The sequence below is a fragment of the Phoenix dactylifera genome, chromosome 5 (assembly GCF_051530095.1).
Source record: "Phoenix dactylifera cultivar Ajwa chromosome 5, Ajwa_hap1_PhDact_Kaust_v1.1, whole genome shotgun sequence".
In the NCBI taxonomy this organism is placed as follows: domain Eukaryota; kingdom Viridiplantae; phylum Streptophyta; class Magnoliopsida; order Arecales; family Arecaceae; genus Phoenix; species Phoenix dactylifera.
The window spans coordinates 7,725,889-7,870,067 of record NC_143194.1 but is presented as its reverse complement, the minus strand read 5'-3'; the positions used below and the strand labels follow the sequence as shown (position 1 = coordinate 7,870,067).

General features: G+C 38.7%; 5 protein-coding genes, 1 long non-coding RNA gene and 1 pseudogene across 12 annotated transcripts; 4 read left to right on the top strand and 3 right to left on the bottom strand.

Moving 5' to 3' along the window:
- Positions 1-2,862: 2,862 nt before the first annotated feature.
- On the top strand, positions 2,863-7,991 carry LOC103697527 (uncharacterized). The gene is made up of 5 exons (XM_008779400.5): positions 2,863-3,426; positions 6,002-6,101; positions 6,189-6,324; positions 7,596-7,691; positions 7,761-7,991. The coding sequence occupies exons 1-5, from the start codon at positions 2,985-2,987 to the stop codon at positions 7,893-7,895; spliced, it is 909 nt and encodes a 302-aa protein (XP_008777622.1). The 5' UTR covers positions 2,863-2,984; the 3' UTR covers positions 7,896-7,991.
- Positions 7,992-37,054: 29,063 nt separating this feature from the next.
- Positions 37,055-40,785, top strand: LOC103706185 (putative auxin efflux carrier component 1c). Of its 2 annotated transcripts, none has more exons than XM_008790223.5 (6): positions 37,055-39,048; positions 39,152-39,425; positions 39,602-39,687; positions 39,946-40,103; positions 40,341-40,417; positions 40,524-40,785. In XM_008790223.5, exons 1-6 carry the CDS (start codon positions 37,797-37,799, stop codon positions 40,588-40,590), a joined length of 1,914 nt encoding a protein of 637 aa, XP_008788445.1. In that variant the 5' UTR covers positions 37,055-37,796; the 3' UTR covers positions 40,591-40,785. The 2 variants fall into 2 exon arrangements, with proteins under 2 accessions (XP_008788445.1, XP_017698037.1); XM_017842548.5 differs by having other exon boundaries at positions 37,057-39,048; positions 39,155-39,425.
- A 26,727-nt stretch (positions 40,786-67,512) lies between these two features.
- On the bottom strand, positions 67,513-70,668 carry LOC103706186 (uncharacterized). Its single transcript, XR_005507086.3, has 2 exons — positions 70,530-70,668; positions 67,513-67,740 (listed from the first exon to the last, which is right to left on the bottom strand). It is a non-coding gene; the product is annotated as an uncharacterized LOC103706186 (long non-coding RNA).
- A 393-nt stretch (positions 70,669-71,061) lies between these two features.
- On the top strand, positions 71,062-80,025 carry NCBP (Putative cap-binding protein). The gene is made up of 6 exons (XM_039116335.3): positions 71,062-71,409; positions 72,234-72,329; positions 72,462-72,566; positions 72,709-72,786; positions 79,395-79,514; positions 79,598-80,025. Exons 1-6 carry the CDS (start codon positions 71,266-71,268, stop codon positions 79,727-79,729), a joined length of 675 nt encoding a protein of 224 aa, XP_038972263.1. The 5' UTR covers positions 71,062-71,265; the 3' UTR covers positions 79,730-80,025.
- Positions 80,026-85,352: 5,327 nt separating this feature from the next.
- On the bottom strand, positions 85,353-101,782 carry LOC103706187 (organelle RRM domain-containing protein 1, chloroplastic-like). Of its 4 annotated transcripts, none has more exons than XM_008790226.6 (9): positions 101,230-101,782; positions 101,031-101,128; positions 99,986-100,229; positions 99,801-99,898; positions 99,663-99,728; positions 93,496-93,579; positions 85,900-85,968; positions 85,719-85,825; positions 85,353-85,636 (listed from the first exon to the last, which is right to left on the bottom strand). In XM_008790226.6, exons 1-9 carry the CDS (start codon positions 101,565-101,567, stop codon positions 85,532-85,534), a joined length of 1,209 nt encoding a protein of 402 aa, XP_008788448.3. In that variant the 5' UTR covers positions 101,568-101,782; the 3' UTR covers positions 85,353-85,531. The 4 variants fall into 4 exon arrangements, with proteins under 4 accessions (XP_008788448.3, XP_008788446.3, XP_038972266.2 ...); XM_008790224.6 differs by having other exon boundaries at positions 101,031-101,131; positions 101,230-101,777; XM_039116338.3 differs by lacking the exon at positions 93,496-93,579 and having other exon boundaries at positions 101,031-101,131; positions 101,230-101,693.
- Positions 101,783-103,216: 1,434 nt separating this feature from the next.
- Positions 103,217-105,846, bottom strand: LOC103706188 (pentatricopeptide repeat-containing protein At5g48910 pseudogene; annotated as a pseudogene). The gene has a single exon (XR_015986947.2). The product of XR_015986947.2 is annotated as a pentatricopeptide repeat-containing protein At5g48910 pseudogene (transcript).
- A 7,478-nt stretch (positions 105,847-113,324) lies between these two features.
- On the top strand, positions 113,325-127,823 carry LOC103706189 (WD repeat-containing protein ATCSA-1-like). Of its 2 annotated transcripts, XM_008790228.6 has the most exons (9): positions 113,325-113,811; positions 115,154-115,411; positions 116,146-116,305; positions 121,914-122,089; positions 125,157-125,394; positions 126,525-126,679; positions 126,783-126,872; positions 127,000-127,071; positions 127,525-127,823. In XM_008790228.6, exons 1-9 carry the CDS (start codon positions 113,662-113,664, stop codon positions 127,579-127,581), a joined length of 1,356 nt encoding a protein of 451 aa, XP_008788450.3. In that variant the 5' UTR covers positions 113,325-113,661; the 3' UTR covers positions 127,582-127,823. The 2 variants fall into 2 exon arrangements, 1 of the variants encoding a protein (XP_008788450.3); XR_003385513.4 differs by lacking the exons at positions 126,783-126,872; positions 127,000-127,071; positions 127,525-127,823 and adding an exon at positions 125,542-125,703 and having other exon boundaries at positions 113,471-113,811; positions 126,525-126,663.
- Positions 127,824-144,179: the final 16,356 nt, after the last annotated feature.

Here is a 144,179-nt window from a genome sequence, read left to right as displayed (position 1 = left end):
GCTGCTGATTGGGTCGCCTTGTTTGCTGCTCATCATTCTGAAGATATTTTATGGACCTGCTTTGTATCTATTATTTTATCTTTGTGTAGTATTTTGTCCTTTGATTCAGATGGCAGTGCTCACGTGAGACTAGTGTAAGTTGCCGATGTACCAAAAAAAAAAAGACTCCAAATTTTTCTCTAGGGTAGACTTTCGGCTGTACAATGGCTTCTCGTGGCGGCAACGCTGCCCATGGTATTAGCATACAAATGCAATCCCAGAAAGTGGGGGGATAGCAATAGCTAAGCCTTTGTCAATAGCTTCAACAGATTAGTCGGCTGATTGATTTCTCTCCGAACAAATATACATTGCTGGAAAATGCAAACCAACCTCATTTCTACATCGATCTTTAAATAGTCTGCTTTACACTAACTAATTAGAAACACAGTCGTATACACTAACATGACAACTCTTTATCATATAGAAGTGCATATGTGCCGGGTTGGTTAAGATTGGACGCTAACTAAAAGCTAACCCGATCCTAATCGGTTTTCAACTTTTGGAACAGGACCAAAACATACGGGCTGGCGCGTGGAAGGCTGGTTGACACCATCGACTGACTCCAGCATCTGACGTGCTCATGGGACCAGTGTACTGCTTTGCGAATCAAGCCAATCCATATTGGAACCTACCTCAATCCAACCCAATCAAGATGACGTTGGTTCGAGTTTGGTTGTTGGATTAGTTTTGTAAGAAGAAAAAGTAAGTAAATTATTGAATTTAATCAAGCATGGCATAATCCCTCGAGCCTCAACAAATATAAAAGTGAAGACATCGTAGAAAATATTTTGTGAAGATACCGATAATAAAATCCAATAATAAAAAAATAATAATCATATATTAGTAGAAAATATAAAGTTATAAGCTATGTTTAACAAATTCGAAACTGAAAAAATTGAGGCAAATTCCATATCCATTAACTTAACCACAAATTTATTTTTATACATGTCAAAAAGTCAAAAAGTAATCTAAAGAGATAGAGGAAAAGAAATTATGCATAGCACTAAGATTATTCAAATATTTAAATGAGCAAAAGCAAATGTTTAATCAAACCTATCCATCAAAAATAGAAAGAAAATTAAAAGCTAAAAGATGAAAATAACAAAGGAAGATCATTAACGGTAGAAGCATCAATTCAACAAATAGTGTATCAGACGGGTCAGGTTATTGTCTTGGTTACTCGACCCCTTATCCCAAACCCATCCTAGTCGGATTTTAAAAAATTAGAATTGAGATTGACCCAATTCTATATAAAACTTAGGGCAGCAAGTGGATTAGACTTATGACTTCTGATCTAGAACGAATTCAGCCTGATTCGAAGTTACTTGCATTAGGCTTGGATTAGAAATCATGATGCTTATATACGGACTTGATCTAAATCCTTAAATTTCTGATTTGAAACTAAACCAATTTAAAACTAATATATTATATATTTTAAGGCCTCCTTGAATATAAGAAATTAGTCTTCTTTTCATAAAATAATTTAACAATAATTTATATTATTGATTATAATTATATTTTTGATAATGATTTATTATTTTTTACATACTATGTTTATAAAATCATTTATAATCAATTTATGAACGTGTATATGATTTCTATTTGGAATAATTCTGACTTGTTTTGACTCAAAAAATCTGATAGATAGATAAAACTAATATTAAGTCTGATCCAATCCAACATGAAGAGAATTGAATAAGATCTGGGTTCAATTTTTTGATCCAACTCAAATGTAGATCGATTTTGGATTGTTTTCATCCCGATCCAAACCAACCCGTTTGCATCCCCATAAAACCCGAACCCATGTGCACACTTTGTATACACCTATAGAATGAATGAACATATCAAGACTTATGAGGGAGTATTTACTTTTTTTTTTTTTTGTAGAAATGATTGAGCACAAGGACAGAGCCTGTTATTTTTTTAAAGTATCATGCTAATTAACTTTTTCTTTATTTGTCATATGCTCATGGGGATTGTTATGGTTACTAGTTTTAGCTATCTATACTTATTTAAGTTAGTGTAGTCTTTTGAGTATGCATATTACCCGCCCTAGCATATGCAATTTATAAATTTGTCTAATATGCAATGATTGTGAGCATGTTTAGAAAGGCCTCATCAAATATTACTTGGTACAAGTAAATTATTGTGTTTAGGGTATACACTGAATTAAGTTGTATGGATGAATGTAAAACATAGCTAAACCTTTTTAGTATAATTTTGTAACTTGTTTTGCAGGTTTCATAATTACTTATATAAAAAAAAGAAAACCTTCCATTAAGAAGAAATTCATAAATAATTTTTCTTTCCGGTGAGCTTCGGAGCCTAAAAGAATCAATATATCATGTGTTCTATGTGAATTGTCATATTGGATATGAAAAAAAAAAGATAAATGTAACCATCCAATACATTTTTGAATTTTTAATAAAAATTCAAATTTTTATTTCCATAAAAAGAGGTTAATCTTATATTTATATTAAAAAAAATATTTCAAACTTTATCGGATCATTCTACTCTACAGATAACGAATTTATATATTTAGCAATGAATGCATATAAACTATAAGACTATAATATTTACAATGAGATGGTATGAGTAAAATGGTCTGAAAAAGTTCAAATAAATTGTTGAGGCAACATATATCAAAAAAAAAAAAAAAGTTTTACCGTTCCGTTCTATTTTTAAAGCAGTGGCAGATATTTTTGTCATCAATAAAAAGCTGCCTCTATTTTTTTTTAAAAAAAATTATAATTTTTATGTCACAAGGTTGCGTTGAGTACCGTATCCGTAACTAGCATAGTTGCGTGCGTGATCGACGCCGCCGGTTCCCGATTCAACGGTGGCGGCTCGCCGCACACCAAGCCTTCGCACGCCTGATTCCACACGGAAATTCCATATACTAGCTCTAGAGTACCATTCTGTCTCTCTCATCCCCGGCCGCCGCGATGGAAGCTCTGACGTCCGCCGCCGTCTCACCTCCCACCTCCACCAGAAGAAGCACCCGAGACTCCTCCCTCCTCCGGCCGCCGCCACGGCGGCACCGCCCCCACCTCGCCGCCTCCTCTCGCCTCCCCTGCCACCGCCTCCCGGCCCTCTGCTCCCTCGGCCTCCCCCCCTCCCCCGTCCCCATCAGCGGCGGTGGGAGGTGGCGAAGATCCTTGGTGGCCTGCGCCTCCTCCTCCTCATCGCTGGCTGGAGGGGACGAAGGGGAGGACGAGGAGGAAGCAGGGGAAGGACGAGGCGTGGGCGATGACGATTTGGAGCGGGCGTTGGCGATGGACGCGAGCATCCCAGGGAGCTCCCAGGAGTTCGTGCGGCGGGTCTCCTCCCGCGCCTACGACATGCGCCGTAATCTTATGCAGACCATCGATTCCATCAGTTACGACGGTATCTTCCACTTCCCCTCCCTCTTCCTCTGCTTCCACCTTCATTCAGTAATCTATCCATCCATCAATAGGCAGAGAATGAAAAAAAGACTAACTTTAATCTCGAATTGGCTTCAAGGCGAGTTCGAGATTGTGTTTCATTGAATTGCTGCTAAGAATGGTTGATCTAGTTCGTTTTATTGCTTTTATAATTCTGTGTCCTGTTTTGTGTTTCTTGGTAAGTGGGAATCATTATGTGTGATGCCTCATGCTCCACTGCAGCCATCAGTAGGAGGTCATATAATTAATGATCAGCTAATTTACAGTGATAAGTTCTTGGCCCGATTTTGGATCGTTTGATTTTTGTTTTCTTTTGTTTTAGTTAATGGGATCCACCTGATAGGATTTAGGGGTTTTGCAGATTAAGGGTTCTACTCCCTCAATGGAAGGACTGAATATCAGATTGCGGGCCATAAATCCGTAGCTAATTTTATAACTTTGCTAGGGACATTGCTTTTCCGTTATTGTTTGTTTCTCATTATCTTCTTCTCCTACTCCTTTTCTCATTGGATATTCTGTAGAAAAATATGAAAATAATTTAGGTTTACACTAATTCTTTGAATTGGAAGTACATTTCAGATCTTTGCCTAACATAGGATCGGTCACCATGTTGATCTTTAGATTAGTTGGTTTTATAGTCTAAGGATCATTATTGCAAGTATTTAATTGTATTCCTGACCAGCATGTTGGTGAACATGGAACATGCCAAAAAGATTTAACAGCATGGTGATCTGTTGGATAATCTTGAATGACATGTTGCTGGCTTGGAGAAGCAAATGGATGATCTAACATCAAAATTTCATGTTCACTTGACCTTTTTGAGAGCAAAGGTTGCACTACAAGTGGGCAAGATTGTTCTTCAACTGGGAGATTTTGGCAGTAGAAGATCAGCAAGTCAAGAACCTACAATTACTGATCTTTTCGTTGAAATATTGTATCCAGCTTGATAAACTAGAATTGTTCATTTAACATTTGACCAAAATTTTGAAATTTTGTTCGAACCTAATCAATCTCAGCTGCAACAGATCGGTTTAGGCCAAGACCATCCAATGCCAACACTCAAATTTTTGGTTTGGGCTGGTTTTTGGCTAGTTTTAGCTTATTTCTATAGTTCAGCCAAAATTGACTGAAATTGATTTTTTTTAGTTTCTTTTCTGTTTAACAAGTATATATGTTAAATGGTTTCTACCATTTTCTCAATTTGTCAATGTTTTTGATATCACATTGGATTAAATCCATGTTATTTTTTGGCTAAATTTTGTTATTATGGTGGCAAGATGCAATCTTAATGTGTATCTTTTTAGAAAGTGTTGCACCTTGCTATCATTCTTCTTTTTTTGGTTACATGAGTTTTTTTTACTCTTTTCTTAGAATAAAATGAGTGAAATAAAATGGGTTTTAATTTAAATGGTTTTTTTGCTTAGATGGGTTATTCAAGTGAGATAGAATGAAATATGCTGGTTCAATCTTTTTCTTTCCTAGATGGATTATTAAAATGAAATAGCATAAAATATGCTTACAGAAAAGTTTAGTTAAAGAGAAACTTAGAGAAAATATCGAAGATTAGAAAAAGAAATAGAGGAAAATCATAAAAAATAGAGAAAGCTATTGTAAGATATATAAAAATTAGAGAAAACTATAATATATTTAAGTTATTAAGCTTTAAATAGTTTAATTTCAGCTTGCAACCATCCAAACTACACAAACTGTGATCCTAGGTAACTGAAAAAACAGATGACAATGATGTGAAGTAAGTTTTCTTAATTTCATTTTTTAATTTTTCCTGGTTTTTTCTGTGAAACTCTGAAACTCGTAATGAAATTGTTGAAATTGTTGAAACTGCCGAAACCGAAACTCTATCCAGAAGACCGAAAATGAAATTGAAACTAAGTTCAAAGACCTTGGTTTGGCCATGTACATGTTTTAGTTTCGGCTATTATATCCTTGTTTTGAATTGGGACTCATAGCATTCTGTATTCTTTGTGCCTTGAGGATCATACCTATTTCCTATGTTAAGTCACCTCTACATGTCCTCTAGAGACACAGTCTATGGGAGCTTGGCAAGCTACTTCCTAGTTGTATGAGTCAAATTGTCCAGCAGGAAAGAATGACTACATTGCCCATCAAATGGCTTTTTAGTTCACTGAGAGGACCATCTTGTCCAAGGTTGCCTTAGATGGGAAATTAACTCCAACTCAAATGGTTGGCATCAAGCTGAGAGCCAATTGCAAGTTGTTCTTGGACTTTTGATGGTTCCATATTGCTGGATAAAGCCTGTTGTTTAAGGTCAAGGTATTTCATTATGTTCAAATATAACAACTTACAATCACAATGTTCATGGACTTGGTTTGTCCAAGTGCTTAACACTTGCACGATTCTAATATCCAGTTTCAGATAATACACCGAAAGTTGTTTCTATTCCCATTTTCACCTTTTTAGATTCTAGTATCCTTTGAAGTGCAATATATAGATTCTTTTTGAGCAGATATTTTGATTTTCTGAAATGTTTTAGAGTATATAAGTCTTTTTTCCCTCAGTTCTGGAGTCCAATCCTTGGAGGGAAGACTCAAAACCAGTCTACGTGCTGGCTCAAAGAGATAACCAGTTATGGACAATGAAAACACGCAGGAGTCGCAGGTCAGGTTTGGTTTCCTGTGTTATGGCTATTTAGACAAAGATATCTGATATGCTACTGGTCTGCTAATAATCTGCAACTTTGTGCAGTGAAGTTGAAAGGGAGCTTGATCTGCTATTCTCTAAAGGAAGAAAGCGGGGATCAGCAATTGGCAATAAAGCTACATATTCAAGTGTTGGCACAAAATTTCACATGCTTGTTGAAGATATCAGGGAAGGAGTGCTTGTAAGTATTAAAAGCATGTACTTCACCATATATTCCCAAAAAAAATTATGCATTGCTGATTGGTTTTGACAAATTATATGATGTTACTGTAGCTTCCTTTTGCATTAATGTATATGGGTCCAAGGGCTTACTTTTTGCATTTGCTGAAGTATGGATTATGACTCTCTCTTCTTCCGCGCACATTTGAAAAATCTATATTTGTGCTAATAAATGTTAGCAGAGTTGGTTGGCACCTCGCCCTTGAGGGCTTGCCCTTTAGGAGGTCCGAGGTTCAAATCCTGGGTGTTGCTTCAAATAAAAAAAAAAGAAAAAAAAAGAAAAATTTATCTTTATTGTATTCATGCAAGTTGATTCCGTAAGTAGAAGTCAGAATTTCTTATCTTTATTGTATTGGATATTTGGATTTTGTCCATCATTTTGGAGTTTTCTGCTTGCATAAGCCCATTTAAAGTAGCAAACATGCGGTTCTAAATCTCATAATCTTCCAACCAACTTGCTCATCCTGTCCAACTAGTTTGGACCATTTTCCTTTCCCTGGTTGTTAAACTTATAGGGCTCGTTTGGTTTGCGGGAAGTATCTTCCTTCCTAGGAATCTGATTCCTGGAATCATATTCCTAGGAGGAGAATACCTAGGAAAGTACTTTTGGCATGTTTGGTTGTCAATAGGAAAGTGACAAATTTCTAAAGTGCTTATGTTTGGTTGACCATCCACTTTTCTAGAAAAGTTATGTATAATTTCTATCATGCCCTTAATAAAAATTAGGTCTTTAATGCATTTTTAATGCTTCTTTAATGCTGAAGGGTTTTTTGGAAAAAAATAAAAAAGGAGTGATTCCCACCTCATGAAAAATTTCTCATGGAAAAGACTTTTCCATAAAATATGGGAATCATATTCCCATGGGAATACAACTTTTCCATCTCTCTCCTTTGAAAACTCCAACTAAATAAGAGGCATCTCATTACTTTTCCGTTGACCATACTTTCCCCCCTTCTTTTTCTGCGAACCAAACGAGCCAATAGTGGCATATGAATATTGGACATTGAATGCATATATGATGCCATGTATACCTGGGTTATAGGTTTGCCAATGTAAGTTTGCTCTGCCTTCCTGGCTTTCATGGGCATTCTCTTCCAACTATTGAAGCTATAAAGTATGAATTCCATGTATTTCTCAGTGAAATTATGTTCATATTGGCTTTTTGCGGGTGCATTATGCATTGCTTTTTCCTAGTGTGATAGATGCCAGGTGCTGAGAACCGCTTTCTTCCAGGTGTTTGAAGATGAGAATGATGCCACAAGATACTGTGACCTGCTACAGGGAGGAGGACAGGGTTGTGAAGGCATTGCAGAACTAGAGGCCTCATCGGTAAAAAATTCACATACAAGTTTTGCAATTGTTTGATTGAACCCTAATGGATGATCATGTTTCATACAGGTCTTTGATATTTGTCGCAATATGAAGGCTCTGGCTGTTTTGTTCCGTCGAGGAAGGACACCTCCATTGCCTAAAAGCCTAGAGCAAAATCTAAGAGCTCGAAAGCGGTCGCTAGAAGACCAGGATCTTATGTAAAATGTTGTATAATAAAACAACCTGATTATTTCTAGTATTGTATTTATCCGTTGATATGCTAAGTGCATTAAAATGAAAGAATAGGTGTTTATTTTATACCAACTTGAGCTAAAGAGAGAGAAATAGTTCAGACGAGGGGCATAGGTGAGTGTAAAAGCTGATTCTTTTTGTCCCTATTGAATGCCGCGGCCTCCATCCGACACGTGCATGTCTGTGTCTGCATGCGCGGGTGCACATGTGTGTATGCGTGTCTGCAGGTGTGTGTGTGCGCGCGCGCGCGTCTGCGTGCGTGTGTTAGAGGGCGGCTCTCGGCCCCGAGTCGCCACACCAAGCCTTGCACCTTAGCTCCTTGCGGATGCCTTAGAAATGTGGGAACGCGGGCCGAATGGATAACGCCGTGGTAGATCGAGCTTGTGCTGCGGTGTGCCAAGCTCTTAAGTGACCGTGGGGACTAAGGTAAGGGGAGGGCCTACTGGCTGCAGTTTGACCCGACCCTTAACTTGAGAAGAAGATAATCAAACATAAGAAGATATTTATAGAGAAAAGCTTGATTGATTCTATTCCCAAAATGAAGCTACAAGCATAAATCTAGTGGAACTATGATTGGTTTTCACTAGCCCAAGTCCTTAGAGAAACTCTAGGACCGAATACATAGGGACAAGTCCCTTCCAAGCCTTTAAGCCGAATACAAGTGGAAACACTCACAAGACAATGGTTCAAAAGTTCCCTAAGGATGTCCCTCTATGGCTTATTTATAGCCTTACAAGTCTTCATATGGATGCCCAAAGGGATGGCTAAGGCATGGCTTCATAGGGCCTAGGCATGGCCAAGGCCATGGTTGCTTGTGGCACAAGGCTGCACATTTGGCATGGCTGTTGCAACAAGGTCCTTGGCAAGGCTGTGGCATGGGCTGGCAGCATGGCTGGCATGGTTGGCAGCAGGCATGGCTGGGCTGGCATGGCCTTTGGCAAGGCTGTGGCAGGCTGCAGGGCATGGCTGGGTGCTGACATGGCTGTGGCAGGGCTGCTGCAGTGGCTGGCAGGGCCATGGCATGGCTGCAAGGCATGGCTGGGCCAAGGCAAGGTGCTGGCAGGTCTGCAGGCCAAGGCTGAGGCTGGCATGGGCGTGGCAAGGCTTTGGCAGGCTAATGGTAGGTTGCTGGGCATGGCTGTAGGGCTTGGCATGGTGCTGGCAGGGCTGGCAGGGCCATGGACATGGCCTGGCAGGGCTGCAGGCCAAGGCAGCAGGCCATGGCATGGTTGCAGGGTGGAATGGCCCTTGGCAGGGCCTGGGCAGATGGCCTGGCCAGCCTGGGCGCAAGGCATGGTGCTGGCAGGCCATGGCTGGGGTGTTGCAGGGGCTGGCAGGCGGGGCGCATGGCCCGGAGGCGGTCAGGCGGGCGACATGGCCATGGCCTGGCAGGGCCTGGCAGGGGCTGGCTGGCCATGGCCTGGCGCTGGGCAGGCCAGGGCATGGCCTTGGCAGGCCGCTGCAGGCGTCCAGCATGGGCGCTGGCCTGGTGCTGGGCGCGCGCAGGCCATCCTGCCGCGCGGCATGGGCGCGCGGTACGGCGGCCACGTGTGCAGGCGGGCGCGTGCCGGGCGGGCGCGGGGCGCGCGCTGTCGGGCGCGCGCCCGAACCTCACCCGGTAGCAGGCGCGCTGCGCGGTACGGGCGCGCGCGGGTGGGTGCGTGCGGGCGCAGGCGCGGCCTAGGTGTGCGCTGGCGCGCGCAGCCGCGGCCTGGGCGCGCAAGGGCGCGTGCGGTGGGCGCGCATGAGCGCGGCTTGGGCTGCGCACGGGTGCGCCGTGCCTTTGGCATGCTTGGCCCACTCTTGGCTGACCTTGGAGATGCTTGGCCAAGCCAAGGCTCTCAATGCTTGGCCAAGGCTTGGCCAAGTGTGAATGGGCTTGGCCTAGGCTTGGCCAAGTGTGAAGGAGTTTGCCTAAGGTCCGACCACCCCTCTAAGCAAAGTAATTGATCCGGATCTTGAGTTTGGCCATTGCACGACCCTCCTTTGGCATCATTCGGGCACGGGCTCTTCTTTGGTTGTGGGATCCGACGGTGGTGTTCATGGGGGTCCTCAACATTCCCCCTTCCTTTAAAATTATCCTTGTCCTCAAGGATATAGCGTGGATACCGCCGGAAAATTTTGGCATAGTCTCCTCAAGTAGCATCGTTCCTCTCCATTGCATGAACACTTGCCATAACTTTCTTCTTTCTTTCTCCTCCTTCAATATCCCCCGGTGAGCTTCAAGCAACCTTTGAACCTTTGGAGGTAGCCCCTCCAACTCCTTTTCTTGCCGGTTGCCTTCATCATGTGTTGGCCGGTCAACTTCAAGAATCCTTTTGATACCGGCTCAACCTTGGGCAAGGGCCAATTAATCATGGCCTCAAACTTTGATTGATCATCCTTCATTTCTTTTCTCAAAGTAATGAGGATAGAGCACTTCAACTCCGGTTGGGTGAGGGTATGTATTGCAAGCTTGATGTGGGGGTGGTGTTCATCCAAAATAGACAACACAACCTCCACATGTTCCTTGTGTTGCTCCATGGGTTGAGAAGGGACTAAAATATTATCAAAGGAAGCAAAATTTGTCAAGCAAGGTTAAGGTACCTCATTTGTTGCAACTTGAAGGATGGACGATCTTTGCAAGGCATGCAAAGGGAGCTCGGCCTCCTCCTCTTTTGAACTACTTCCGACCTCATCATCATGTTCAAGCTCTTGCCTTTCTTCTTCTAAAATTTCAGATTTGGTGGCTTCTTCTTTGCTATCCACTTCTAAGAGGGATGCTTGCTGGGTCTTGTATTGGTGCTCGGTGCTCCACTCATCCTCATGCTTGGAGCATAGCTCCCTTTCCTCAATGACTTGTGGCTTTTCTCTTGGCAAGCTCTTGACTTCCTCGGGTTGGTCCTTATTGCCATTTTCAACCTCTTCTTTGTCTTTGCAAGGGGTTTGCGGTTGCAAGGAAGAAGATACATGGTTGCTGAATTTTTCTTTGATGCATATTTGCACTTTCTCTTCTTGCTTCATCTTGACTATATGCTCATGGTGGTTGACTACCAGTGAGGGTCTCCATTGAGACACAAATACCCTCACAAATGTATTCCAACCAATCCTTTCCCCTTCTTTATCATAGAGATCCCGGATCCATCTCCACCACCTTCTCGCCTTCCCTTCAAGATGGGAGCTAGCGAGGGAGACTCGATCGGCTCTTGGAACCTCATAGACCTTAAAGTATAGCACCACTTCGTCTAGCCATTCATATGGGTGGTCACCTCCAAATTGGGAAAGTCGATCTTGGGCGTCCTTAGCCCTAGCCGAGGACTTCTCCCATACTTATCTTCTTGGACTTCCTCCCACCGACCTCTCCTATGCTCTCTTTTTTCTTCTTCTTTTTTCCAACCAACTCTCCTTATTTTCTTCTCTTCTCTTTTTTTCTCTTCTTCTTTCTTCTCGCTCCCTTCTCTCTTCTTTTCTTCTTTCTTCCCTCATTCTAATGGCCTCATTTTTCCTTTCTCTTTCTTCCATATCCCTTAGATCCTCTCTAACCTTAGATATGGTTTCCATTGCCCTCTTCAAATGGGCCGAACTCTTCTTCATGGCTTCTACCATGTTTAACCCAACTCTTCCACTCGAAACCTCCGTTGGCCGTCACCCAAGGGATGATCCGACCCTCCTCTTTTATATAAAAAATTCACCACACAATTACAATCAAAGGAAGTTTACAACATGAAGTTTCTCACAATCCAAGAGAAACGTATTGTTGCTCTACTTGCTCCCTACCCGGTGTAGTTAGAAGGGCACGAGATACTACCAGTAGCCTCCCTCTTATGTCGTTCCTCATATACCCTAACACCGAATAGTTGGGTCAAATAGTACCGGGTACTACCAATAGCCTCCTCATTGGCACCATCCCTATGATAAGCAAAATAGAAAACAATCCGTCATTCTTACAACAAAAATGCTCTCACCTCTTTTTCAAGTAAGAAAGATAAATACAGAAATTTGAGCACTACTTGTATGCAAAATTACTTTTACCCCCTCTCAAGATCAACAAGTAATATGAAACTCAACCCAATATGCAATCTATTTTTTTTTTTTATTGGGGTTGTAGGTGTTACCTCTTAGGAAGAGATCTTCCTAATGAATTCTCTCAATGAAAGCACCATTGTTGGAGGGCGGCTCTCGGCCCCAAGTCGCCACACCAAGCCTTACACCTTAGCTCCTTGTGGATGCCTTAGAAATGTAGGAATGCGGGCCGAACGGGTAACGCCGTGGTAGATCGAGCTTGTGCCGCAGTGTGCCGAGCTCTTAAGTGACTGTGGGAACCAAGGCAAGGGGAGGGCCTACTGGCTGCAGCTTGACCCGATCCTTGACTTGAGAAGACAATCAAACACAAGAAGATATTTGTAGAGGAAAGCTTGATTGATTCTATTCCCAAATTGAAGCTACAAGCATAAATCTAGTGGAACTATGATGGGTTCTTACTAGCCCAAGTCCTTAGAGAAACTCTAGGACCGAATACATAGGGACAAGTCCCTCCCAAGCCCTTAGGCCGAATACAAGTGGAAACACTCACAAGACAATGGTTCAAAAGTCCCCTAAGGATGTCCCTCTATGGCTTATTTATAGCCTTGCAAGTCTTCATATGGATGCCCAAAGGGATGGCTAAGGCATGGCTTCATAGGGCCTAGGCATGGCCAAGGCTATGGTTGCTTGTGGCACAAGGCTGCATACTTGGCATGGTTGCTGCAGCAAGGTCCTTGGCAAGGCTGTGGCATGGGCTGGCAGCATGGTTGGTAAGGCTGGCATGGCTGGCAGCAGGCATGGCTGGGCTGGCATAGCCTTTGGCAAGGTTGTGGCAGGCTGCAGGGCTGGCTGGCAGGCTACAGGGCATGGCTGGGTGCTGACATAGCTGTGGCAGGGCTGCTGCAGTGGCTGGGAGGGCCATGGCATGGCTGCAAGGCATGGCTGGGCCAAGGCAGGGTGCTGGCAGGTTTGCAGGCCAAGGCTGAGGCTGGCATGGGCGTGGCAAGGCTTTGGCAGGCCAATGGCAGGTGGCTGGGCATGGCTGCAGGGCTTGGCATGGTGCTGGCAAGGCTGCAGGGTGGAATGGCCCTTGGCAGGGCCTGGGCAGATGGCCTGGCCAGCCTGGGCGCAAGGGATGGCGCTGGCAGGCCATGGTTGGGGTGCTGCAGGGGCTGGCAGGCTGGGCGCATGGTTTGGCAGGCGGCCAGGCGGGCGGCATGGCCTTGGCAGGGCATGGCCATGGCCTGGCAGGGGCTGGCGGGCCATGGCCTGGCGCTGGGCAGGCCAGGGCATGGCCTTGGCAGGCCGCTGCAGGCGTCCAGCATGTGCGCGGCAGGGCTAGCCTGGCGCTGGGCGCGTGCATGCCATTCTGCCGCGCGGTACGGCGGCCACGTGCGCAAGCGGGCGCGTGCCGGGCGTACGCGGGCGTGCGCGCGCGGGCGCGGGGCGCGCGCTATCGGGCGCGCCTGGGCGAGCGGGGGCGGGTGCGACTGGGCACGCGCGCGCGGTCCTGCGGCCGGCGAGGTTCAGGCGGCCGAACCTCGCCCGGTAGCGGGCACGCGCGGGCGCACGCAGCCGCGGCCTAGGCGCGCACGGGCGCATGCCGTGGGCGCGCATGAGCGGGGCTTGGGCTGCGCCGAGTGCGCCGTGCCTTTGGTATGCTTGGCCCACTCTTGGCTGACCTTGGAGATGCTTGGCCAAGCATTGGGAGCCTTGGCTTGGCCAAGGCTTGGCCAAGTGTAAATGGGCTTGGCCAAGTGTGAAGGGGTTTGGCTAAGGTCCGACCACCCCTCCAAGCAAAGTAATTGGCCCGGATCTTGAGTTTGGCCATTGCACGACCCTCCTTTGGCATCATCCGGGCACGGACTCCTCCTTGGTTGTGGGATCCGATGGTGGTGTTCATGGGAGGTCCTCAACAGCATGCTTGCGTGCGCGTGCGTCTGTGTCTGTGTGTCTGCATGTGTGTGTGTGTGTCGTGCGCGTGTCTATGTGTTGTGTGCGTGTCGTGCGCGTGTCTATGTGTTGTGTGCGTGTCGTGCGTGCATGCGTGTGTGGGTGGGGTGGGGGGGGGGGGGGGGGGTTGTCGGCCTTCAATTTTCATGAGGTTCTAGGTCCCAAGGTAGTGAGAGTGGTGTACCTATCAAACTTCCAAGGAGGGTTGTTGAGCCGTCGCGGGCCCCTCGCGTGCCGAGGCGAGACACTTCTCGACTCTCTTTGCTCCTTGAGTCTCCTCTTGGTTTCTTGCGGGAGTCTCCTGTCAGTAGATTTGCGGCGGGAAGCAATGACTTTCTTGACATAGACATACTTGTCGGCTTGTGCCAATATTTCAGCAAAGTCGAAGGAAAAGCGCTTTCCTTTGATTGAGGTTGATGTAGCTAGCGGCTGGACCCTTCCTCTAGCGCTAATCTATAGCCGCCAAATCTAAACCGAGATAGAAACGCAGCTCAGACAACGCTGAGGTCTACTGGAGGCAGGTAGAGGGTTGAGGCATTGGGCGCTAGACTCCTCTGTTGGGTGGCCTGCAAAAAGTCTATCTGCTGGAGGATTTTCGACGGGAGACCGTCCAATGCTCAAGTCAAAACAACGAGGCAACAATATGGAAGGGAGAGATTTTAGCATAGTGAGGGCTCTATAAGAAGGGTAGGGTATTGCAGATCTCAGGTCCTCTAAGTTTTTCTCCTTATATAGGGAAGCCAACCTTGTCATTATCTAGATCGATGTGATATGTAATGCCAGGTAGCGGCTAGTAGTATGACTACAACATGGGGGTCACTCTGTATAGGCAAAGTGCGGTGCAGGTCTGACGCGGGATATATGAGTTGCCATGTTAGGGTTGTCGGTTGTTGGGGTTGTCAGCTCTTGTCAACACATGCTGATTGTTCTCCATGGCCAGTAACTCATCGCCGGTGCCAAAGTTGTTCACTTCAGTTTATATTTGGGGATAGGGGGTCGGTCGGGCCGATGTCGGGGTATCCAGTATTTCCCCTATCACATATAAATATTAATTTTGTGAAGGTATTACCATAATTTTATATATGTATGAGGGTAAATATATTAATTATGGATTCTTAGATTCAGTTGAGCACCATTATCCCTTGTCTATCCGGCTTCTTTAATCAGTTTCGTTCTCAAGTATACCATTAGTATGGTCACCCGACTTTCCCCAAACTGTTGGATAATCTCATCCACAACCTCTTTCTGATCCATGGACTCAATCAACTCCTTGTTTCGGTTCTCAACATTTCCTCATAAGATCTGAACACATCCCTGCATAGCTTGATCTAGCATCCAAACAAGGCCGAAAAGATAGCTTACGAGAATGCTCCTCCAAGCATCCTATCCCGGTCCTCTTTCCTTCTCTCGTCCGCCATGGCCTGGCAGGGCTGGCAGGGCCTGGCTGGCCATGGCCTGGCGCTGGGTAGGCCAGGGCAGGCCACTGCAGGCATCCAGCATGGGCGCGGCAGGGCTGGCCTGGCGCTGGGCGCGCGCAGGCCATCCTGCCGCGAGGCATGGGCGTGCGGTATGGCGGCCACGTGCGCAGGCGGGCGCGGGGTGCGCCTGGGCGAGCGAGGGCGGGCGCGCTTGGGCGCGCGCGGTCCTGCGGTTGGCGAGGTTCGGGCGGCCGAACCTCGCCCGGTAGCGGGCGCGGCCTGGGCATGCGTTGGCGCGTGCAGCTGCGGCCTGGTCGCGCACGGGCGCATGCGGTGGGCGCGCATGAGCATGGCTTGGGTCACGCACAGGTGTGCCGTGCCTTTGGCATGCTTGGCCTACTCTTGGTTGACCTTGGAGCTGCTTGGCCAAGCATTGGGAGCCTTGGCTTGGCCGAGGCTTGGCCAAGTGTGAATGGGCTTGGCCTAGGCTTGGCCAAGTGTGAATGTGTTTGACTAAGGTCTGGCCACCCCTCCAAGCAAAGTAATTGGCCCGAATCTTGAGTTTGGCCATTGTACGACCCTCCTTTGGCATCATCCAGGCACGGGCTCCTCCTTGGTTGTGGGATCCGATGGTGGTGTTCACGGAAGGTCCTCAACAGCGTGCCTGCATGCGCGTGCGTCTGTGTCTGTGTGTCTGCATGTGTGTGTGTGTGTCATGCGCGTGTCTGTGTGTCTGCGTGTGTGTGCATGTCGTGCGTGCATGCGTGTGTGGGTGGGGTGGTGGTGGGGGGGGGGGGGGGGTTGTCGGCCTTCAATTTTCATGAGGTTCTAGGTCCCAAGGTAGTGAGAGTGGTGTACCTATCAAACTTCCAAGGAGGGTTGTTGAGCCGTCGCGGGCCCCTCGCGTGCCAAGGCGAGACACTTCTCGACTCTCTTTGCTCCTTGAGTCTCCTCTTGGTTTCTTGGGGGAGTCACCTGTCAGTAGATTTGCGGCGGGAGGCAATGACTTTCTTGACATAGACATACTTGTCGGCTTGTGCCAATATTTCAGCAAAGTCGAAGGAAAAATGCTTTCCTTTGATTGAGGTTGATCTAGCTAGCTGCTGGACCCTTCCTCTAGTGCTAATCTATAGCCGCCATATCCAAACCGAGATAGAAGCGTAGCTTGGACAACCCTGACGTCTACTGGAGGCAGGCAGAGGGTTGAGGCATTGGGCGCTGGACTCCTCTGTTGGGTGGCCTGCAAGAAGTCTATCTGCTGGAAGATTTTCGGCGGGAGACCGTCTAATGCTTAAGTCAAAACAACGAGGCAACAGTATGGAAGGGAGAGATTTTAGCAGATTGAGGGCTCTAAAAGAAGGGTAGCATATTGCAGATCTCAGGTCCTCCGAGTTTTTCTCGTTATATAGGGAAGCCAACCTTGTCATTATCTAGGTCGATGTGATATGTAATGCCAGGTAGCGGCTAGTAGTACGACTACAACATGGGGGTCACTCTGTATAGGCAAAGTGCGGTGCAGGTCTGACGCGGGATATATGAGTTGCCATGTTAGGGTTGTCGGTTGTTGGGGTTGTCAGCCCGTGTCAACATATGCTGATTGTTCTCCATGGCCAGTAACTCATCGGCCGGTGCCAAAGTTGTTCACTTCAATTTATATTTGAGGATAAAGGGTTGGTCAGGCCGATGTCGGGGTATCCAGTATTTCCCCTATCACATATAAATATTAATATTGTGAAGGTATTACCATAATTTTATATATGTATGAGGGTAAATATATTAATTATGGATTCTTAGATTCAGTTGAGCACCATTCTCCATTGTCTATCCGGCTTCTTTAATCAGTTTCGTTCTCAAGTATACCATTAGTATGGTCGCCCGACTTTCTCCAAATTGTTGGATAATCTCATCCACAGCCTCTTTCTGATCCATGGACTCAATCAACTCCTTGTTTCGGTTCTCAACATTTCCTCATAAGATCTGAACACATCCCTGCATAGCTTGATCTAGCATCCAAACAAGGCCGAAAAGATAGCTTACGAGAATGCTCCTCCAAGCATCCTATCCCGGTCCTCTTTCCTTCTCTCGTCCGCCGTCGGCCTTTGCTCCCTCATGATTCTCGCGTCCTCCTCTTCCTTCGCTCCGCCCCGTCGCTCATCGCGCACCTCTCGCACTCTCTCCGCCTCGGCCTACGACCCGCCCCTCGAGGTTTGCGTCAATGTCTCCACTACCGTCCTGGCTTGAGATGTTTATATGATGCAATGCTGTTCCTTTGATACTTAATGTTTGTTTTTGAGATGGTGCATTATCCGGTTATTCTGCGAAAAGTTTGCCCTTGGCTAGTTAGTGAGCTTTCAGGCGGGAGTGATAAGAATATCTGCTAATATTGTTTATTATTCTCTATATTCACTTTTCGGAGGCCTTTTTCTTTGCCTGTTACTGCTTATTTTTATTTATTCCTGTTTTTGTGGCGGTTTGGATTGTGTTGAGAACAGTGAGTCGACTTGTAAATGCACCTTATTATGTGCCACTTATGCACAATCTAATGCAATTTCCGGGGGTAGGATTGAAGTCAGATTTCGCAATTAGATTTCCAAGTATAGTCTTATGTCCAGCACACTAGACTTTTTTTTGTTTGTTAAAAAAAAAAAATTGGAAGCACCTGCGTTCTGACATGAAGTAGGTGGATCTTGCTAACAATGCAGGATAGTAAATCTATTCTTATTGCTTGATGGGAAGAAAAAAGTAAGCTTCATCGGCAACTACAAAGTTCTTCAATGTATGCATTTTAAAATAGTGAAGATTGACGAACTCTCATACAAATTGGTGAAGGCTAGTCGGCTGAATTCCTCCCTCCTTCAATGCAAGAAAAAGCATTTAGGTTTGACTGATGACGGATAGCATGAGCAAAATAAAGAAGAAAAAAAGACGAATTTGTTCATAAACTATGTTTTTTCGACTTCTACCACTCTGAAATCCAATAACTGCTTGTTGAACAGGTCAATTAGGGATGATTTTGAGCCTCACTTGTTGGCAAAATCTCAGATTATGGCCTTTCTTAAGAAATTAATGCAATTTCTTCCCTTAGGGAGACCAATCCACTGGCTATGGCTTGTTGACTGGCTCTTGCTCACTCATGTCAAGGAAATGTTTGCGGTTGGCTCTTCAAATAATAATATTTCTTTTTGAAGGTTCATCGGGAGAGAAGATTTCTACTTACTTTGTGTGGCACCCCATTATCCTTGATAGTAAACTAGATAGAGCTATGGATCTTCTTGAAAATGAGAAATTCTAGTCTTGTAGCCTTTTTCCAATGAAGGACTGAAGCCACATGACTCCTCTTCAACCCAAAGCGAGAAAGAGAATTTGGCTAAGCAGGTTGTCTTTCTTAAATTGATCTTGCCAACCTTGCTTGATGATTGCCATCATCTTCAGATCAGAAAGGGGATCTTGGATGGCATGAAACTGATTCTTTTATAAGGAAAAAGATGCTTGTTGGGCAAGAGCCCTTACACAAATATAGGAATGTGAAGGATTGGCAAACTACTTGAATCGACCAAGGAAGCTTTTCTTTTTAGTCTGCGATCGATTCCTCAAACCATCTTTTTTCCTTAGCCTCTGGTCAGCTTAGAAACTTTGCTTCAATTGGCTTCTCTTTTATCATAATCTTCATGACACCTAGGATCTATCAAAGGTGCCGATGTGGTATCCGTAATGTTGAAGATGAACATTGATTGATAGTTATGCTATTTTAATTATTTCTTCCGCCAATTTGACTTTTTCTGATTGGCCATTATAGTTCTTGTTATCAGTGTCACAAATCTTACCATTATACTTAGTATGGATATGAGTGGGCATATTATCATCAGATCTTGATGTTAACATTATCTGTTTCATGATAAACATAAAGTTTTTTTTTTGTCATTTTATATTAGAAATGCAATATGTTCATGTGGCACAGGGTTGGGTTGGTAGCTTTAGGTTAGATGAGTCCTTGGGTATAGAATTTATATTGTTTCCCTACTTCCAGATTACTGTACCCATAGTTTTGTGGTGTTGTAATCTGAGATTTGTTTTTTGTTACCTGGATGAAGGAGATGACAACAATGCTTTGTTGGGTTAAGGGTCCATGGTCAAAGCGATATCTAGTTTTTGATATATACTGTTTAGAAATCTGATTGTGGACAGATCTACTGAATCTTTATGGTATGGGGAGTGGATGAAGTTAGGGAAAATATTTAATAATTCTAGGGTTAACCAATGTGTTGTGAAAGAGGATGATAGCAAGTTATGATCAGATATTTTCTGATCTGATTTGCAGAATATAATTTTTTTAAGCAAAGGTAGTAGGACAAGAAGAGAAGGTGACCAAAAAGAAGAAAGAGGGGAAAAGGTTTGTTCAGTTCAGCAGAACTCTAGCAATCCTATCTTTCTTCTTCTCCTCTTCTCTGTCTCCTCTCTCTCTATTTTGTTGAGGAGTCTAAGGCAACAAATACAGACCTGTTGTCTCATAGCAGACAAACATAAAAGGGCAAAGGAGAAGGAACATGAAGGACTAAAAATAACGAAGATGGAGGACAAGAGGGAAGGAAGAGAATGAGCTGAGAGGGGCCAGCAACCTTTTCCTTTTTCTTTACAAATCTCCACACAATTTGCTAAAGTTCCAGCTGGCCTTTCTCTTTTTATTGGGACCATCTATGATTCTACAAGCCAAGAGAAGCAAATAATTATAATTTCAATTATATCTCTCAAGTTTCTCACTAATGCACTTAAAATGAAGACTAGAATCTAAAATGAAATGACCAGTTCAATTGTGTACTTTCTTTCCAATGTCTCTATAATTCTTAAGTCATTTTTTTCAAAAGTCTAGGTTGTTCTGTATGGTGAAATAACTTGCTTAATTCCTTTTACCTTTTGCCTTGTTTTGGACTTTTAATAGACCTAACCCAAGCCCATTTATGCTGCCTATAGCTGGCTGCTTAGCTGCAATAATTGCTTTCGCTTTGAACAACTCATCCACGAGTCGAATGCCTTTGCAAATTTCTTTTGCCTAGACCAAGGGCTTCTTGGAGTAGTCTACATTTGTATACCTTCATCAGTATACTTCAACTATGGTAGGATTGGCCATATGGCCAATGCCCTTACTTTGCTCCTACAGGCAAGAAGGCCATCAGAGCAAAGAACTTGATCATTATTGACCTCTTGTCAGTTGTGCTAGTTGATGCAAGCTCACTTGGGGATGGCCTGCTTATGCATTGGTGGATCTAATGGATTTGGAAGTTAAGGGTTTTGCTTGCTTTTGGTGCATGCTGTCCTATCACAGAAAATAGGGCAGAAGTGAACAATTTGTTGGGTTAATAGGAAAAGTTTTCAAGGTTTTATCTGTGGCATACCTGGATAGATTTTGGTGTTACAGGAGCTTTCTTAAGGCTTGAAGATTGGAGGTCTTATGTCTTATATGTTGAAGTGACTATAATAATGTAGGATTAAAAAATCAGTAGTAGTAGAACACTACATTTTCACCACTTATATTAGCCAATGGCCTTCTGATATTTTGTAATAGGGATCAAAGAACTTACAATTTGGATGAAAATAAGTACGTGATATTTTTGAAGGATACACAGGTTGATCATAGGTACATTGAGAAGTTGCTACTGTCATTCCAAAAGAACTTGAGCATTGACTTCCAATGTTCTCTCATATGACGAATTGGTTTTCAAAATGTCTCCTTTCTGTTACATGAAGTCATGATTCATGAAGGCCATCCTACTTTTGCAAATGTTGGAGTTCTGTTCTGTTTTCTGGGGCATTATATAAAACATGTAACTTCCCTAATCCCCATTACCGAGGCATATTATTCCAAAGCAGTTCATTACTTCACATTCAGGACAGCAGGCCATGTGCCCAGGTGGTGAGCCCCTCTATGAGCATACAGAGCAAGTGATATGGTATAAGCGAAGGCAAGATTATATTAAGCAACAATAATATGCTAAGTTAAAAATTAAAAACTTCAGTGTACAAATAACTTAGCTGAGTGATCAAGATCAAATACATCATATAGCAGATTGAAGCTCCCATCCCTGCAATCAGTACTTCTGTCCTTTCAGAACATGGAAGTGATTGATTTGCATGTGCATCCTGGAGTAGAATTGTCCATCTGGAAGATTCTTTGGCCGACGACAGTCCGACAAATCTGACCCTTTTGTCACTTGTTTCCTTTGCCCTGCCTTCCCCTTAATTGTGGAAGATAGTTTTATGGTCAAGTGGCTCTTTACACTTCAATATGTTTGCTTGTTTTCTTCCCCTTCCGTACTCTCCCTCTCTTTCCATGAACAAAGGAAAAGAAAATAGCTAACTAAACAAAAAAGATCAGAACCCATAATAAATGAAATGAAGATGAAGCAGCCATTTTTCATACATTGGTACACAGGCATATGTATGTAATTACATATATCTGTATACCATCGCACGGACTAGAATTTCTTTGTGAACTTCGTAGATGATATGCACACTGAATAACAAAAGATGCAAGACGCATGTATCATGGCATGCTCGCCCAAGGTTATTTAGAGGAATCAGTGTTTGACCAACATTATGTACGCCAAATAATAAGACGATGCACCTTTCCAAGGGAACACTGAGGATTAGGATGTTATAATGATCACATATGCCTTCTTCTTCTTTTTTTTTTGGTAGAAAACTATGCCTTCTTTAGTACCTTATCATACCATAGGTTTTATGTGTGTGCTCCTGTGCTGAATGGTTTAGTTGTTACTGAACCAATATTTCCAATTCCATTTTACTGAAGTTGAAGATTGTTTAGGATGAATTAAAAAAAAAGTAGTTTCGATTTTATTGTACTCTCCGCACTTATATTCAGATAATTTCTTAAGTAGTTTTTAGAATTAGTGTGAAGAAGTCCTACTCTGGATATATGTTAGATTGGTAAGTCAGTCATTGATTTTTTTTTGCAATTTTTGTTGTCTTCGTATATAAGGTACTGCAGGATTTCAGTGTTGGCCCTGGAGAAGTGTCTTGTAAAACAAGTCATAAAGCATGATAGAAGGGCCTTATGACTGTCAACTAGAAGACATTGCTCGTGAAATGCTTGAATAAATGAAAGATTTCTGTTGGCTGCGCTTGGCCCTTCCAACCATCCAATCCCTCCCTCCCGATCCCCTCCTCCCCACCTCCATTCTGCTTCTATTCTATACTTGTGATGTAATTATTGTCTTCTTTATGGTTTATGATTAATTGCATAAAATTTTCTGCATATTGGATTAAATTTCATGAAATAAATTTGTCTATCTTTTTGAGTTTTTCTTACAACGGAACAATGGATCCTTTCTGATTGCCATTGAACCTTCTTCTTATTAGGGTTTCTAGTACCCTTGCAAACTCTGTCTAATTGTGGGACAGATTTATTCCATTTCTCATTTAGTTATAACAATAAACTTTTCTGTTTTGTTCCTGAAACTGGACAGCAAGCTAGATATTTGTTCATAGGACCTTACTTGCATATGCAGGCCATGATTAATTGGTTCTACTCTATTTGCCTTTTCTTTGATCTCTTTTCTATTCTTTATTTGATTGTCATTTTAAATCATGTTATTAAGCAAAGAGTTATTTTAAGCATGAGGTTCTCCATCATCATTTTAGGCTTATACACAATGAGTTGGCATCAATCTACATCAGGATGAAATTATCAACAACGATTGGGTGTCAATGAGTGCTATTCTGCAAGCAACTGTAATACAATTGTGTTGAAAAGCTCCTAAGGCCAAACTTAGGATCAGAATTCATGTAACTAATGAAGTTTAAGAATCATTACATGAGGAGGCTAGTATTGGAGAACCTATGTTCAAGGGTTTATCAAGCAAAAAATGTGATAGTTGAAGATCTTTCTTTCGAAAACCTTGCAGTCCATGGTCCATCCCTTATTTTGAAGGAAGATCAAAACAGTGAAGATACACATGATGAGAATACACATATAATCATTTCACTGCTATAAAGTTGATAATCAAGATTCAACATGAATTTCAAGGTCCATTAGATCTTGGATTGAAGAATCCCATGCTCATCTTTGTCTGTGGATCAATTTAGTGACAGCAGAATCTGATTTTCCAATCATGAGAGAATTCTGCACTGCTCTTCTTCAGCAAATCCTAAAGATCCGACAATTGAGCATGAGGCTATAAATCATCAAAAAGATCTTGAGGGTGAGATCTGCACAGCATAAGTGAAAAATGACAAACAGAAAGAAAAAGAGATCTATACTATGTTTGAGACTTTTATTTAGGTAACTTCTAAAATAAGTTTTAAAGACCTAAAGTATAATTTGTTTATGAAAGTCCTACTTAGATAGATGCCAGGCTTGCTAAGTATAATAGGTTGCTAGAATTTCACTCTTTGTAATTTTAAGTTTCTTTCTTTGTTGGGTATTGTAAAATTCCGAATTTTGCATTCTAGTAAAGTTTGGAGATTAGTTACTTGGTTATTGAGGACCCCTACTTACAAAAAAGTCATAAAGTGAAAAAGAAAATATGAAGGTCTTATGGCTCTGTTCCATTAGCATTGCATGTGAAGTATTTGAATGAATGAAAGATTTCTTTTGGCCATGTTCAGCCCTTCCTATGCCATCCGATCCCTCTCTCTCTCCTCTCCTCTCCTCTCCCCCTCTCCCTCTCTATCCAATTCCCCCCTCTCTCTCCTCTCCTCTTGCCCTCCCCCTCTCTATACAATCCCCTTCTCTCTCTCTCTCCTCTCCCCCTCTCTCCCTCCCTCCCCTCTCTCTCTCTCATCCCCCACCTATTTTATTCTCTCCATAATATTATCTTCTTTCTTATGCTTGCTGTTTTGTAGCAGGAAATTTTCTGCATTTTGCATAAAGTTTCTGCACAGAAAAACCTTCCATGTATAAGTTTCACTTACAAGTCAACATCTGAAAAAGCCGGGTGAAAAAGCAGAAGCTTGCTTGAAAGTTGTTAAAACGAAAATTGTTGAAAGCTGGGAGAAAAAATGAAAGCTTGCATGAAAAGGCCCTTTGCAGGTTTATCAAACACAATCACAACGATAGTGATTGTTGGTTGCTTTTTGATTGTTTTGCAGACAGACAATGTAGCTTGGATGTCTATCTTCATTCTTAAATGAAAAGACCCAAATGATGGAACAGAGCATGCACCGAGTTAATGAGCCGTCATTCTTCAATGTTCATTTAAAGGAAAATGTGAGTTTACCATGTTCTTGTTGCTTTATTCTTGAACTATTCTGTTGCCATGTATTTCTGACGAGTTGTCCATTGCCATTTGCCTTTTTTCTCTCTTTTGTGATGGAAGTTTGATGATTTTGGTATAATACTAAGCTACTGATAAAATCGCATGCCCATGCATTTAGGTTTGAGATCTATTTAATAGTTAAGAAACTTAAAGACACATTATCATGAATTTGAAATAGTTTAACCTGTTTCCTTAGGAATTTGTGGCATATAGCACAATGGAGGGCTCCCATGTATTCTACTTTGTTTTTGTATATTTGTATTTGGTAAGCATATTGTAGCATATCTTGAACAATTATATTCTTTTATATAGACTATTGGACAATAAATAAAGAACATTTTCCTATCAGAATAACAAAGTTATATGCTATCTCTATTGAAATTGCAATTTAACTTTGTAGAATTTAAAATTCTAGTACAGGGAATGCAAGTGTTTGTCAAAATAGTATCAGTAGGTTTTGCATATGCTACATGACTGATAGTTTAGTCAATTGAATGAACTTAATATTGGCTCTCGATGCAATCGATCATCTGGATGTTAATTTAATCTAATAATGCATTTGATATTGGTCTTTGGTGCACATTTTAGATAATCAATCAAAGCATTCTCCAAGAAAGCTTACTTCATGCTTGCCTCACCTTTTGCCTAAATGCAATACTCTTTTAGAATGCCCTATGTCTCATATGTGATGCTTCATAGTATGAGGCATATCACATAAACTAGTGTGGTACATTCATGAATTCTTGTGCCTTCAATAATTCCTACATTAGGAGGCATATGCTTTATTATTTGATTATTTGTCCAACCATTGTAGGAAAGTAATGGATGTAATTTTATATATTTTTGTGCAGCATTATGTGTAGACTTAAGTTCCACGATGAAGTATGGGATTATGTCAACCCATGTGCTATATGGAATATGGTGTTTCTTAACAATTTTTGTATCCATGTCCATACGCATCCAAAACTTGATGGATGCGTGTATTATTATTAGTTATTAACACTTTGATGATCAGACAGCATCAAGATTCGCCGTATCGTACCGAAGCCGGCGGTAAGCCGAAGACAGCATCAAGGTTCGGTATGGTATATGGTATGGAGGGTGTACCGACACTCATTATACTGAACTGGCCTCGTACCGTACCATACCGACACAATGATAGTATGGCACCGGTATGGAGTCCAGTACCGAAATGGCGTACCTTGGATTGCATACATAAATCACTAGTTTATGTTCAATGGTCTTCTAATTGCACATGATTTTACTAAGGACATGGAATGCCTGGAAATGGAAGCTATTTTCATGTTGAAGGAGAATAACTAGATCTGCTGAACAGGATTAGTTAGGCAGTTTAGTCCAGTTGACAATTTGTCAAATTTTTTTTGACAAATTTACTTTTCTTAATTGGTTTTTTCTTGGTGATTGTCGCCTGTATATGATATAATTATAGACCAATTAGGCATTGTGCATATTGGTTATAGGTTAGACAATGTTACATTAAATGTCCAAAGGATGGGCATAGGTTATTGTTGTAGTGGAGGCACCTATATGCTAAAGGTTGTAGCATGGTCTACCAAACCGGACCGAACCGGCACCGAACCGATACCCGAATCGGCAGAAACCGATCCGAAACCGGTAGAAATCGGTTCGGAACTGGCAGGAACCGGTCCGGAACCGACTAAAAAGGGGCCGACGGCCGGTCGGAACAGTGCAAACCGGCCTGGAACCGGTGCGAACCGGCCTGAAATCGGTGCGAACCATCTAGAACCGGCCGGTTCCATTCCAACTCGGTGCGAACCAGCGTTGACTCGGTTTCGAATCGGGTTAACTATTTTGGGTAGTCTGATGGCCAATAATTGTTGTTGGGAAGGCCCGAGAAGCCTTTCCAACAACAATTCACAAAGAGGATGCGTCCTTCCGCCGCTTCTCCTTCCGAAATACTCTAAAAACAACACCGATTCAGGCTATCAGAAGGAAGATCCGAGGCTAAATAAGGTGTGCTTTCTTATCTCTATCTCATTTCCTCCTTTTTTGGAGGGCTTGAAAAAATAGCTCAAAAATTGCAAAATAAGAGATCATGCCAAAATTTTTGATTTGGGCTTTGATTTTTTTACATGTTGCAAATCTATGGACAATCTACACGCTGACATAAAAATTTTAAATTTTTGGTGGCTACTATTCTTGAGGATACGATTGCATATACAAGACGGGCTCCTCGAGGTCATTCAGCAGGACATGATACAGCTATAGAAGACCTTGCATGTAGAGTAGAATCCATAGACGTATCAGATTCCGAGTTGTATACTGGATCTTATTATTCGCAGCCACAGACAGCCTATGATCTATACGGATATAGATATGATGCGTCTGAGGCATCTTCTGATGGCTACTATCCTACGTAGCTTGGAGCATCTCATGGGTCGGATTTTGCTGCCGACATATTTAGATGGGCTTCTCCACAGCTGTATTATCAGCCAGAAGATATCTCTCACAGTTAGAGCGTCAGTGAGAGATCTGAGAGTGCTTATAACCCAACATACGTTTCTTATGGGATGAACGTACAAGACTACAATGCCGCTTGGTTAGAGAGGTGGGTTGATGTGCCTCCAATTAGCTTCCCGTCAATTGAAGATGGCTCCTAGGTGCCTAGGTTTGGCTCTACAATTTCTTGCAGAAAATCTACTCTCTGTTTGGTTCCAGAAGATGACTCCTGCTAGATAGAGATGACTGCTATCTTGTCCACTTCATCCTTCCGAGCAGGGAGGCGGCTCCAATCCACTTGGAGATAACTCCTCGCCTTCTCAGCTTCCTTCACTTCTTGAGGGGTTGACTCCTGCATTGTAGGAAACAACTCCTCACACAACTTCCTACATACCTATTCATTTGTCTATTTTAAAGCAATTCAAATACATTAATAACTTTTCAAATATTTTATTATGATCAAAATCAATCCCTTGGGTTCAACAGAAGAAACAACATTCTAGTTATTTTTGGACGTTGTACAAGGTTTAAATTTGTCCTGCAAGTGAAATTCAGCAAATAGTGTATGCATTTTTTGCCAACAGAAAATAGATGATGTATGAAAAATTTAAGAAGGAAATTAAAGAAAGAATTTAGATTAGATGAGAGGAAGAGATAATAGTAAGGAAATAAAGAAGAGAAAAAGTGATGCTGGGGAAGTGTTGAACTTTAGCTAAAAACTTGAAGGAGGAAGGATGTGTCGACACAACTGATTGTGGCGAGGTAGAAATCCCACTATGGCACGTACAATACAAGGTGTTCGAATGGATGGATGGTAGTTGGAAGAGAAGCAGGGGCGAATCACTCTCTTCCAAGGCCAAAAGCATCATTTTGACCGACCACTTCAAGGATCTAGCTCACAGATGCTCATTCGTAAACTCTAGAAATCCAACAAAAGGAAGGAGAAAAATAGAAAGAAGGCAAGAACAATTCTCACAAGAGAGTTCTCATTAATCAATAACTCAACTATCTTAAGTATGACTGCAAGAGAAGCCTAATGGAGGTATTTATATGTAGTACAAGGAGACTTTTTTCTCCAACTTTCCAATATGGGATTCCAAGTTTTATTCTAACTTGAAGAACTCTAACTACCAACTTTTCTAATAACATTAAAAGTTCTCAAAAGAAAGTTTACAAAATTCAAAATTTTCTAGAATTAACTGACATCAAACTTTTCTAACGAGACAAAACTCAAGTTAGGTTTCAAGACCCGTGGAGCTGTGGCCTACGATCCATGCAGCCAAGGCCGGCGACCCATGCGGCGACATGTGCATCCTAGGTGCTCTGGCATCAAAGAGGGATAAAAGGGTCCAAATATGGCCAATTAGAAATCCATCATTCATTCAGTAATTTCACATACAATGATTATTTGAGCTAGCACGATAGGCCCTTATGATTTGTTTTTGTAGAAAAAAGGGACTCTTACTAAGCAATAGAGTAATCATCAAAAACTTTACTTAAATGGAAAATTAGAATCCCACAATATCCTATATAGAGAGACACCAAAAACAACCACCAAGCTAACATATATCTAAAGTAGGGCTTTTTTTTACATAAATGTCACTTAAAATACTATAAAATTATCTAAATAGAAGTTCCAAATATACAATAAATTTAAAGTAACTGTTTTTTTATTCCCCATCTTTCACTTCCACTGTGTGAATCTCGTCCTGGAGATCTTGATGAGTTATGCTCGCAAGGTTTGGACTTTGGATCCTTAAGATTTAATGATGAAGACCAATTTAGAACCTTATCATTGTCACAATATCAGTTGGTTCTTCTGGTTCCCATTGATCAATGATGATGAAGCTCTTGATGAGTTGATTGATAGTGTTCATCCAAAGATCTACAAAATCAGCAAGGGATGGAACTTTGAATTACTTCGTTATAGATGTAACTCTTGATTGATTTCAGTCCATGATTTCATCAATTAGAAAATGCTCCAAAATTGTACTTTTTGAATTTCACTTTCAATTCGTTTCTCTGGCCATGTGTTTTCAATTGGCATCTCTTGATATGAAGAAAGATATTTGATCACGGAGTTCTTGCTGGATGAATCTTCATCTGCAAGAAGTTTTGCAGATCTCTAGCTCTCTATGTAGCTGGATCTCTAGCTCTATATGTAGCTGGATTTTTGGTTGTGCTGAAAGAAGTTTTGCGGAAGTTAGTTGAAGATTGAAGGTTGGAGATGATGAAACTACATTGATGCACTGTCCAAAGCCTTGGGCTATAGCATATGCTTGTAAAAAAGCTGTAATTGATGCTAGATCATTCTAGATTTCTAATAGATGTTATATCACAATGCAGCTGCCCAAAAACCTTTTTCTCGTATTTGATATGCTCAGGAGAGCATCAATATTAAAACCTAACTCTTTGATTGATAGCATGCTGAGAGCGGAATGAAATAAGTAGTGACTGGAAGAATGATATAAGAAAAAGAATGAAGGAATAGGTAGGATCCTTTAGCTCTGATACCAAATTTGATGTAGGGCAACTAGGGGTTAGGGATTTTCACATGTGATGGTGGTCCTAGAAGAAAGAGGATTAGGATTTTGGAGAAAAGGATTTTATTGTTCATGAGTAGGAAGAAGGCTTTTGAAGTGATCTTTGTAGAAAACTAATTTGCATGAAGATATAGAAAGGGGATGTAGAACATAGAAAATAAGAGAGAAGAATTAGAGGAAAGAAGTAGGGAAAGAATAAGTGAAAAGGAGGGGAGAACAACCAAACCTTGGCTTTCTTCTATCTTCCAATGAAAAAATGGTGAAAAAAATTAGTTTACCTAAATTTTATGGTATTTTCGGAACTATTGTTTAGGTAGTTTTTAGAGTGGGTTCTAGAGTCCTATTTTAACTAGGATTTCAGGAAAAGAGTCCCATTTTAGGTATGTATTGGGTTGGGTAAGTGATAGGGTTGTTATGGTTTGATTTATGCCTAGGATATCTATATATAATAATATATACGATTCCAAAATTGTCATTTAAGAAATGCAAGGTTCTAAATACCGGTATTGAATGGCATACCATTTTTTTAATCGGAATGGTACAATACTGGTATTGATGGCACATACAAAAACTGAAAAGTTACTGAACTCAAATTAACTAGTTAAAAGTAAAGAGACTTGAAAGAAATATGCCCAAGCCTCTGATGGCAAAGACAAGACTAACTTACGACCTTATCAACATGAACTGAGCATACTGTTGGATTTCTATTGATGTCAGAGGTTAGAAAATTGGCTTCACTATCACCACCAAACATCTTCTCTGGTTCCAAGTCTTGAAGAACACTGTGAAGACTAAAAATGCCGCACTACAGTTCAGTTGCTTGGTAAGTTGACTTACCAATAACAAGTTTTTATAGTACATGTGACCTGCTAGGGATTCTGGCTACTGTATCCATGCCCTGTGCACCTTACCGTAAATGGGAGTTACAGAAGAGAAGCCTTCTTATTTATCAAACATATGTCAGAAGCTGCTGGATCTATGATTCAAGAGTTCTAAGGGATTGAGAATTGTTTGCTGGTGTATGGAGGGAAATATTCCTTGCTTTGCCTACCATTTGATTTCAGAATGTAGCTTTGAGCGATGCCTGCTGCTGTGATATATCTTTTATTATTATCTGATTTCAAGAATCTCCAATAAAACTTTGGTTAGCAGAACATACACAAGATTGCTTCCCCTCAAAAGCAACATTGCAACAAGATGCCTTTAGTTCTTGGCTGCGAAAATAATGTTTAAATCCAAACTTATCTTAGTCTCTCTTCATATTACAATGACCACTATTCTTTCTCTGGCATCATTTACTTCCTGATATCTCCATGTCTTGCTGGGTTTCCTGCCTTTACTGCTCAATAGTCTGCGGATCCAACATCTTTAGCATTGAAGAGTCTGTTTCACATAATTGTAGACACCCTCCAAGACGGAGAAACATCTTTCTCTACAGCATGCAACATCATGACTCCATTTCAAATGCTAATCTATCAAGAATGTGAGGGACATGTTGTTTCTTTATTCTATTATCTATTTTAGCAATATCAGTAGCATAGGACTGATAATAATCTAAATTCTCTTAATTCCTACTTTAGAAGACTTAATAATCTTCTATTAAACTACCTCTTTGCTCTATGGTCATTGGTTCCTTCTACAAATGATATAATATAGCATTATTATGCTTGTGAGAGTATGTCCTAGATTTTCCTTTTTTCAGTAGAGGGAGAAATATATTTCTGATATGAGGTTCCATTAAATGTAACTGACAGCTTATCACAGTAAGATTCACTTTCCCAATCATCGTGAATTGCTTGATTTCTCCTATTTTAGTAGAACTCATGGTGCAATCCAACTACTTGTACATGGTAATGAACATTCTAGCAAAATGGCTTCCCAATCTTAATGGTCTTCCATCTGAAGGAAAATCTAGTATTGAGAAATCTGCAATGTCAAAAATAATTCAGTCAAGCAACAAACATCAAACCATCTTCAAATCTGATTAGAATCTTCCATGTGATCCGAAGGCTTTTTTTCATAACATTAGAACAGCAGCACAACAATGCTGGCCTATGCCAACATTAAGCAAGAATAACTGTTTCATATTTGATCCAGATCTTCTATTTGCACATCTATTCAGTATAGACTGATAATGTCACGACCCTTGCATCTGTCGGAGGTTTCAGTCAACAGATCAGATCAAAACTCGTTCCACTTGACCAGAATATAAAACAGAGTTAGATCTGAAATTATAATAAACTAGAGAAAGAGAAAATAATTAGATCTATCCATGACTAAAGATTTGGTGAATCTTCAGAACTATAATATGTATTTAGTAAATTTTATAACTAGTCTTCAGGTTATGTGTTGAGGCGCAGGACTTGCTTCCAGCTTTGAAGAAGGCATAAATTTGTAACTAATGAAACATTCAAAATTTTCACTTTCACATCAATTACTCCACTGTTTTGCATTACCTTTGTTGCCTGATGAGTCTTACATGTTTCTGGTTTTCCAGTCCATTTTCTCTGTGGATTCATTGCTTAAAAATCTAGCACTGCCCCAAAGTCATTGGTTAGGTCACTCAGCAGATAGCAAATGATGACATTTTGATACCTGTGACTATAGTATTTGCTGCAATATAGTAGAAATCCATCCTATTTCTCTTGTCACATTGTGTACAGGAACTGATTCTCTAACAGATTATGATCTCATCTGCTGGTAATAAATTTCACCTGTTACTCTTTACCCAATGTAGTCCAACCAAATAGATAAACTGCATGATGATCACCTTTAAGCCATATATACTGAGTCACCTCTGCTATGCTTTTACATAATCTGAACTAGCTTTGATGAATTAGGCCCTTAGAAAGCTCTAATGGTTGTAGGAGTCGGAAAATTATGAGAGGATCAAACCTTTGATGCATGTCAAACACATTTACCTGTTGGATTTTGTCTCTCCTTGGCTGGTGAAAGTATTGTTGATGCATGATATTGCTAGCAAATGAAAGAGATTTTCTTGTTTTGAGGACAATGATGGGATAGAATATTAGGTCTTCCAAGGGCAATAATGATAAACTCTGAGGGGGATTTCATCAAAAATTTCTTGCTCTAAGATAGATGCTTGCTTTGGGGGATGTTTGGTTGCCTCCATCGGTCTCAAATTTTACTGGTAGGATGCAGTTGTTTGGTTGCCTGCAATTGGGCTAGATGCCGACGATTGAATCGTACCCTAAGACTCTTCAGCTATATCTAAAGATGCAGCTAAAAGTGGTCACATACCAAAATACATGCACTAATTATGGTCTTAAAGGAGCTATCATCAGCTCCCTCTCTCTCTCTCATGATATTATTACATTTCTTACTATAGTAGTTCTTACATGATAAAATATAATTATCATAATATCATAATGATACTATTATATAAAATTGCAAGGGATGGACTATCCTCCTCTTGAGAGGTGAAGCTATTTCTTTTAAGTACAAAATTAATAATAAAGCATTTAAATCGAAGATCCATACCATTGATTACGATCTATACTATAAAAATATCTAAAGGCCAAATATCATAAATTTTGGTCATTTTTAATATATGCATCATATTGACACAAAATGGATGATTTTAATTGTACTAATATGGTCAAATACATGATAACACATTTAAATCGAGAACCTATCATAATGACATGATCTATATATGTTGCAATATATACAAATTGAAAATTAATAGATTTTGATACATAGGCTAGAGATTATCAAAATATATGATTTTTTATTAAGTATTTTTAGATATAGATTATGATTAATAATATTTTAAATTTGGATACTTTATTATTGATTTTGGACTTGAGATGACTAGATATAATATCTTGGAAGTCCTTTATGATTGTGATAATATTATAATTAGAGTAACATGATGGTAACTATTATCATACAATTATTATCGATATTAATTGATTATTAAAGAAAAATAGTATTGTAATTTTATGAATGGAGATAGTATTATAATATTAAATATCACATATAATAAACATACTCCATTATATTTCTATATTTTGTAATATATTGTGTTGTATTATATGATGTATTATTTCATATTATTTAATAGTATGTTATATTATATAAAATCAGCAAATTACCAACTTGGTAGATCATCTTCTCAAATTAGAATTCTTATTGAGATGCTATTCCACGAAATCGAAAAAAAATTTGTAGTTCTTTTCCTGCCTTTCAATCTTCGCAGGTATTTCTGACAAGCAGCATAGATCCTAGCACCCCTTAATGTCTACATTTTCCCTCTTTCCATATCCTACTATTTAATCTGTGTTTGTTACATTTTCACTCGATCAATTTGCTAATTTAAAAAATCTGAAATACTTCTCTAGAGAAGCCAGTTGTCATAACTCATAAAATAATCCAAGAAAGAAGAACTTTTTGAAACAGTTTCAAAGTTAAATTTGAGAAGTTCATCTTTGCTTTGTTGACAAATAGTATTAGTTTCATAATTCTCCTACAAATATAAACACTAATCTATGTTAAATTCTTGCAGCAATGATTTCCTAGTTGTTCTTAAGTTAGATAATGACTTTTATTAATTCATTGTTTCTCACCTCCGGTAAAATCCTGAATCTGCCATTTAGTAACATCATGGCTTATCTACCAAAATTATTACTTTAAACAAAATAACATTTAGCTAGTAACAAAACTTCCACCGATGCAAGCAACCATTAGGTGAACCATGCTCAGGATATCTAGTTTAGTTCTCCTACATAATAGTAATCCAAAGCTTGATCTTTAGGCAATTCAGAAACCTGAATGAAGGGCTTCAATTATCATAAAACAATATTAGTCACAAATCATTGCATTCTTGTTATTGTTGCTATTTTGGTCCCTAGATCTACCAATAGAAGACCAAAATGCTTCTCACCTTGTAATTTGGTGAAAAGGTTTACATGACCTTACCCTTAGTCATTACTAACCAGGAAAGAGAGAATATTTGTTAGCTTGAATCATATAGGTAGTTTTCTAGTTTTTTTCAGCCATTCAAGAAGCTGGGGTTTTCGTCTATATATCCAAAAAAAGTTCCTTCATTATAATTTTACTGTAAGGACGATTTTTTTCTAGAAAAAACTGTGATGATGAAATTATTGTAATGATGATGAATATATTGTTGCGTTGCCTTCATCAACAGTTTTGTGTCGCAGATCTCAGGCCACTTATGTGCTACTTGATGATGAACTATTAGGACTGCTTGTCTAAAAGACGTCATTTATATCTCACAACTAATATACTCTTAGCTTCAAGCTTTAAACATCCTTCCTCTCACTTGCTTACTTGGTGCTCACCACATAATCCTTTTTTTAAAAAAAAAATTAAAATGGAACATACAACAATATAACTACTAATAAATGTGAACTATTATGCTATCCTACCTCATATTCGCGTCTAGTTGGTATATCATATACCTTATCATAAAATATCTGAACATTCTAACTCGTCCATACATCAGTTTGGTCATACATCAATCTCATCGGCCTCCTATGGCCTACAATGCAAGTGATCTGCTACCCCAATGGTTCAGATAAGGAAGCCATTTTCTAATTAAATAGTAGTCTCCAGCTAAAGATATTTTGCAACTATGATTGGGCTAACAATCCTTGACTCACCACAAATTGCCATGTCATATTAGGTGACTCCCTCATTTAGTAAATACCAAGTATCAATCAACCACTTCTTGCAGCTCTGCTTAAGTTAAGGTAACACTTACAAGTTGGGAGTTGCATGCCTCCTATGTTTTTGAATTGTTTTTGCAACACACATACTTACCTGCTTTCTATATTATTGCGAATTTGTCATCAGTCTCAACACATTGAGGTTGATTGTCACTTCGTTCATGAGAAAATATCAATAGACCCATTGTGCACGGTGTATCATATTACCACCAAGCAAGATGATAATATTTTTTCTTTCTTTTTCTTTTCTTTTTTTTTAAACAGTCGCTTGGCAGGCCTCAATATGGTAAGTTACCTTAGCAAGTGGGTGTTGATTGCTTGAGGACTGATAGAAGAGTACTGTATACAAGAATCTGTTACATGCCAGTACTATTACTTGTCAGACTGAATTATTTAAAATTTAAAATATTAAGTGGAACTTTCGGTGGCCCTGATTTTTCTAAATCAATTTGTATTGCTAGGGAGAGTGAAAAAGAGTTAAGTACTAATCAGAAGGCTTGACACCTTGAACTCTAGAAGCAGAGAAGTATGAACATGGAGATTACTTGCAAGTATATTAAGCTTGCGATCAAGATTTATGGACCAGCTCAAGTCTTTTCAATTACATTGGATATGCACACGTTTTGGGTTTATTCGCAGCAAGAATCATGCAAGGGTTCCTTCCGGTTGCGTCTTTTGGGTGAAGAAGGATTCATCTTCCTTCATGGGGATCCATTATTGAATTGCATGATAGACATTTTGAGATCTGTGTAGGTGGATGAACGAAGGAGTACAGAGTGCTCTAGATCTGCATGAAATGTCATCCAATGGTTGAAATCGTGAAAGAATATCAATCATTTTTTTGCACGGAAGATACAACCCGAACCTATCATGTAATGGGCTCAGCAAAATCCTCAACTACTGTTTTATTATATGGAAGAAGTTTGTTAAGGAGTCTATTCTGGAGGATTCTTCGCTCTCCAGATCCCTCGTTTTATGGATGCGGCTTTGATTTAAATATTTTATCGGTTCTGGAAAGCATCTCAAAAGATTTCTTTCCCTATAAAGCTAAGTGAGAACATTTAGAATCTAATGAGTATTTATTCATCTTAAAAGGCATCACAAGCAGCCTTTCAGCCTTTCTTTCAGCCTTTTGCTTTCCCTCTGCTTCCCAATTTTCCATCGCTTGTGAAGGTGGTGTCATTGGAGCAACAGCTCCGGCCAGTGGACTCTGTAATTCCACTGTAACGGACTGCTATCAAAGCTGTCATCAAGTACTATAACAGTTATAATGACAGTCATTTGGCATTACAGTAAAAAATTAACTTATAATAACACAAAATTAGCCAGATTAATGGAAGCTTTCTTGTGTTAAGGGTTATAAAAGCTTTCGAATAAGGTCGTAGCATTCTAAGGTTATAATAATTGTAAGTTTTCTTTAACGGCTGTTTGGCTGCGATCGAGCCTGGTGGTAATTTTTAATAGGTGGGATTTGCGGTGTACGAGATTTCCGCAGTTGATGATGGCGGAAGTGCACGCGGAGGGAATATCGATTCCTTTGGAAGACTACATGCGAGCCCCGATCATCATCAATATTTTATCCCTTCCCCACTGTTGCTGCCTCCCCGGATTTTACCTGCCCCTTCAAAATCGTTAACAAAAACTTCAAGTCCGACATCCGGAATAATAATTTAATTTCTTTTATTATTTTTAATATATATATATAAATATAATATTATAGGTACATTTTTTTTTCCTAAGATGAGGATTAGCAAATGACGCGTCACTTCCCAGTTCCCCCCCGGACATCAAACTTAGCAGCACTAACATCATCCACCCAAGTTCCAATCAGCAGTTCCGATGTCCTCTTCTCCTTTTGAAGTTAGTGGCCCCAAAAATTTAAAACGACAATCGGAAATTAAAGCAGAAATTAACATAAATTTTAAGTTAATTAAAGAAGAGGCAAATCCTTGGAATGGGACTTCAAAAGAAGCCTCCCCGGGCTTGGATCGTTTAACCATCCCTCTCCTCTCAGAGCCCGGCAGGGAGGGAGGCAAAATCCTGCAATAGCTGCAAGAAAAATCTCAAAGCAGAGAGTGGGGATAAAGGAGGGAGGTGGACAGAAACGAGGGAAAGTCCAAAGAAGGCTTTATCCGCGGGGGAAAGAAAAAATAAAGAAAGAGTGGGGAGGGAAGGGTCCATGCTTGGGAGACTGGGAGCTCGCGCGCTGCTCTCGAAGCTCTAATAGACCGCTCTGCCGGGCGCTGCCTACCGTCCGCTACACAAAACAAAACCAAAACACATGCTCCTCGATGTCCTAAATCCCAGCCTTCTCCCTTCTCGTTTCCACGCCAACTCTGCCCCCCTCCTCCCCCCTTCCCTCCTTTTAGCTCTTAGCTTCCCCCTCCATCCACTCCTTCCCTTCTTCTTCAGCTGGTAGTGGCCGGCTTCTTAGTAGCAGAAGAGAGACTAGCAAATTAGTGGAAGAAGGAGGAGAAAGAAACCAGAGAAAATGATAACGCTGTCGGATTTCTACAACGTCATGACGGCTGTCGTACCGCTGTACGTGGCCATGATCCTGGCTTATGGCTCGGTGAAGTGGTGGAAAATTTTCTCACCGGACCAGTGCTCGGGAATCAACCGGTTCGTGGCGCTGTTCGCGGTGCCGCTGCTCTCCTTCCACTTCATCTCCACGAACGACCCTTACAAGATGAACCTGAAGTTCATCGCCGCCGACACGCTCCAGAAGCTGATGGTGCTGGCGATCCTGACGGTGTGGAGCAATGTCAGCCGCCGCGGCTGCCTCGAGTGGACTATAACTCTCTTCTCCCTCGCCACCCTCCCCAACACTCTTGTTATGGGCATCCCCCTCCTCAAGGGTATGTACGGCGGCAACTCCGGCAGCCTCATGGTCCAGATCGTCGTCCTCCAATGTATCATCTGGTACACCCTCATGCTCTTCATGTTCGAGTACCGCGGCGCCAAGCTGCTCATCACCGAGCAGTTCCCGGACACCGCCGGGTCCATCGCCTCCATCAGCGTCGACTCTGACGTCGTGTCGCTCGACGGGCGCCGCGACGCGCTCGAGACCGAGGCGGAGATCAAGGAGGACGGCAAGCTTCACGTCACCGTGCGGCGGTCCAACGCCTCCCGCTCGGACGTCTACTCCAGGAGGTCGCAGGGGTTCACCACCACCACCCCTCGGCCTTCCAACCTCACCAACGCCGAGATTTACTCGCTGCAGTCGTCCCGCAACCCGACGCCGAGAGGCTCCAGCTTCAATCACACCGACTTCTACTCCATGGTCGGCAGGAGCTCCAATTTCGGTGCATCGGACGCCTACGGCATGATGCCGACCGGAGCGTCGAGGGGGCCGACGACGCCCAGGCCGTCCAGCTATGAGGAAGAGCACGGCGCCGCCGCATCCGGCGCCAACGCGGCCAGCGCAGGTGCCAAACCCCGCTTCCACTACCAGATGCCGGTCACCGCCGGGACGCTGCACTACCCGGCACCGAATCCCTCCGTGTTTTCGACGGCGGCGACAGGCGGTCCAAGAGCAGCACCGATGGGCGGCAAGAAGGCCAACGGGCAGTCCCATTTGTTGAAAGCGGAGGACGGAGGGACGAAGGATCTCCACATGTTCGTGTGGAGCTCTAGTGCGTCTCCCGTCTCCGATGTATTTGGCAGCAACCAGGAGTATGGTTTGCCGGCGACGGATCCTTTGGCTGCCAAAGAAGTTAGAATGGCAGTTTCTCCAGGCAAAGGTGCTCTACGTTTAGTCCATGTTTTCTCTATGCATATAGTACTCAGCTTTCCTAGCTTCTTTTATGATGAAAGTATTGACCTTGTTGGATCGAATTATTCCAGTAGTGGATGGGCGGAAGGAGCGGGATGATTACATGGAGCGAGAGGACTTCAGCTTTGGAAATAGGGGAATAATGGAGAGAGACAGTGGGCACGAGGGAGGTGGCGACGAGAAGGTGCATGAGAGCACCAAAGGAGGAGGAGGGAGAGGCACGGCGTTGCCTCCAGCCAGCGTCATGACGAGGCTAATCCTAATCATGGTATGGCGGAAGCTCATCCGCAACCCCAACACCTACTCCAGCCTCATCGGCATCACCTGGGCCCTCGTTTCCTTCAGGTAAGCCAAATCAATAATTGCCAAACTAGTTATATGCATCCAATATTTGTGTGCATCGTGCGTCATGTTTCCTTTTTTTTTTCTTTTGTTTTTGGAGAAACGCCATTCATAGTTTCTGAGAAGTAAGTGAGGTCGATGGATGATATGTCTCACTGTTGCTCTTGTTGGTCTTGCAGATGGCATGTTCAGATGCCTGCCATTATATCGCAGTCCATCTCCATACTGTCGGACGCAGGCCTTGGCATGGCTATGTTCAGCCTTGGTCAGTATCCATGTGCTCCTTTCCTTTACCAAGCTTAGCTTAGCATAGCTTAGCTCCTCTTTCTTCTTCTGTTACTAGTTGCTAAAATAAATTACTAGTACTGTTCGCAACCTCATCTTTCTCTGTTTTTATTCTATATTTTTATAATTAATTAGTTCAGCTTGCTGTGACTGTCTCTCTTCATTAAATAATATTAAAGAAGGCTGAGTGGGGATGTCTTTTGGTTGTGGTGTGGGTGTGGGTGGGTCGGGGGGCCAGGTCTGTTTATGGCGTTGCAGCCAAGGATCATAGCATGTGGGAATTCGGTTGCAGCTTTTGCCATGGCCGTGAGATTCCTCGCAGGCCCAGCTGTCATGGTTGCCGCTTCCTTCGTCGTCGGTCTCCGCGGCGTCCTCCTTCACATCGCCATTGTACAGGTCAATCTTCCCCTTCCCATCCCTTCACGCACTCCCCATCTGACACCCCGAATCCAGCACAATGTTCCTCCTCTCACTCACTAGCTTCAGTTCCCTTTCTTTCCCTGTCTCTCTCTCTCTCTCTACCTATCCTCACAATAATAGTATCCTACCTCTTTAGCTTATCTACGCCAACTTCTCCTTTATTTATTTATGTTTTTTTGATGTCAACGTCTCCTTTATTCTGGAACTGGACAGGCAGCACTCCCCCAAGGAATCGTCCCCTTCGTCTTCGCAAAGGAGTACAATCTGCATCCTGATATCCTTAGCACTGCGTGAGTACAGAGAGCTCCATATCTCACTGGATTCTCTCTGGAATTTCCTCTTTTTTTTCTTTTGTTTGTAATTGGTTGGCTTGGTGATCCTTGTATGATGCTGTAGGGTTATATTCGGGATGCTGATTGCGCTGCCCATTACGCTGGTTTACTACATTCTACTGGGTCTCTGATGTAAAGAGTATATCCACGAGAGACCAGAGGCGTCAAAAGACAGCAGAATGGGCTGGCTTCGGAGAAAGAAAAGAGAGGCAATCCCCAAACCTGTGGAAAAAGGAACCGGATCCGATTCGGACCGACGTGGTTCTTATTGAAAGATGATGGTGTAAAATGATGTGCTATTCAATCTCAAGAGCTCTTCTTCTTTCTTCTTTTGTCTGCTTTGTGTGTTTAATTTGTGTGTTTTTTTCTTTTTCTTTTCATCCTCTCGTCGAGTTGTTTTATGAGAATATACATAAATAAAAGGGGAGACAATGGTATACCAATATATGCAAAAGTAAAAGAAAAAACCAAAGCGTGAAGATAAACGAGAACTATACTTTTTTAAAGTACGCGATACTAGACTGAGGGAAGGGAAAAGACGGAACCTTAAAACCTCATCTATTTGACGATGACAACGACAACGCTGGCGCACTTGTTGTTTGGCTTCTTCCCCGTCCCTCATAAACGTAGGATAAAATCGCAAACGTTAAATAGAAAGGCGTTTAGTGGGGTTATTTCATCAAGTTCTTGATCTAGGAGGTTAATAGGCTAAAAGAATGATGGGAGGTCTCTTTCCTTCCATGAGGGGATTTGATTAGATATGTCGGGATAGTGGTCTAATGCTAAAGGAAGTGTGGGAGATAAAAAAGAACGGAGGAGAACGTCTACGTGAGTAGTGGAGGGCCGGACTTGGCTGCTTGGTCCCCCCTCCATTACGCCTGTGTGTTGGATTTGATGTCGACCCGTTTAGCATATCCCACGACAGGCTTCACCTTAGAGTCCTAGTCATAATAAGGCTGTTGATTCTTGCTGCCCCTCTCATCTATTTGGTGTAAATTAACTTCCGCTCTTCGTCGACTCCACCTATCTTTTTCATTACATTTTCAATGATCGGAGGGAATTCCGGCGAGTGGGCTCCTAAATGTTGGCCGATATATGTATTTATATGGACTAAAAAATGCATGATGTGTCAGTTAGTACGGATTGAATGGTACTCTTACGACAAGTAAGGCAAGGCTAATTTGTTTTGCTGCAATTTTTAGGTGCAATATTATTGGAATCCAGCAAACTATAGTTTGGTGGCTAATATCTACGTAACCATTTACTACCTCACCTCTCACCCAAAGCTAAGCGGTGTCAAACGATTCCTCGGTCCTGCATAAATATCCAAAATCTCTACAGTACATAAATGATGTAGGACTAAACATATATATGCCGAAAAGAACTCTCACATGCTCCGAATTAGGAGTAGGTGGGCAGTGGAGGGTTTTTCGGTCTTCCTTGTCTGACACTGATCCCAATTATGCATACTACTGTCAAAAGCAGCCGTACAACTTTGTCTTGGTCTTCTTTTTTCATGCGGAAGTAAATATCCAATCAATATACGGAAATGGTATTCCCTGATGGTAGAAAATGATTAAGCCATAGTGTTCTCGCTAAGCTATGGATCAAAATCTAATCAAATCAAATCATAAACATTTTAATTGGCTAGTGGTCAAAAGGCTTGCTGGAAGGTTATTTGGGTTCCAATTATGACCTATAAGGACTGATGCAGGTGTATATTTAATCTCATATTAACTATGCACTCGCTAGCTTTTGGATATTTATGCAGGGCCAAGAAATCTAAATAATACCTTCCAGCTAACTCTTTTGGATAAAATCTTGAATTATTACAAATGATATCAAAGCAAATCTAGCTCGTGGTACTATGGACTTAGGGATATTGCAGCACGAACCACCATTTGGGATGATTATGAGCAGATACGTATTTAGTATACACATGAGTAAACACTAAGTAGATTTTGAGTACTTAGATAGGGCTAAGAAATCTAATTAATAACACTTTTTGGCTAGCCTTTTTGGATGAAGTTTGAGTCATTATGTAATCAATATGCAACTAACACATATCCTCATGGGTTCTCTCATACTTTTTCTGATTAAGCTCTGCATCCTTGCCTGGTTAACAGTTCATATTAAATCAAATTTAATTATAAACATCATGATCATCCTATAGATAGCTCAAAACGGCTTGTACTGCAACATCCTTTAGTCCACATGAAGAGGACCTCACCCAAAAATAGCTAGCTGGAGGTGTTATATAGGTTCCTTAACATTGTAAAAGTATCCAAAATCTCTTCTAGCACATAATAAATAACTAAACACATGCCAATATGGGCTCTCACAGCCTGCAGGAACTTAGTTCTATAATTAAGTTATTTTTTTATAATGGTATTATGCATTTTGCTTTGACATATTCGTATTGGAAATGTGTTCATCTACTTCAGGTTGAGTATGGTTAAGAAAGGGTAGATTATTGACAATCCTTTTAGTTGGCATTGAGTAAAACCATCATGTTGTTCATCTTAATTTGTCAGGCATTGAGTAAAATTTCTAATGTATCTTAAATCACCTAAAATAACAATATGTTAAGTTGATATGGTGGATTCATCTATAATACATGTCATCATTATGAAGTTTCAGATACTCATGAAAATATTAATAATTGGCATAACAATTTAAGATGATATAATTTTATTTTTACATGAATTTTCATACTTTCTTTCTTCTAGAATCTCATGTTAACTGAGCTAGAAGTCCAGCAAGACTTGGAAAAATGTATTTTCTATTTTTTTTATATTATCATTTTAATTGTTTTAGATAACTTGTACCTTAAAGGAATTAAAGAAGGTCTTTTGAAATATCTATTAACTTTTGAAATATCTTCTTATGGGCTTCCCCTTCCTTTTTAGAGTTTAGAATTTTAGAGTTGTCATCTAGATGAGATAGCAAAGAACTTAATATCAGAGAAAGGGTAAGATCTAGGTTAATGGAGGGGAAAAGAACATAGGTGCCCCTCGCTGCCCCTCCTAAGAGGCAGTCCTAAGGGAGGAAAGGTTTTTCTAACTAATTCGATGCATAATAATAAATAAAAAGATAGGGAGAGAGAGAGAGAGAGAGAGAGAGAGGGGGTGTTGGTATCCAAAACTCCTTGAGATCTCCTTCTACTTCCTTGTAAATTTGCTAGTGGAGAACTAAGGCTAGGGCTTCATGAAAAGTGGAAGGGGAGAGAAGAAAAATAAGGTGAGAGCAAAGATTTTGAGGATTCAAGGTGGAAGGGTTTTTCTAGGCTTTGGTAGTTTTTGACCTAATTTCTATGGGATTTGTTCTTGGCTTTCCGAAGAGAGGGGACACTTATAGAGAAGGATGGGAAGTTTAGTGGCTAGAAATTATGGAGGGAGAGGTAGCCCTAAATCTAAGAGTTAAGGAGAGGTGATAGATAGTTCAACCATATTAGCTCTAGGGTTCTGAAGAGCAATAATGAGGTGGTTAATTTAAAGGGCTAAAATACATAAAAGGTGTATTTTTTATACTTTTAGGAATTGAAAGCAACAAATGTGAAGGAGGGCGAGATGCTGGTTTAAGGGTTGAGATTTAGGCCCATCCAATCTAAGGTTGGTTTAGGGTGGCTTATGCCTATTGGCTAGAAGATAAAAGGAGGGGATTGAGGAGGTACATAAATAGGATTAATGAAGAGTGTGTTTCTTAGGTTTGTGCTTCTTTAGATGGTTATAATTAAAGGAGGAGAAGAAGGATTAGGATTAGGGGATCATTTCTAGTCTAGGGGTAGGGAGAAAAGCTTGGTGAAGGAAGAGAATTGGCCTTTTTCTTCTCTTAGATTAGTCTGGTGGAAGGGGAATGATGGGTTGAGATCTTTCAAAAGGAAGAGGAAAAAAACTAAGGGTGGAGGTTAAGGATGGCAAGTGATGGGGGGCAAAATGGATCTTCCAGCCGATAACTAAAAGGCCGCCCAGTTGCAGCTCAATAAACGTCACTTTGGCCCAGAGGCATCTCGACTTCGGGACTCCGCCAAAAGCTCCACCAACTTCAGTATTCGCCGACTCTCCCGACCAAGTTTGGGGCGCCTCCAGTATTCGCCGACTCCCCCGACTAAGTTCGGGGTGCCTCCAGTATTCGCCGACCCACCCCAACCCTCGAGCTCGGGGCGCTCCACCGAGCACACCTCGGAACCCGAAAAGTCGAGCTACTCTCAGCACCCATCAAGCCGACCTCGCCAAATGCATGATGCGAATTTTCAACGAGCTCGGCCTCATCAACGACCACACCCATGTGCGTGCCTATGCCCACCTACATGGTCGTACATTACAACACTACCGTGCCACATCTCCATAGCCGGCCTTCAACAGTCAGACGACACCTTGACTACTCCGGCTATATCCTACTGTGACTGTCAACACCTTACCGTTCTCAAGAACGGGCAGTACTACATGCCACCAACCAGCCTAAGCTATGCGCTATCTGGCTCAGAGCCATGCCCCTTTATGATGAGGGCTGACAGTGCCTCTGCTATCTGAGCCACTCTACTAGGACTATAAATAGCTCGGTCAGGTAACTTCTAAGAAACTTTTGGCTTGACCAAACTTATCCCACTCTAACTTGATCATCGAAGGGCCTTCACCGGAAACACCAATGAGGCTCTGTGCATGTCCACGGCCGTCGCACAAGAGGTGGCTCCCATCGTCTCCTTTCAACCATCGGCGGCTCCCTCGACTCCACCGGCGTGGTCACCCTTGGGCCAAATTTGAACCACAACAGCAAGCATGTTATTTTGGATGGACGTAGGAGGAGGTTTAAGGGTTAACTAGGTCTTTTGGTTGGGGTATGAGGACTAGACATCATACACTCTCTTATGGAGGACATCTTAGCCTTGTTTCAGATTAGAGAGAGAGGATTTCGGGTGAGAAGGGGAGTATGTGAAGAGAATGTTGGAGAGATACATACCAAGAGAAGGATAGATGAGAGTTTTGCCCAAGCTAGCTGTTGCCCAAGGTGACAACCCAAGAGGGGGGGTGAATTGGGTTTTCTAAAAAGTATGATCCCAAATTAACTAATAGATAAGTGCACAATGTAACCAATGTGAAAGGTGTAAATGCAGTGAAAGTGAATGTAAATAAGCTCTAGGCAATCACAAGTAAATCAGTAAGAAATTAAACTAGAGCAACTACACAATACAAGGAGGAAAGTAAAGCAAGATGCACAAAGGAACACAATCCAAACACAAGCAAGTATAGTGGTTCGGTGCACTCCAAGGCACCTACATCCACTCTCTAAGCGTCTCCTTAGAAATTCACTATAATTTTGCCAACTATAGTTGGATTATTTTACCGGGCTCACAATCCAAAAATCCACACAGTTGATTTTTCGGGCTCACCAACAAAACCCTCAACTCAGTTGGTTTTAAGGCTCACCAACAAAACCTTACAAGGAGAATAAGTAATTCAGAATTTAAAGCTCCTTAAATAAGCAAACAAAATAATTATGCCCTAAAGAGGAAAGAAGAGAATGATATCGCTTGAAGGCGCTTTTTGTTTCTTCCTCACTGAGATTGCTTTACTCTTTAATGGGTTGGTTGAGCTCTTGAAAGCACTTGGGGTTTCTGCTCAACACTCTTCTTTTTGGCTTTTACCTGAAGCAATAAATGAACTCCCTCGGTTTTACTCTTTCTCTTGAATGCACACTTAATTTCTCACTGAAAATTATTTTCCTGATGAATAGTAGCTCTTAAATATTTTTCCAACCTCCAAATAGTAGTTATTAGTCGTTGGATTGAAGAAACTAGTCATTTATAGCCATTGGAGCTAGCTTTCAAAAGGACTTCTACAAAACTAGCCGTTAAGCTGTCAGTTGAGCTGGGGTTGACTCGAGTAGATCTGGGGTCGACTCTAGCAGATCTAGGTCGACTCGAATTCTGGTGGAGTCGGCTCAAGCAGAGATTCCAGAAGAGCATGTTTCTGTTAAGTCTGGTGGGGTCGATCCAAACTCTGGTGGGGTCGACTCGAGTTCTTGGTGCAAAAGAGCAAGTTTCTGTCAAGTCTGGTGGGTCGACCCGAACTCTGGTGGGGTCGACTCGAGTTCTGGGTGCAGAAGAGCAAATTTCTGTCAAATCTGGTGGGGTCAGCCCGAAAGCTGTACCAATGTGCCAAAGCGTGCCGGGGTCGGCTCCAAACTTTTTGAAGTCGACTCTAATATTGATTCTCTATATCTTAAAGTTAGATTTGCACATAAAACTGAACTTCTTGAAGTAAAATATTGCAAGTCGTTTCTTTTCACTTAGGATGCTTGGCACATGAAAGTTTCATCTCTTTAAACTCAGAAAAGACAGAATTGCACTTCAACTAAGGAAACTTGACTCTCAAGTCTATCAAACTGAAATTTAGGTCTTTCCTCAAGTTCTTCCATTAAATTCCTCTTTAGATGAGTTCTTGAAAGTTTTTTTTTTGTATCAGCAAAGCGTACCATGAATGTTTCAATTCTTTCTTCCTTAAACACTTATGTACAAGATCATCTCAAATACTTAATTTAAAAGTATTAGTATAACAATATGACCTCAATGGCTTTGTTAACATTAAAATCACACTAGGGTCAACAATCTCTCCCTTTTTGATGATCACAAAATATTGAGTATAAGCAAATTGACTTACATTCATGTGAAGAGTTAGGTTTAATATATAGGAAATGCTTATGGTGCAATAGTATCGAGATAGTCTAATTAATGAACGTATCATAAAGCATAAGTTGAACCAAAAACTCCCCCTATCTTATCCAAATAGGTGCCAAAAGAATTTCAGCCTTGTTCCCCCTTACTCTTGTGTATCATCAAAGCAAGATTTCTAAAAATATGTATCAAAATAAGAGTTTAAGGTTATGTATCAAGGCAAAACAAAATTATATAATCAAGTATCAAAACAAAGTAAGATTACATAAATATGTACCAGAGCTTATGATTATGTGCCAAAAGCTTATGTATCATGACTTCTTATATATCAATACATATGTATCATAACTTCTTATGCATCATGATTCTTTATTTATCAAAGCAAAGTATGTATCTGAATTTTTTATGAATCAAGAGCTTATGTATCAAGATATTAAGTTTCAGAATTTCTTATATATCAAGACAAGATACTCATATATCTGAATTTCTTATGCATCAGAATTAAGTATCAAGAAATTCTTATGTATCAAAGACTGCCTCTTTTTTATCTTTATCTTTGTCTTATCTCCCCCTTAATATTTGCTTAAGTATTAACTCACTCTCATATCTTCTTTTCTTTCCTATAAAATTTGCTGAGAGAATATCTCTTATATTTTCTCCCTTTTTTTTCTTATAGAATTTTTTATCTCACATATTTTCTCCTCCTTTTTGTTATCATCAAAAAGAGAATAAATTAAAAGGATAGCATTGCAATGAACATTACAAAGATCATAAGTCAAGAAGTAACATTGTATTTCATCTAAACCAAAAATACAATATTTCAGAGAAGAAATACAGACAATAACAGAGAGTAAACACAAATCAAAATAAATACAAAATCTAGAAGACACTTTAATCACCATCATGAGCTGTCCTAGAGGGTACTCCTGCTGTCCTATCACTAAGCCTACCAGAAGGATCTAAGGACTGAGGGAGAATCCTAGGTCTCCTGGTGTAGGTGGTGAAGTAGGGTCTAGGCTGCTGGGATGGGACGGTCTACGAGAAGTGATCGCTTTGAAAACTGGTTGGCTCTGTGCCGATACGTCAGAATTAGCGCCACGAGACTCCATCTGATCCAGTAATCTCCGCTTAATAGTAGTCAGCCTATCTGATAAGCTCACCATCTGTGCAGCTAGTCGACCAAAATATGCCTGATGAGAACACGACCAACCTCACAGTCTATCTGCCACCATATCAGCCAACTTGCTCAGCTGCTCATCTGTAAAACCAGCAGGTGCTGGTGGCTTTGGCTGAGAATGTGGGGCTAAAGATGATGGAAGGAAATAGAAATGCTATCCTAAGTGAGATACCTATCTTACTAAATATTGAAGAAGATACAAAAATGTTTAGTTAAGCCACGGATTAAAGAGATGCAGGTTTTTGGAGGGAGGCAATTAATGATGAAATGGACTCAATATTATCTAATAATACTTGGGTATTAGTTGATTTGCCTCTAGGATCTAAACCAATTGGATGTAAATGGGTATTTAGAAGGAAATACAACATAGATGGATCTTTACAAACTTTTAAGGCTAGGTTAGTATCCAAAGGTTTCAAACAAAAGAAAGGTATAGATTATTTAATACATATACACCTGTGGCAAAAATAACATCTATTAGAGTATTGTTGGCACTAGCTTCCATATATAATCTACATATTCATCAAAAGGATGTTAAAACAGCCTTCTTAAATGATGATTTTGATGAAAAAGTACATATGGAACAACCTAAAGGATTTGTTATGCCAGGAAATAAAAAGAAAGTTTGCAAACTAATTAAGTCACTATATGGATTAAAGCAAGCACCAAAACAATGGCATGAGAAGTTTGACTCTGTGATTTTGTCTCATGGTTTTAAACATAATAGTGCTGATGAATGTATTTATTCTAAATTTACAAAAGAATATGGTGTAATTGTTTACATTTATGTAGATGATATGTTCATATTTGGGACCAACTTGATAGGCGTGTCTGAAATTAAGAAGTATCTAACTTCAAATTTAAGATGAAAGATCTTAATGAGGTAGACACTATCTTAGGAGTCAAAGTTAAGAAACATAGTGGGGGTTATGGTTTAAGCCAATCTCATTATATTGAAAAAATGCTTCTTAAATTTCAGCATCTAGGAATTAAAGAAGCAAGTACCCCATATGATTCTTCTTTTAAATTGATTGAAAACTTAGGCAGATCAGTTGCCCAACTAGAATATGCTAGTGCAATTAGTAGTTTGATATACAATGCATTGCACTAGGCCAGATATAGCATTTACAGTTTACAAACTTTCTAGATATAGCAACAATCCTAGCATAGATCATTGGAAAGCTATTAGTAGAGTCTTTGGATATCTTAAACGAACTATTGGTATAGGATTGTACTTTAATAACTTTCCAACAGTACTAGAAGGATATAGTGGCGCTAGTTGGATCACTAGTGCAAGTGACAATAAATCAACATCTGGCTGAATTTTTACTCTTGATGGAGGAGCCATTTCATGGGCTTCAAAAAGGTAAACAATCATTTCACACTTCACCATGGAATTTGAATTTGTAGCATTGGCTGTAGCATGTAAAGAAGCAAAATAACTAAAAAATATGTTACTAGATATAAACTTGTGGCCACAACCGATGCCATCTATATCTTTACACTATGATAGTGAAGCAACTATGTCTTGAGCATATAGTAAAGTTTATAATGGGAAGTCTAGACATATTAGCTTGAGACATGAATATGTAAGACAATTAATATGAGATGGGATTATCACAATTGTGTATGTTAGATCAAGTAATAATTTGGCAGATCCTTTGACGAAAGGACTCTCAAGAGACTTAGTTAAAAGTACATCTAGTGGAATGGGTTTGAAACCCTTTTTCATTAAAAAAAAAATCACAAGTAATGGGAACCCAACCTAAAGCAAGTCTAAGGTTTAAAGGGTAACAACAAATTACTGATAAGTAATGGATATAATAGTGAGGAATTTTATCTTTACTGAAACCCATTCTAAGATGTTTAGTGTTGCCTGTTATGCTAGTTAGGATGAGTTTAAACTCTTAATGAGATTCAAGAATTTTTCCAAAGTATTTAAGTAATAGGACACCAATGGAATCTTACCTATATGAACATAAGAAGTGGTGCCGCTTCAAACAAAAGTTTGTGTTTACTTTTGGAAATGTTCATGAAGTTCAGGATGGAGTTGTCTATATGTGTATTATGATTGGTGAACTACTCATTATAACTGGATAGAATTTTGTGTGGGATATTTCCGGCTCTAACATGAATAAGTCTTGATTTAAGCTTTAGGCAACCATTGACTTAATTAGAACTTTAAAGTATCTACACTAATTGAAGGTTTAAATCGAAAGATACCTTCTTCTATGCATAATTATGTCAATATTAAGACTGAGAGCCTCTATATTACAATCTAAGTAGGAGATTGTTAGAAATATTATATAGATTGTAATATGATGGTAATTTAATTTATAGATTTGAATAATTAAGTGTACAATAATATAGTGAGTAAGTTGTATTGGATTAAAAGTTCTCAAAGCAGCTATAACTTTATACAATTACAACTGCAGATAGATAACCACCTATTTGAATTTAAATCAAATACATCTTCAGAAACATTATGGTTAGAAAAGGCAGTTATTTACAACTATTTGAACTCTATAAATAGGAGTACAGGCTTAAGGATAAAGAAATAATTTTTATTATCTTTTAAGGCTCGCAGTTTTAATATACGGTTTGGTGAGAGTTCTACAAAAAATCTTCAAAATTACTATCTGCAGATTTGTGACTTTGTTGTATCTTGAAGGTGATTTGCCAATAACCCAGTAGCAAACTCTTGAAAGGGGGCAAATATCACCTTAAAGAAAGTGTCTTAGAAGCGCCTCAAAGTTGCTTTGTTTTCTTTATAACCATTAAAACAAACAGTGTGAACTCAATGTCCACAATGGCAGCGAACTCTGATATTGTTCAACATGAAGTAGGGCTACCAGCCAGATCTTCAAAAGCAGAAGATAACTAGATAAGACTTCTAACCACTACATGGTCCACATCCAATGGCCTGAAAGGAAACAGACATCCTATAGAGCAGGCTCTACATACTAGGAATCATCCGTTCTGGTCCCTTTGATATATAGCATCAGACTAAAAGCATCAGACAAGACCCAGCTTGATATCAGACTAAAAGCATCAGACAAGACCCAGCTTGATATCAGACTAAAAGCATGTTTCGTTGAAAAACTGTGGTCGAACATTCCAATAATTCTCACCAGCAGATTTTCTGCAGGGCAACTTATTTATAACTCACTACAGGAATAGTGACTTTTAGCGGCATTTTTCTTGACCTTTACCGACGCTTATTAGTATCGGAAAAAATCCTGCCGACGCAAGACAGAGCGTCGTAGACGCGTAGGCGATACCTGAGTGGAAAATGTTTTTGCCGACGCTAAAGGAAAGCGTCGGCAAAACCAAGGATTTACCGATGCTTAAAAAAGCATCGGTGTATCTTCTTTTTCCGATGCAATTTAGCGTCGACATAGACTGAAAATAGCGCGTGCCGGTTGGTGCCGTAGAGGAGGAAGTAGGAGAGCAGGACGCAGACGGTCGCTCAGCGCCAGAGAGAAGGGAGGAGGAGAGGAGCTTGCCGTCGTACGTCGCTCGGCGCCGGAGAGGACAAGGGCCGGTCGCTCGTCGTCGGAGAGAAAGGAGGAGGAGAGGAGCTAGGGCTTGATCGATCGGTCGGGATGCAAAATGAGGAGGAGGGGGCCGGCTGCTTGGTTTTGGTTGTTAATTTGACTTTTGACGACGCTTATACGCATCGTCTTAGGCTGCGACTAGTACGACGCTAATAAGTATCGTCTATTCCTACGCATTTTAAAAAAGCGTCGGCTTTTTCTGTAACATTACAACGACGCTCACACGCGTCGGCTGTTCTTAAGAATTACCGATGCTTAGTTAAAACGTCGGCAAATGTCGGAGCTATTCATTTTTTTCCCGAAGCTTTTCCTAGCGTCGGAAAAAAAGCATCCGGAAAGGCCGATTTTCCTGTAGTGACTGCTAAGTCGACTAGGCTCCTGGTATCTTTTAGGGCCTTGGCAGAAATGATCAAGGGTACACAATGGGTCTGAAGAGGCTCATATATATCTTTCTCCACCTAGCTCTTTTCTCAAGCTGGATAAAGGCACTATTAGACGCTGGAGAAAAATAGCTGGCATAGAGCGAAAAAAGAAAAGGAGGAGAAGAAGGAGCAGATGTCCGAGCATCTCATTTGGTGCGCTTAGAAGTGTATGAGAAAGTACTATATTTTTTAATACATAATGCAATGAGGATTGGAGTAAGTACTATATGAAATGAACGAGCGCTTTAGTAGAGTTTAAGACCCATTGAACAATACAATAGAAACAGCTAGGCCTAATGACCCACTATATACAAGCGTACATATATGTATGCATACATACGTACTAACATACGTATATACATACATGCATACGTACCTAGATACATATGTATGTACATGTGTGTATGTATGTGTGTGTGTGTGTGTGTATAGATAGATAGTTAGTTAGATACATAGATACATAGATATATATATACACGTACATACATACCTACATACATATATATGCATACCTACATACATACATTCATATATGCATGCATGAATATGTACATACGTACATACGTACCTATATACATATATATGTATAAGTACTTTAATATATACATACGTATGTACGTACGTATGTACACACATATTTAGGGCTGAAATTAGATCGGATAATAATCGGATACTAGTATATTCATATCTCTATTTTTTTTGTTTGACAAATACAAATACAGATATGGATGTTAGGCAGATGCAAAAATTTATATTCATATTCGTTTTAAATGGATACGAATACAAATCGAATACCAAAAGTATGAACAAAAATATAGATATAAATCGGATAATCAACTTTATAACCATAAAATCAAACATATTACTAAGTGGATAATATATCAAGTTAATAGTATGTTAATATATGGATACGGATACAGATATCAGCCAGATGCAAAAAGTTAATAGTTGCCTATCCATATCCATATCCATTTTTCTTGATGGATATGGATACGGATATAGATATCAGCCAGATTCTCAAATTTCTATTCATATCTTGATAAATTCGGATAAGAAAATAGATCCGGACGAATATTATCCAATCCACTTTCACCCCTACATGTATTAGAGTTTGTCGACCTGAGTCATCATGCATAAACCATCCCCAATCTATATTTTGCATCATGGATGATAAAATAGATTTATCTAACAACCGACAGCAGATTCACCATGTTCTTCCAAATATTGTGTATAAATAATAGAGATGAATTAAAGTAACCATCGCACAATGCAGAATGATGTGCAGCCCCATGCGATCATGGTAGTCACATCCTTCTAGATAATAATGTGCAGCTCGCTTGGGATCGTAACTGGAAGGAAACAGTACTGTGAACTCAATATCCACAATGACAACGAACTCTGATATTATTCTTCAAAAGCAGAAGATAACTAGATAAGCACTTCTAACCACTACATGGCCCACATCCAATGGCCTGAAAGGAAACAGACATCCTATAGAGCAGGCTCTACATACTTGGAATCATCCTTTCTGGTCCCTTTGATAGCATCCACGCATCAGACAAGACCCAGCTTGATATCAGACTAAAAGCCTGTTTCGTTGAAAAACTGTGGTCGAACATTCCAATAATTCTGACCAGCAGAATTTCTGCAGTGCAACTTCTTTATAGCTGCTAATTCGACTAGGCTCCTGGTATCTTTTAAGGCCTTGGCAGAAATGATCAAGGGCACACAATGGGTCTGAAGAGGCTCATATCCTTCTCCACCTAGCCCGTATCTTTTCTCAAGCTGGATAAAGGCATTTTTGACACTTAAAAAAAAAAACTAAACCCGATTTCCTGAAGCTTCACAACCAACACAAAAGTTCAGGCCATATGGACTCGAGCTAGAAACTCGTGCATACGGAGGGTGAATACTTTTTATGTATCAGAGAATCACATCCCGTCCGTCTGCAGAGGTAAAGGCATTGGTATGGATCATGTCAGCTGTGGATACCCCACCTTGAGGAAAGGGACTTTTGTTCCCTTTCAATCAAAGAAAGAAAAAAAAAAAGTAAAAAAAGGATTTTTTTCCCCCACCAGAAAAGCAATGTTTTTTTTCTTTTTTGAAAAAAAGAAAGAAAGAAAAAGCAGGAGAGAAAGTTAAAGCTTAAACTTAGAGATGGGAAGGATTCCCCTCCCTGAGGAAAGGGAGACTTGTTCCCTTTCAACAAAGAAAGAAAAAATGGATTTTTCCCCTACCAAAAATGCAACGTTTTTTCTTCGAAAAAAGTAAAGAAAAAGCAGGAGCCAAAGTTAAAGCTTATACTTAAGAGGTGGGATAGGGTCAAGGCTGCATGGGCCTGCATAAAGACTGATAGCGCCAAGAATTGATTGATGGCCCAAAACCACCTGAAGTGTTAGGCTGGGAACCAAAATTTCACCCAGGGACATGAATTCCCTAGAAAGTATATATATGCCCTGAAACGCAATTTATTTTAAGAGTATACAGAGGTAAACCAACATGGAGTGCTCATTTTTGTGATTGTCAGCAGTTAAGATGACTTGATGAGTATCATTTTTTTTTTTTCCCAAGCAAAAGTATATATGCTGATTCAGGCAACATATTTATTTCATCTATACAACTTAGTTAGTATATGAGTTTGGATCCTCCACGGTGCAACTTTTGCGCCACAAAATAAAGTACCATATCATGGAGATGAAGAAGAACCAACTATTTTCAAGATGGAAAATATGGTGACTATCCATAATAGTATCATACTCTACTGTGCAGAAATCATACCATAGAGGACCTGGTAGTGTATCTTCTAAGCAAATCTAAGACTTAAAAGAGTTTCATAGTACGAGGAATAAAAGAAAGTCAAGGTAAACATAATTCTTGGAAGATATATACTTGATGAGCATCATTTCACAGCTACCCATTGTGCCCAGAAATCAAATGGTTCTTTTGAATTCCTAGAGAAACCAATGCATAGGTGCATGGGAAACATTGACATTCCCTATGATTTGACGGCATGAGGTAGAAACTATCAGAAGAAATTGGATACACCATTGATCAAGATATTTAGGCCCTATGTTTGTATTCCCCACCATGCCATCCAGCTCGATCTCCCACTATAGATGTGAGTTTCTTTACCTTCATTAACCCATGCTGCAGTCCATGAGAAGGAACTCCAGGATGTTGCAAATCTTGGAACTTCGTGTTCCAAAACGTGAGTTTATCCCGAGTTTATCTTCTCCACTTGCACACTAGAAGGTTGGGTACTCCAATCACAACCAGAGGTAGGTAGTGAATGGCTGAGGGCAAGATAATAAAATGATGTAGGTGGGTCTCACTACCTCCGCCCACAACTCAATCACCAATCACTAGTTAAGGTGGACTCAAAATTAAGTTCGTCTAGAAGAGTACTTGGAGTTTTCAAAACTATGCGAATCCCTTCAACTTCCAAACCATCCTATCGTTTCATCCCATCCCATACTGCTAGCACCGGGAACACTTAAAGATTTTTTATTTGTGCATCCGGAAACACTTAAACGTATTAAAATCTCTACTGTGGTCAATGGCTCTGGAATAACGAAAATTAACTTATTTATTGGAGATGTTCTTATTCCGGATAACTTTATCCTCATTTATTTCTACCTCTCATAATTTTATAAATTAAGATCATCCTCTCCTATTATTGATACAACTAAAAAGAGAGTATCTCCGGATACAAGATACGTATCATAACCTACTCCTGTTCACTCATCGTCATCGTCAACATGTTTGCTGGATTTTCTTAGAATTGACAACACGAATGCGAGACTGAAAAGTTTTTATGGATTTGAGTTGTATCTTTCGTGCGAAAAAAAAAAAGAATAATCTTCTTTCACGGTGTTGATTTTTTATTCATCCATCTACTCAGACCACAGAGCGACCATGATTCAACGGTGGAATAGAAAACGTTAGGTGCGTGCGCTCAGAAAGATGAAGCCGGTAATTTCTTAAACAGTTGAACCCAAAAGCATGTCATACTTTACCATGCATCTGAAATAACAAATGTTGCTGCACTTCATTCCATATCAAATTGGTATCTTTTCGTCCACTTCACACAGGCCAGTCATGGGGACCATTGCAAAGCATGTATCCGGTTGGAGGCTTTCAGCTCCAAATTTAAAACTATAAAGACCATCTGTCCACCGAAGTTGACTACCTGTAAAGCGTGCACTTGAGGAGCCTTTCTCGTGTCTAGGAATAATAAGGATCGCCAAGGCCTATGGCCCGGTGTATATTAATATCCATCTCAGTTCTCGCACAAACACCCATTCCTAAGTGTCGCGATTGGTCACGGGCGCCCACGGGCGCAGGCCCCCCACGAGGGCCTGGCCGCGGCCTCGGTGGAGGGACGCCATCGAACACATGGCGGCATGGCAAGGTGGAGCACGCTGATGCCGAGCGATAACGACGCCAAGCACTAAGAAAAAAGAAAAGAAAGGCTAGTGGGGAGAAGGAAGAGGGTGGCGGGCAGCAGCGTGGGGCCGGGCGTCTTTGGGTTTGGGCGTGGATCGTTGCACGACGAGTCTCTGTTTTTTGGTGCAGGCGATGCCCGCCACCAGCCATTGTCTGGTCGGCCAAGGGAGGGACAAAGATAGCTTTCTGATAGGCTGTCCCCACCGCCCACACTCGGCCATGGCCTTGCCTTGGTTTTATTCCCCCCTCCCTCCCCAAGTTCCAAAATGCCATTCGGATCAGGAGTGGAAAAGCAATCCACACATTGGAGATTGGAGAGGAGATTTGGGTTGGCCGGATGGCACCGCCGCCTTGCTCTTTTTCCCTTCATCAATGATGCTCCTGTGTACTCCTTTTTTTTCTTCCTCCTGGCACCTTCTTCTTGCTTTAGATGTCCCGTCCCACTAACGTAGTGGGATCCAAATGAAACGTCCCATCCAATGATGATTAAGAAGAACTGCTCGTACAGTTCTGCTATCAGATTATTCGGTTTGGTTGTTAGTATGAAAAGATTCAGCTGCAGTCTTGGATTTTGATTAGCTGCAAAATGGATATACCCCGCTTTTAGCGGACAACAAATTCTTGTGAGATTTTGAGCCGTCTTCGTCCAATTCGGAGAAGTACTGTTGGACCCAACTCTGTGCTTGTGTTGCTTCTGCACAAAATCTCTACTTTATTATGATGACGTCCTTCACTTATGCGATCCATTATAATCGGTCCAACGCCGCTGACCGTCTAATTTCCCTTCTGATGTGGCATGAGGGTACCAGTTCGATTTAGGGATGGCAACAAATCGGATGTTGGTTAGGCAGTCCATTATCTCCTACTTATCTCGTACTTATCTCGAGACAGGACGGGACGGGTAGATTTAGTAGAGTGGGTTGAGCAAATCGAGTTGAATAAAGCTATAAAAATTATCTTTTTGCGTATCAATCATCTTTTTTTCTTTTTTTTTTTTTTTTGCTTTGGATAGGATTTATGAAGAGTTATATATATCCGAGTTAGATTCGAGATAGATTTTACCATTATTTGTACCTATCCTGGATCCACTTCAAGTCAAGTGTAACCCACCTCATTAGGATCCTGTCGGATCAAATATCCGATGGATTGAAGTAAATTATCACCCCTAGTGTGATTATTTGCCATGTGGACCACTTTTAAGTAAATCTCGAACCGAGTTGGGATGGAGTTGCCAACTGAAGAAGCAATCATGTGCTAGTCATGTTGGCTAAAAAAACTACTTGAATTCATGAGCTCGCGCACTGGTTGTGCTAGAGCTAATCTTGGCTCATGCAAGCTTGGCTTGACTTAGAAATGAATAATCATAAACATAAACTTAAATAACTATGATGTTAAATTGATATTTAGCTCATAGAAAAATGGTGCATATTAATTTAGTTATTTTTATAAAAAGTATTTTTAAATATCAATATTAGAAACTAATTTGGTTTGCATGTAAAGTGTTTATTTTGCCATAATATTGAGATATTGTCAGCAGAAAAATGATATTATAATTAATTCAAAGTACATATTTGAGGGGTTGCAAGCTCTAACCAGGTCTCTCAAACTAGCTAGTTCAGAGTGGCATTAGTTCCGATTGAAATGAAATGAGAGCTCAAGCTAACTTGATAATAAGATGAGCGGAGCTTGAACCAAGTCTAATCACTTCGAGTTTGGCTTGTTTACAGACGTCGGAAACTAGGTTAGGCGGACCCATGGGTGGATGCACTTCCCTTGAGACTATGGCCGACGACTCTCTGTGCTGAGGCGGGGGAGGGTCTCCGAGTTTCCGATCTGCTCCGACCAGGAGGAGCCGAGTGGGATAGTGACAGGCTGGGCCAGCTGTTTGGAGAGCATCTAGTAGAGCGGGTCTGATCGATTCCCCTTCCGGGGTCAGGAGGTCCAGATGTCAGAGTCTGGAGCACCACCAGTAGAGCGAGCATTGGGGTCGGCGATGTTACCCGGCTTATTCAGCCAGGTTCACAGTCGGGGCTAGATTGTGGTTGGGTGTGGAGGTTTGGGCTACACCAGAGGGTTGCTCTTTTCCTCTGGAAGGTGGCCTGGGCGCGATTGCCGACATGCTCAGAGCTGTGTAGACGCGGTATGGGCCTTTCACCCTTATGCCCGGACTGTGGGGTGGACGAGTCGGTGGATCATGTTCTATTCCACTGTGCATGGGCGAGAGGTGTTTGGAGGCTGACTGGGATACCGGAGGATACCTGGAGGAGTAGGGAGTTTTACTTGGAGGAGGTTCGGCTTTGGGCGGGTTCTACTCAGATGCGGGGATTGGCTATTAGGGCGTCCTGCACAGCGTACCAGATATGGCTGGCCAGGAACGCCCGGGTGTTTTGTCAGCGTCGGCTGTCCCTACGGTTTGTGATGGAGCGGGCCTGTGCTCAGGCGACAGAGATTATCCAGGCAGAGCCAGCTCATAGACCTTTGATAGCTCGGGACATCTGGGGATCCCATAGTGCTTCGGCAGCTCCACACAGGGTATTCTTTACCTGGGAGCCCCCACCCCCGAGTTTCCTCAAGGTCAATTTTGATGGTTCAGTCTTGGACGGTGGTAGGAGGGGAGGGGCCGGTTTTGTTGTTAGGGGCCCGAGGTCGGATGTGGTGGCAGCAGGGGGCCATCAGATTTTTGATATCTCTGTCCCAGGGGCAGAGTTGCGAGCGGCCTGGTTGGGCTTGTCCTATGTGCGGCGAGTACTTCGGGCGAGTTCGGTTCTTCTGGAGGGCGACTCGGCTACGGTGATCAGCTGGATTCGTAGGGGCCCGGTCGGTCACGGAGATGCTCATCCTCTGCTTCGTGACATATGGATGATGGTGAGGGAGGGTGTTACGCTACAGGCTATGCATGTATATCGTGAGGCCAATGGGGCGGCCGATTGGGTGGCCGCGTTTGTTGCGAGCCACTCTGGAGGCACCCTATGGGCTGGGGAGAGAGAGATGCCCGGAGCTCTTCGGGACATTTTGTATTCTGACTCTTTAGGGTGTATTCGTACCCGTGAGGTATGAATAACCCGCTTAAGCAAAAAAAAAAAAAAAAAAAAAAAAAACTAGGTTAGGCCTCATAGCTAGGACTGTCACTCCAAACCCCAAACTCGATGCTTGACCCAAAACTGATCCGATCTAGCCCAAACTTGACCATGAATACGTGTTGTATGGAATCAAAGACAAACTCATTGAGACTTTTAGGTTCTAGGTTGGGGTTGATTTTAAGGATTTTGTACCCAACACCTACCTAAACCTTACTAAACCAACATATATACATACATAGTTACAAACAAATATGTACGCACATGCATGTATGTATATGACACTATATATTTCAACTGAACAAATAGTAATGATATATTAGAACATGTTTGGATATATATACTTAACTTCAAGTCTGTTTTCAATTTTCAATCCATCATTATTATATAGTTATGATGATTTAATTTTTATAGCATGCACTTGATGTTTTTCATTGATAAATTTTTCAAAATATAAATTATTTAACTTGATTAAATATTTAAAATATAATATTTGATACCTGATGGGTACTCAGATCTGATCTCTATGCCATCTGAGCACAATACACATTTTTATGACTTGAACTCCAACCTAACATAATCCTTCAATGGGACAAATATGGAACAAAAGTTAGAACCGTATCCTCAACATGTACAGGTTTGGGTTTCATGAAGCTCAAACTCAACACAACCCCATAGTACCGTAGTCATAGCTTTTCCTTTTTACAAATATCTATATATTTATGTTATGGCTTAAGTGATGGGTTAGAAATTGTGTTAGAGTCAGCCGCCAAATGTTTAACTAGAAAAGACTAGGAAAACCTAAATAAAGAGGAACAAGAATGCTTCTCGATTCTATAGATATCCCACTTTTAGGCCCTCCATAAAGTAGTTCAGACATGTACATGTTATTATGCCCTATTTTCTAGCAAAATACATCCAAAACCATTTATTCTGCCAATCTTCTTATGGCATCAAAAGGTTTTTAGGAGCCTCCCCTTTGGATATCCGTATCACATATCCTAACCAAAATAGTTCATTTACACTTACATCTCATTACAAAATTTTTCAAATTTTTTCGGTGCCCAAATATGGGCAACATTGTACTCATTAGAAAAGCATCAAGAGCCCGGCCTTTTCTATAGAATTCCAATTAAGCTCAAGGTAGAGAGTTATTACCAATATACAAATTGCGCGATAGAATGCTGAATTACATGAGAAAAAGGGTGTTCTAATCAACTCGACTCTTGCTCAAATTGGGACATCTTAGCACAAGTTTGAGTGATTTTTAAAGTTTCATGAAGGCTTTTCAACTCATCTTTGAGTCTATGTGTCCCAATAGGGATTGGTTCCATATATGAGTCAATTGACAGTGGAATTGTGGTGATGGGCAACAATGCTCTTTGTAAAACTATTGGAAACGGGATAATTTGAATTAAAATGCATGATAATGTGGCGAGAAACTTGACTAATGTTCGCCATATTCATGACTTGAAGAATAATCCCATCTCTTTAGGCACCCTTATGCTAATGGATGCAAGTACACAGCTAAAGGTAGAGTTATAAAAGTTAGTAAAGGTGCCTTTGTACATTGTAATAAAAGGTAAGATCTCTGGAAGCCTTTATGTACTTCAAGGTGCGACTATTATAAGTGGAGTAGCCCCTTTTTTATCTTCCATGGTTGATTCCTTTATCACCAGAATATGGCCTATGAGAGTGGGACATATGAGTGAAAAAGGTTTAACTGTGCTGGGTAAAAGAGATCTTTTTTATGGTTAGAGTACAAAAAAAAATAATCCTGCGAGCATTGTGTATTTAGTAAGTAGAAAAAAGTTAATTTCAACCATTTTAGAAAAGAATTAGTTTCAGTACTGTAGTTTATAGAACCAAGGGTACGTTGGCTTATATTCATTCCCATCTTTAGGTACCCTCAATTCCTTCAAGAATGATGCTCGGTATATGCTTATCTTTATTGATGATTATTCTAGAAAGGTTTGACCGTTTATATTAAAACACAAAGATGAAGTGTTTAGGTACTTTAAGCAGTGAAAGGCTATGATTAAGAAGTAGATTAGAAATAAAATCAAGAGGCTCAAAATAGACAATAGATTAAAGCTTTGTTCTTCTGATTTTGATGAGTTCTGAAAAAATAATGGTATCGTTAGATATAAAGTAGTTGACATATACCACAGTAGCTGAGTGTATGAATATAACCCTCTTGAAGCAAGCTTATTAAATATTCTAAAATTCTGACTTGTCAATAGATTTTTCAGTAGAGGCAGTCTTGACAGCATTCTTGGTGAACTAATCTCCATCCACAGCTATTCAGTGTAAGACTCCAAAAGAGATATGGTACGGTAACCCTATCGAATACTCTATTTTGAGAGTATTTCAATGTTCTGCATTTGCTCATATTGATGATGAAAAATTAGAACCTCAAGCTAAAAGTGCATATTTTCAGCTATGCATCTTGGGTGAAAGTGGATGATGGTTGTTGTGCACCTAAATTCATAATTAATAAGAATGTTACCTTCGATGAGTCTACTATGCTCCACTCGATAAAGGAGTTTTCAATTTCTTAAGATTATAAAAAGATGAAGAATAACATCAAGCAGGTGGAGTTAGAGAGTGATGGTTGAGTTCCTCTGCAATATAGTTCTTCTTCTCAACCTGGTTCATAACAAGTGCCTAGTACTCCTGAAATGAAAGATGTACCACAGAATGAGGAGTATAGTCTTACTAAAGGCATGGAGAGGGAGAGAGAATAGACCACCTTAGAGAAATGGCTATGGAGAGTTAATTGCTTATGCTTTGTTTTAATGATGATGAGCCTTCGACATATTCAAAAACTCTTTCTTATGTTGATTCTATGACATGGTTAGTTGCGAGGCATGGAGAGATTAAGCCTCTTTCAGTGCCTCAGTTCAAGTATTGCTTGGACTTTATTGGTGTATGTACCGCTTGAGATTTCTCCATTCAGAACTTATGTGGAGAAGGTGGAGAGATATTCTATTATTCTATTTTGTGGCGTGATAGAATTCGATTCAAGATGGAGATATGTTAAGTGTACCTTGAATTCCTTAATTTACCTCGTTCCATGATTTAGTTAGAGAAATTTAGAAAAGCATCAACAATAAACATGCCAGACATAGCGCCGGCCATTGCCCATACTAGCCACTTGCCTCGATTGCATGAGACTCAAGACTGAAGTATGCAGTGCACATGCCGACTGGCTAAGTTGCGGGTCCTATGCATGCAGGTCTTGGGATCCCAGCTAGTTTTTTTATGTGTATCTGTTTTTTTGTCTTGTAAGGAACATTTGAGACTGAGGTGTACTAGGATTAGGGTTTTATTGAAAGATGGCTTTATTTTTGTACTCCATCTTTTTGATTATAGTGAAATCTCTTCTCTATCCTCACCTGCAGATGTAGGCTTGTGGCCAAACAATATAAATCTATGTGTGCTATATTGTTTTGCTCTCTATCTCCTCAAATCTCTTTGTTCTTCTTCAGTTTCATCAAGATCCGTCATAATATTTTTTAGTCCTATATTGATTCATGAAGAAGCTTGATAGTTCCTATTTTCCAACAAATAGTTCCTATTTTCCTATTTTCCTATTTTCTTGGACTAATGCATTGGATATTTTATGTCAAATTGGATCAGAAGAAGAAAATCAAAACACAAGCCATGAAAACAAGCATAAATAAATTATCTACTTGCAAACATTTTATGCAAGAAAATAGCATTTAAACAAATTGCACACATCAACAACAAGCAACATTATATAAGATATAACTGACAACCATATATAAATTATAATCAACAAAAATCGACAATAAACTTGATAAAACTAGATGAGCTACAAGATTCATGAAGGCTATATCATATTAGTCTTGGGTTGGTTCCGATTTGATGGAGCTTTAGTGACCCAAATCCAATCCATATCCAAAATGGGCTATAACTTTTGATTTAGACCCAATCCACATGGTAGTTGTGATCTCTTTGTAAATCCAAAAACGTTGTCAGCTCTAAGTGCTGCTAAATTTAGCCCATCAGTTATTCCATTTATATGCACCAAACCAGAATAAAAAAAATTTCTAGGTAGGTGATTTGTAGGACATTGATATGAAATAAATGAGGAAATCCATGCCTGGGTTGAACATACTTCATTACATATATCTAGAGGAAGACTATACCTGCGGAAGATCATAGGTGACCCTCTAATGTAGGATAGCTTAACAGCTAGCTTCACACTTCTTATCACCATCTTGGCTTAACCAACTTTTGTTTGGACCCATGCAATCTGACCCTTCTTAGTTATGTCTAACTTGTGCTGCCAAAGAATTCCTGAACCTTGGTATGGCTGCCGTTTCACGGGCAGTCTCTGACCTGTGCCTGGTTTTATATGCAGAAATTAAATTACCATCAAAATCGAAGGCAAGGAATATTTTTTTTTTTTGGTCAATGAGTATTAATTGCTAAATCTTAATCCAACAAAGGAGCAGGAATCAATTTAACCCTGCCATTTAACTTGAGAGACAGGCTAAATGCCATAAATTTTTGCTTTTTATCTATATTTAAAGACGTTTCCATGAGCTCAAAATTTCTAGCTAGAGACCTATCTTCAATATAAAACTTCAGGCCTGAGCTTAGACTACCTAATAATGCATTTTCCCAACTTGGAGAAAGATAAGAGCTAGGCCCAGCAGGATATGATGTATTCAAATCCATTTTGCCATTAGCCACGTCTAACAAGGCCCTGAAAGACACTCTAAGCCCTAGTCAAACGAGAAGCTCAGAATAAGTTTAGACTATAGATAATTAATTGTTTGGGAACATATATAATGTGCTTCATATCATTATTTATCTTGTTTACTTGAATGATGTCACTTGGATCAGAATGGCAAGGTTTCAAGTAAATGTGCTTTATGTTCTGAAGACAACGGCACTACTAACATTCTAGATAATGATTCCATCTATCCTAAACGCAAGCATGGGTGAACAAACAAAACATCATTCAATGGTCGATTATCATAGCCTTCTGAGGAAAATTTTCTATACTAGACTCATGGTATTGAAAATTCCACCATTACTCTCTATCTAATCCCAAGATCATAGATTACTATTATGCTGAAAATCTCTATTCTGCTATGTGCTCGTAAAAGATAGTATGTTCTCACATTAAATTATATCTTCTGATGCGAACCATGAAGAGTATAAGTCATGATATTTTTAGTTTACTGAAAATTACCAGTATAGGAAGAAAAGTTGAACAACTTGTAGGATGAATTTTCAGTTGTACAACTTTTTTTTTCTTAACAATTCAATAAGAATAGGAATGACACTGCACTCATCCCTGATATAAAAATCCACAGATAATAAACTTTAATAAAACTATAAGTTGTTCAAATTATATATGGATTTGCACTACAGGCATAATGTTAGTTAACTGGTCAATGATTTAAAAATTCTAAAATCCAAAATGGGACATTGAGATAATAGATCCAAAATATCAATATGACCTCTCTCTCTCTCTTAACATCTGGAAAAAAAAAATGCATCTTCTGGAGGTCTCTAGTCCATGTATTATGTAGTTGCAGAATTTCTCTCTCTCTCTCTCTCTCTCTCTCTCTCTCTCTCTCTCTCTCTCTCTCTCAAGGAGGTACACTTGTAGAAACATCTAGAAATAGAAATACATCTTCTGGAAGTCTCTAACCTATGTATTATGTAGCTGCAGAATTTCACAACGCACAATATGCTAGTATAGGACATTTAAATTGGGAATCTATTTTACTTATCATGATCTACACATGTTAAAACATGTATAGGTTAAAAATCAATTGATTTTGATTAGTAGATTATAGCTAAACATTATCTAATATCATTAAAGCTGTTTGTTTTAACACCTATTAAATGCATAGATTAGAGAACAGCAAAACATAAAAGTTTTGATTTCTAGACTTTTTTTTGTGTTTATCATAATTGATGGTGTAGAACTTTGATTTGAATGCCCTGTCATTGATTTTGAATCATTAAATCTTTTATCAAATAATTGATTTTAAAACAAATAATCAGTACATGACCAATAATTCTATAAATGAGTTGTTAGAATAAGAATCTCTAGACCAATACTAATATTAATACCCATAAATTAAATGGAAATCATTATCATTAGAAAGGGGTATTCATATTTGAATGGAAATCATCTAGATTTGTATAACAGGACATCATCTTTTGGAGTGGACCAATGATATATATACTTCTTTGTTGGATCCCTTGGAAATTTCCTGAAATTGGCAAATGTTGCCCATAACATCAAGCTTTATACAAAAGAAAACTTAGTAACTTATATAGTGGAAATATATTAAAGAACCATATTGTAGGTGATCATTAAAAAACGATCTTAGAAGTGTAAGCAACATAGTTACAGAAGCTATTCTCCTTTGGTTAGTGTAAACTTCATTTATATTTTTGTACTAAAAAAAACTTCCTTTATATTTAGTATTTTAAAAGATTGATGATGTCACTAGTTCAGTTGGTAGTCACTGGGGGCTGTTACCAGTGACCTAGGTTAAGACTTTTAAATCCTGTTTAGCCACAGTTCATGATCTCAATGAAATTCTATAACCTTGCCCATTTTCTTTTAAAAAAATATTATTTAAAAATATTTTAGAATTGAAAACCTCTTTTGGGGCTTCAAAAGCTTAGCAGTAACTGCTATTTTAACCCTATGATGAGCCAAATCTCAGCTTACAAATGTGATAACTGATGATAGATTTACAACTCAAGTATGACACTACCATAGGCCATCTGAGATGATGTTACATTAGCTAGAAATTATGTATAAATTGAAAACACCCCTGGAGCATCTTGAACAGTGTCAATAGTAGAATTGCTAAACTTTTGGAGCCTTGTCGGTCATATGCCATAAAAAAAAGAAAGTCATGGTTCTTATTTAAGACTTATACCCTGAGGAGTTGCTAAACTTTTGGAGCCTTGTCGGTCATATGCCATAAAAAAAGAAAGTCATGGTTCTTATTTAAGACTTATACCCTGAGGAGAGAGTTCATTTGCTTTAGGCTTGGCAGATTTTAGCACTTGCACGAAAATGATCAAAGCATACTGCTAGCACTAAGCATGCATGATGCTTGTCGTTATTTTATTACTACGAAGCAGTCGATTGAATGCATGAGGTTCTTGTCCCCTGTGAGGCTTGTGCACAAACGATGTTAAAAAATCCTGGTTGCAATTTTGAGTTTCTAGCTTTTCTTTTTCCAAAAACATAAAAACTGGGGCAGTAATGACACTTGGTGACCTCGTTTCTATTTTAATTTTTCAAAAACTCTTATTCCAATTTCTAAAAATTGAGGAAGATAAAATCTACACTCCAAAATTTTTGAAAACCAAAACAATCAGCGACCGCCATTGACGGACACCACCATTATCTCTGCTACCGCTACCAAAACCACTATCGCTATCACAACTGCCATCAAGCAAATTTCAAGTTTTCGGTTCTCAGAAGATAAACCGGTTTTAGTTTTTAAAAAGTGAAAACTGAAAACTGGAAGAGATGCCCCTTATGGTACTATTAATTGGCATATGTATTTTATAAAAAAAAATGAAAATGAGCCAAAGCCTAAAGGCATTAAGAAAGTGAAGTTATCCTCTCAAAAGAGAAGGGGAACATATTCAGAACAAGGTTACAGTCTTAGAATGTAATCAAGTAAACAAATTCGCCCGTTATTCTGAGCCAAGATCGTACTAATGTAATCTCTGAAAAGAAAAACAACCTTCTTCTGAACGACCTCTATGCCTTTTTGCTTGATGGAGAAGATCCTTGCATCATATTCCTGCCAAATGGACCAGCTAACAACAGCAACCACTACTTCCCAGCTCCTTCTCCATTCTTGTCTTCACCATTTTCTCTCAAAGAACAAGTAATCACCAATACTAGTTGCAGAGGAGAAAGCATATAGCTGAGAGCTGAAAAACTACCAAAGCTTTCTAGAGAATTGGCACTGAACCACTACTAATTGGCAATTCAGTAGAAGATGAGCCAAGAGAAAACATACTAAAGGACTTGAATTTTGATATTCTTGAATTAATAATCATGGATGTTAATAGAAGAATTAATTGTTCTAATATAAATGAGAAATGTGCAACAAATAATATAGAAAACTCCGCAGCATATATCCAAAACAAAATAGGCATATGAAATTGCCCAGGCTCCAAACAATTATGTTTTTAGCATAATTGGCATGACTATTTGTCGTATTGCCCTATTGTTTGCCATAGTCTATGCAGATCCAAATCAATTTGGGACCTCAAAATCTTTAGTTGCCACCCTAGCAAGAGTGAAGCCCAATCTCAACCTAATTTCAAGCCTGCCTGGCTTAAGATATGGGACTCGACCTGGCCAATCCTTTGATTCCCTTCACCATGGTCCAAGCATCTTTCCCACCCACTCTAATCCCTCTTTATCCAACCTTCTACCCAAATCAAACAGATCAAGTGCAACAATATTTCACTACTGTGGCTAATAAATTAGCCACCAACATCTTCAAACAAGGCCAACAACCTAACCTCTACCATGGTTCACTTTGTCACTACATTCATGACTACCCAAGCCCTCTGGCTACTCTAAGATCAAAGAACCCACCTACAACCCGACATCAAAACCCTCCACCTGCCTTATGCCTTAATACCTTTCCTCTATCACCATACCAAATAAATGTCCTGCAGCCCACCAATCAACAATACCATAACCACACTCAACCTATGGCCAATCGTAACTCAAGCATAACCATTACTATCCCTAGATGCAGTCTTACACTAAGCCCAATCCCTAATCCTGTTGTGGTACCTCAAGCATCTGTATCATTCCCATCATCTGTAAATGAGGTAGAGTGACAAGAACCTGGTTACCCTCTATACCTAACATCTAGGCCCTACTATCCCCCTTCATTGCAACTGATGGACATGTGGATGATCATCAGAGAACTTGCAACAAAATGTTAAGATCTTTGTTCATTATATTTTCACATAAGGTATGCATATGGATTTAAAATATCTATACCTTCCTATAATGCTGATTTTGGAGTTGATTTTATGCTCTTGGGAGAGATCGAGGTTGTGGAAAACATATGACATTTTGAGAATTACCATACATGACCACTTCACTCCATATGCTCTATCTTGTAAGGTTTTCTTAGCCATAGATCTCCAACAACTATAGGCTAAGGGGACACTCTACAAGGAGATCTTCTATTGCTTTAGAACAAGCCTTCTTTTCTCTTCTTCTCGCTCCCTTCTTGGTGAAGAAGCTCTATAGCAACCTCTCTATCTTTTCTTTCTCCCATACACCCCGCATATCCATTGATCGAATCCTGGAGATTTTCGGAGTACTTGCAGCAGAATTGTAGGACCTTCGTTCGTGATATTTTCACACAAATGAGCATGCATATAAGTTTAAGATAATTATAACTTTCCATATTGGTAATTTAGAAGTTGTTTTAGTATTCTCAAGAGATAATAAGGTTGTGAAAGTACACGACCCCCTAAGAATTACTATTCTCAGCCACTTCAGTATATGTGCACATCATCCAAGCCTTTTTTAGTTATGAATCTCCAGAATCCACAAGCCACAAAGATGCACTATGAGAATATCTTGTCTATTGCTGTAAAATAACGCTTTCTCTCTCTCTCTCTCTTCTTAGAGATAAAACCATCAGGGTACCAGCATCTTTCACTATTGTTTCTTAGCCTTAAACCCTAGGGCGCCTACTCCATGTACTTATAAAGGAGGGAGGTGACAAGGTTTCATCCTTGGGCACCTACACAAGGGCTCTGATAGCCCTTGTTGGACTCCACTGAAATAGTGACAACCCCTTCTGGATATTGCGTTCTTATGTGGAGTGCACCATCTAATGACACTCAATAAGGAACGTAGGGGTGGCCCTCCTAGTTGGCTACTCGAACTTTGGTCCTACTTTCTTTTGATTAGTCTTTTTAGATGAGATCATAAGATTACTCTGATACTATTTTTCCCCTCATGGCAAGGATCCACATGATCTCATGGGCTGATTCTCTAGTCTTTACACATGGATCCTTTGACAGCCTCGGCTCTCACAGGGTATTGGATAACAGTTCGCATTCTCTCATCAGCTCAAACACCTCCATGTCCATTGAAACTAAAATCATAGATACCTTTTTCATTTAGCCATTTTGTCAAACATGCAACAGGCACCAAAAGCACTTGGATTTCCTCAAGTGCTTGGAGAGAAAGTTGGGGAATCGGTGAGGTGTGTAGGTTCATGAGCTCGACGACCTCTCTCACCTTGGCTTGCTTACAGCAAGCTCCGAGACCGACGGCGCGGTGGGTGGTGAACAATCGATGACCCACACTTCATTCGATCACAAGAAAAATCCATTCAAAGGCAAACAACACAGAAAAAAATCGAAAAGCCATGAAAACACGAAAAAATCGAGCTAAAAAATTGAAAAAGGGAGCAAAGATAGATGCATCGGAGGGAGAAAGATCGAAATCCAATCCTACATCCTCCACCCACCGTCAATGGCACAAACTGAAACTCTTAGATAAAACAAAAATTCCAAAAAAGCTGGACCTTTCCAAGGAGCAAAAACAAAAAAAGCAGGCGAACCAAATCTGAAGATCAAATGCAGGAAAAGAAGCAGAGACCTACGAGTACTTTGATAAGGAGAAAGGTAGGGGGCATTACATAAGAAGCTTATCGCCGCCACGCCATCGGAATCCTAAGCGCCGCTACTGGAACCCTAAGCGTCGTTGTCAGAGGGCTCCCTCTCCCTCTCTCTCTCTCTCTCCCACCCTCCCTCTCTCTCCCTTATCCCTCGTACCTTCTTTACCCGTCCCTCTCCCTCGCCTCCATCTCTTAGGCTCAAGACCCTCACTTTCTAAATGCCCACTCTAGCTCTAGCCTCTGAGCGCAAGTTCACAAGAGATCAAAGAGCTCTCGGCCGGAGCTTTAGGCTGGGCCTTAACCACCCCTCTGTGGTTCGCGAAATTGAATTTGGGTCAAATGAATTATTAAAATTATTAAAATTTCAAATGAATTGAGTCAGATCAAATAAAACTAGAATTAATAAAATCTAAATTCGAATCTGAAAATAAAAAGGATTTAATTCTAGAGCCCAATCTGGCTCTACAAGCTCTTTAAAATAAGTCGTTCGTATTTGTTCGAGTGACATGTCAACCCAACGTATTTACACCCTATTGGTCGGTAAAATAAACTCACGTGCACGGCAGGCCCATCCCTCTAGAATGAGTATACCCCCAACCCCGACTGAAGCCAAACCCCTTTGGTCGTCCATCATCCCGGCAACAACCTTGTGGTCTGCTGCTACCTCACCATCCGCTAATACATTCTTTGCGGCTGCGCTGTTGTGTCTGATCCTTTACTCTCACATCCGAGAGAAGATTGGGATAAGGAAGGGATAATGGACTCTGCAGACAAGAAGGACGTCGAGAGCAAGGGTCCTGCCGTCCCTCCTCCCGCCGCTGCTGCGGATGCCGCCGGAATCGAGGTAGAAGACAGGGAGCGCCAAGCTCGCGAGCTCAAAGCCGGCCTCCATCCCTTAAAGGTCTCTCTGTGTCGCGCTTTCTTTTTTGGTCTTCCAATTTCCTTTGACCTAGATGGGGCTTTGATTCATAAAGAAGCAAATCACCCCCCTTCCCCCCCCCCCTTTGATGGTGTCTTCATTAGAGACCTTGCATTGGTTATCAAATTCCCTCGTTTCCCTTTATTCTTCTTCTTATACTGGTCGTTTTGCTAAATATACTACCTTGTGCTCATAAACATAACATGGTTTACATATAAAAGATGATTGAAATGTGAGATGATTCTCTCTCATGTCAATATTTGCCAGCTGTGAAGTATGAAAAATCTTAAATTGGGGATGATTCACTCATTGAACTTCGTATTTTTGGGGAAAAGGGTGGAGCTTTTCCTTCTAGATGTCATATCCTGTCTCTAACTGCCTTAAGTTACCGTAAATTTCTGGTTCAGGATCTTAAACTATCGAAGTGGTTTTTACCTTATCAAAGAAACAATTGTGAGTTGTTGCCCCTTGATGGATCGGGCGATATATTCCTGTAAATTGGGAGAGTCGGTAGTTAGTGAATTCGGCAACAGAAAGCTAGCCTCAATTCTTTGCTTAACATTCATCATTACAATTATGCAAAAGCTTTGGTTCCAAATTATTAATGTGTTTTCATATGAAAAAATAATTGTATTGTGATTTCATATGACTATTTTTTTTTCTATATATATATATGTATATGTATGTATAAATGTATTTAGGCTGATTTCCTATTACAGAGTTCTGTGGGTTTTCATATGCGACTCATCATTGCTATTGCCCCTACTCCTTTTTTCTGATGGATGAGTTATTCTTTGGACCTTCAGCACAAGTTTGTATTTTGGTATACACGTCGAACACCTGGAGTACGGACACAGATATCATATGAGGACAACATCAAGAAGATTGTTGAATTCAGTACGGTATGCTGCTTTTTGAGTATGGGATGATTGTTGTTTCATTTCTTTGAATTAGCTATAGTTTCTTGTTTTTCTTGTGGTAATGCTAATGCTTGAACTTTGGCATGATGTCATGTAACTGTAATATATCTATAGGTTGAAGGATTTTGGGTTTGCTATTGTCATCTGGCACGCCCTTCTTCTCTACCAAGTCCAACAGATCTGCATCTTTTCAAAGAGGGTATTCGCCCTTTGTGGGAGGTAATTTTTTTCTGCTATGCTTATGCAAGCAGGAGTCAGTTCTTATTTTTCCATTCAACAAAAAACAAAGGAGAAAATAAAAATCCACTGTATATATCTTCAGCTAATACAAGTTAAATGCACCCTGTTTGGTATTGCGCAGGATGCTGCCAATTGTAATGGGGGAAAGTGGATAATACGGTTCAAAAAGGCTGTTTCAGGTCGATTCTGGGAAGATTTGGTAAGCAAAAGAAGTCAGTTGTTATTTAGCCCTTATATTGGTCAACACCTCTCTGCTTATTCTTTGTATATTCTTGCTTCCATTTTTTGTTTTTCTTAATTTTGACTTTTGATGCTGTCTTTGTAAGCTTTGCCCATACCATTGAACATGGTGGATGGAAATTTCACATTTAACCACCTTTATGAATGCCATGCAGTTTTATGACAAGTAGTTCTAGCTTGTTAAAACCCTTTTTGACATGTGAACACCGTTTTCTTCCTTGCAGAAAAAGATATATAGATGTGCAACAACTCATATATCATCTAGTCTATCATTCTGAACAGGGGGAATTGAATTTTTAGACTCAAAACCCTAATAATGTCTTAGGGGCAGTACTATTAAGTTTTCAGTTTGTTGAAAGCCTTCTGACATCTGATTTCCATTTTCTTCCTTACAAAAATGACACATAGATGCATGAAAAGTCATATAGCATCTATCTGCTGATATTTTATGGACTATAAGTGGTAGAGAGGTGGTCAAGGTGCTGCATGGTGCCTAGGCACTAGGTGATTACCCAGAGGTCAAGGCAGTGCGGGAACAATAACTTTAGGAAACTAATACATATATGACAAAATCATAAACAAAAGGCATTAATCTAAAAATTGAAATGTTATGATCAAATCTGATGCAGTAAGCCAACCGACAATTTAGCAACATTTATTATTGATTCATGAATCAATCTCGTTCATTATGCTCAAACATGATGCAGAACATCAGCATGTTTGCCCAGGAATTCAAGTTGGCCAGTCTTAAAAATTTTGCTATTCACCAACAACTTAATAACCATTTCACTTCCAAGAATGATTAACTTTGGCATCACAACTCCTTGGATTGGTAACCTATGAAAGTCCATTATTTTTTATAATCCTATGTTTTTTCATCATTTTTGATAGTTGAACTTAAATCAATAGTGTGAGATCAATGTAAATCCATCCTTAGGTGTCAGTTTTAGTCTTTTAGTTCTCCTTGACCTTTGTTTGTCTAGTTTGGGTTTGAGCTCATAATTTGTATGGCACTCTACTCGAACAACTTGAGTTCACTAGGATTGCATGAAGCTTTATATATATATATATATATATATATATATATATATATTTTATATTCTTTCATATTTATTAACTTCAGAAAAAATCAATGTTTTGTATAATTAAACGTGTGTACCTCTATTTGTATTTGCATATGCATGCTTAATAATATATATTGAATTAACCTTTAAAAACATGCCTGATCCCCTTTTTTTGGGATCAGTTTAATGCTTGATTTATAATCCTTGAAAGTTTATGTTTAAAACTAGCTATCAACAAAAGACAAATTAGAGCAAAAACTTCTTGGTGAAGGCAGCTTTGGGCATGTGATGCCCTTGAAATGAAGACAGGATAATTGACAGGCAGGTAGACACCATGCTGGTTAGACAGTTTAAGATCACATGACTTGGCAGCAAGACCCAATGTTTATTTAATAATAATAAAAATAAAGTCTTAACAAAGGAAAATGACAAAAATCGTGACATCAGGATTAGAAGCCAAAAAGTTGAGCTGAATTTACATGGATTTACTATTCACATGATATTTGTTTTAATTACCATTAAACTTCATAATATTTTTCATAGAAGACTATAAGAGTTCCAACTCAAAGAGCATGATTAACTTTTAAATTAAGATACACTTACATATTTAAGTTTAGAACATAGGTTATGCGATACATCTTGACAGCTTTAGGCAAGAGGGGGGAGATAGAGCTATCAAATATGCTAATGTGCTTGACACAAGCACTTCTATTAGTAGGAAACATCCAGTATATTTTCGTATTTGAAAAATAATTTCATCATGGTATCTATATATATGCTTATAGAAAAGGAATAGATTTTCCAGTTTGTGAATAAATTACGATGGCATGTTGGCAAGATGGTTGTTTAATCAAGGAAAAGCAATTTTGATCTACTATATTATTTACAAAGCAATGTAGGCATGACACATTTACTTCCAATATTGACATGCATGGTAATACCTGAATAATTATTCAGCTAACTGAAGTGTAGCAGTCATACAGTTTTGAGTTGGCGGTGCATGTATATGATACTTCATGCAGTCATACATCATGTCTTTGAGTAGGATGAGAATGTAAACAATGAGAAAAAACATATATTATTGGAAAGAGCAAGGAAGATGATGTTGCCAAGATACATGCACTACAACTACGAAGCAGAGCATTTGAAATGAGTATACCAAGCAAGCCATCTGAAGTTGTAGGTCATGATAATGATTTTGGCAATTGAGGACAATTCCGCTATAAGCAACAATTTGCAATTTTCAAACAAATGCAAAAGCTAGCCAAATATTTCGAAAGAATAAAGATACTAAAAATTAAGAAAATTCAACAAAAGATAAAGATGGTTAAACTATTGAAGCATTTGAAAATTTATTTACCCAAAACATGCATTAGAAAAGAATAATAAACTAACAAAAATTATACCACCAGAAATAGCTATAGCACCATATAGATAATTCATTAATAAATCATAAAAATGTGAATAAATCATGCATACTTGGAGAATTCTTAATTCATATATCCAGAACAATATGAAGAATCATCTGGTTAAGGAAATATCGAGAATAATTCCAGAATTTTACAATGACTTGGAGAATATTGTTAAAGCGTTATAAAATTGTGGAACAGTTTGATTGACTAACCCAAAAAGTAATTTATGGTCCACTAATAAGGAGCATGTATGTGAGATGAGCCTAAGGTCCAAGAATGCAAGACAATGCTAGGATAGTTTGGTGATTAGAGGAGTGCTCTCTGTTGCCCCATAACCTTACTCATATGTGGAAACTTGGTGTAAAACTTGCAATATAGGTGAGTAGAGGAAGAGGGATCAAAAGAGGCCATTGATCCTATGATCTATTATTTTCGAGATAACCACAAATATCTTTAAAATGGATTATGGTATTCATTATATAAATGTAGTTGAAGATTCCAACTCAAATACTTTGAAAACACCAACTCCATCATGCCTTATTAGATATTTCTTCCATTCCCATGTGGAATATTGCACAGATGTTCTAGAGGCGTGCAAATATTCCCTAAGGCTCATAAGGAAATGCTGAAGGGTGTTACCTTTAATGGTTCGAGGAGTATCTCCAAAACTCTAAGACATGTTTTGTTTGCTGGAATGGATATCAATATCTCGTTCCAACCCATTGCCATGATGGATAACTCACCTGGACATGAGAATGCTGATTTTAGTGGGTATTGTGTTGCCATAAAAAATGGATAAAACCATACCTAGAGAGGCTTAGTTATCACCTTCCCTAGTAGTGGATAATATAAACTATCCACTAAAAGCACATTATAATAATATATGATTTGTTATATAAAGTAATATAACACTAGATAGTTAGATGAACTGCATAGTTAAAAATAAGGACAATATGTTACAATTTACTATATAATATTAAATTATATAACTTTGTACTTTATTATGTTACAATTATAATAGAAATATAATGTATTATTTATATAATGCATACATAAAATACTATGATCATTCTATTATAATAATTTGATCTAACATTACATGTGTATAGTATATAATTATCTATCAAAATTTATTTTTATAATTATAATATAATTGATGCAAAGAAATTATATTATACAATTTATTATAATATTATAATATGATATGATATAGTGTGATAATAATCACATAATATATTCATGCAATAAGTCTATTAGATAGTATTTATAATAATATAATATAACATTTTAAGGTAAATATTATACTGTTTGCGTATATGGATAACATTATAAATTATTATATGTTATTATGTAAATGTGAATATCATATAAAATTAATTTCCTAAATGCTAATAGTTATTAAAATTAGTATAATGTGCTATATAATATATAATTGTTATATAATTATATTATCACTTGTTATATCATTATAACTACATGATATCTTCATATAAACTGGAATATGCTAAAATGTTTGCTTCATTCACTTGAGATTGCTTAACATGTCCAAACTCAAATCAAAATCAGTCAATCTCAGATGTTTCCTTGAAATAGGTTTCCAAGGAGTGGCAAAACTGTTCATGATTTCCATGTCTGACAACCAAACCTAGCCACTGTCCTGTGTGGACACTAGGCAACTTACTCTGTGTGCACTCTCCTATAGGGGCAGTAATTGCCAAGTAAAAATGGTTCAACTTAGGGAAAATTATAGGGAACAGAGGGGACTTTACAACAATTAGTGCTAACATTTTGGATAAGCAAAACTGTGAAACAATGGAAAGATAATATCTTGGGATTGTATATTTGTTAGCCTTGCCTCTGCCTACAGCATCTTGGTTGTACTGCCCCATAGCTACAACCCTTTGCATCTCTGCATATAATATCCAATTGGTTAGAGAGGATATCCATGAATAACTATGGAAAGATAGGAAAAACATATTTTACAGTGTTGGTTTTAAACAGATAGAATGGGGCGGGTGTGATAAGAATACCTGAAAAGGAATCCTTGACCTTGAGTATCCTGATTCTTGTGCTTTTCCCCTCAAGGAACATATTGCATGCGCAAACAATGACAAATGTGAAACTTATGAGGATCTAATAATGCTGCTCGAACAAGTTTTTATCAATAGATGTGGTGCCCAACTATGTAGTCCAAAAGAGGGGGGAATTGGGCTTTTCAAAAACTTTAAGCAAAATGCAACAGAATAAAATTTGATGAGTGTGTGTGATTTTAAATAATTGATAATGAACAGTAAGTAAATATATGGGAGTTCAAAGCACACAGATCAAACACCACAAACACAACAAATTTATAGTGGTTTGGTGCAATCTTGCACCTACGTTGACTTCCCAAGATCCCTTGAAAATTTTCACTATAATCCCTCCAAGATTATAGTCCGATTGTTTTGACTGAACTCGCAATCAACCTAGTTGATTTTTACTGAAAATCAACTAAACTACCATCAAGCTTTTTCCCAGGCTCAATGTAATCAAATTCAATGTTTGAATGGGCTTTTTCCTAAGTTTTAATCCTTGAAACTTGTCATAATAAAGAATAGAGAAAATGTATGATAAAATTAAATTACAGCCCCTTAAAGACAAATACACAAAGAATAAATGGAGCTTTGCGTCAGTTGGTTGGCCTTGAATGAATTTAAATGTTCTTCACCAACTCTCTCAATAGTCGAGGATGTGATCTTTCAGCTCTTAATGAATGTATTTGAATATTTTCTTTCTTTTGCGAACTCCTTTTCTTCTTTTCAAAAGACTTTCTTTTCGTTTGATCCTCAATTATTTCTCATCTTCCTTTTGGTATTCTAATGCATTTATACCATCAAGGAGTGGTTGGAAGACACTTCTAGCTGTTAGACAGGCCGAAAGAGTCGTTGTGAAACAAAAACAGTCATTCTGATTTACAAAAGAATTAGCTATTATTGTTGTCAGGCACAGACGGGTCAACTCGACTTTTTTAAGGATCGACTCATGATCTTCAGGGATCGACTCGAAATAGTTGTTGTTTTTGCTGTGCTATCTTTCACTTGTGGCCATTATAGGGTCAACTCTTTTGGTTTAGGGGTCGACTCGTCCATTGACGGGGGTCAACTCATTATTTTTATGGGTCAACTCGTAAATAAGCTGTTTTTGACTGCTCTCTGTCTTTTATTTGTGGCCATTCAGAGGTCGACTCGTTTACTTCTGTGGTCGACTCTTGTTCAACGGAAGTCGGCTCATGATCTTCGTAGGTCGACTCATCAACATGCTATTTTTGACTGCTTTCTGTCTTTTGTCTTGGGCTATTCAGGGGTCAACTCATTTTCTTCTAGGTCGACTCATTTTCAACAGGAGTCGGCTTGTGATCTTCATGGGTCGACTCGTCAATAAGCTAAATTTTACTGCTTTTTGTCTTTCTTTTGAGACTGCTCTTGGGTCGACTCATTTGCTTCTAGGGTCGACTCGTGAAGACGTACCAGTCTATATCAATGTGCTAGGGTCAACTCGTTATATTCTAGGGGTTGATTCTAACGATAGCCCAAGTTGAAATTTGCCGTCATTATATGTGAGCATTCAATGGTCATTTGAAGGTGTTTTTGGAGTCGATTCTTTTTGTGCAGAGCTTTAGATAGTTAATTTTCATTTCTCCATATTGAAAGTTATAGAAATATTTTTTTTTTGGCTCCTGCAAGCATTTAGTATACTTCAAGCAACTGCTTAGTGAATTTTTTACTCCATTATTTTGTATCATCAAAATCAAACCTTTGGGTCAACAAAATGATCTTTATATTGCATTGTTTGACTAGCTGCTCCTAGTAACATATATACTAAAAACTCTAATACACTTTACCTAACTAGCATGTGCAAGCATCAATATTTCTCTTTCTATTCAGAATGTTACAGAAACTGCATATTGCTTAATTTTTGCTCTGTGGTCTATTTTTGTCTTTGCGTAATAGCTTAATGCTGTAACCATGTCAATCAGTTTGATAGTTTCTTTGATACTAGACTGTCCAAGCATTGGACATTTTACCTAATATTTTAAATGATTCTGTTTATAGGTGCTGGCATTAGTGGGTGACCAACTTGATTATGGAGATGATGTTTGTGGTGCTGTGCTAAGCATTCGCTTTAATGAGGACATCTTGAGCGTATGGAACCGGAATGCATCAGACCACCAGGTTTAGTGTTCTCACCAAATTTGACATTTTCCACCTGAAGTTAATCATAACTCTGTGCTGACAATTGCTTTTGGTACTACTAGGCTGTGATGGCATTAAGGGACTCGATTAAGCGACACCTGAAGCTACCCCATAGCTACCTAATGGAGTACAAGGCACATGATGCTTCTCTACGTGATAACTCCTCGTATAGGAATACTTGGTTGAGAGGATAGACGTGGATATTCTTAATCATAAGCCTGTCCTGCATCTTTAAAACAACTTTAGAGTATAATTCTTGTCTTTACTGGTACTGTTGGAACTGTTAGTTTTTTTTTAATGTATTAAGTGGTGGATTCTGAAGTGAGAGCTGTCACTGCAGAATGAAAATACTCATGCTGCCAGAAACATGGCTAAATGGTGGTATGACATGGTTTAAAGGGGATAATGTCAACAATGATACAAGGCTACAGCCAAACGCTGCTTGTATTTTAAGTTGCAAATTATAGTCATGCGGCAAGCTTCCAAACAATACCACAACTCACATGTAGTCGATGTAAGTAAATCGAGCAATGCATGACTAGCAGCAGTGTGCTCAGCATTGAAGCACCTTGGCATCTATGATAAGTTTCTTGTTAGGGGGTGAAGGGCTTCAAGCTTAGGTCTTCAAGTTGAAGTTATCACTAGACAGTCTCTGATTATGCTGATTTTTCTTAGGTTGTGTAGCTGAAAGGTCAGCAAAGATATATATATATTGGTGTGTGTATAAAATCTGAATTTGCATTGAGATGTTGATAAAGAAAAAAGTAGTAGAATTTTATGATGATGTTTTGTCCAAAAAATTCTTGACATGAAACAAGGTGAATAACCTTGAAAAATCTGGTTGTCTGGTTACGTGGCTAAGGGCCAGATATCTAGTTCTCCCAAGAGGAACGTTTTTGGGATCTGGTGCTAATTTTCAGGTGGTTTATTTGTTTGCATGTTGTTTTAGCATTTCTCATCTTACGAAATATAAATTAGGAAGTCACATAGGATTAGGGTCGAAATCGGATCAGATAGGATACTAGTATATTTATATTCATATTTCTTTTATTTAATGACTACAGATATGGATGTTGGTCGGATATAAAAATTCATATCTATATTTGTTTTCAACGGATATGTGTACAAATCAGGTACCAATGGATATAAATCGGATAATTAAACTCTATAATTATAGAATCAAAGATATTGCTAAGTAGGTGATAAATCAAGTTGATAGCATGCTAATGCGGCCATTTAATTTTTTTTGAAAGTTCATGAGTGTCATATAAAATTAAATAAGTTTACAAATAGAATCAGATATTCGAATATAAATCGAATGGTGGTCTATCCATATTCTTTTTTTTTACAAATATAGATACAGATACTGATATTAGTCGGATGCTCAAATTTATATCCATATTCGGATAGATTCGAATACGAAAAAAGATCCAGACGGATATTATTCGATCTACTTTCACCCCTATATAAGACTACTAGAGGCTAGAATTAGCAGGGCATATTGTAAAGAAGCGAATGTGTATGATTTCATTGAGTAATTGAGTCAAAACATGCAACAAATTATATAGGAGAGTCGACATTACTATGACGCACACATCTTTGGATAATAGAACGGGCACTGAATTTGTAATTTTTTATGCTACAATGAAATCTGAATAGATTATTTTGTTGTTTAAAACTAGTAATGGTAATTGCTCATTTCATAAGGGTTAAATTAATTTGTTTCTTAAAACTATTAATTGTGGGTGCTCAATTCATAGCTAATAAATTTCCAGATGCTCGACAATTTGAGATTATAACTTAGTAACCATTTATATACATCTTTCTTTTAACTGCTGGACAGCTTTCTCCTTCCATCATTAATATTTATCTTTTGTAGTTACTACTACTTTATCCACTTTCTTTTGATAGTTGTTGCTGTCAATTCTAACCACATCTTCACTTTTCACATTACGATTTTTTGGTAACTATTCTGCCTCTCACGTCTTGATCTCGAGACTCCATCTTGTGTTAGGTTGATAGCATACTATGGTAGGCTATATTCACAATCGGCCTGTACTTATGACCTCTCTAGGAACTCATCCTATTTCTTAAGTAACAACCTTATTCGACAAACTTCCTTTAGGGCTCGTTTGGTTCGCGGGAAGCATTTTTCCTCTTAAGAATATGATTCCTGTAAAGCAAATTCCTAAGAAGAGAATGCTTAGAAAAGTACTTTTGGCATGTTTGGTTGATCATGGAAAAGTGACAAATTTCCAAAATGCTTATATTTGGTTGGCCATCCACTTTCTTTGGAAAGTTATGTATAATTCCTATTATGCCCTTAATAAAAATTAGGTTTTTAATATCTCTTTAATGCTTCTTTAATGTTGAAGGGACTTTTTGGGAAAAAGTAAAAATGGAGTGATTTCCGCCTCATGGAAAAGTAACTTTTCCGTGTTTCTCATGGGAAAGACTTTCCCATGAAATGTGGGAATCATATTCCCATTGGAATACAACTTTTCTTTCTCTCTTCTTTGAAAACTCCAACCAAACAAGAGGCATTTCATTACTTTCCCGTTGACCACACTTTCCCCCCTTCTTTTCCCGCGAACCAAACGAGCCCTTACAAGTAGCTTGCCTATCTTGTGTGGTGCCTTATGGCAGTTCCATTGGCCTACTACTATCTTTTGATTCTAAAATCTAGCCACGTGCCACCATCTTAGCCGATCTTCGTGTTCTTGATGGAGACATGATGCACATAATCCTATCCAGCTCTTATCAATTAGTGGCTACCATGCTTGCCTTGTTAAATCAATCTTGAACCCTTAGCCTACTTTTCATTACCATGGCAAGTATCTCTCATTATTTCTTGGTTTCTAGGATCGCCACATGTCCATCCAAATGACCTTTGGGATTATATCACAAGCTATGATGTGGTGTAAATGCTATCCCAATCTGATTGGTTCTTGTAGTCGGTGGCATCAAATTAGGAAACTAGGCTTTCACTAGGATAGATCAAGGAAATCCATCTTTATCCATATGTGGGAGTCCAAGATACAATCAAAGTTTGCCGGTTAAGTTCCAAACCTAATGTGGTAAGAGTCCAAGAAGACATGGCCAACTACTACAAACAAGTTCTAGATAATAGGAGACAGAGACAAACTCGGACTTTCATATGGATAAGCATAATGGAGAGGATTAATTTCCAATTATATTCTAAAGGTAACCCAAACAAAGGATATTGCTTAGATTGATTTTCAGTTATGATATATTGAATGAATTATCTGCAATCATACCAGATAACATAATGTTTTTTGTTTGTTGTAAACTTTTTTATTACTTCTTTTGGATTTTCGAAGTAATTTTTAAACCAATTGTTTATGAAATATCAAATCATACTTGAAATTAGTTAGAGACTAGCTTCTAATATAAAGAAATAATTTTTTATTAATCATATGTAATGAATTCAAAATGCTTCAAGATTAAAAACTAAATCACCAAAATGGAAAAGGTAAAGTAATGCACATCTTCAAATAATATAGGTGTATAGGCAACCCAAAAATTAGCATGCACTTCCCGTCTATAAAAAATCTTTGAAAAAAAAAAAGAATATTAACAAAAACTATGGATAAATATGTTGTGTTGTGCTATATATTCATCTTACCAATCACAACTGATTAGTGCTACTCTAGCCTTCTTTAGTACTCATTGAACCACTAGTTGTTATTGTCGGTGAAGTTTTTATATTGGATCCATTACTTATAGTAATGTAATTGCTTTTCAAATACTAATCTTAATATATACATCTTATATGCAATGTAGATATTGTATGATATATGGTTTATGCGATAAATATGTTCTTTCTAATTGGAGCATGCACAAAAAGCCATAACTAGCTAGGTTCTCAGTACTCTCACTTTTTTATTGCAAAAGCATTGTACTTAGACTAGAAAATATTGATAAAAAGTCTAAATTCACAAATTGATAGCCAAGAAAAGTCATATCAAGTATATTTGGACCATATCTATACATATACATCAATAAATTTTGTCACTACTCTCCTTAGTATGGTGCCTCAACTCCATCATTGATCGACACAAGATCAGTCCTTGATACTATATCATACCACATCATATCATTGTACATTATGCATTTAAAGTTTATGATACAATATTTAAAATTTATAGTGTACATACTATCTCATGGTTCGGTATATCGTGGGCTCATAGTTTATTTTAATTATTACTTTAATAAATAGAATGATAGATTTTTTTTCTTGTTGCGATATGTTATGTCCAAGATTATCATATAGTTTTATCTTTTGGATTTCTTATTGTATTCTATTATTTATTGATTTATGTTGTTCATTACTTGTTCTATATTAATTTCCTAAATAAAATCAATATAGTAACATTACTGCATTCAACCTACCGTTGTTCAGTTTGACCGCGATCAAAATCCTCTGAAATTACACCGTGGATCCTTTAAACCCAAGACAACACATTACTTCTAAGCTTCTCTGCATTACAAAATTACCCTTTTTTTCTGATTCTCGGAATTAGAATGGTATGTGATATATAGTTTTTTATAATTAGCTTAGGTTCAATGATCTTTCATGGTCTTTGTACCATAAGATGAGTTCCATTACGCGACTCCATTAATTAGTTTAGATTTTTTTCAGTTTCTTTTTGCTTGAGATCAGAAGGTTTCTTAGAAGTACTACTTTACTACCATTGTTTCAATTGTAAATAGTGATTTGGAAGTCATTCAACTTCCAAATATTGTGGAGAGGGTAACAATATCTGCATCCCCTGATAAGATTGATGGTTTAGTATTTTGTCCTTGGAACAAATACACAATACCTTGAACATATATTTTGAATTCATGTAGTTGCACAATATTTTGAGATAAAAATTAATTCTTAGGCATCCCCACGCACCACTCATTATTGAGTTCATATTTGGCATGAATGCTCAGTCAGGCTCTGTTTGAGCTTATTTGAGCCTCAAATGGACTCAGCTCTTAGGCTCGAAGCTAATTTCAAGCCAAGCTTGGGAAAAACCTGGCTCTATTGTTTATAAGGTTTAAAATTGGATATAAAATACGTAATACCACGTACAAGTAGATATGCAATGAATTGCTATAATAGATCTAACTAATTTTCAGGGCACCTCGGATAAGGTTAAGGTTTCATTTAGTTTATCATTTAAATTGGTAAATTTGATATGAACTTTAATTCAAGCATTTCCCTTTATTCGATTCATGCACTTGAAACAATATGGATGCAGACTTGATTTGTTTTGGCTCATTACAAGGTTACTAACGTTCAGGGCACTACAGGTGACATTAAGGTTCCATCTGGTTAATAGTTTAAATTTGTAAAATCAAGATGAACTTTGTTTGATTCAAGCGCGTCAAACAAGCCTCAGCTCATCAAAATTTATAACAAGTTAATCTAAGTAAAGTTAACGTTGGCCTCAATTTGAAGTTAAGTTTGACCAAATTATAAATAAATCAACCTTGATCTTAAACTCCGGGCTCAAAATTAATTTCAAAACCAGCTTGGACGAACTCAAGCTTAATTAGGCCACATTACACCCCTATTTGTAGTATAATTTGCCAAGTAATGCAAATCGCCAAAGTTTTAGAAAATTTCCAGCACAAGGTAGCGCTAATGTCCAAATGAATAAATGACAGCAAGAGAAAAAAAGGGAGACATCCGACCATATTGAGTCCCACAAAATTCAGTGGACCTTTTCTCTAAACCAAAAATAACATCATGTGCCATCTACGGTGCTAGCCAAGTCACAAGCGTACTAATAGGTGGCTAAAGAGTTGAGGAATGTAGTGTAAGAGATATATTTGCAAGTGTTGGAGTGTGATTAGTACAAAGGGAAACCAACACTCCCCAATTCAATTGCAGAGGCAACTCACAAGATTACAAATTTCGGACCAGGCATCTAAACATTCACCCATGCCTTTCCTTGATCTCTGGTTGTCAACCTAAACATCATTTAATAGGACAAAGTTGATGCACTTGGTGGCTTTTGGCGGGCCCTGCTGTATTTTGGTGGGTTAGTTTTGGCAACATCAACAACTATCATCCAGCCATTGATGATCTGCAAGCATCAAAGATAGATGAATCATAATCTTTGAGATATGCTTGGGTATTAGAAGAACAGGAGACTGGATTGTTCATACCTTCCCATTCATCTCTTTCAGAGCAGCACTTGCAGCTTCCTCTGTAGTGTATTCTATGAAGGCATAGCCCTTGGACCTTTTTGATATCTTGTCCATTATAATTTTAACTGTTGCAAGACAATTTACAGGATCAACAATTTTGCGCCCGTGAGATGATGAATGAATAAGTTCATGACCTTACCTTCAACAAGCTCACCAAATCCTTCAAATGCTGCACGCAAGGTTTTCTCAGAAGTATAGAATGAAAGTCCTGCAACAAACAGATTGGCAACAATCTTACAGCATTTAAATGAGGCAGGACAGGTGCCTAATGCCTAAATGAAAAGAAATAAATAATGTGAAACGTTTAGGATTTGCCATTCGAAATGAAATGAAATGATATAACACTAGATTTCTGAGACAGATCACAGTACCATCAGTAAACAATCAACTAGACTCGACCTAACAAACAGGTGGGTGATAATTAATTGTTGCTTTTAATAAAAGTTCAGCCACAGCTAGAAAGTGCATAATACATCATGTCCTTGCTACTATGAAATGAATGCAATATAGCGAATTTAATTATCCAGTTATCAAGGCACAACCCATGAACGGGCACTTTTTTTCAGCTACAGTTGAACTATAGTTACAGAAGGTACGAGCAGGGGCTGATACAATTGTCAATAAACTTTTGGTAAAATTGTCCTTGGTCGGAAGGGTTCTAGTAAAGAACATGCAATAGGAGATGAAAGCTTCTCATGACTTTGCCAGCCAAGTTGGCATAATTAAATCAACATATTATTGGTCAGAACAAGCTATCATCATTTGGAGATGATTGTAATCCTCACTTTAATCCGACAGGGAGAGAGTAATGCAATACTTCCAGAAGAACAGAGAGAGAGAGAGCGGGGGGCAAGGGGAGAGAGAGAGAAGGCTGGATCAGATCAAGGTAGGCAGGTCTCGTCAACAGCCCCACTTGCTACTGAAGCTGCAGAAACCTCCATTTGAGTCATCATCACCATCACCGCTAGCACCACACCCAGCTGCCACCGCCACCAACAAGACACCACCATGCTACCAACGATCTGTTACCACCACCATCAAAATCAAGCCGCGGCCACCATCATTATGGCATCATCATCACCCAACCATCACCACAAACACCAATACAGCCACCACTAGCTCACTACTACTACCACCATCACCTTGCCACCATGCCCCATCACTGCCACTACCTGTTATCGACAGCCCCAGCGATGCCATTACCACTGCATCTGCCATCACCCCCACTGACACCACACACTATCACCAACAGATGTGGTCTTTGACTGCTTGCTTCTAGAAACACAACTGCAACTGTCAAATATATTAGCTGTTTCTCCTTTTTTTCTTTATTTTTTTCTGAGAAATCTGGTGTGTATACCGCTACCAGAGTTTTAACCCTAGACCTCATATATGGAGACAAAAGCATGGAAACATAAAAAAATAGGCTAGTTTTCTGTTTCGAAAAACAAAAAAACAGACAACTATACCAAGGACAGTCTTAAGTGTTACCCGATCCATTAAAGAAAACAGTCTTTTGTTTCAAAACAATATGACACTTCTAGTGGTTCCGAAAACTATATCACTTCCAAAACAATCAAAGAATGTATGATGTCCACAATTCTCTTTTGGCATTTCATTCTTACAAATTTTCTTGAATTGTTTCATGTGTACTAATGTTCTCAATGATAATCAATTCATATGCAAATGAAGTAGAAGGATGATGATTCAACATACACTGAATGCGATGTGTGTATATATATATATATATATATAGAAGGATGATGATTCAACATACACTGAATGCGATGTGTGTGTGTATATATATATATATATATATATATATATATATATATATATATATATATATATATATATATATTTGTATATGGTTCCTTTTTTAAAAACTTCACTTTCAACTGCGAGATCTTACTCTTACTTATGAATTAAGAATTTGGGTCAACTAAGACTTTTATTTGATAGAAATTCTACATCCAGAAATTTTCTATTCCTAATTACACTACTGAAGTACGTAAAATTCAACTATCGAAGAGAGCAAAAGAAGAAAAAAAAAAATCTTACTGCTGATCTATTTGTAATACGTGAATGAGAAAAATTAGATCAAAGCCCTTAGATCAATTTACTTTGTTGAAAAGAGGGCAAAATTCTATGAATCTTTCTTCGTTATTTTCATTAGATTCAAGTCCGGCAAGAATAATATCGTACATCTAACAGCTCATTTATTTTCAAACTAATCCATTTTTTGTCTAGAAATATTTTGACGACGCATCTTTTTTTAAAAAAAAAACTTTAGAACAAAAAAAAAAATTCTTTTTAACTTTTCTATTTTTTGGATTTCTTTATGGATGGGTTCAAAAAAAGAACATCGTTTTTGGGGAGAACCAAAAGGAACTTTTGTTTCCATTCCTCAAAAAAATTTTCATACCCAACTCCTTGACAACTCTACTTCATATTAATAACATCCCCCAAAGAGTTAACTTACCCCACCTTTCAAATCTAGCTACGATCATGTATTATCCCAAAAGGATTTCAAATATCTTCCCATATGATAAAACGGAATCTAGTTGCTCTAAAACACTCCATCTAGAGGACATTTCCCGTGCCAAGTACACCAGTCATAATCATTATCTTTCCAAATTTGCAACTTAGGTCCCCCCTATTCAAATCGGTTCCCTAAACACCTCAACTAAGGTTTGTCGTACTGGTGCATACTGACTGTACCATACCATACCAGTACCAAACCAGTATATGATATAGGGGGCGCACTGACCCTCAGTACACCGAACCAGGTACCATACTAGGTGTACCGACATTATAATGTGATGGAACCAGTATGGGGTCCAGTACCGAGATGGCAATCCTTGATCTCATCTCTAATACCTGGATCACCAGCCTCTCCATGAATAAACCACCCACAAAAAACCAGTTTTCAAATTCTTCAAATTTTCAATATGAGTATCTACAAGATAATAGAATGTTGCATCAAACATGGAGACTTCAAGGCCACAGTCAAAAAGAAGGTAGCAACAATGGGATAGAAAGGAGCAAATGGTGAGTGCAAAGAGAGAAGATCAAAGGATTTCCAAGTCTCTCCCCGCCCCCCCCCCCCCCCCCCGGGGAACCAAAAAAAAGCAAAATCAAGAAGAAGAAAGAAAAACATCCTACAATCAGCCAATCATTAGAACAATATGAGGCAATCAATCATCAGGAAGATAGCCCCATAATAGTGTTTATGTAAGGTGGAGAATCTAAGGCCAATTATGATAGCTATCTCCATAAGTAAGGTACGTCATCTCAGTACCGGGCCTTGTATCAGTGCGACCCTATCACTCTGTCGGTACGCCCAGTACAGAAGCCGATTCGGCGTACCAAGTGTCAGCACACCCTCTGTACCGTGTATTGGTACTAAACTGGTACGGTACAGTACGTCCCATACTATCCGGTTCAATACGGTATAGCATATCGTGTCCATAAGAAAACTCCTTTTCTTCCTCTCTAACACATAATTTAGTAAAAACCTCTAAAGAATTATATAGCCAAAGTCCCTCCATAATCAAATTTGTAACCTTTTAACTCCTCCATGCCCTGCACACTGATGCATAGCTCAAGGTAAATAACATACTTTTCACCACATAGCTAGTATGTACATGCATCACACCAAAGTCTAAGTCTCTAACACATGATCAAACACAAAAAATCACATACAAAACAAATTTTGCAACATAAAGAACACAAGTTGTAAAGTACCAAATTTGATGAGAACATAGATTATATGCTGATACTCGGGATTTTCCAAATTGACCACATCAAGTTGTAATATTGGACACATGATGTTCAACCACGTATTCTATTACTAAAATTAATGAGTAAAAAGCATAATCACCTAGCTACTCCAAAATGAGCAACGTTGCATCTGGTTTTGCCCTAAAGCAACTTTATCAAGAAACAATAAGTAACAGATCCTTCAAGTCTTAGAGCTCATGAAGTCAAATGTGCATCAGTAAGTCAAATGCTTTAGAAATAACAATATTGTTTTCAAAACAAAACTCACAAATGAACACTCAATCATACATTCTACATCTACATCTACATATTATATGCTTAGAACTCTACAACACCGAGATATTCCAACTATGGCGGTTCTTAAAGGTTTGATACTTGATTTCACCATGATTGGGTTCAAATAATATGCATAAACAAAACGAACCTTCTTATGCAAGGTTCGCCATACCAATACCGCTCCATACTAGGTGTACCATCCATACCGATACCTCTAATCGATACACTATTAGGGGGGGCATACCAAGTCTCGGTACGCCAAACGAAACCTCATACTGGGCATACTAACACTACACTAGTATGGTACCGATACAAGGTTCAGTACTGAGATTGCAAACCTTGTTCTTATACATTGGCAAATCTATAAACTACTTGACCCTTCCCATCATGCTACTAATCGATGTTCCAAAATGGATTTAGAAAATATAAATAGTAGAATGCCTTGACTAAATATAATGTTTTAAACTGTGTATTTAGGGCATACAAAAATTATTTCGTACTATCCAAATCATTGATTGCCAAATACCTGCAAAAGAAAGCCTAAACCACTATAATCTCAGTATCTTAACCTATTGGTGTCCATGTTGCACTAGACTTAACTGAATAATTCGAGCATCCAAATGGACCTCCAAAAAATGAGGATTCTTCAATTGGGATAAGATCATTTATAAAGATGAGGCTTTTACGAGATAAATCTTGCCTAATAGGAATTAAGAGTCTCATTTGGATGAGGACTCTAACCCAAAAAGCATCAAAATCCATCTACATGTCATACCCTCCTTTCAATCCTCCCTCTCTCTATCTATCTCCTAACTCTTGTTCACTTTTGTGTTTCCATAAAGCCTGATGTTTTGGTGCATATATACCAATACATTGCATTAATTTGCAGTTACAGATCAAATCAATCTTATCCAAACCTGGACTAGGTAAATCCAGTTTCACTTGAGTCAAACCCATAAATAGGTAGCCTCCATCTAGTTCAAGTGAAATACAACGGGCTTAAGGCTTAAGATCGGTGTGGTACAATCTAGGTTGAACCAGATCAGTTCATCCAATATAACTGAACTCAAAAAATAATAAAGATAAGTTTGACTCATCATAAGAAAAAAAAAACAAAATGGAAGAAATAAAAGAATGATTTACACTATAGGGGCAGGGTCCATTATGGGTTTATTGTGTTTAAATCTGATAACCAAAGTAGCGTGAGATTCAGTATTAGAAGCAGATCTGGGTTTAGAAATTATGATCCATAAAAAAAAACTTGTATTGGGCCTTTAGGAAGCAAGGATACTTCAAATGGTAACTCCATGTTGGATACTTACCGAATATTAGTACTCATCAGATACTACTAGGATCAAGGTTCGCCGTACCAGTCCGGGTCGGCGTACCGGTGGCCGGCCGGACCGGTACGGTACCGATCCGGACCGGTACGTACCGGTCGGTACCGGTACCGTACTGGCCGGTTCGCAGAGCCGACAGGCCACAGCTTTTTTTTTATTATTATTTGAAAGAAGTGGCCCGTGGGCCACTTCTTCCTTAAAACCACGCGCGGGCGCGTGGTTTTTAAAACCACAGCGCGTGGCGCTGTGGTTCCCAAAAAAAAAAAAAAAAACCAGCTTTTTTTTTATTTGAAAGAAGTGGCCCGTGGGCCACTTGTTCCTTAAAACCACGCGCCATGCGGTGGTTTTAAAAACCACAGCGCGTGGCGCTGTGGTTCCCAAAAAAAAAAAACGGTTTTTTTTTTTGAAAGAAGTGGCCCATTCCTTAAAAAAACCACGCGTGGCGCGTGGTTTTTGAAACCACGCGCCACAGCGCGAGGCGCTGTGGTTCCCCCCAAAAAAAAAAACGTACCGGTGCGAACCGGCCAGTACGGGCTCTGTACCGGCCGGTTCGCAAATGAAAACCGGAAAATACCGGTTTTCATCTGTTTTCGGTACCGGTCAAGGACCGGACCGGTACGTACGGGCCGGTACGGCTTTCCTTGACTAGGATACATGCTCGATACCTCCAAGATTCAAAATGAAGACTATTTTTTCCTTTCCTTGGGAATGTTAACCTTTTAACAATGATTGGCCATTTTCAAGTTTATGATGTTTATTTTATAGTATGGAATATAATTTGGGTCTATGAATTTAAATGAAGAATGGACTTTGTGAAAGATAATGTTATCACATATAAAGTATGTGTTTTGTAATTTTAATAGCTTACCATGCATTATGGATATTATGCAACATATATACATATATATATGTATGTATGTATGCATGTATGTATTATACGTATATCTCCTGTTGTATCCTAGCCATAGGTATCCTACTTCCTTAAGATTTGTCTACTATCCATACCACATTGTATTCATATCTTGTGTCTGCATCGATGCTCTATAGATAGATCTACAACCCTCTTTCTTCCTCTTCCTTAAAAAGTCTACAATAGAGGAGCCAAGAGGGGGTCAATAGCCATGTGAGGAGCCAGGAGGGGGTCAATAGTCATGTGCATGCACGCTACAATAAAAATGAATGCCTATTTTATGTGTTATCTTGAGCTCAAGGCAAAGCATCATGTGGCAAATCCAAGCATTGCTTTCTCTAAAAGACAATTATTGAAAGAGACAAGGCACAACACCCTAAATTTCATAGCCTGTTAGGCTCCACCCTCACATGAGCAAAACAACCCAACATGGCCCTGCATCCGTACCAATTGAGTTTATGTAGTATCTAGCTACATGACAAGCCAATATAATCATGAAGCTTCCAATGATTCCATGGCAATCCTGCATGCTCCATGATAGAGAACAAAAAGGCATGACATCATTTCTTCCTGCATGTTTGCTCCTATTTGGTTCTATACCGGACACAAAATCAATGCCCCAATTTTCATAGATGGAATGGATTCTTATAAAGACTAAATTTGTTTGAATTTATATAACAGCAAATATAAATGTAATATCATGCAACTAGAACTAAAGTTACATCCCTTGAATACAATTTTCAGAAAAATATGCTACTCTTCAAATAAAGAATCCAGATAAGTGAAAAAATGCTGCTCAAGAAAAAAAAAATGCAAATAAAAGAAACTATCATTGCATGGCAGCATCAGTCTATTTTTAAGCTTAAGAATGTATTCTAATTTGGCTTGGCTTATATTTGAGCCTCAAAAATGAATTTTAGAAGCTAGGGGCAGAGAAGAGGAAACAAGATTTATTGGAGGCCATGTGTTCCATTTAGTTCAAAGTGGTGCTAGGAACGGAAATGGAAGAGTGAGACAGCACAGGCCTCTAAGAGATCCAACTCCATGATTTATTAATGGGTGGTTCACAAAGATGGAAGCAACCCCTAATTGCAGGCAACCCTTCATAAAATGGATAAGGCTTGTCTACTAAAGAATTAAATGTTTTGTAAGTACAATCAAAAACTTTAATAACTCAAGGTAATGTTGAATTAAGGCTACAGAAAAGGACCCAACAAGAGAAAGCTGTGGATAGCAACAATCACATTTCCTATACATAAATTGTCCATATTCTAGCTTTCTTCCAGAACAACATAGTTAATGTCCTGATTTAAACTTCTCCATGAATAATTCTTTCAGGGAAAAATGGTATAACAGTTTTTAAAGAAGATTGTTGATAGCAGTGAAAGGGGGGGGGGCACTAAAAGTAATAAAGGAGGTATCTTACCAGTCACAAAAAGTCTTTTGGTTTTCACATCAGGTATCTTATTGGTTCCTGATGAATCAACCAGTCCCTCCGATTTTTCATCACCTGCATCATTATTACTACGTCTCTTATCCAGGCAGTTTATATATGCATGTGTGGAAAAAAATATATATGTGATGTGTGAAGTTAAATGTATATTTAAGTCTGGTTCTTGCAATTATCACAATATGTAATTACTGTCATGATTCATTCACCTGAAAATTAAACATGCTATACTACAATGGAAATCCAGACAATGGTCATAAGCATGGTACGCCATAACGTACTGAACCGGATGGTACAAAACGTACAATATTGTACCAGTTCCGTACCGATATACAGTACGAGAGGCGTACCAACAAGGTATGCTGAACCGGCTTCCGTACCATACATACCAACACGGTGATAGGGTAGCACTGGTACGGAGCCTGATACCGAGATAGCGTACCTTGGTCATAAGTATCTTAACATCTAAAATATTCTAAATATTGTAAGACAGTAACTAAAAGACAAGAATCTTTTTTTCTCTTTTAGACGCAATTGTGATCATCATTCAAAATCAAAGAGAAGAAAAATATATTACAATGCGCTAGTAAATCATGCACAACCCAAAAGCAAGAGACAGAAAGTTATGAAACTAGAGAAAGAAGCATGAAGCCCTTTCATGAAATTTTTGTTTCTAATCTGTATAAAGAGAGCAAAATAATTTTCTGTAGAGAAACAAATATTGGACCTAGTCATCCTCCAAACTCCATGACTAACAATTTGCAGAGTGGTCATTCAACATTTCTTAGCATGTCTTAGAGAAAGAGAGGGCAGCCTAACAAAAAACCATGCCATCCAAACAATCATCAACAAGAAAGTTGATCTCCACAAAAATAACACACCAAATAGGCCAGGAGGATTCATGGAGCAAAAAACACTGCTAACTCCCTCCAATAACTTCTTAACACACATAATCCACCTAAGATGGTCGTCCTGAAGTAAATTTTAGAGTTTATGTGCAAAATCTTTAGATTTCGAACACCATATGCCAAAAGTATCCCCTCTGCATGACCAAAAAAAAGTAGTAAGAGGAACTAACTATGTTAGTGTCCCATTGCCAGGCTCTAGCACAAAGCATATTTCTATCCAGCACAACCGTGTAAAGTAATGAAAAGTGATAGTGAACTTCCCATCCATCATGTAACGACCTCGGACCTCGCCCAAAATTGCTAGCTAGACTTAGTATTTAGGGTCCTTAACCCCGCTTAAATACCCAAGAACTCCCCATGTGCGCACCCAATGTAGGACAAATCATATGCCCGTACAAGTCCTTGCACTCTCCGGCTCTCCCCCTACTTAAGAAGTGAAATCCCCTCCAGGTAAGGGTCCTGCGAAAAACAAAATCACGACCGTTCACGATCAAGCCTACGAGGGCCAATGCTATAGTGTCCCCTAGGTACACATGGGTCATGGGTTAGGTTGGCTCTCTTACTTTTATCCCAAGATCTCATCAAAAAGGCTAGATACTACTTGGGGTCTTTGGCCCTACTTAAATACCCAAGACCTCCCTAATCCACGACCCATGCGGGACTAAACACAACCACATGTGTCCGCACAAGAAAAAGTCTTATAAATTAGTTTCCAAAGTACATCACCTAGAATGAAGATTAAAAACACTTAGAGCTTCCGCAAGCTAGCTTATTTTAGATTTTCGCATGCACTTATAACATGTATTTATCTAGTTGTTAAGTTGGTTTGCTACAATCTACTCCCTTAATTAGTATATAGTATTACTGAGAAATAAAAATGCTTCTCCAAAGTTTCATCTATGGTCCCAAATGGCTTCTTTTGAAATTCTTTTTCTAAGTAAGGAAGGGGGTTACCCCTACCTGGGGACTCGGATGTAGGTGAGAGTCGAACTAGGTCATAAGGTACCAAAACCCAATAACTTCAAAAATTGGGCTAGTTGGCACCCACTTCATTCGAAAAATTATGACATCACAACTAGGGGTGACAATATTTAACCATTTTGACCTATTTAACTTTTTCCAACCTGTTGTAGGTCAGGTTTGACTACTTGTTTAATAAAATAGTCAAGTTCGGGTCTGGATTTTTGACCTATAGGTTGAGCTTGGGTTGATAGATTTTTGATCTATCATGTATCTAATCTGACCCAACCCTTATCTAATCTAACCGAACCCAGTTCCCCTCTAATCACAACACATTAGTAAGAATTAAGAGAAGTCATCATGTTTCAACACTTTATTCTTTTGGATCTACAATCTAGATTGATACTTAACATAAATCAAGTCACACTTAATCTAAACCAATCATAATCAATAATATATAGTGAACTAGGAACAATCTTTTGGTTAGCCTTTATGGGTGAGGTTCTAGGTCGTTATAATTGGTATTAAGGCCAACCTAGCACATGGCCCATGTATGGCTAGGAGAGCAGCATAAGCCCTTCTAGGGCCGACCATGACTAGGTCATAGTATTTTTGTTTTTCAATTGGACCTTTCCCTGGTAACGACACTAAGGCTTAAACCGAGGGAGTGTGTGAGGACCTGCATGTCTCACCTTGAGTGTGCGTTAGGGAGGTCTTAGGTATTTAAGTAGCACCATGAACCACAAAAAAATTTTAGCTGGCCTTTTTGGGCGAGATCTTGGGTACATTTCCAACCAGACCTTTTGGTTTAGCAATATATTGATATAATAAATTTATGAGATCTCAAGTTTTGATAAATACCTTAGCTTGTAAAATTGTTATTTTGATCCAACACCCAAAATCTATATTTTGAACTGAAGTTGGGAAATCAATTTCTTATTTTTGAAAATTTTGAGTTTTTAAGTATTTTTATTGAGGGTGCTTCCTTATTTACATGTAATATCTTAAGTAAATGAAAATAGAAACAAAAATAAAAGGGAAGAAAAGGGTATGCAAATGAGCCCATGTAAATATTATAACTCTTTTTACCTGCTCGTATGTCTATTCCTGGCATAGCATTCCTACATGACCTATTGACCAACCCACACTGACAACCCACCTACTCCATCACTTAGGAAGTACCAACCTCCTCAATCAACCAAATTAAGTAAATGAACCAATCTTGTGAACCCCATTGGCCATTTGTGTAAAGCACCCCTCCTTGCCTATGAATAAGGGCAAGGGGGGCATCCAAAGGGAAAGGTTGCACAAGCCATTGAAGGAGGAGGAAATGGCTGAGAAGAAGATGGTGATGATGAAAAAAGGAATTTGGATAAGGAGATATGCAGTTCCTTTTGCATCATAAGGTAAGTGACTCTTCTCCATATTTTAGAATTTAAGATTTTGGTGGTTTTAAGTTCCATAAATTAAATTTTGAGTTATGCATGGTTTGAAACTTTGAAATATTAAACACATGGTCATTTTCAAAATATGTAATCTCCTTTGTAAGTAACTTCCTTCATAACTTTCAATTTAAGGCTTGTTTAGTGTTTTTGGTTCATGTGGTTTGTGTTGTTTTCATTTACTAAACCATGTCGTGTTTTCCAAGATCAGTGAGTTTCCTTCTAAGCAACCACACTGCAGTTTTTGAAAAAATTTTGCTCTGTCTTTTTAAAAGCCTTTGTCATCTTTAGCAAAAAAACAGAAAAAAAAACCCTTATCATCTTATAAATAGTCATTTTGAAACTTAAATATTGTTTCAAGACCATAAAACATAATTTTCTAAATTCGCTTTTGAGTGTCGTCTAACCTAATAGTCAATTTCAAATTTATGAAATAAAATCTCAGCATCATTTTCCAAAACTAGGGTTTCTAAATTTTCAAACTCTAAAATTGTTTGCAACTTTAAAATTGTTTTGTACTTTGGATCTATTAATCATTGCAAAGATTTTTGAGCATTATTATTTGAAAAGTTTGCTACCATGGTTGATTGAATTTATTTTAATTTTGATACAGATATTCCAAAAGTATATGATAATTTGAATATTTTCGAAAACAATTTATGAACCCTTTCAGATCTGAAGGTATTGTCAAAACAAAAGGTATCGGTGGACCACTAAACAAGATGTACATTCAGCCTCATTCAAATTATTAATGAGGATTTCTTCAGATCTTTGATTATATGGCATATGTGGCCTCATTTGAATTAATGATGAAGATATGTAGACCTCTAGTCAAGTGGTAGATGTGGACCTCAAGGATTTTATCTGGTCTCACTTGCGTAAGCAAGGACTTATATGGCCTCAAGGTATAAATGGAATTTTGTAAAAGAACATGAAACTAAGCGGAATATAAGAGCTTTTGAAATATAAATTTTGCTTTAGCCATTTGATTTCAAATAAGTAATCAACTTATCATTTTGTCAAAATTATTTAGACTCTTTTCTAAACTAAAGTTTGAACTTTTATAGCATCTCATTATTTAGCATAATCTTTGCTTTGGAATTGAATAATAAAACAATTCCAATCATTGTTCCTAGCCACTGGATTGGGGCTGCTCTAAGGGCTGTTATTGTTGTTGGAATTTCACTAAAAGAGACTTGAAATGGGATGGTTTTCAGAGAGAGAAAAAGGAAAAGGAGAGATTTGGAGAAAGGGGCAAGCTCATGTCATGTTCTACGGTTCTCTTGGAGCATTAGGGAGTCTACTCAAGAAGGAGGTGTTCTCATCCCTGAGTGCTGATCTTGGACCTTGGTTTCCATTGTTAGAGTGCCACAAGAAGCTTGCATTCACTCTCACGTTCAGATATGCAGTAAAACCCTTGTTTCTTTGTAATTTCTCTGTATAGTGACAGAAACTAATTTGCATTGTTCTCCCATAGATGCAGGCCTTAAATTTGGCCAAACCACGTAAGTCCTGGTGTCTATTTGTATTTGATCATCTCTCTTGTGGTGTGGTTAATTTCTATTATGATTTCATATCCTTGTAGTACCGCTCATCCATGACACTTAAATATTTTAGGTTTGTGTAGGACAACATGTCCACAAAGTATTTGTAGAAAGACCTCTAACAACTTGTTGGTGATATACCTTGTCTTCGCGCATGAACCCTAGACTTTTTTTATGGTAAACCATAGTAGGATCCACCCCCACAACAGGTCAATGAAATGGTGCAACATGAATCACCACTATAATCAATGGTAGCAAGATTAGAGACTTGTTATCATTTAGTCATGAGCCCACCCCAATTTCACTAGAGTTCATGCTATTATCCCATAAATCTACCTTGGAGAAAGCAAACATATGCCTAGAAATTTCCTCCAAATTTATTCGGACCACTGTTTTGTATAGAGTGTTTAAATAAGAAGAAAGCAGCATTACAACCTTCCCATCTCCATAAGTTTTAGAAGGGTTAAAATGCATTCATTCATACAGGTAACTATAACTGCTAAGTGGCCAACCCATCATAAGCTCTGCATTTTAATAAACTATCAATTTTCATATTATGATCAGAAATTGCAAACTTTTGTTTGCTTCTGCAAAGTTTTTATTCGAATTTTGAGTAGAGTTTTACCAATTGACTTTCCTACAGCTTTGAAAAATTATGTTTCTTTTTTGAATACAAGAAGTATAACCCCTTGAAAAATTATAACATTCAAGCTATCGTATAGAATATTGCAAAATTTTGTTCTATCAATACAACTTAATATGTCATCCGAATATATTTTTGCTTGTTTGTGCACTAAGCTATTTTGATATCTCTGTCAAAATAACAGAAGGTCCCTGTTACATTAACAATGAGACTGCACATGTGTCCAAATGTTCTGTTACTTTATAGTACTTATTATCTTAAATAATTTCTTTAATGATCCCACCTTGTGCACAAATAAACATAAAGCTTTTTCAAAAGGGTAACTAAGACCCTTAAGGATTCACAGAGTTCCAAAAAAAGTCATAACACCATTTCCAAGGACTTGACCAGAGACACCTGTAGATAGAGTGTCATGCCTTGGTGAGCATAAACATAGGCATGATACCATGCAAGTCTTATGTGCATTTAATGGATCATTCATGAATTTACTTTCTACAATAAAGGCTGCATGTAGCTTAACATACACTAGCAGATGGGCAGCAAAATGCATGAAATTATTAGATTAAACATCAAAAATAAAAGGGAAAAACAATTACTGGTACTGCACATGTAAAGAAGACATAATCCAACTGTGAATATGACTAACCTCTGTAATCTTTGTTATCTGACCCAAAATTCTTATCAGGCCGCACAGCTAGAACCCCTGGAACATCTGCAATGCAAAAATTCCCCTTAGACTGCAAAACTGAAGGGACATCTAATGTATGCTCGTGCATATACTCACTAGCTAGTCCCCGTGCACATTCCTCATCAATTTGGCAACAAAATCCAAAATCCTTCTCCCAAGAAATATCATAAATGGAAACTTGTGCATCCTTCTCACTGCAAAAATTTGCTGATGAACGTTCAAACAAAAGGTAAAGGGAAGAGAAGTAAAAGCCAGAAATGACATACAAGAGCACTACTTACTTCCCCAAAACCTTGGTTAGGGTCTGAGCATAATAATCCACCATCTGTGCCTTTGTTACAATTTCAATCCCAGGCTTCTCCATTTGAACTAGCCAGTACTCATTATTTTGCACTGACGGAGAAAACTTAGAACATCGGCCATCACCTCCAAGTTGGTCAGTTAATGAGATGTTTGGATAGCTATAATCCTTCTTTCTAGCTATTTCATCCCTATCAGGCCTCACAGATAATACCCTTGGCACTCCTACAACAAAAGAGGGCGACACTCGTCAGATAATTACTGCAACAAGAAATTAGTCATAACTTGAAGTTATTATTTTGACAGTTCCAAGATTTTGGGTAGTATCTGAACCATCAAGCAGAAAACACAACGTGCTTGGAGTCCAAATTTTGCTATTTCCAAATTTCAATAAATCTTACATCATCATTATGAACTATGAGCAAATCTGGTACTCAGTTGTTTCCCAAACTTTGCCATCGAGTAGTTCCTACATCATCTGCATCCTAAATTTACTGGTGTTTCAGGAAATTGGCATGGCGGAAAGCCTTAAATAGGGAATTAGTCTAATGCAGAGATGTCAAGCCAAATTCTTGTTTTGAAGGATCAAGTAAGACAGAGCAATATAGCTTCAACATTTTCTGAGAAAGTATAGTATAGCTTTAAATTTTTATCACCAACGGACCATTGTAAGTGAAGCAAACTAAGAACTCAGATTATTCTTTTCTGGGCAATTGAGTCTTGAAGGCTAGATAGAAAAGCGGACGAGCCTACTCTAAGCACAATGCCCTGCTAAATTCAAAGATCCTAGAACAACTTAGTAACACGAGAAGAACGGTACCAATATTTTGGGCTAACTTCAATCTGCAATACAAGAACCACGATTGGAAAGTCCATAAGGGAGATAGAGACAGCTTTCTACAGTGAAAACAATTTGTCAAAACTGTAAGGAGTACAGTTCATTCGTTGCTTACTGCATCCTCTCACTCATTAGTGAAGGGACATATCAAGTGGTGTTATCAAGGAAGGAAAACAAATGAAACTCACTGGTGAGCTCCCGAGCCAACCCCTCATCAATGTCACAGCAGAAGCCAAACTGGTTCTGCCATGAAAAGTCATAGATGCACATCTGAGCCTCCTTCTCACTGCTTAAAATACCAAAAGATAAACAGATTTAACAAGAAAATCGAAAATATTTTTAAGAATAAGGAAGATGACGGAAGAAGAAGTAAAATGTAATCCTTGCCTGCCTAAAACCGTAGCTAGGGTTTCCACGTAGTAGTCAATAACCTCGGATTTCGAGGGAGCGGCGTTCGGAGGCTTCTCCATCACCACCACCCACCGAGTACATGGAGAGGTCGGGGGAGGAGAAGGCGACAACGTCGCGGCCGTCGACGACGAAAGCGGCGGCGGCAGCGGCGAGGATGAGGCCCGGGGAGAGACGGCCGTGCGACGCTTCGTTGCGAGGCGAGGGAAGAGGCTGGTAGCCTTGGCGGAGGAGAGAAGAAGGTACGCCGGGCGGTGGGCGAGAGAAGGAGTAACGGGGAGGAGCCCAGCGGTCGGGAGGAGGGCAAGGGGCTCCATGCCCGCGACAACGGTTGCCCGCCAAGCAGAGCAGCAGAGCGCACAGTTCGAATCCGCTAAAATGGATTCTCACCAGGAGAGTTCAAGCATCTGCCCTGTCCAGAACCACCAGACGCGTACAGTGGCTGATAGAATAAATGCGTCTCGTTCTTCGTTTCAATCACGGGCCTTTCGATCAATGGACCCCATATCTGAAATCTCGTCCCGATTAGAACACTCTGTCAAACGGCTATTACATATATAATGTCAGATTTGGGGATTGGATTACCTGCTTAGAAAAAGCAACAACAAAATTCCAACCCAAAAGAAAAACGTTTTCATGGATATTTTTCTTCAATGATTAGAATTTCCATCTCCGTCATTGTCACGAATCCTGTACCCTCTCTCTCCTCCCATTTCTCCCTGCCCCTCTTTTAATCGGGGCTTAAGAAATTTGGGGAAAAAGTATATGGGTTTCATTCTATCTTTCTTTCTCTCTTTTTTCTTCTTTTTCTTCTTCTTCTTTCTTTTTTTTTGTGTGTGTTAAGGCGAAAGGGAGTCTTTTGCCTCCTTCTAAGGTGTCTGTCACGTTGACGTTTCCTTATCCCACTCTAGTGCTCGGACCCTTCATTCATTGAGTTGGAGAAAAAAAAAAACCCTTTCTCCTCACCCTCGGAGAGAGTAAGCTCGGCTCGATATTTTTGCAAACACCGATCCTTACTCAATAGCGCAATGAAAAGGCAAAGGATTAGAGGACATGCATTCCCCGCTCCTGTTGCATCTGTATATAGCGAGTTGACTCGGAGACAGACATGGGCGAAGGTTCGTCAATGATTAGCCGGGTTAGAGAAAAGGCAGCTTTAGGGAAGGTATTGTCCTCTTCGCTAGCCGGAGTATACCATTATTTAGAACCATTTTCAAGTGGATCATACCTGACCCTATAAAATCAAAAAAACAAAATATCTCGAAGTGCCAGAGGCAACTCCCCATCTTCAGCCTATAGCGTATTACCGAAGTGATTGGCTACATAAGTAACCATCCAGTCCGCAGCTCCATTAGCTTCATTTATGGCCCTTTTTTTCCCAACGACATGTTAAACATTGATCGTTTGTTTTTTTTTTCTGACAAAAGGTGGGAGACCCTTAGCTTCCCGTTTTTCAAAACAATGCTATTTCAGCATCCGCTAGAGCTAATATAGAAATAGAATTAGGAAAATCTATAGTCCAACAGATGATTGGCCAGACTTTACGTAAGCTGATTGCCCTCCTAGCATATTTGAGTGCACTTAAACACGGAAAGAGATTGCCAAATACCATAGACTATTGGTACAAGGGTGTGACACGTTCACGTAGTGTACTAATATTCTTTACGGGCATGACAAGTTACTGTTCGCCAATGGGGAGTGCAGCTTCCTCTCGGACATGGAAGCAAGGGGATTGGCTCAACGTGACAAATGCAAGATAAGATGTCATCGCTAGTCTTTTAAAAACACTTTGGATATCTCGTAGAGCAAACTACTTATGTTACACTCAAATCAGCTAAACGGAATTGTAATTCCCATAATCTCCTCAACTTCTTGTTATTTGAATTTCCATCTTTAATCTTCATCCCTTCCCACATGTTTGGTAGATGGCTTATTAATAAGCTAGCTCACCATCTAAACACACTACTGACTGATGCCTACTACATTTTTAACAAAGCACAATGATTTACAAATTCAAAAATATACCGGAAAGGTAAGGAACCTGACAAACTGGCTAATGATAATAGGAATCTGTAATTGCTACATAGAGTAAAGGGCAACAAAGTAACTAGATATCATATATACTAGCGAATTATTTTTAAATGTGATCCAAATCAGATCTGAACCTTGCCTTCATGAACTTTTCATTATTTTAACATTCAGACAAAGCTGGGCGAATCTAGCAAATTCTTGACGTCTGAAGTCCAGGGCAGTTTCACCATTATTTCATATATAGCTCAGACTTCACAGTGTTGAGCTTGCCACCTTAATGAAGCAGGAGGCAGCTTCAAGGTCAGTTTTCAGTCTCAGCTTTCATCCTCGACATTACCATGTCAAGGCAGCAAGAACCCTGGAATTGATATTTGGAAAAACCGCTTGCTCAGCTTGCATCAGCCTTAACAGCTTCACTAGTTATTGCTGCCTGCCAGCGTTACCCAACTACAATGATCTGCCAATGAGAATACTTCCTTTTGATGGCATCTGAATTTTCTATGGGGAAGCTAATGACAATGGGATCAATTTCTTCAAGAATTTCAACAGAGTCCTTTCACAGGAAATCACACATTGAGTCCAGATTAGAGTTTAAGTAGAATACAAGTAAGCATTCTTAAACTACCTCAGAATCTGATGACCCAATGTATCTTCTATGCCCACACCCTTTTGCCCAACTTGATTGTTTCCCTTTATCAGTTGAAGGATAGAAGATTCAATACATATCATTCACAAAATCTCCTATACTCCAATCTTCCTCCTCCTCGATGGCGTCCTAATCTGCCGGACGAGCACATGTAACTGGTTCATACCCTGCCCATCTCAAATTAAGCTTCAACTCATCTAACATCCGATAGATCTCCCTACTTCTTACATGAAACCTGTCCCCCGCTACAAATATTTGAACACCACTATCTATTTCAATCCAACTGAATCCAGGAACCTTCACCACCCCCTTCTCCTCCATCATCTTTCTAATTCTTCTGAAATCCTCCCATCGACCCATGCATGCATAAAGATGAGAGAGTAGAACATAGCAGCTTCCATATTCTGGTTCAACCTCGATCAATTTCCGTGCCACAATCTCCGCAATCTCAACATTACCATGCTTCCGGCATGCAGCTAAAAGTGTACCCCATATCACTAATCCAGACTCCATGGGAATATTGCCGACAAGATCCAATGCTTCTTCTAGAAGTCCAGAGCGGCCTAGCAGATCCACCAAGCACCCGTAGTGCTGGACCGTTGGTCTGATGCCCCAACTTCTCATGAGGTTGAAATACTCTATGCCTTTATTCACTAGCCCACCATGGCTGCAGGCACACAGAACACCAATAAATGTTACATGATTAGGCTCAACACCTAATCTTAGCATCTCAGAGAACAATTCAAGAGCAGTTTCCACAAGGCCATGAGCTGCAAATCCTCCAATCATCGAAGTCCAGTGGCCCACATTTTTTTCTGAAATGTTTACGAAAACCTGGTATGCAGCATCAATAACTCCACATTCAGCATACATTTTGATCAGCGCAGTACCAAGAGCACCTAGTAGTGAGAATTTCTGACGTATTATGTACCCATGCACCCTTCTGCCCATACAAAGGAGACCAAGATCAGAGATCGCCGATACCACGCTCACCATCGTGGATTCATCAGGCATTACACCTGAAATCTGCAACTCGACGAATATTTTAAGAGCTTCATGCGGCAATTCATTCCGCACATACCCTCCCATCAAAGAATTCCAAGAAACAACATTTCTCTCCGGCATTTCATCGAAAATCCTACGCGCGGAGTTCATGTCACTATATTTTACAAACCCATCAATCATGGTGTTCCAAGCAACAACATTTCTGTTCGGCATTCCATCGAATAATCGCTGGGCCTTATCCATCCTGCGACATTGTGCGTACATGCGAACGAGAGAAGTCGCGACGTAGACATCATCAGCGGGCACGGATTGCGATTTCAGAATCATGCAGTGGATCTGCTCGCCCTCGTCGAGGGCGGAAAGCTGGGCGCAGGCTTTCAGGATGAGAGGGAAGGTGAACTTATCGGGTGGAGTACGGCAATCTGAAAGCATCTTTTGGAACAGGTGGAGGGCGGCTTCGGGGAGGTGGGATTGGGTGTGGGCTCGGATGAGAGTGTTGTAGTGGAAGGAGGAAGGAAGAGGAGTTTGGTCGAACAGGTTGGGGAATGGCGATGGAGGAGGTTTGGAGGTGAGAAAAGGTGGGGGGTGGAGGCCATGATTAAGTGTTTGGGCGTGGAGATCTGAGCTGTTTTTGATGGTGGTGCAGCGAGATTGGAGAGGGGAAGGTGGGAGAAGGATGGATCGAGATACAGACATATTACCAAACAAAGCAGCAATGGTGATCTCTGATGCTTTTGAGACTACTTGTAACCAGAGATTTCCGTTAACCCCCGGAGGCAATGTTCCAATGGGAGTCTCCTGTTTTCTGTCCTGGGTTTAGGAATAGGGTTACTTTCTGATGCTTTGATGTAAGTACAGTATTACACAAGCAGTGTCTAATGTCTAATGTGACCCAGTTTTCTTTTCTTCTTCTTCCCTTTGTTTTTTTTATCCCTCCCCTCATTGGATGGTTTTAGTTGAATTTAGATATATAAATAATCAGATAATCATAAGCCTTAAAGTACAATATTTTCTACAAAAGGATAAAAGTTACAATGCTTTATGTGTTCTATCTACGGCCATTCTGGGGTCAACTCTTGCTCTATAGGAGTCAGCTTATGGTCTTTAGGGGTTGGCTAAAAAATATGCAGTTTTTCATCTCTTTTTGTCTTTCGTTTGAGATTGTTCTAGAGTTAACTCAACTGATCCTAAGGTCGACTTATGAAAGTGTGCCAGATTTTGTTAATGTGTCGAGGTCGACTCGTGTTGTCCTAGGGACGACTCCTGAACTTCCCAAAATTGAAGTCTTCTAATTTAGCTTGTGGACATTCAGGGGTCGGCTCCTAGTGTTCCTCGGATTGACTTCTTTCATATAGAATTTCATACACTTGAGTTTCATTCTTCCACTTTAAGTGTTTTGAATTGATATATTCTTGGCTTCCTATAAGCATTCTTGTACACTCCAAATAAGTGATTAGTAAATTTTTTACTCAAATATTTTGTATCATCAAAATCAAACCTTTTGGGTCAACACAAGATGTCCCTTTTGAAGACTTGCTATTATTTGGTCTATAGTAAATGATCTCTTTTGAGATAGTTGATCAATCTTTGATTCACAAATATCAATCTGGATGTGGTGTAAACAATTATTAAAGGAGAAGCTATTTGCAATGTAAGTAGCATCTCTAGCTTCAATATTAGTATTGTTAGAGATGTCATTTACCTCTGAATTTATTACTTGAAACTAATTGATGTTACTATTTAAGGAATACCCTATAAAGATTGTATCTAGTATTTTGGGACCTATTTTCATCCTTTTTTATGTTCGAATATACCTACTTTGGCTATGCACCCCTACACTTTGATGTCCAAAAGGTGTCTTGATACTATTCTTAAAATGTATCTTATTTAAGATATAGGAGGCTGCTAATATGACCTTTCCTTAGAAGTTCTCGAGTACTCTTGAACTAATTAATATTGAGTTACCTATGTCCATTAGGATTTAGTTTTTCCATTCTACTATATTGTTGGACTAATGGGAATAAGGAGGAGTGGCCTCATAGATGATCCCATATTCTTGGCAGAATAAGGTCATCGCTGATCGAACCTAGGTCTTTAAGGGTTTTTTAGTTTGAGTTTCTAGTTCAACCTTAAACATTTTGAACTTACTAAGATTTCATCTTTAGATTTGATCATATGTGTAATAATATTAGGAGAAGTTATCTATAAATGTTACAAAATAACAATTATCTCCTCGTGCCAGTACTTAGTAGAGTCACACACATTGCAATAAATAAAATCAAGAAGGTTTGAACTTCTATGTATTGATTTAAAAGGTTTACGATACTCTTGGCTTGAATGCAGATTTTACATTTGGATTTTTTATCAAGATGCACTTTAGGAATTAGATTAAGTTAGTCATGTAATGGATCTATTAAAGTTTATATGACCAAGGATATCATGCCAGATTTTGGAAGATTCAAGATTATGAATAATTGAAGGATCTTTATTGGAACTTTTGGAATTATACTTATCATGAATAGACCTTCAAATACAAATCATTTCCCTACAAACTCAAAATTACAAGTTATTACAAGCTTATTGGATTCTAGTATAATTTTATAACCCTTAGACATAAGAAGATATCAGGATTTCTTGAAGGATTAGGACTTTTCTAGATGTCATCTTGATATCCACTTGATCTTTTCCTAACACTTATGTTATTGAATTATTTCCAAGAATTATACCCCCCTCCCCCTCATGATTCTTGGAAGGTGGAAAACTATGAGCGATTGAAATAATCATGAACATTAGCTTTAAAATTAAGCCACCAATCATAAGATAAATTGACAAGGTTTACTAAGAATTTTGAAACATCTAACCTGAAAGAAGGTCCAACACCATCTTTTGACCATGTTCACTTAAGATTGGATGCACCTTTCATACGTGGCCTAGTCTTCTTATGGTAGCAATCCTGCATCACATGATTTGTTTGCCCTTGCACAAAGCAAAAAGTCTCCTTCTTCTTTGGCTTCTGACTTGGTCGGGTTTGGTTAGATCGGTTTTGATTTTTAGGAGGTTTGAAGGAAGAGATATGGTTTGATTGATTCTAGAGGTTCTTCTTTTTGGAGTTCTTGTGGTTATGTCCACTCTAGTTTATGCTTGAGCTTAAGTCAATGCTCTTTGAATCTAATGGAGTTAATAACCTCTGCTAGGTTTAAGTCACCTTGTATATGATTTAACTCTCTTGCAAGAACTTTGACCAAGATGAAAGGAGAGAGTTAGTCAAGCCTTAGAGCTTTATAGCTCTAAGTTGATCTTGGTATTCATGGATCTGGATAATAATAGGTTTGTTTTCCGCTATTGCGTACTTACAAAAGTTGGATATGATGAATCGGTCTAGACCGGCATCATTTATTCCACACCCAGCCTCTAAGGCATCCCATAGTTTTTTAACCATCCTGGAGGGAAGATAGACATCATAAAGAGAATATCAAATAGGGCACTAAGAATTCTATGGCTATAGCGAAAGTCTATCTCTCTATTGATTTTAGTTTAAGAACTAGAGGATTCTATTTTCTGGGGACTAGGTGTAGCTGCTACTTGGGAGGTTGATCTAGAAAAGAGTTTAGGATTAGAAAATTCAATGGTTGAGATTAATCCTATAGTGATGAGTCGGTATTCCATTTAGCACTACTATCTTCTAAAGAAAGTGTCACCAAACTTTTTCGGTTTGATGGCACTATAGTTATCAAAAGAAGTAATTTATGGAGTATTGGTTGATTAATTGGTACTCCACCTGCAAATTTTCAAGGTTTTGTCCTATATATTAAGTATTTAATTATGGCATCCAATAATATTGCACTAAGTTTTGAAATGCAAAATTTAAATAAAAATACATGCACTAATTAAATAGCAAATAATTGCAACAATATCAAATAAATTTGCACTAAATAATGAGAGCAGTTATAGAATAACAAAATAGCATTTACAAGTTTCAAAAACTTGAATTAAGTAATTAAAACACAATCAAGTGTATTTCCAGGGTTTCAAATTTTGAATTCAAATTTGAAAATTAAGGAGAGTTCTGATTATATAAACTCTTGCATGGTTACCAAAGTAGCTGAAATAATTTATGTTATATTTAAATAGCTATTTTAGAAATTTTTACACTATTTTCAAAGCCATAGAAAGAAGGGATTTTAAACTGATATAATAACTTGTGCACAAATTCCAGAGCAGTGGACTTTGAGTAGTTTTATTAAAGTATTCTGCACATATTTCAGAGTAGCAATTATTTGGATTTATTTTTTGAAAATATGAACCAAATTTTCTGCAGATAATTCAAAGCAGCAAGTTTTTTAAATTAAAACTTGATGTTCCAAAAATAAAATTTCCTAAGAAGACAATATTTAACAAAATTATACAATGTAATCAAGATTGTATTCTTGTATGCAAAACTTGGCAGCTTCTAAGTTAACTAGAAATTCATTCTTAGATTGTTGGAAGCTAGTTGCTTTTAAAATTCATTCTTAGATTATTGGAAGCTGGTTCCAAAAGCAGGCATGTGAAGACACTGCCGAAGAAGAAATTTCTCCCCCTCGAGCACGTTCAGCCCTAGTATAACTGGTTGAGCTAAGTTGAGCGAGCGAGTGCACGTGCGTGTGGTCACTAGCCCATCATCCTTATAGCCCAATTAAGCTTGGAACAACTTGACATCAATAAACATATGTGTACTTGCATTTAAATATCAAGAATGGGATTTTAAAATTTGAACATCCTCACAAAAAAAAAAACTTTTATTTAAAAAATTTGAACCTTTTAAATTAGAAAATTAAAATCTCCAACAAGCCTTTCCTTCTTCTCTTGCTGCGGTAAACACCACCGCCTACGCTCCACTCCTTGACTCATCGTTGGTGAGCACCACCTCTCTCCTTGACCAAGAAGCCAGGAATGACCATGAAGTGGGGGAAGCGACGGCAAGGATGAGACAAGTGGATGCGTAAGGAAGGTGTGACAGTGGATGGGGCATGGGGTGAGGAAAGTGAGCAAGTATGAGAGTCTATCTATTTATCCAGGTAATTTGGGAGTTTTATACCAGATTCTATGACTTTCAAAAGGAAGCCAGAAATCAGGCATTGAGAGAAATATCTTTACTTGTATTTATTTAGATTAATTTAGAATATTATTAAAAAAAATATATAAATTAAATATGAACGATCAAAACTAAACCCTTCTATTATCTGCTCCATCGTATTAGTAGAGGCCATAGGCTGCGTGCTCATTATTGTAGAACTACTTTTAGGTCAAAAGACTCAAAACTAGTTGTAGCACGGGATTTGAAATGTATATATAGAGTTTGTAAATGGGGGTAAGTTTTGATTGAAGTGCATTTTGTAAGATTATAAAGAAATAGCCTTTTATTATAAAACATAAGAAGGGTGATGATCTGGTGCTTGGTGAAGCCGTGGTGAATAGCAAGTCTTTTGGGGTAGGAGATAGAATGATTGATTCTTTTTGTATGCTTCCCTCAACGTTCTGATATTTTTTTTGAGTTGATTATCCACCTTCTATTTATTATCATATCTCTCTCAGTTGTTTCTTATTTAAAAAATTTTAGAAGTTTTTCAATTAAAGTTTTATTTATTATATTAAAAAGATATATTTTCAATTTATATGGCATAGAAGGCGAAGGTATTTGGAGTTTTTTTATTTTTCTGCAATATTCTCATATAAAGTTTTCTAAGAGAAGATTAATAGGTGACTTTATTTTAAATTTTTTTCCCAAATAAACAGCATGCTTTTAAAAATGTTTAGAAGTCTTTCGATTGGAGTTCTGTATATTACGCCAAAAGATGCATCTTCAATCTATGTGGCATAAAAGATGAAGGTGTTTATAGATTCTTATTTTTTCCGAAATACTTACACAGACTTTTCTAAGAGAAGATTAACATGTAGTTTTATCTTAAGGATTATTTGCTGATTAGATGTTATGCTTTCGACCCGAGATCGCTAGCCAGGGGTTGTATCAACAACTGCATACTCATGGAAAACTCTTTCCACAAGCATGCAAGGCATCCTAACATGATATCATAAATATGCAGTGGAATAATTTAACTAATCATATGCAAACTATATTTTATGAACTAACTCAGCTTACTATGTCTCGCAATTTTAACATTAGTTTAGGGTAAAACATCAATTTAAATAAACTCTAATCTAAGATAACTTGCTCCATAGTTTTTCTAGTCGATCTTCTATATTAAAAAAACCCCCGATAGCTAGTTCTTTGAATATATAAAAATAATAAGAAATCGTATAATAAGCTAGACTACCCGGTAAGTAATGATCACTTTAGTTAAATAAATTAGACAATCAAATAGATAATAATTTATAGAAAATAAGCATATATGCAACACTAATATACGAATCAAATTCTTCTTAAAATATTAAATTCGGTTCATTGATTCAAATTCTTTCCAATATTCAATTTATTTTATCGATCTTAAGCTATGACCACATCATCCTGTGGCAGGGTCATATCATCGACTAATCTTCTTGCGGTGAGCTGCACATCATCTTGCAGCAAAATACTTCACGACCGCTGGTCTGTTGGCGGTATGTTACTAGTCATCTTAGACACAATCTTCAAGATAAATTATGTGCCAACATATTAGCCCCATTAGTAGGGTCCTCAATATAGCCAGATCGAAATTTAAATAGTTCTAGGTTTTATATTTCAGTTCTAAAATTTTAAAGTATCAAAATCAATCAATCATATTTATAATAAGATCATATATCATCATAATATTCTAAAATAATATATTATATAATAATATGCTATCCATCAAATTTATGCGTCATGAATAATACTACTCAAAGTCATGAATATAATAATTTAATGATTACTGATGAATTTAGAAAAAGTGAAACATTACTTATCTTATGAACACAATCCAACTAACAGATCCAGTTAATCCCAAAAATCTTTCTTAGAGTCTAATATCCAAAAATTAGATTTTTTTCTTAAAATTTTATCATAATTATAAAAAACTTAAATTCTAAGACCCTCATAGGGCTGACCAAGTGGGAGTGTCTAACGGCCCGATTGGTTTGATCAAAGTGAAATTCATTGAATCTTGCTTGGACTAGGGCACCGATGGTTCAACACAAATCAGGGCGATCAAATCTAAAAATATTTGGCAGAAGTTAGGATGGAGGCTGACACGCTGCTCGATGACCCTAGATCAGGACTCTTTACCAAGGTCGAATTTGAATCATACAGAGAGGTACCATACTAGATCCAATGTCTTTAGAGAGAGTAGAGAGAGAAACAATAGAGAGAAAGGATGGAGAAGAGAAAAAATCCCAGTCTGGGTTCAATCAGAGATCTGGGATTGGTTGTTGATGGCATGGGTCAACGTGGATCATTCGACATGTTTGACCCATGAGTCAAGAGAGAAAAACTTTGCAGAGAAAAAAATAAGAGAGAATAAGAGAAAGAAAGTGGGGAAAGGAGGAAAAAGAAAGAAAAAGAAAGAACAAGGTTTCTCTCTAGCTAAGGGAACAAGAAGGGAGAGGGAAAGCATGACTATGGTGGCGCCTAGGGTCAGAGGACCCACGACCACACACTATGGACGACGATCGATGGCGGTCGGTGGCGAGGGAAAACAGACCGAAATAGGGCTCCTCTATTTCGGGCGGTTTTTCGACGATTCGCCAGCCCAAAATAGGGTAACTCCTAGTTACAATATCAGGGAAGAGAGAAGAAGAAGAGGAGCACATACCTCAGTCCAGTGAGGTATTCCGGCGGCTTCTTTCGGCGACATATTGAGGAAGAAGAAGAACCGAAAAAGGAGTTTGGGATCGGTAGTTTGATCTTGGGTGCACTTGAAGGAGGAAGGGAAGATCTTTAAATAGACGATCTTGTTCTTATCCAGCCGGTCTCTGAATCACGATGAACCTCCAATCTTCATCGAGATAAGAGGAGAAAGAAGACTCCAACCAGAGTCTTTCTCTCGATCTGCCCTCACGTGCATCACACGTGCAGCCCAAGGCCGAAAATTGGGCTTGTCAAATGGATCGGGTCTAGTCCCAGGATTTCATATTAGATAAAATGCTTTTAGAATTTTTTAGAAGTTTTCTAATTAAAGTTCTCTAAACAAATATCTTTTTAATCTATGCCGTGCAGAATCTGAAGGTATTTGAAACTTTTAATTTTTTTCAAAATACTCATATGTATAATTTTCTAAAAAAATAATATATAATTTTATCTTAAAATTTTTTTGCTGAATAAATGAAGTATCTTTACTATATATATATAGTAAAGATACTTCATTTATATATATGATAATGTTATATGCTGTTCTTCGTAAAAGGATCAATTTTTATATTATATTTTATCGATTTGGCTGCTCAGAACTGCAAGCCCCCAGCAGGATTTATGAGCATGCGGCGGTTATGTGTAAATAATCGATAGCATCGTCGGAAGGAGACAGGTTCCAGTAGTCGGTGGTAGAAGGAAACTTATATCACCCGGCCCGAGTTTGTTCTCAAGACACAGTCACAAAAAAGAATAAAAAAAAGGGTAACCTCTTCCTTCTCATTCCTTCGGACCGATCCACTACACTCGGAAGGGGCAAGGGTAGGGAAGGGAATCCGATCGTCAGCCGGCCGTCCGTCCGTCCGTCCGTCCGTCCGTTATCCTGAGCACCGGCGGCGAGATCGCCGAAGAAGATGCGAGGGAGGAGATGTGGAAGGCGGTCAAGGACAGGGAAGCGGGCGTCCTTCTCCCCTCTTCATTCGCCAGCCGTATCCGTTCCCATCGCGTCGCTTCTTTTGATCTTTCGAACCATAAAGAGATCGTCAGTCCCCACAACGGCGCCATCAATTCTCTCCAGGTCTCTCTCCATTTGTCTCAGTTACAGACAAATCTCTTTGAAGTTTTCTTGGGGTCGTTAGAGACCTAAGACTAGGATGTGTACAAATTTAAGTTTTGAGCATTAGATTTCTTATTAGTTTCCCAGGATTTTGTACGCTATAGTCTGTTCGAGGACCATTTGGACAGGTTAATCAGGAGCCCGAATGCGTCTGACTTTGTCAGACAGATTCTTCTTGATATGGTAAAATCATCAAGGATTTTCATGGATTGGTTTATGCCTGAGGGTTTTGTAGGATAACGATTTCGAGGTTGGTAGGCAGAAGAGATTTTGTGCCTGGGTGAAGAGGGTATCAAGATAACAGTGCCAGCAAAAGTTTATGTTCTTTTTTGTTTGTCAATCAGTGCCGAGTTTTGTCCTTTGATCGTCTTATAGAGAGAGAGGGTCGAATATGGATGGAGAATATGTCCTGTTCTATCAAGAAAATAAGACTATGTCAAACCTAATTCTTCATTGAAGTTCACTTAATGGATGGTTTCCTTCTTACATTTAAATGAGCTTGTAGTAAAAGAAAATTTATCTCTGCATCAATCTAGTCCATACAGTTAAGGTGTTTAACAAATCATTGTGGTTGGGAGGAGGAACTTATTGACTCTTGAATGCTCCAGTTTCTCCACAAATAAGAATGAAGACTACCTGTATTGTTGTATTTTTATTTTATTTTATTTATTTTGTTTTGCTAATTTTCTCTTAAAGTTATGCCAAGGAGGAATCACCCGATTGAGGAAGGTTCCATTTCATGTTGTTCATTCTGGGATTTTAGGTTGGATTTTCGAGTCTTTTTCTTGTTGCTGGAGTTAAATATACATTCCAGGATACTTTTACCCTCTAATCCTTGGGCTGTCCAACTCAGCCAGCACAAGAGGTATGCTTGGGCTTCAATCACAACTTTTGGAAGCACATCAAATGTGCCCACTCTGGATTCTTACCAGAGTGGGATTCTTACCTTTGCTAGGACACCAAGAAATGGGAATCCAAGCTAAATGCAAAATAAACTTTAAAGGGAATTAAACAGAGTCTCTAATTTAGTATTTGGGTGGTGGGGCTTAAGCCTTTTCCTTCATGGGCATCTTCTACATGAGCTTATCGTTCTCTACCATATTGGTGATTTAATATCATGGGAAGGTATATTTTACATTGTGTACATAAGTAATTTCAGTTGTCACATGTATGCTACTATAACACTCAAAAGTTATCTAGCCACTGCAATGTATGTTATTCCCGTAAAATTCATAGATTCTGTCTTTGTAAGTTAATAAGGTTTTGTAATAGTTTAGGGTTCATGTATTTGACAACATGGCAGGTTGATTTGACAGAGGCACGATATCTGCTATCTGGAGCATCGGATGGATCAGCAGCTGTCTATGATATCCAACATGCTACTGATTATGAGAGAGGCTTGATTGCGAAACACAGGAGTCTTTTTGTTGTTGACAAACAACACAGCCATGGACATAGATATGCCATATCTACTGTTATATGGTATCCAGTGGACACAGGGCTGTTTATCACAGGTTCTTTTGATCATTATATTAAAGTCTGGGATACAAATACAACTCAGGTGGGTTTTTCTTTCTTGTTAACTTATCCCATATGTACATATACATACATATGCATGTGTAAGCGTACCTAATGTATACATTATAAAAATACACACACACACAAGATGGCTTGTGCTTATCTTGAGAGGAGAGCGTATCTACTCCACTCAATTTCAAATTTAATAATGGGTATCCAAATTTAAGATCCACACTATCCATTATAATCTATACCAGTAGAAATGCCTAGGAATCAAAAGTCACATGTTTTGGTGGTTTCTAACCATGCATCAAGTGGGTGCAAAATGAATAATTTAAATGATATGAGACTATCTAAGCATTAAAATCTATTGATTTTCAATCTATACATGTTTCAACATATTTTGATCATGATCAATATAGTAGATTCTCAAAGCATTAACATCTATTGATATTCGATATGTATATATTTTAATATGTTTTGATCATGATCAATAAAGTGGATTCTCAATTAAATGCTTTAGCATATACTTTACACATTGGCATAGTAGAGACTATCCATTTTGCCATGGTTCATAGGTCAGAGACCACCAAAATATGTGAATTTTTTTTCAATGTATGATATAAATCATGACTAAGTGTAGACCTTCAATTTGGATGCCTCATTATTGATTTTGGAATTAGTAGCAGTAGATATCCTCTCTTTTCTAGAGGGGAGGTATATCTCTCTTTCCATGTACATGAGATATTTTTATCCTATAGAAGTTAAGTTTTGCAGGTTGTAATGGATTTCAAAATGCCTGGAAAGGTTTACCGCACAGCAATGTCATCAATAGCCACAACACATATGCTTATTGCTGCTGGTAGCACAGATGTACAAGTTCGTTTGTGTGATATTGCTTCTGGAGCATTCACTCATACATTATCCGGTCATCGTGGTGAGATTCTTTTAACATGGAATTTTTGTATTGCTTGTATTCTAATGCATTTCCACATATTAGAGTATGTTTGTTGATTTGCGCTTTATCATTAAGCTTAAGGCATCAAAACTTTTTGGTGATATTTTATTTATTTTAAATAAATAGAGAATAAAGTTACTGTTGCTAAATTTCCTCTTCTATATAGAACAATTTAGTTTCTTGGTTCCCTTGCTAAACTTTAAAGAATTTTAATTGAAAAGCCATTTATAGTTGATTGATATGATGAAAAATCATGGAGATTGCTGTTTGTATACAATACTTCTCAAAATGAACGCGTGGATTTTTCCATGCTTGGCAGTCCTATTGTGCATATGTAAGCTTAAAGCATTGGGCCTGTGTATTACAAGGGTCCCCGTTTGTTAACATGAGTTCACATTTGCTATTGCAAGATATGAGGTTGCTCAATATGCCTTATCTCCCTCTCAAGTGAATTGTCATTTGAACCCAACAGAGCTTGTGATGCCAGAGTGCCTAGGACGCATGTGCCGCCCGCACGGGTCGCGGGTCCCATATGTACGGGTCTCGGAACCCAAGCCAAGTTTTGTCTCAGTTAGGAAAATATGATGTTAGTTAATTCTAGGGAGTTCTGATTTTTGTGAACTTTCCTTTTGAGCACTTTTGATATTATTAAGAAAGTTGTTAGGATTTTTCGAGTTGTAATTGGATTTGAAATCCCATATTGGAAAGCTGAAGAAAAGAGTCTCTTGTACTACTTATAAATGCTCTCATTGGGGCTCCTCTTGTAACCATATTTTGAGATAGTTAAATTATTGATTAGTGAAAATTCTCTTATGGAAATTATTCTTGCCTTCTCTTTATTTTCTCTTCCCCCTTTTGGCGGGTTTCTAATGTTTGTGAGTGAGCATTGTGACAACCGTATCTTTGGAGTGGCCAACCAAGATGGTCATCTTGGCCTTGGAACATAGTGATCCACCCAGCTCCTCTTCCAACTATTGTCCGTCCATTCTGACACCTTGCATCCTACATGCTGTAGTGGGGTCTCTTTCCTGCCACAATCGGTTGTGTTGACATATCCTTCATCCTTTGAGTTTTTGCAAGCCCAAGTTCGACATCTCCTGACGCCATCTTGTATTGGTTGTATGGTTGTGTATGCCTTTACAATTTGATTTCAATTTAATTCCTTAAAAACAAATGAACAACTGCACAAGGTTCCCTCCATGGCTGGGTCATGGGAGAGTGAGATGTACGTAGCCTTAACCTTATGTATGAAGAGGTTGTTTTCATGTTTCGAATCTGTAGTCTCTAGGTCACAATGGAGCAACTTTACCATTGCGCCAAGACTCACCCTCAAAGAACTTAATAAATTTAGAACTAGAAATACTCATATGGAAGATCAAGTTTCTAGTTCTTAATGAAATGAAATGCCAGGCTTATGGTCACATAAATAGGAATATACTCATTTAACTAAGCCATTTGATGGTAGGTAAATTTCTTCCAAGACTTACTTAAGCTATTCCATATATAATAATGTTTAGAATTTTGGCATTATGGTTCTAGGAGTTGAAAGTGATGCTCCTGTCTTTTGAGAAGATTGCTATTTCATTCATTAGGTGCTAATGGCTTGGTGGATTTGCTACCCAAAAACAAGCTATCTTTACATGTCTAGTTGTGCAAGAGTAATTTTCTAAACTTAAAATCTTTAAGATGGTAAAGCGTAGCTGAGGGGTTGTTTAGTTCCATGTGATTAGGCTATTTGCAAATCAAATTCATGCAATTAGAGTTACAGGCAGCTTTTGCAGCTATTTGCCTGCCTGCAACTCATTTGCAAGTTGCAATTATGTTTGTGAAATAAGCCCTATGATGAGGATCGAGCGGCTTCTTCGAAGCTTCTTGTGGGGGTCATACAGAGAGGGCCATGTGGTGTACCTGGTGGCCTGGGAGAGTGTCTGCCTCCCTCTTAGGAAGGGTGGTCTGAGGATGCGGTCTCTCCTGAAGAGGCGTGAGGCACTCATTGCTCAGCATGCAGTCTGATTTATCTTGGAGCCGCAAGGGCTGTGGAGTCGGGTGATGGCAGCCAGATACGGCCGTGGGGCCTCGGAGGGGGTGATGCGCAGTGGTCGCAGAGTTTTCTTCATGTGGTGGGAGATTGGGAGGTACCTGCCGACCGTTTCGGCCAATACCAGATGGTTGATGGGTGATGGGCGGAACATTGATGTGGCTGACGACCCGTGGATGGATGCCCTTTTCTTGAGGAGTTGGTCGACCACGGTTGATGCGGTGGCAGTAGAGGGACTGCGGGTGTGTGACCTCCTAGCACCAGGAGGGGCAGAGTGGGATGAGACTAGGTAACGACAATTGTTTGGGGCGCACCTTGCTAAGAGGGTTTAGTCCCTCCCAGTTTCGGGTTGTGCAAGACCAGATGTCCAGGTCTGGGGCACCTAATCCAGGATCAGTGTTAGGTTGGGAGATCTCTCCCGTGTTATCAAGTAGGAGCGCGAGTCAGGGCCGGACTGCACTTGGATTTGGAGGTTTGGACTTCATCCAAGGGTAGCACTCTTTTTATGGAAGGTGATTTGGGAGCGCCTTCCGACGAGAGTGATGCTGAGTCGACGTGGATTGAGGATTCCCCTCGAGTGTGGGAGGTGTGGTGTTGATGAGACGGTGGACCACATGTTGTTTTAGTGCATATGGGCGAGGTTGACTTGGCAGTGGGTAGGGATCCCGCGGGAGGCCTGGAGCCAGAGGGTGCAGTTTCTACAGGTGATTCGCCAGTGGTCGGGTAGTCCGCAGGCTCGTCAGGAGGCTGTCAGAGCGATTTGCACAGCGTATCAGATCTGGCTGGCAAGAAATGCTCATACTTTTGGTGAGCACAGGTTGTCACCGAGGTTTGTGGTGGAGCATGCCCAGGTACAGACGGCAGAGATTAGACACAGTCCTTTCTGATGGATCTTTGATAGCTTGGGACGCATGGAATTTTCTTTCTGCTCAGGCAGCCTCTCAGATGGTGTTCTTCACCTGGCAGCTTCCACAACTGAGTTTTCTCAAGGTCAATATCGACGGGTCTGTTTTCGATGGAGGCACGAGAGGAGGTGCGAGATTTGTCATTCAGAATCCGTACTCCAGGGTGGTGGTAGCGGGCGACTGCCAGTTATTTGACATATCGGTCTCCGGAGCGGAGTTGAGGGCTGCCTGGGCGGGCTTTCGACATGCAAGACGAGTACTACATGCCACTTTGGTCATCTTGGAGGGCGACTCGGCCATGATGATTAGGTGGATCTAGGGGGGTTTGAGGGATACAAGCTTGGACCATCCCTTGCTCCGGGACATCTGGACGATGCCGTGGGATGGGAGGGCCTTTTAGGCGAAGCATGTATTTAGAGAGGCTAATGGGGCAGCCAACTAGGTGGCGGCTTATGTGGCTAACTATTCAGGGAGTACCCTCTTGTCAGGAGAGAGGGAGTTGCCTTGAGCACTTCGTGAGCTTGTTTTTTCTGATTTATTGGGTGTGTTCGTACACGCATGGTATGATCAACCTGTTAAAGCAAAAAAAAAAAAGAAGCCCTATTAGTTGTATTTGGTGTTGTAGTGAAAGATGACTGCATTTCCTTTGGGACTTAAGTTGCAAATTTTGTCCCACCCATCTTGTATCCTCTCACCTTCTCACCTGCTCATGATCTCCACCTGGTGGAGCTCTTCCCACCTGTCCATGCTCTCCCCCTCTCTCTAACAACCCCCTTCTCCTCTGTTCTCTCCTTCTTTCTCAATTAATTATTATAGTAGTATATTATAATGTATGTAATTGCTTACATATAATAATAAATATTATGTGATAAAATATATAATTCCATAATCTATATAATCAAAGTATATTATACGATATTATATTATATTTTACCTCATATTACTATATTACAAAAAATATTTCATATATTATAATAAAATAAATTATTAAAGAATTATCATACTTCTAATATGATATTTTATTCTAATGTTACATTTGTATAAAATAGTTTTATATTATATTAGCCTATTAGATATTAATAGGTTTAGCATGTGGTGTACAAAAGTACATTAATTTCATTATTAGAGAACATTATAATAATCAAATAATGTATTTTATGAAAAAGAGAAATATATTGTATATTTATTATAATCATGATAAAATATATTAATTATTATCTATTTTATTACTTATAATATATGAATTATTATTATAACATTAAATGTTATTACTCAAATATTATTATTGCACAGTATTAATGGTTAAATATTAATAGTTGTTATAATAGTAACATCTATTAATAATATGCAATACACTGATTATGTATAATTAAAAATATAATTATTTGATATTATATGTTTTTATATTACAGGATATATATTATAATATGATACTACCTCAATAATATATTTCTAATAATTCTGATATTTTATTATACATGATAATGTATCATTATTATAATATTAATTTTATATTATCTTATAAAAATTATGTACTATATTTGTACAACCAACACGGTTGTAGGGTTACCACATCTTTGTTTAGCATAGTACAACAAACATCAGCAAATGCATTTGTAATTGTCAGTTCCAAAAATTAGACAGCCCCTAAGTTGTTTTATTTTCTATGTACAAACTGACTTTTCATTTCAAGTATAACTAAAACTAAAGTACTCTAAATGCTGATCATATGGAGGGCACGAAGTCTTGATAGAAATGGCAGCTGTAACAACCAAAAAAGCTCTGCCAGCTCCACCTGTTGAGTATAGATGCATCTTCCTGAAAGGACAAACTGTGATTTTTAGATAGATAAAGCTTAAATTTCTTCCAGTTTCCACATGCATGTTGTGTTCTGAATACACTTCTGAAAGCACAAACATAATCTTCGCTTTATGGAATACCACATGCATGTTGTGTTCAGAAGGAACTTGTACCTTGCTCTTTTTAATATAATATTACTGATTTAGAGATGCAGCTCTGTAACCCTCATTTCCTATACCGACAGCAACATGAAGGAACTATGTGTAAAACATCACCTATTCTTGTATGTAAATCTTGTTTAGTCCGGTACTAGGTTCTGGTTTTGAAATTACATACCTAATGCCATTGTTGCTCATATGGAATATCTATATCTTTAGTTCTATGGGCCTCTGGATGTTTGTTGAGGTACAAATGACACAGTGACATCTGAACTTGCATTGAATATGACTTTGTAGATGCTTTAATATTATAATACCATTCCCTTTCACTTGATGTTTTCACAGAATTCACCGTCCACCTAATAAAGGTCACCTATTGGTGTTTTTAATATATTTTCACCAATTATGGGTTTGTAATTTTGCATGAAAGTATACAATTCTGTTCCAAAATTTATTTCTTAGTAAGATCATTGGAGCATTCCCTGGCATGCTTACTATTATAGCTCGTCACTGCATAATGAGCCTGCATTTATAATGGATTTCAACCTTACAAATTTGTGTATATATCATGACAAAAGCAGCTGTAAAGATGTACTTTTTGTTATTTCCATAATTATGATTTTTTGTTGTTTCATTACTGATCATCACTCTCAAAGTTGCATCATTTTGTATGTCTATAATGGCAGATGGAGTTATGTCTCTGGAATGGTCTACCTCCAGTGAATGGATTTTGGTGACTGGGGGGTGCGATGGTGCAATACGTTTCTGGGATATCAGACGTGCAGGATGTTTTCGTATTTTAGATCAATCACGATCTCAACTTGGAAGGCGACCTCCTTTAGCTGAAAGTACATCAAAGAAGGTACATTATCTCTCAATCGGTTAGCGGTTTGCTTCAATCTTTCTTTAATAATTTTGCTGACACTTGTACATTCATTGGAGTCTCGTGCAAAATCATATGCACTAAAGTAGATACTGCTTACCATGCTTGTTTTCTCATAACACTCACATCCTTAGAGATCACTTAAACATAGGCAGGTAAGTGCAAACTTTAATCTAGATTCTACTTTGCACACCCAAGTCTTCAGAAGTTAACTCATGCTAACATTCATATGTGAAGAAAGCAGTATAGAGTTCATATATTATGTTAATATTTTTGTGCTTTTCTTTCAGCTCTTTTGCCATCCGTTCTCTTTCTATATGCTAATTTGCAATTTTTCTAATTTGCTTCATTTCATATATCTCTAACTGTCATTTTCTAACATTTCTTGTTGAACCCATAATTAATCACCATTTTCTTTGAATACGTTAGATAACAAACAACATAAGAGCACACAATCTTTAAAAGAATTATTTGGTAAAATGTAACGTGCATGGAAACCATGTTTTGCATGTAAAAATTTTGGTCATTCTGGCATGTCGTGATGATGCTATTTGTCAGCATATGACTGTGATTTACAATAAATAGATTCTAGAAGATGTGCCATTATATGATCTGCATGCCTTCATAAGCAGGATACTGTCAGTGCCAAGTTTAGATCAACTGCATGCTATGTCTTGCTGAATATTCTGCTTCTAGCCACATGTCTGCCATGCAGTCACTCTTAGAGACAATTACAATTAGATTGATGTGAAATTTATTCTGCATTTTTTTTTGACACAACTTAGAAGTTCAATACACTTATTGTCCTCGTGGATCCATAAGCATATTATGCTGTGCATAGCATGCTGATGATTTGGACAATCATGTGTTGACTTTCACTTTTTTTATTCCGAAGGAATTTCAATGAGAGCTGATAACTGAAACTAGGGGAAGTAAATTGCTTAATGCTAAAAGAAAGCTTAATTTCCTCAATTCCTTTTTGCCAATTTGTAATTGTTTTGTCCAGACTTAAAAGCATGGTTGATTCTGTCCTCTTTTGTGAGTTTTTTAGTTTCATCAGTTATAGAAACAGGTCACTGCAGTTGGAGACCGATCCGAAAAGGCTCGATTGATCCTCTTGGATCACTTCAACAGGACACATTTTGCACTACCTCATGTGAGGTACTCAATATTCACTTCGATCAGGCAATTATATAAGGTTTTAGTGCTCGACTCATACATATTGAAAGTAAATATCTTGCTTAATAATCCTCGTTTCTGCATTGTATACAATATACAAATTGAAGTCAAAAGATACTGTAGAGGAAGATTTCAAGCATCTAATGTTCAGAAGAAAATGAGTCACTGTAAATGAGGTTATTGAGTTTTGTATAAAGTTTAGAACACGATTGGGGTTGAATGCTTGAGGGGTGTGTATTTGGCACATTTTGACTGAACATAATATGTGGCTGCTTGAGTAGAAAGTCGCCCATAAACTGATAGTATTGAAGCTATTCTGGAGGACATCACGTAAAGGATAAAGGGCTGTAGATTCCCTACAAGCAACATGCATTAAAATATATAAATTCTTTCTGCGAATATAGAGCTAAATTGTTTACCACACCTATGTCAAGGGAATCTTAATGAAAATCCAAATCAACACAGCTTTAGAGATATTCCTTGTATCTCCTATGGGGATGCCTTGGCTATCTACCATGGCATTGGAAGAGAACCTATACATTTAAATTAAGGTTTGCCAGCTTGGTATCAGACTCCGTATCGGTGCCATACTAGCACAATGTCGGTATGGTACGGCATGAAATTTTTTTGGCATACCGAGTGTCGATATGCCACCGGGTACCGGGTACCGGTACCGAACCGGTATAGTATGGTATGCCCTGTATCGTCCGGTTCGGGCTGGTACGGTATACCTTGATTTAGATGCTCTCGCGGGAATTTAGCGTGCAGATCAAGTAAAAGGATGGCATGTCAGAGTGCAGCTCAAAATGAATTCTAGTGTTTTAGAGGGTGAGTGAGATGTTTCTGTCCTGGGAAGAGAAGTATTTTTCATTTGGAAGATGGTAGCTAAACTTAAAGATTAGAAAGCATCCATATGGACTGCAGGGAACAGGACAACTGATTTGATTTATCAAATGATCGTTGTTAACTGCCTCTAAAAGTTGCTTGCTTGCGACTATATATCAACATGGCATCATGAATTATTTATCATGCTAGAGCAAAGCAACAGGGGGGAGCGTATAGTAGGGCCTAAATGCCGACTCTCCATGTACTTTATTATTCATATGCAATACATTAGACTCTCTTTTTATAAGCAGAAACCAAAGCCAAATGTACGTAAGTCATTATCCTTGGAGATATTCTCCTATATGTCTCTTCCTGAGGATGATGAAGTATCCCGGCGGGGATGCTGGGATACGGCTCTGTTCGCTAGGTTAGTTAGGAGCTCGCTAACTAACCTAGCTCACTCTCTTCCGCGTGTGAATCTGGAAGGTCGGAAGGAGAAGTGTGATAAGCTTTGAATGGAAGCCCCGGTAAACGGCGGCAGTAACTCTAACCAAGTAGAGCATTCACTTGAATGGTTTACCACTCCAGATTGAAGCATAGGTTGCTCCATATGCCACTAATCTGGTGCTTAGACAAATTGATTGGGAGAACAATCTGGAAAGCTCTGGTTTCCATACCACATGCCATTCCATTAGTGTTCTATTGCTGCTAGAAGAGTCACTAAATAATGCAATTAATCTTCACCTTCATAAGCTTTCTGATAAACTTCACAAGAGATCACTATTTGCATATCTACTATAATTAATTTTTTAATTCTTACATTCCTCTTGCTTTTACTCTGGTTATGCTTCGCCGAGAGTTTTTTTTGATGTCAATTAGTTATATGGTTTTATTTAAGTGGTTTTATATTTGTGAGAGATTTAATGTGGTAAGAAATGTTATCACCTAATAGATACATTGCATATATGAGGGTCGCAGGTTTTGTTCAAAATGCTTGAGAATGATTTTTCTTACGATTTCTCAAATCCTGTTTGCCTAACAGGGTTCAGTAACAGGACAATCATCTTCAGTGAAGACGGCGGTGTCTCAGAGAAGGATACCTCTTGGTAATGAAACGAAGCAATTGAGAACCCTTCGTAAAAGTCAAATTCTAACAAGAGGGCCTGTGGTGCAGAGACTGCATCCTGGTTTATCATCAAGTCATAATCGTGCAACTGCTCATTATGGTGCTGTCACTGGATTAAGAGCAACTGGAGATGGCATGTATCTTCTAAGCTCGGGTTAGTTTGATTAAGTTTTGCATCAATTTGTTATGACTTGAAGGCTATAGAATCAGTACTCAATTGGGAAATAGAATGTGGTTTCGAAATAGGGCTAGTTTAACACAAAAAATCAATGGCTAACAATAAAGGTTGGTCAATTGGCAGGCTTTGTCAAGTTGTATTTCCCCAACCTAACATCAGATTTGGAATTCCTGGAGAATGATGACCAATCTTCCTTTGTTAAAATCAAATACAATAACAGTTGCTAAACAATATTCTGAAGAAATACCACAGCCTGGAAGATGGTCATGTAGTCACCTTCTGATGGTAGGGACCTTGCACCAATGTTCCCATTCTATTTACAGTATGTAACTTGAGAGTAATTTTGGAGAGTTATAAATATGCAAGCCATTATTATTTCCATCATATTCTGGCCATAGCCATAATATATATACCCATGAGCTGAAACCATAATTATCAAGCCTTGTCTAGCTTTAAGAATCTTTGTTTGCTTGTTCTTTGTGGTTGGCCTATCTATCTATCGTCTATATCTTATAGTATTTAATAATATATATATATATATATATATATATATATATATATATTATTAGAGCTAATATGTGGGTGCCCATATAACAACTTTTGTAAGGTTGGTTTTGACCGGACAACCGGGGTCTGAACAATGATGATCCGAGCCATTGGAAGTGATCCACAATCTCTAGACTTTTTACCATCAAAAAATGATATGATTTGGAGATCTCTATCCTATATATCCAGTCGTCGAAGGGCATGCATTGTTTTGTATCTTTTAAGTTATCCATTTTGACCACCGGATATATATAAAATAATTGTAGTGCAGTTCATAGAAGTGAAAATAAGCTTATGATAAACCACAGCTCAAAGGTAACATGCACAAAAGACAATCATATACAATGTATTACAACAAGCAACTACACACAACAAAATCATTGACAATACTGTATTCTATATCTGATATCAATTTCTCTCGAAGTGTCTTTTAGTCTGTTCTTGCAGGTACAAGAATTCCAAACTTTCTATCCATATACTCGAAATTTGGTTTCCTTGTGCCTGTGCTCTTGTTTTCTCTCCAGTCCGGGTATTAAAAAAGAATTCTTTCTTGCCTTCAGGCTCAGATTCACGATTAAGACTGTGGGATATCGATTCTGGTTGCAACACCTTGGTCAACTATGAAGCTATGCGTCTCCAGCCTACTAAAGCATTACAGCTTGCTGTCACTCAGGATTCGTCTCTCGTGTTTGTTCCATGCATGGCAACTGTCAAGGTGCTTTACCCTTCTAACTTGTGCCGTATTTTGAGCTTTAGAAATTTGGCTCAACAGAACACTTTGGTTACCTATGTTTCACATTTTCTCTGTTAATTTTTAGGCATACGATGTGTGGTCTGGTACGACATCTAGGACATTCCGTGGCCACTATGAATTAGTGAACTGCTGCTGTTTCAGTTCACAGTATCAGGTAAGAATGCTGAAGCTTGTTCTGTTTGTGTTTTCGCTGTTTCAGTACAGTGCCTCTGTGCTATTTCAGCGGACACACACACCCATGTGGGTAACGTGATATTGATCTTATGCTTCATGGCCTTTAGGAGTTGTACAGCGGGAGCAACGATAGACAAATTCTTGTGTGGTCTCCACCCAATCCCATTATTGCTGAAATGGTACCCCTTCTTTCTCATCTGCCTCTCTCTTTCTAAATGCTTGATCCTTCAAATATGACATATATGTCAACAAGAACTCAAAAGACAACTGTTGTTTATCATCATCTACCCCTAGTCTACTGTGCTTGATATTCTTAATAGCTGACGAACTTGCAGACCTTTTTATAGTTTTTTTTTCAAGTTGAAGTAGTGAATAAGGTTAGCTTGAAAGGATTTCTGTTTTCTAGGGGTTTTTCTCCCATAGTAGTAAGTAAAATCTTTTAGAGTATTTGAGAATGGTGCAATTCGATGTTGTAAACAAAAATGTGATGGATATGATCAAACTTAGATGGAAAAATACTGTTATAAACTTCAAGAAAGGTGATGGTTTCATAATTCCTTTTTGCCTACATCTTTTTGCCAATGTTATCAACCTAAACTATAGTAAGGATGAAGTATTGTTTGTATCTGCAGGAAGATGGCAGGGGTGGGTTGGTTTCCGTTGCTGATCAGGATAACTGGAGTGACTGAGGAAAATTTTCAATTGTGTACCAAAAAATAAGGGAAACTCACATTTCCATGTCAAGCTTCCTGTCTGCTTTGAATATCCTGTATGTATTGGTTTGTCTACATGCTGGTTAATACATCCTGGAACTCAAGATGGAATCCGAGGTTTCCATGCAAAAATGTGTACTTCTCAAAAGTTATCCTTGTTTGATGTCGTAAAACTAGACTGACATGTAAATTGTACAAATTATTGACAATTTTGGCCATTTTGGCGTTCTCTGTGTCTTTGCTAATACGTTTTGCTAAAATGCTTCCAATTTAAAAAGAGTTAAAATCCAACTTCGCATTCTGGTATTTGTATTGCCTAAACAATTATATTGTCAAATTGTCCAGTTAGAACTGCCTGTTTTTGAATTGGCAATTACAAGTTGTATTCCATTCTGTTCTGTTGATTTTATCTGCATATTTCTTCAAATGGACCCTTCAAGTAAATCTAAATATCAACGCATTTAAATATTTAATCGGAGTATTTGAATGATAAAGTTGCCTAGTTCTCTAATCATACTGAAAATTTAGAAGGAACTGCAAGCCCAGGACAAGTGGTTTATACAGATCAAACTCGCAGCTCAAAATCTGTTGCTGGCACAATCAAATGTGAACAGAGTAGAGGAATGGATAATCCTGGATTCCTGTGTTGCTCTGATATCACCAAAGAATCCATTGACCCATCAAAAAAGGTGCACTTGAGCTTTGTTGCAAGTGCAAATTTTGTTTCCGGTTTAGCCTTTGGTGTGATACATAGATTTTCAAATTTGTCTTGGTCAACGGTATAGGTAAGGCCAGAGATGGGCACTGGGCCGGGCCGCCCATGCCTGGCACGGCCGCTTGCTACAGTAACGGGCCGTGCCGGCACGGCCCATTAAAGGGGGCCAGGCTGGGTTATCATTTTTTGGCCCGCAGGCCGAGTCTGGCACGGCCCATAAGGGCCTGGGCTGGCACGGCCCGCGGGTCAAGCCCGGCACGGCCCGCGGGCCAGCCCGGCACGGCCCATAAGGGCCTGGGCCCGGCACGGCCCGCGGGCCAGCCCGGCACGGCCCATAAGGGCCTGGGCCCGGCACGGCCCGCGAGCCAGCCCGGAACGGCCCATAAGGGCCTGAACCGGGCCTGGGCCAGGCCAGGCACGGCCCGTCTCAAATTTTTTTCCCAAAATACCCCTCAAATTAGCCGTTTTTGGACTGTTGGGAGGGGTATTTTGGGAAAAAACCAAAAATAGCCGTTGGAAACGGCTATTTTCTCCCCCCTTCCAGACGGGCCGTGCCAGGCACGACCCGTTTGGACCCGTTACGGGCCGTGCCTGGCACGGCCCGTTTGCGCCCGAGATGGGCCGTGCCAGGCATGGCCCGTCTCGTGCCGTGCCGGGCCCGGCCCGCCAATCTACGGGCCCGGGGCCGGGCCGGGCCGGGCTTGAGTTTTTCGCTGAGCGGGCCGTGCCGGGCACGGCCCGCTAGCGAAGCGGGCCGGGCCAGGCACGGCCCGTTTAGTCCGTGGCCCGGTGGGCCTGGGCCGGGCCGGCCAGGCACGGCCCGATGCCCATCACTAGGTAAGGCATCCTTCACTGCATAATGTCATCCAGGAACCTGAAAATTTTCAATATATTGCGCTACGACCAGATTGAAAAATCATGTTTTCAGCCACACAAATGTCCTAGACGGCAAGCTCCAGTAAACATTCAAACTTCTGACGTTTCATGGGGCCTTAGTTTTTTATGGTTTAAGATGATCAATGAAGTATGTTAAATGTTTCCAGAGTAGTTTTATGATTTTAGCTTTTAATGTGAACAATACTCCACTAGCTGGTAATGACGATGAGTTTTAATTGCCACTAAAAAAGAGTGGTTGTCTTTGAAATTTAAGATAAAGGACTTGCGAGTGGCTGCTCATATGCTAGATCCAAAAAAAATTGCTCAAGGAAACTTTTGGCTTCTCACAAGAGTCGTATTTTTGAAAAATACTTGAATGATTCAATATGTATAATAGTAAACCCTTAAGACACTTTTGTAGCAGAAGGCGAATCCTAGAGCCTGAAGATACATCCTAAGACTCAAATTGAGAGAGAACAAATATCAAGAATTCCCTACTCCAGTGCTGCTGGGAGCCTAATGTACACCGTGATATATACTCGGCTTGATATTTGCTATGTTATGGACTTGTAAGTCGATATCAATCAAAATTATTGACTGATACATCGCATAGCAGTCAGAAGGATACTTAGATATCTTATAGCCACTATAAATTATTCCCCATGATTTTAGGGATAAAATTTGTACCTAATGGGTCATACTAATGTAGATAGGAGAGTAAATCTAGATGAACACAAATCAACTTTAGGATATGCTTTCTTGCTTAACTATGGTGTCATTTATTGGGATAACAAAAAGCAATCCTATCCAGCTTTATCTACTATAGAGGCTGAATTTTTGGCATGTTCATTTGCAGTCTAGGAAACAGTTTGGTTTAGAAGACTCCTGCAATATATGGGAGCTACAACTAATGTTTTGGAATCATTGATAGTTTATTATGTAGCTATCACCTATGTGAAGGATCCCAAATACCATTGTAAGATCAACCGCATTGCTATTAGATATATCTTAGAGACATTATAGTATAGAAGGAAGTGGTCTTGCAGTGTATTTCTATGCAACGGATGGTTATGGATCCCCTCTAAACCGATCTCTAGAGTTTTCATTGTAGATGGAAGAGCATAGGAGGAAGCCTAGTGAGGTGAAGTTCTACAGGATGACTCGTACTTATCGAAATGACAGCTTTGTTCGGAAAGAGTTGAGAGAGATAGTCGTACATATTGATAATCGATTTATGCAACGATTTATAGTTTCATTTTTTCAAACATTAATATGTGACTCTTTTTTTCTTAAATATAGGAGAGGGCTACATCCCTTATTGTAGTGCATGTCGGAGAATAATCATTATCTCGAAGGACGAAACTTAGGTGTTTAGTTACGGTTGAATTTTCATGTTGTCTTATTTGTTCAATTTTTTGGCCTAAGTTCATAAAAGCTTGAGGGTTAAATGATGGTGTAGAAGTGGAGGGAACCGTAGTTTGGTCCATTATGGATGGGTGGTCACTCTATTTATTTTGGATCATAGTATGATGGACTCAAGTGTAAAGCAATGAAAGTCTAGAGATAGACTGAAAATTATAATAAGTAATTAAAATTCTTAAACTAATATGTTGCACACACATAAAACTAATAAGCCTAATGTACATAATATGCCAAAGTTTACAACTAGGATGGATGCAACAAGGAGAAAGGCTAAATGCAAGAACTTTTTTTTTGTGGAAGAAAGGGATAAAAAAAAACTTGGACTATGTCATTGGTTACCTAATCAAATAAATATTAATCAAGCTTTCAAAGAAAAAGGTGTTATCTCATAAAGAGCACGTTAAATCTCTATTTCACCTTCCAGTGTAGCAAAACTCACTAAAGAGGCAGAATCAGAAGAAATGGACATCAAAAATAAAATTATTACATCAAAATTAGTCAGGGCAGGTTCCTGATCCTGATGTGGTAGGTGATGTGGCGCTGATGTGGTGATGATGCGAATGGTGATGTCAACAAGCTGCATGGTAGTGCTGACATGTCAATGATCGCTGACTGGATGATAATGTAAGATGATGACTGGATGATAATGTCACACACCCTAAACTGAATGAATTAGAGTTATGCACATAGGTCGGATCTTGCGGATCTAAATCCTGATCGGCTTGATGTTGTTAAATGGGTTTCAATCGAATCTAGGTTAGACCTGAATCCCTGGCCCCTTCTTCCTTATGAGGGTTTGAGCCCTAGTCTCATGTGGTCGCATACGAGGTTGTTCGACGATGAAGAGAAGGGGGCAACATTGAGGCAATGGCCCCCACAGGTCAACGCCAAGGGTGATGGCACGACAACTCCATGCCGTCGGAGCAAAATCCAGGGAAGAAGGCGAACCATGGAGACATCGACGGGGTCTAGTGGCTACAACAAAACCTTTCAATTTAGTGGACTTTCGAGGGAGAGTGAGCCAAGATGACGCAGCGATGATGATGGTGCTGCTCAGTGGATGAAAAAAAAATTTTATGATGCCTTTGTAATATGCAGGCCTTTTAAAGAATAATACCGAATTGGGCTAGGTCCATTTGATTGGTCCATAAGCATGATTCGACCCAAAAGAAAAGAAAGAAGAGAAAAAAAAAGCTACACGTGCTCGGCACTTGCGATGAAGGAAGAAGACTCTCGATGGAAGTCTCGTTCCTTCCGTCTTCACAGGAGGAATTCGACACCGATTAGAGCTCAGAAACTCGATGCTGGCTCTATTTAAATCGTCGAAGACTCCTTGACCTCCCGATCGAAGGTATTGGTTAAGGATTGGAGCTCACTGGCCATTAGCTCAAGCTTTTCCCGGATGCCATTAACCACCGCCATGACTAGACATCATTGAAAAATTGGTAAGATCCTAAAGATACCTCAAGAAATCCTCCTCCTCTTGGTTCAGTGGTTTAAGGGGTTGGAACCCCTGTTTTTGGCGCTACTAGCCACCAGTCGCCGGCGGTTGCCTATTGGCCGATCGTGGATCTCCTGATCCCAAGCACCACCTGCAGTTACCTTCTTCTCCTCTTTCTTGGTTTTAGAGAGAAGCTTGTTGTCTCTTTTTCTCTCTCTTTCCTCTCTTTTCTCTATCTTTTCTTTTTCTTATTTCTCTCTCTACTGCACTTTCTCTTTACTCTCTCTAGAGACATTGGGTCTAGTATGGTATCTCTCTTCATAATTTTGGATCAACCTTGGTGAAGGATCTTAATCCATGTTTGGTGGACGACACACCAGCCCCAACTTGGCCCTTTCCAAATATTATTAGAATTGGTCACCCCTAATCTCTATCAAAACCCCTGTATCTTAGTGAAAACCTTGTCTTCCTTTGTTTGGGTCCAAGTTGGCTCCGGTTAGGAGGCCCTGAATTGCCTCGATACCCGAGCAGCATATTGACCTAATACATCAGCTTTATCAGGTACTTCCTAGAATTTGGTTACCCTTGACCTTTATTGAGCCACTTAAATCATAGCTTATCTTGATCAGTTTAGTTCATCTTGCTCGAATCGACCCGAGTAGTTGGGCACTGCCACCTGACGAATTTGATTTGGAGGCATGAGGTCGTATTCCCAATAGTATTTTATTTTGTAACTTTGCTTGGCTTCTAGGATAATGATAAAATTAATTATATTGATATTAAAATAGGTGAACCTGACTCATCTAACTGAAGTGAGATTTTGAAGCAAGAAGAGATATGTAACCTAATACTTCAAAGTGTATTTTTTGATTTTTGGTAAAGTGATAATTAGTTTATTAAATTTGATTATGATATCTGATTTATACTTCATTAAACAGGTCAGGCATATTATTATAGTAATAATTGTTTAAAAATATGTTATATGTTATGTTCTTGTAAGCTAAAATTTAGAAAATATGATTGGATAAATTATGGAAATTTGGAATATATATATAGTCTTAGCACGGCTAATATCTGGTCCCGCTAATGAAGATTTTTCATTGGCTCTATCGATTTGTAATCTAAGAAACTGATTTCGACATTGAGCTACCAGTGATTAGAATAGTAGTATCTATTATCTAGTACTTTGTGTGCCTTATATCTAATCATCCATGCCACTGGATTATATGGCCATAGCCCGATGTTGGTTCTCTAGTATCTATTTATGAAAATAATATATATATATATGTGTGTGTGTGTTTTTTTAATAAAAAATTGATTTATTCTTAGTCAGTATCTTGTTATTATATATTTATTTAGCTTACTTAGACCCTACTTTGTTGTGTTATATTGCTTACTAGGCTAGTGTAGCTCATTATTCTGTCTTTTTTTATTTTTTAAATCCAATCCTGACCAATGATTGTTCGGGACATGGAGGAGTGCGCTAAGAAGATATTCACAATTACTGAACTTCTAGTTTAGACTAGTTAGACTAGATTAGTTTGAATATTTTATTTATATTGAATCATAATAATTAGTTGGCATATTTTGACTTATGTCATGTTAGAACAATTGATTATGAGAATAATTTTGCTTAGATCTCAATTAAATTAGAATTTGAGAGTCGGGGTGCGCTCCAGATTCGAGGCGTGATAACTTTCAAGGCTTAGGAGACAATTGCTCGCACTTTAGTGATGGTTGCCAGAGGCTGTGGAGACTAGTATGGTCATGAGGGAGCTGTTGAGCTCTGGTGAAGGGAAGGTGGGCTACCGGTGGCCGATGGAGGTGGGAGTGGTGAGAATCAGGGAAGATTTAGGCTATTTTTTCCCTTCCTATCCTTTTTTTTTCTTGTCTTTTGCGAACATGGGGAGGATGGGCAAGAATTTTGAGGTTGTGATAAAGCATGGAGAATAGATCTAGGAAAGATGGTTCGAGAGGTTGCTAAAGGTAAAGTGATGGAGCGGCAAGGATGTGGTAGTGGTGGTGGATCAAAATTTGCTTTGATACCAGCTGATGCATGACAGACGAAGAAGAAAGAGAGGGAAGAAGAGGAGGAAAGGAAACAGAGAAAAAAGAAAAAAAGGCAGAGGAAGATGAAACTTAATATTCTCAAATCTCAATAATACAGAATTTCAATTCTTAGAATTTTGGTTCTTAGTTACCTATTAGTAGATATTTATAGACTCAAGATCCTAATAAAGGTCTAAATAGAAATCCTAATAATTATAAAAATAAAAATACTAAAGTCCTCATAAAACTCTATTCCTAATAAAAATAGAAGTTCTAATAAAATTAAAGTTCTCTAAGTTCTATATTTACACCTATCAGTAATGCACTTAGATCTCTTATCGGATGTTTCTTGATCAATTGTGTTTGTCAAAAATATAAATTTATTTTTTAAATTCAATGAGAGTTGTGAAACATGCACATATCTATACATGCACGTATATGATACATACACATATACACGCATATATGTATATACAATTGTACGTTTATCAGTTTTGGGTCCAGTTTGGTTTGGAATTGGATAGTCAGTTATCTATATCCAATCCATATTTCAAATATAGTCCTAATCCATGTTCACCGTAGATTATATTAGATTAATTTTACATTAGTTTAAGATGGATTGCAACTTTCTGATATCTCAGAACATATTTATTTATATCTGCTAAGATCTTCGGCCCCGAGATTTTGGATAAAACTTTTCAGTAAGCGCCTGGTAGTCGGACGAGATGCCCATATCTAAATTAACCTTGCTGAACTAAAGGTTCACACGCAGCTCCAAAGGCAACTGAACAACTTATTGGATGATGGAACCGCTCCCACGTGAACTCGGGCAATCGGGAGCCGGGCCTCTGAGCTCAGCTATCAAATCGTCTCCGTGTCCGGGACAATTGCGAAGCACCAAGACAAGGTATCTGGGAGTAGGAATTTTTTAGAATAATTAGTTCTGATCCAGTACTAGCAAACTTTGGTGCTGATGTTGCTTGATATGACCATGCATCTGCCATTGGAAGTGGGTGCCTTCATCCATTCCATTGGTCAATGAGACACAGCTGAGTTCGATGCATGCGTGCCAAGAAAAATCTCGATTGGTGGACGGAATACGTTTTCATGTCTTCCACGTGCATGCCGGTTGCTACAAGTTGGACACGTACCTTATAATGCAGAGCGCATGACGAAGCTTATTATTTAAAACTTCAGAAGAGACCACCTGAACCTGTCCCAAGATCGGACGAACATTTTATTATGTCTTGGTTGTTTTCTTCCACAATACTCGCCGGGTCAGTTATCTGACGCTGAAGGAACAAAAAAAGAAGAAGTTAGATTTGTTGATATAAAATACATACTAATAATAAATAAATAATATTAAATAATAATAATAATAAATGAAGTTGAATAATAGAATATAAGATAGGTTAAAGTTTATTTTTAAAAAAAACATTTCAACAATAAAAATATGAAGATATAACTTACAAATATACAGAAATTTAGTAATTAAAAAAATATTTTTTTTCTTGTAATCTTCTTTCTTTGAACATAAAAATCTACTCTAGAATATTCTCCATCCGTACTACTCTCTTCTTCTTTGCACAGGAAAATTTAAAAGATATATCCTCATACGATAAACCCATGGGATAGTTTTTTCTCTTCTTTGACAAAAAGTTGGATCAAAACTAAGAGACTATTAAGTACACTAAGAAACCAAAAAATTACATAGAATACCATAAGTTAAAAAGACAAAAAAAAATTATTAACTTAGGTTTACATTTCTAACATTTTCCTGAAAACCAATTTTCGAAAGTTTTCGCCACTTTGTCTCGAGACTTGCTATGCACTAATTCCACTTTTTTCTTCTTCATGATATGTTTCCAGATGAAATAATAGCAAGTATTAATATGTTTGCTTCTCTCATGAAATACCGAGTTCTTAGCCAGAGCAATTGCTGATCGATTATCAACAAAAATCTATGTGGCACTTTCTTCAAGAAACCTAAATAGTTCAACAAATTTTTCAACCAAATAGCATGATAAACGATAGAATTTGCCACCACATACTCTACCTCACAAGTTGACAAAGTTACTGTTGGTTGCTTTTTGGAGGACCAAGCGATGCACCATTTCTTAGTCTTATATGAGTACTCAAGATCTTCTTAGCGAATAATCGATATGGGACTACACACATGCTTGCATGGGTCCTCATATGCTCCCCTCGTTCAAGCCCTTACATCTTCATTAGACTAAGAGTTTAAATCCATTCAAATCTAATCATAAGTACCACGATAATTTTCTCGTGGTCAGCCTCTATGAATTTGTGCTGCAATGTTCCCTAGTCTATATAGGTTAAGTCGAGTTCGCTCTGATGCTATTTGTAATAATCCAGGATCTCACTCAAAAAGGCTAGCTAGAAGATATTTTTTGGTTCTTTGATCCTATATAAGTACCTAAGATCTATTCAGCAAATAACTAATATAGGACTAAAAACACGTCCATATGGGTCATCACATACTCCTCCAATGTAGGTCTTGGCATCCTCGCCAAGCTAAGATTCCATACCATTCAAATCAGATTACAAACATCACGATTAGCTCACTCAAATATGCATGTGTTGCAGTATCCCATAATGCATATAGGTTATGGGTTGGGTCCACTCTTATACCATTTGTAACAATTCAGGACCTCACTTAAAATAGCTAGCCGAAAGGTATTATTTCGGTTTCTTAGTCCTATATAAGTATCCAAGATCTCTTCGGTAAATAACCAATGTGGAACTAAATATACGCCCGCATATGTCCTCACACCATCACCACCACCAAATCAAAATCACAATCCAGTTCAATAAAATCCTCCTATCTACAAGATGCTTTCAATAGCAAACTTCACATTGTTAGGAGTTTAATCCTTGGTCATTCTCCCTTTCGCAGAAAATTTATTCAAAATTTTATCATCATTGTGGTGCCTATTATTGAATGCAACCTTTTCAATGGACGAAGGGCACTGACAATGCCTAGGGCTAATCAAGTAGAAAATGATTGAAGCTCATATTCTTCATCTTCCTGACTTTAACAAATATTTTGAAGTGGGTTGTGACGCATCTCATGTTCGAACAGGTGGTGTGCTTAGGAAAGAAGGAAATCCTATCATGTGATTTAGTAAGAAGCTTAGTGATGCAAAAAAATGTGATTTAGTAAGAAGCTTAGTGATGCAAAAAATTCTACTTGTGAATTCTATGCTCTTGTGCAAGCTCTCAAGCATTGGCAACATTATTTGATCCATAGGATGTTTGTTTTGTGTTCTAACCATGAATCTCCCAAGTATATATCTAAACTCAGAAAAAAAAGCATGTTAAATGTAGCTTCAAATGCAACATGTTAAGATCCTTTTCCAATACTATATAGCTTCAAAATATTAGAAAATTATCTAATATGATGTTTATAGCATTCAAAAACATGTCTGAAGTTGATGAGATCACCAAGGAAGACTACCAATAGTTAAGCAAGAAAAATAGTAGGTAGAAAAAAGCAGCGGGTGGTCAGCATATAACAAATATTTTAATTTGTGATAAGTTTAGCTCCCTTTGGTTCCAAAATTTCTTCTTCTTCTTCTTTGTATTTTATAGTTGCTGAATTCTGCAATGTAGTTATTTTGTAGTTTCAATTGTGTATGGATTATTTTTACTTTAATACTTAGTGTGGTCAGCAAAAAGTTATTTATATGCCTATATATCTTTGAGTAGGTGTGAGTTAGGAGTGGTAATCTAGTTGTTTTGTATTTTCAATTCTGTAGTGATTTTTTTTTATTTTAATTCTTAGTGTGGTCAACAAAAAGTCATTTATATGCCTATATATCTTTGAGTAGGTGTGAGTTAGGAGTGGTAATGGGGTGATCATCTTCTTGTCATCCCATAAATAAAATAAATCATCGATAAGGACAATTTCGTTATATAGTCACTCAGAAAGACTGCACCATAACTTTATATATCTACCGTAGGGATCCACCTCCAAGATTTTTCTTGCCTTAGTCAGTAATAATTTATGATTTTCTTTTCTTAGATATAAAAAAGCAAACAAAATACATCATGCACAGCTGCTTGAGTTTCAAGGGGATGCATCAACAAGCATATTGAAGAGATACGCCGACTGGATAAAATTCAATAGAGAAGAGCACCAGAGTTGCTGGGTTGCCATAAGATGCTGTTAGTCTTATATCTCACATGACTTGTACTCATATAAAAAAGCATTTTTACATGCACTCTTTTTGAATTATTATTTTGCATTTATTTTCCCTCTATATCCGTTATCCAGTATATTTATAAGTATCAGGAATCCACAAGCAATAGAGCAGTCTCAATCACATGTAAACTTAGTAATCCTGCAAGTTGAGGACAAACAAATATAAATTGAAGGCCAAATGGTATTATGAGGTGAGAGAGTTGAAACATTACAAACCTGTTTGACGGCCGCAATTGGAATTGCATGACTAATTGCCAGTTATTTTATCAGGATATCTGCTGGTGGTTGATGCTTTATTTAGGAAGTCCTAGATGGATATCCTACCAAATATGACCTGAGTAGCTTTTAATCGCTCCATCCTCGCCCTTTTCTTTGTTCACCTTCTTTTCTCTCTTTCCACTTTGGCGTCGGCACTCCATAGGGGTCGCGCTCGGTCCTTCTCAGGATAAGACGTCACCAGCTTCGTCACGCCTGCCATATTTTCCTGGGTTTCTTCGACAGAAACACCCATTCCTCGTGTTAGCTTCTCTTTCCATTAACCAAGTTCGTCTCACGTAGAAAAATGCATGGTGACCTTTGGTGGAGCATACGAACATATTTTATTCGTTATACAATTGCACATATTTTTTTTAGTTCTTCTATTCGATTCATTTCATAATAATCATTAGTTGTTAAAAAGCAAACTGTAGAGTGAGGAAGATCATTTATCTGCTGGTAAAAACGTACGCTTTTTGATAATGTCCACTAACGACATGTTTAATTATTTTATTTGTTAATGTTCACCAAATCCCTTAGACCACCTATCTTCCTATGGTCCTATTGATGGATTGGATGATAAACAAAGCTAATTTTTATGGTACACGCTAATTGGATGTTACACAGTGCTAATTAAGTACCTAATTAACCTGAGGTGCTGACACCTGGTAATGCATGCGCAGCAAACCTGTGACCATCTCTATGTACATTATAGAATTTGCAAACAATCTTACCCAAGTTTAACAACAAAAGTAGAAATAATACAATTAGTCTGATGAGTACATGTTGGTGTTCGTTCGTGGATAGGTCTCGAATAATTTTAATTACAAAAATAATTTTTAATAGATGCATTTAACTAGTTAACTATTTAGGATATCTCATTTAAATGCAAATGATCTTCATTGCAAAAGTTATTTTTCTTAGATACATTCAACGTCGTAGCTATATATATATATATATATATCAAAGGTTGGGCCAAATTGAGAATTTGTTCTTTGTATAATCTATTTTTAAAATGCTATTGATCTGAACAATTCTGGAAGGGGTTGGATATCTTAATGATAGTTCGCAAATGATATGGAATTTATTTCTTTCATAAAAAGTCTTAAACATTTAAACTCTCAACTTGCACACCAAACTTTTGATTTTTGGATCCTAATCCCAAACCACTCTGTGGCTAATGGCCATCAAAGACCAATAGTTGCTAATACGCCTTAGAATCGACTGCAGCCAACGTGGCGGACTAACCAATCAGAGCTTGCCATGAAAACTCTGATTAACATATCAAAGCCTGCTATGTGGCCGACCTTAGATATATCCGGAGAGTCCTTTAAATTCCAAACTCTTCCTTCAGCTGGCAACATCTCAGCCATGATTACGAATAGTTTCCATAACTACATGACGAACGAGCAAGATGCACAGGCATTAATTTTTGCCCATACATGATTTTCAAGACATGTGATCAATTACCAAAAATTGCCGATCTGCTCGACCAGATTCCTTTGCAAAGAGCACCAACCCTCGCCTACATAAACCATTCTTGGAAAATTCTCAAAGCAAGTACTCTCGCTCTCTTACGCCTTTGTGCTGCCACTCTATCGCTCTCATAACACCTCCACTATTCTATAAGAGTCTATCTGACTTAGGCATCGAAAGGTCCTCCACTAAACACACTTCGGCAAGAGGACTCATTGCTCTTTCATGTTGGATCCAATGTCGGAGAGAAGGTTCGAGCATGGTCTTCTCCATGCAACATCACCTCGAAAACAGCTAGCATCGGAACCATCACCATCTGAGCATAGCGGTCACCACATCGCCACCTTGGAGAGACATCACGATCTTCAGCCAACCCTTGCTATCTGAGCAGCCAATCGTTCGAGCACTCCAGTAGCTTAGCTAGCTCGAGATCTTGGTTGGGCTGATTCCTAGCAGCAACAAATTGGCACTAGTGGAAGGCCCGTGATCTCACTATTGGATGTTCCCCAAGATGGCAGATAGCTTACAACTATAAAATCTCATAGAGCATAGGAAGCACCCTCGACTGCTCAGCAAGATGCACTGGTAGAGTCCGATGGCTCTCTATAGAGCCCTCAGAGGGCTCTACTGCTCCATCGGAGTCGTAGGCAACAATAACGATTACTACCATGCAGTTTTAAGTGCTCGTATAGTAGGTTCAGGTGTTGACTACAATCGTCCAAAACCTGCAACAGGCAATTGCCAACAACTAGCAGTAACACAAAAATAGGCTTGTGAGCCGAGTGACCATAGAGTCCTGATGCAACTGAGTCACCATTCCCCTCCTCGAAGCCCAAGAAAGGCTAAAGGGTCATTGTCCCCACCCTTGGACCCAAGGCAAACCCCCCACTTGCATCATTCTCATTTGTGGATCCTTGGATGAGATAGGAAGCGTCGGTCACTGAGTTCATAATCTTGGGAGGGATCGACACCGGGCCACTCCCATTGCCGATCAAAAAGGGCCTCCAGGAGGGATGTCGACCTTGATTGCAAGCTCGAGAAGATGGACTGCCACCTCAAAGCCTTGAGGCAACAATATGACAAGCTTGGGAATGACGTCAAGTTCACCACCGAGCCCTCATTCTCGATGAGGATCATGGAGGAGCCTCTCCCTTTTCGGTTCAAAATGCCATAGCTTAAGACGTACAATAGAACTACTAACCCCTTAGACTAATGGCCGATATGGTAGATGTACAATAGCATGCCATGAAGCCTCCGATCAATCAGTCAAAGCCCACCATGTGGCCGACCCTAGAGGTACACGGAGAGTCCGTAAATTCCAAACTCTCCCCACAACTAGCTACACTTCGGCCATGATCATGAACGGTTTCCACAATTGTGTGACAAACAAGCGAGATGCACATAACATGATGCGTTTGCCCACATATGATCTTTGAGATGTGCTATCGATTGCTAAAAATGGCCGATCTGCATGTTTGGATTCTTCGGCGACGGCGTCAACTCTCACCTACATAAACCATTCCCAGGGGATCCTCTAGATAAGTGCTCTCGAGCACTCTTATACCATCGTGCTGCCACTTTGCTGTTGTCAAGACACCTCTACTATTCTGTGAGAGTCCGTTTGACTTACGCATCAGAGGGTCCCTCGTCGGACATACTCAATTCGGATCTAGCATTGGAGCAAAGGTCTGAGAACAATTTTCTCCACCCAACATCACCTCAAGAGCGATCAACATTGGAGCCATCAAGCACAATGGCCACCATATCTTCACGTCGGAGATACATTGTGACCTTCAGCCAACCCTTATGGTCTAAGCAACCAATCATTCAAGCACTTCAGTAGCTCAACTAGCTTGGTGCATTGGTTAGGCCGATTCCTAGTGGCAATAGTTGCTAACAATAGAATATTCATAGCTGGTAACTAAAGAGGCCATGCCCCCTCACTTATCTCCATTATAAATACATTCTCTTATTATTACTTCAGAAGGTTAACACTTTTAATGTTGAGATGAGGAAATTGCAGCTCATTCTCTTAAAAGAATTTTTTTTATTAATTTTGTGGAATGATGCAAAGTCTACTATGTTATTTAATAGCATAGTCTTGTGAACTTAACTAGATCCTTTATTAAATCAACATGGTAAATTAATAGAAGTACATATGTTACTCACTCATAGAAGGCCTTAGCTCTCTTCTTCTCTTGTTAACCAAAGCCCTGCTTGTGATTGCTGCACGCAGTAGAGCTTTTAAAAATAGAGCTTCCGAAAAGTAAAACTTTTGGAAGTAGAATTTTTATAAAAAATATTTGTTATTTAGTAACTATATTTCTAAAGTATTGTGAAGCTTTAATATTTGTTTGGTAACCAAAATAAAAAAAATACATTTGGTCTGATAAAATGACAATAAAAGATATTGCATAGTATTGTATAGTAGAGTATAATATAATATAATATTACATATTATTACATATTAAAATATTAGTATTTTATTAATATTATTATAATATATTATATTAAATACTATAGCATAATAATATAACATAATATGATATGACATGATATAATATAATATAATAATGTATTATTAATAGTACAATATTACTACAATATAATATAATATAATATACTATAATATCTTATTATATTATTGATAGTATATTATAATATAATAATAATAATAATATAATATATGATTGCAATGATATGTTATATTACACATATAATATAATATAAGAATATATTATATTATAATTATGTATTACTACAATAATATAATACATTATACTATTATAATGTAACAATATAATATAATATTTTATTAGTTTATTATTATATTATATTATATTATATTTATAATACAATAATATATTATGATATGATATGATATAATATAAGATGTAATCATGAAATTTATTGGTGGGCATTTTGGTCCCCAAAAAAAATTATTAAAACCAAATCAACTTTCTAATACCGGCCAAAAAGCACTTTTGGGGAGAAGTTCTAAAATAAAGTTTTTTTTCAAATAGATGTTTTTAGCTTTTTAATAAAGCCAAAATAAATTTTTGATTTTTTACTAAGCACCATTATACCATCCAAAAGTGCTTTTGGATAACCAGAAAGTACTTTCTAACCTACCAAAAGTTTTGCCAAATAGAGCCTAAATCTTTTAGAGTACCTTTCTATTCTCAATTGGCACCATTTACTTACATGGTTGTGTTCACCTCTAAAGATAATCATTGAGGTGCTAACCTTATGGATTCAAGGTTATTTGCTATAATTTCCTTTTTAAGATATCAACATGCAAAAATTGGTGGTCAAAGAATGTATAAGAATAATAATATATATCATTGCTACAAAAGTTTAGGGCATTTATGACAAAACATGCTTAATAAATCTACAATTTCTAGACATAGCAGGAAGGCTCAACATGATCATCAGCGTTGGTTGTGGTTACTTTGGTACTGAAGCAATTCAAGGAAATATTTGCTTGGCAAATGTTTTTTATTAGATACTAAATTTTTGATAGTGATGTTGTTCCACTCCCTAATTGATATCGTTACTGACTAAGTATAATAATTATAACATTTGCCTTTTCCTCCACCAGTGCATCACTTGAAATTCTATAGTATCAAAAGAATAACTACTGTAATGATAACATAACAAAAAATTGCGTACCAACAATAGGAGAATGACATCATCATTGTCCAAATCATTTAATAAAATATTGTTACAAGACATGAGCGAAAATTAATTTAAAAGTCAAAATTTAGAAATATTATATTATTTAGAAAATAGTATAAATAGGCATAATGACTTATTGTTTTTTCTTTTTTTTTTTGTTAAAAATGACCGTTACACCTAATATCACTTATAACAACAATAGTAATAGCAAAATAAAACCCATAGCTCAAATTCCCATTACATATTAATATATGTAATACTGCAGAATCCCTGTACAACGATTATAATGTCTGTTATTTTAGTATTAGTTATATTTTTGGTGCTCCAAGAATGAATTTTTAATAAGCAATTGAACTTCAAAGAACTCAAATTTGATTTCGATTCTTTTTCAACCATTTTAATGTGGTCCTTCCTGCAAATTTCAATCACTTTCTCTC

What these genes read in the sequence shown, in the direction of transcription:
- NCBP (XM_039116335.3), top strand. Translation starts at nt 71,266, where the DNA reads ATGGACTCTGCAGACAAGAAGGACGTCGAGAGCAAGGGTCCTGCCGTC. An exon ending in CCGGCCTCCATCCCTTAAAG is followed by an intron (nt 71,410 to 72,233) that starts GTCTCTCTGTGT and finishes TTGGACCTTCAG; the next exon opens with CACAAGTTTGTATTTTGGTA. An exon ending in GTCGATTCTGGGAAGATTTG is followed by an intron (nt 72,787 to 79,394) that starts GTAAGCAAAAGA and finishes TTCTGTTTATAG; the next exon opens with GTGCTGGCATTAGTGGGTGA.
- LOC103706185 (XM_008790223.5), top strand. Translation starts at nt 37,797, where the DNA reads ATGATAACGCTGTCGGATTTCTACAACGTCATGACGGCTGTCGTACCG. An exon ending in TTCACATCGCCATTGTACAG is followed by an intron (nt 40,104 to 40,340) that starts GTCAATCTTCCC and finishes GGAACTGGACAG; the next exon opens with GCAGCACTCCCCCAAGGAAT. An exon ending in CCTGATATCCTTAGCACTGC is followed by an intron (nt 40,418 to 40,523) that starts GTGAGTACAGAG and finishes ATGATGCTGTAG; the next exon opens with GGTTATATTCGGGATGCTGA.
- LOC103697527 (XM_008779400.5), top strand. Translation starts at nt 2,985, where the DNA reads ATGGAAGCTCTGACGTCCGCCGCCGTCTCACCTCCCACCTCCACCAGA. An exon ending in CGATTCCATCAGTTACGACG is followed by an intron (nt 3,427 to 6,001) that starts GTATCTTCCACT and finishes TTTTTCCCTCAG; the next exon opens with TTCTGGAGTCCAATCCTTGG. An exon ending in AAAACACGCAGGAGTCGCAG is followed by an intron (nt 6,102 to 6,188) that starts GTCAGGTTTGGT and finishes AACTTTGTGCAG; the next exon opens with TGAAGTTGAAAGGGAGCTTG.
- LOC103706189 (XM_008790228.6), top strand. Translation starts at nt 113,662, where the DNA reads ATGTGGAAGGCGGTCAAGGACAGGGAAGCGGGCGTCCTTCTCCCCTCT. An exon ending in CATGTATCTTCTAAGCTCGG is followed by an intron (nt 125,395 to 126,524) that starts GTTAGTTTGATT and finishes TCTTGCCTTCAG; the next exon opens with GCTCAGATTCACGATTAAGA. An exon ending in CATGCATGGCAACTGTCAAG is followed by an intron (nt 126,680 to 126,782) that starts GTGCTTTACCCT and finishes GTTAATTTTTAG; the next exon opens with GCATACGATGTGTGGTCTGG.
- LOC103706187 (XM_008790224.6), bottom strand. Translation starts at nt 101,567, where the DNA reads ATGGAGCCCCTTGCCCTCCTCCCGACCGCTGGGCTCCTCCCCGTTACT. An exon ending in CTAACCAAGGTTTTGGGGAA is followed by an intron (nt 99,899 to 99,985) that starts GTAAGTAGTGCT and finishes AAATTTTTGCAG; the next exon opens with TGAGAAGGATGCACAAGTTT. An exon ending in TGAAAGAGATGAATGGGAAG is followed by an intron (nt 85,637 to 85,718) that starts GTATGAACAATC and finishes TGATGCTTGCAG; the next exon opens with ATCATCAATGGCTGGATGAT.